This window comes from Sus scrofa, chromosome X (genome assembly GCF_000003025.6).
Source record: "Sus scrofa isolate TJ Tabasco breed Duroc chromosome X, Sscrofa11.1, whole genome shotgun sequence".
NCBI classification, from domain to species: domain Eukaryota; kingdom Metazoa; phylum Chordata; class Mammalia; order Artiodactyla; family Suidae; genus Sus; species Sus scrofa.
In genome coordinates, this window is record NC_010461.5 from 42,837,811 (window position 1) to 42,954,724 (window position 116,914).

General features: G+C 51.1%; 5 protein-coding genes and 1 long non-coding RNA gene across 10 annotated transcripts; 4 read left to right on the forward strand and 2 right to left on the reverse strand.

Moving 5' to 3' along the window:
- On the forward strand, nt 39,224–51,475 carry GLOD5 (glyoxalase domain containing 5). Its single transcript, XM_021079705.1, has 4 exons — nt 39,224–39,372; nt 44,667–44,804; nt 48,791–48,946; nt 51,069–51,475. The coding sequence occupies exons 1-4, from the start codon at nt 39,310–39,312 to the stop codon at nt 51,192–51,194; spliced, it is 483 nt and encodes a 160-aa protein (XP_020935364.1). The 5' UTR covers nt 39,224–39,309; the 3' UTR covers nt 51,195–51,475.
- On the reverse strand, nt 47,573–80,113 carry LOC110257658. 2 transcript variants are annotated; one of them, XR_002340570.1, is made up of 6 exons: nt 80,028–80,113; nt 69,977–70,026; nt 67,668–67,708; nt 52,204–52,287; nt 48,138–48,218; nt 47,573–48,024 (listed from the first exon to the last, which is right to left on the reverse strand). It is a non-coding gene; the product is annotated as an uncharacterized LOC110257658 (long non-coding RNA). The 2 variants fall into 2 exon arrangements; XR_002340569.1 differs by having other exon boundaries at nt 47,573–48,218.
- GATA1 (GATA binding protein 1) lies at nt 60,621–68,129 on the forward strand. Its single transcript, NM_001278767.1, has 6 exons — nt 60,621–60,684; nt 64,661–64,896; nt 65,410–65,787; nt 66,185–66,330; nt 66,852–66,977; nt 67,651–68,129. The coding sequence occupies exons 2-6, from the start codon at nt 64,680–64,682 to the stop codon at nt 68,020–68,022; spliced, it is 1,239 nt and encodes a 412-aa protein (NP_001265696.1). The 5' UTR covers nt 60,621–60,684; nt 64,661–64,679; the 3' UTR covers nt 68,023–68,129.
- HDAC6 (histone deacetylase 6) lies at nt 80,101–104,084 on the forward strand. 4 transcript variants are annotated; one of them, XM_003360315.5, is made up of 29 exons: nt 80,101–80,251; nt 81,322–81,444; nt 81,529–81,657; nt 81,797–81,885; nt 83,732–83,816; nt 83,915–83,955; nt 85,085–85,181; nt 85,317–85,414; nt 86,772–86,876; nt 86,985–87,053; nt 94,127–94,253; nt 94,350–94,415; nt 94,506–94,565; nt 94,636–94,725; nt 95,309–95,415; nt 95,505–95,572; nt 95,781–95,946; nt 96,063–96,191; nt 96,364–96,532; nt 96,870–97,003; nt 97,776–97,844; nt 97,956–98,148; nt 99,867–100,016; nt 102,066–102,240; nt 102,355–102,749; nt 102,838–102,942; nt 103,077–103,223; nt 103,319–103,447; nt 103,676–104,084. In XM_003360315.5, exons 2-29 carry the CDS (start codon nt 81,352–81,354, stop codon nt 103,742–103,744), a joined length of 3,354 nt encoding a protein of 1,117 aa, XP_003360363.2. In that variant the 5' UTR covers nt 80,101–80,251; nt 81,322–81,351; the 3' UTR covers nt 103,745–104,084. The 4 variants fall into 4 exon arrangements, with proteins under 4 accessions (XP_003360363.2, XP_005673657.1, XP_005673655.1 ...); XM_005673600.3 differs by lacking the exon at nt 80,101–80,251 and adding an exon at nt 80,403–80,595; XM_005673598.3 differs by lacking the exon at nt 80,101–80,251 and adding an exon at nt 80,738–80,891.
- Nucleotides 104,223–108,905, forward strand: ERAS (ES cell expressed Ras). The gene is made up of 2 exons (XM_013986122.2): nt 104,223–105,021; nt 107,936–108,905. The coding sequence occupies exon 2, from the start codon at nt 107,979–107,981 to the stop codon at nt 108,678–108,680; it is 702 nt and encodes a 233-aa protein (XP_013841576.1). The 5' UTR covers nt 104,223–105,021; nt 107,936–107,978; the 3' UTR covers nt 108,681–108,905.
- Nucleotides 109,878–114,412, reverse strand: PCSK1N (proprotein convertase subtilisin/kexin type 1 inhibitor). The gene is made up of 3 exons (XM_005673617.3): nt 114,204–114,412; nt 110,567–111,039; nt 109,878–110,236 (listed from the first exon to the last, which is right to left on the reverse strand). Exons 1-3 carry the CDS (start codon nt 114,315–114,317, stop codon nt 110,044–110,046), a joined length of 780 nt encoding a protein of 259 aa, XP_005673674.3. The 5' UTR covers nt 114,318–114,412; the 3' UTR covers nt 109,878–110,043.

The window sequence follows — 116,914 nt, forward strand, 5'->3', positions numbered from 1 at the left end:
GAGACCTCATATCTTAGTACATGTACTGCAAACAGATCAGAGAGCTCGCACATAGGCACACACGCTCACAAGGAGATCAGAGCTCTCATCCTGGGAAAAAAAACACCCAAACACCCAAGGTCAGAGAGACCTCATAATCTCAGACACACACTCAAAGAGCTCAGGGACCCCTGCCCTGGTACCTACACCCATGCACAGAGACCTTGTATTTTTTTTTCTTTTTTTGTCTTTTTGCTATTTCTTTGGGCCGCTCCTGCGGCATATGGAGGTTCCCAGGCTAGGGGTCAAATCGGAGCTGTAGCCACTGGCCTACGCCAGAGCCACAGCAACGCAGGATCCGAGCCGCGTCTGCAACCTACACCACAGCTCACGGCAATGCCGGATCGTTAACCCACTGAGCAAGGGCAGGGACCGAACCCGCAACCTCATGGTTCCTAGTCGGATTCGTTAACCACTGCGCCACGATGGGAACTCTAGACCTTGTATATTGCAACATACAGCCACAGGCATGTCAGGGACCCCACACACTTGGGACCTAAATCTATAAACACCACAGGAATCTTACAACACCCTTAAAGAGTTTAGAGAGCAGAAACCCTGAGACGTAGATTCCCCCCGCCCTTGATATCAGCATTATCAACATCTGGAATGGACTCTCCTACACCACAGAGACTTCCTATCCAGCAAAGTAGTGGCCCAAACTGCTCTGACACCCAATGCCCTGGATGCGGACTCCGTCACCTCGGTGATGTCGCTTTCTAGAACTTAAAAATCCATCTGCCTTGGGAGTTCCCGTCATGGCACAGTGGTTAACGAATCTGACTAGGAACCATGAGGTTGTGGGTTCGGTCCCTGGCCTCGCTCAGTGGGTGAAGGATCCAGTGTTGCTGTGAGTTGTGGTGTAGGTTGCAGACGCGGCTCGGATCCCGAGTTGCTATGGCTCTGGTGTAGGCCAGTGGCTACGGCTCTGATTCGACCCCTAGCCTGGGAACCTCCATATGCCACAGAAGCGGCCCTAGAAAAGGCAAAAAGACAAAAAAAAAAAAAATCCATCTGCCTCAAAGAACAAACAAAACCTGTGCACAGTCCTGCAAAGAATCCATGGCTGTGACACTTGAGATGCAGACTCCTGAGCACCTCAATGCCCTCATACCCAGAGCACAGGCTGCAGGGGTTCTCAGGGGCTTCCAATCCTGGACCCAAGTAACTAAATATTTTAGAGACATCATTCCCTGGGATGAAAGGGCATGTTAATAGCTATGGTCACATTCTAGGCATGAACAGAAAAAGAGCCCAGAATTCCCATAATTTTGGACATAGATTTTTTTTTCATCTTTTGTCTTTTTAGGGCCACACCTGCAGCATATGGAGGTTCCCAGGCTAGGGGTCTAATCGGAGTTACAGCTGCCAGCCTACACCACAGCCATAGCAACACCAGACCAATCCAAGCTGCCTCTGTGGCCTACACCACAGCTCAGGGCAATGACGGATCCTTCACCCACTGAGTGAGGCCAGGGATTGAACCTGCAACCTCATGGTTCCTAGTCAGATTCGTTTCTGCTGAGCCACTATAGGAACTCCCAGATCTCTCTCTCTCTCTTTTTTTTTTTTTTTTTTTTTTTTTTTTTTTTTTTTTGCTACCCCAGGGCACATGAAGTTCCTGGGCGGGGGATCAGATCTGAGGTGCAGTCTTGACCTAAGCCACAACTGTAGCAACATCAGATCTTTAACCCACTGTGCTGGAGTCCCAGCACTCCAGAGACACCACAATCCCACTGTGCCACAGTGGGAACTCCAGACATAGGTCTTTAAATAGTTCATTCAATCCCTGGCATTGCTCAGTGGGTTAAGGATCCAGCGTTGCTGTGAGCTGTGGTGTAGGTCACAGACACGGCTCAGAGCCCTAGCATAGGTCGGCATCTGCAGCTTCAATTTGACTCCTAGCCTGGGAATTTCTATATGCTGTGGGTGTGTCCCTAAAAAGCAAACAAACAAACAAACAAACAAAAAACCAAAAAAGTTCAGAGATCTAAAACCTAGAGAGAGAACCTAAAGAGACCAGAGTGCCCCCAAAATATGAAATACAGAATGCTCAAAACAGCCAAGTATGGACACAGGTCACAAAAAGCACAGAAACCTGGAACCCTGGAACCCTGGACAGAGACTCTCAAATGGCTCGGAAACACCACACGTTACCCCCAAATTTAGCAGCGTAAACCAATGGTAAGCATTCATTATCTCACACAGTTTTGGAAAGGCAGGAACTCAGGAGCAGCTTAGTGGCATGGTTCTGGCTTTGGGTCTCTTGGTTTGCAATCATCTGAAGGCTGGAGTGGGGCTGGAAGCTCCCACTTCCAAGTTGGATTGCTCCCACGGCTGATGAGTCAGTACTGGCTTTTGGCTGGGCTGTCTCAGTTCTGTGGTACATGTATCTTCCCAAGAGGCTGCTTGAGCATCCTCCCACAGTGGTTGGCTTCCTCTAGAGCACATGATACAAGAAAGAGCAAGGCAGAAACCAAAATAATCCCCCCCCTTCTTTTGCTTTTTAGGGTTGCACTTGTGGCATATGGAAGTTCCCAGGCTAGGGGTCGAATTGGAGCTGCAGCCGCCAGCCTACACCACAGCCACAGCAAAGTGAGATCCGAGCCACGTCTGCGACCTACACCACAACTCTTGGCAATGCTGGATTCTTAACCTGCTGATTGAGGCCAGCGATTGAACCCACACCCTCATGGATACTAGTCGGGTTCATTTCCACTGAGCCACCACAACAGGAACTCCCCAGAGGCCTTTTAAACTTCCTTCTCTGTAAGCAATGCTTTGCTGCATCCGCAAATTTGGGAAGTTTTCTTTTCACTCTTATTTAGTTCGAACTATCTGTTAAATTTCTTTGACAGCTTCTTTGATTTATGGAGCCTCTGCACCCTCCCCCAAAGCCTTTCTCTGGAGCTCAGAACCTGCCTCTTGCATGACTGCATGAACCTGTCTCTCTTATAAGCAGATTTACAGTTTTCATAAGAGGAACAATGTTGTTCTTTTTCTCACCGTGCACCCTTGCCCCATGGTATACAGCCTATTACGTCTGTTCTCAAGAGAACCCCTGAAGTAAAATTGTGGGTTTCATAGAGATGGAGATGCAATTTCTGGAGAGCGTTTGCTCTTTCTTGAACCCAGCACACATGTATGGTAAATGACATATGCACATTGCTCCTACATTACAACTGAGGCAGGCTCAGACCCACACTGGCCCCTGGCCAGAGATGGCATTTACCTGGATTGAGTCCCTCCCACGCCCCTTGCATTCTGCTTTCAGAAGTGAAGGTGTGATTAGGGGAAAGGGCTGAAATCAGGGGAGTGTAGGTATGTGGACTGTATGTTGTCCTGCTGATTCAGAAGGATCTTGTAAAACCTCAGCGAGGAGTTCCCGTTGTGGCGCAGTGGTTAATGAATCCAGCTAGGAACCATGAGGTTGCGGGTTCGATCCCTGGCCTCGCTCAGTGGGTTAAGGATCCGGCACTGCTGTGAGATGTGGTGTAGGTCGCAAACACGGCTCAGATCCCGTGTTGCTGCGGCTCTGGCGTAGGCCGGTGGCTACAGCTCCGATTGGACCCCTAGCCTGGGAACCTCCATATGCCAGGGGAGCGGCCCTAGAAAAGGCAAAAATACAAAACAAACAAACAAAAAACCTCATCGAGTTGAGGTTTAGAAAGATGATCCAAAAAGCTAGATCCCCCTACCATCCAACCAGGACTTGGGAGTTCTAGGCTCCGAAATAGGGTCCACTAGGCTCCAAAACCCATGTGTACTGGGTGTGAACTGGTAGTCCTGGGTATGAATAAGGGCTGAGAGGAGACGGACCCTAACATCCATCTGAGCAACATCCATCCTGAGAGACAGGGGTCTCCACTCTGGGGCTGGTGTCACCTCCCTAGAATCCGATCTCTACAAACAGTGGCAAAGGAGACCCCGTGACCCCCCAGAACAAAGGGCAAGACAGAGATTCTAAAGGAAGCAGACCGCCTATGCTTCGTGGTGTAGACAAGGAAGCCGGGCTCGCTATGAATCCCTGTGGGGTTTGCAACCAATCACATGACTCCCCACTCTCCACATGTCACTGCCTTTCTGAACTGGCATATTTTTTATAGCCAGGGATGGAGAGGGGTGGGGCCCAAACACTTCACATCTGGATTTTGGTACCTAAGGTCACTTAGCCTTGACATAGCCTCTCAAAGAGCTCATGGGACAGAGACCCTGAGACAGACCGGAGGCTTCGCAGCCTGAGACACTGATCCAACCACTTCTGAAAGAACACAAGCCTCAGACGAAGACCCCTAGCTGCTCAAATACTTCATACCTGAGCCCCCCAGGGGACATGTGGCAATATGGAGGGACGGCTTTGGCTGTCAAGGCTGGGAGGGTGGAGGTGCTACTGGCATCTAGCGGGAAGAGATCAAGGATGCTGCTGTCAGTGCCCTTTAGCCAAAGAACCGCCCCCCCCCCTCCCCGGAACATACCTGCAGTTCAACAAGTTGGGTTTATTACTCACTGCAGTAAGGAAGAACGTGAGGAAGCGTGGGACATTTTGGTGAAAGCGTGTTCGAAAAAATGGATCAGGAGTTCCCGCTGTGGCGCAACGGGATTGGCGGCACCTCAGGAGCACTGGGACGCAAGTTCGATGCCTGGCTTGGCACCTTGGGTTAAGGATCCAGTGTTGCCGCAGCTGCAGCGTAAGTCACAATGGCGGCTGAGATCTGGGCTTCACTTGAGTGCAGTTTGGGGGAGGGTCTAAGGAAGTGGGGGTTCACTTTGGATCTGATGCCGTCAGAAAGTGAGAGCAATTTTATGGCTGGTTTTCTCAATAAACCTTTACATCTACAGGGAGGGCAGGTGAAAGTGAGGAGAAAGCTGAAATTGGGAGTTCCTGTCCGTGGCTCAGCAGGAACCAACCAGATTAATATCCATGAGGATGCAGGTTTGATCCCTGGCCTTGCTCAGTGGGTTAAGGATCCCACAGTTGCCACAAGCTGTGTGTAGGTTGCAGATGCAGCTTGGATCCTGTGTTGCTGTGGCTGTGGTGTAGGCTGGGCAGCTGTAGCCTAGCCTGGGAACCTCCATATGCTGCAGGTGCAGCCCTAAAAAGACAAGAGAGAGAGAAGGGGGGGGGGGGAAACAGAGCGAGAAAGAAAGAAAGAAAAGGAAAGCTAAAATTGGTAGAGAAGTAGCAGTCACTCAGTTTAACCAAAAGAGGGGGACATCTGGTATCTTGTGGGTCACACAATGACCTTGTTTTTGTCCATGTTTAGACCACATTAAAAAGTGGCTTTGAGGAGTTCCCGTCATGGCTCAGTGGTTAACGAATCCGACTAGGAACCATGAGGTTGCGGGTTCAATCCCTGGCCACGCTCAGTGGGTTAAGGATCTGGCATTGCTGTGAGCTGTGGCGAAGTCTCGGAATAATCCTGTCTGAGGTTAGTGGTCTGTGAGACTGTTCATGTGGATTAGGAGAATAACATAGCCTAGCTATGGGTCCTGGGACAGCTTCTGGATGCTGGGAGATGCTCCCTCCCTCCTCTGCATTACTTCTCATGCTAAAGATGTTATGGGCGGACCTGGGTCTCCTCCAAAATCCCATGTGGAAGTCCTGAGCCCCAGAAGCTCGGAATGGGACCTTATTTGGAAATGGGGTCACTGCAGATGCAAGATGAGGTCATACTGGAGGGAGGCGAGCCCTTCATGCGATATGACTGGTGTCTTTATCAAAAGGGGAATTGGAGCACAGACACCCACAGGGAGAAGGCCATGTGAAGATGAAGGCAGAGAGAGGGGTGATGCAGCAAAAGCCAACAAATGCCAGACGGCCAGCAAACCACCAGAAGCTTGGAGAGAGGCATGGGACAGATGTTCCTCAGCCCACAGGAGGAACCAACCCTGCGGACACTTTGATCTCTGACTTCCAGCCTTCAGAACTGTGAGAAAAGTAATTTCTGTTGTTTGAGATACCTGGTTTGTGGTCCTTAGAGCAGCCCTAGCAAACGAGGACTACATCCTCCATGACAAAGAGTTTTCCAATCCAAGATGTCAATAGGTGTGGGATGGTCATTTTTTTTTTATTACTCAAATGAATTCATCACATCTGCAGTTGTATAATGATCACAACAATCCAATGTCACAGGATTTCCATCCCACAGCCCAAACACATCCCCCCACCCCCCATGGGGTGGTCATTTTGTAATGTGTACACATATCAAATCACTATGCTGTGTACGTGGAACTCAGCAATTATATTCCAATGAAAAAAATGCATTGTTCATCGACTTATTCTTGATTTGGGGAAAACTCATCAAGAATATCAGATCTGAAGAGTCACAGTCTGAGGTTTCACTTCCATAATAAATTTCAGCAAGATCCCCCCAAAATCATCAGTAGTGCTAAAGCCGTGGACCCTTGCCCTAAATACAGAACCCAAAAGTACTCACTAACCTCAGGACCTCTGATAAAGACCAATCAAAAGTAACTGAGAGGGAGTTCCCGTCATGGCACAGTGGTTAACGAATCCGACTGGGAACCATGAGGTTGCAGGTTCGATCCCTGCCCTTGCTCAGTGGGTTAAGGATCCAGTGTTGCTGTGAGCTGTGGTGTAGGTTGCAGATGCGGCTCGGATCCAGCATTGCTGTGCCTGTGGCAGCGTAGGCCGGTGGCTAGAGCTCCGATTCTAACCCTAGCCTGGGAACCTCCATATGCCGCGAGAGCGGCCCAAGAAATGGCAAAAAGACAAAAAAAAAAAAAAAAGTAACTGAGAGTACACAGATCTTTGGACATAGACTGCCAAGAACTCAAAAAGCCCTCACACACTGAACACAGAAGTCTCAACTGTTCAAAGATGACATGCCCTTGAGAGACCCCTAACAAGTCAAAGACATCATTCTATGGGACAGAGACTACCAGGAAGATGAAAAAACGTAGCATCTAGAGACATCACAGATGAGACACAGAACCCAAGAGAGCTCTGGGTCAAAGATCTCAGCTATTTCATACCTTGGACACACACCAAACAGGTGAACAACAGCTTAGGAAAAGTATCATTCATTTCCAGCTTTTAAAATCGTATCATGGTTGGAGTTCCCGTCGTGGTGCAGTGGTTAACAAATCCGACTAGGAACCATGGGGTTGCAGGTTCGATCCCTGGCCTCGCTCAGTGGGTTAAGGATCCGGCATTGCTGTGAGCTGCGGTGTAGGTCACAGATGCGGCTCGGATCCTGCATTGCTGTGGCTCTGGTGTAGGTCGGTGGCTACAGCTCCGATTCGACCCCTGGCCTGGGAACCTCCATATGCAGCGGGTGCGGCCCAAGAAATGGCAAAACAAAAAAAAAATACAAAAACAAAATTTTTTAATTAAAAATAAAATAAAATAATATCATGGTTATGTATGTTCTTTACATTAGGGGAAGCTGGGCAAAAGTTATACAAGAGCTCTGCACTATTTCGGCAATTTTTTCTAAGTCAAATGATTTCAAAATAATTTTTAAAGGGAAAAAGATCTAAGGACATAAAAAGTAACTTATAAAGCTTAAATACATCGTTCCACAAGCTCAGAAAACAACATTAAGCCCCTTTCGCAGTCCAAGAAATGCCAAAAACCAAAAGTCAGATTCAACTTTAAGAAAGAACAAAAACCAAAACCCTACACTTGCAAAGACAAGGACCCTCAAACAACTTAGAGATTTCACACCCTAGGACAGAGACCCACAAACATCTGGAAGACCTAAAACCCCTGTGATGCAGACCTCAAAATAGCTGAGAGACTTCACAATTTGTTCAGAGATGCCCTGCCCTGAACTGAGATTCCAACGCAAGTCTGAGATTTGACATTCCAGACACAAGTCCCCCAAACTGCACACAGCACAGGAACCTTATGAGTTGACTGACTTGAGAACCACTTTCCTCCTACTCACCTACACTCAGCCGAACATCTCCCCAGCCTGATACTTAAAATCCCATCATTAAAAAGTTTACTCCTTTAAGTCTCGCCCCTCCCCCCGCCTTCAAAATTCTCCTTTTAATTGCCACACGCCCCTCCAGCTTACAGCATGAGATCATGCATTGCTCTCTAGCCGGGTATGGCCCAGCCCCTCACCCTACTCCTTCATACATGCACTGCCCCACACCCCAACTCAGGCCTGGACCAGAGGGGACAGGAAACTTCCAAGTCATCCTCTCCGGAGGGAGGAAGGGATGATTTGGAGGAGGATCGTGAGATCGCCTTGAACCTTCTCTGCAGGACTCGGACCTACAGAGGCAGCCTGTTACACGGATGTCAGAAGCCCTGGAGAATTTTTTTTCAGTGCTGTTGTGACCTGGGAGTGGATCCAGAAATCAATATAATGGGATGCAATAAGCATTGTTTTAAAAAGAGAAAGAACAGATAGAAGAGAATAGAAAAGATTACCCGACACAATCTGTGTCAGCCAATAATGCCAGCTTCTTTTACAGGTGCGGAAACTGAAGTTCCTAGATGGGATTCGAACCTACAGTCTCCAGTAGCCAAAGCCCTGCCTCAGCAACCCCAAACGCCAAACCGAGAGCCATAGCGCCTGCGCCAAACCAGTAGCCAATGACAGCCTGGAGCCAGGGGGATCCGGCTCATAGCCTGTAAGAGATTTGGGAAAACCTCTGTACCCTGGAAGAGCTTGAGTAGGCAATCTCACGGCGGCCAATCATAGCTGAGGGCAGGACTTGCTCCCACCCTACTCACCCAGCAGCCAATCACCGCTCCAGCTACCGCCTTCCAACCCCACCCCCACCCCACCCCGCCGCTGTTGATTAGACTCGGTAGAACCAACCCAGGCGGGACCAAATGAAAGGTCATGGTGATGGCGGCTTCCAGATAGGTGGAGGCTCCAGGTTGAGGGTGGGGTTCCCCCCACATGCCTGGCCTCCGAGGCCAAGGTCGGTCAGGGCATCGCCATTCTCTCCATTTGGGGCAGGGGCTGATCCATGCGCAAAGTCTTAGGTGTCCTCACATGCACAGTGGTTTCTTCCAAAGTACACGGCCCCCCCCCCCGTCCCCGTGGTACCTCCCAGAGTGGACTGTCCCATCCCGCAAAGGTGTGTCCAGGATCTGCAATGTCTCATCATTAACTATTCATTCCCACCCCTCACACTGCGTGCGTGACCTAAGAAGGGCTATTTCATATCAGTTTTCCACTGATGTTGATATCATGTCAATTGGTTCACGCCAATACAACTAAGTAGATATTTCTCTTTCACATCTTCCTCCCCCTGCCCATGTTCCCTCCCCGTCTCACTCTCACATATCTCCCCAGTGGACCATCCCAAATCTGATGAGCCTGTTGAGAGCGAGGGCAAGGGATCCAACCCCTTGCTGCAGTCCTGGCCCATAAGGAGGTTTCATTTCTCCCAGTGCTACTGATGAAAGTGTGAATTTGTGTGCCAACATCTATCGGAATAAAAAAAATGACACACCTTCCCACTAGGATGGCAGTACCTCCAGGATGTATATGGATTTCTGTTTCCTCTGTGTCTCTGCAGCACTTAAAACGGTGCTTTGCACACATTAGGTAGTCAAAGTAGGGACTGCTAAATAAATGACTCCTCTGACCTGGCAGTTCACTTCTAAGTATGTGTTCTAAGGAAATACACATGCACAGGTCTGTGCTCACAAGAATGGAAGGAGCACGCAACTAGCGGGGAAAGAGTGATTCATGTTATACTGTCACGTACAGGCTGGCTGTGAGATGGAATGAGACCTCAGCACTGGAAACGTACCCCAAATGGCTCAGGAAATATCCCATCATTGGACACAGAGCACAAAAGAGCCTGGAGACCTCACCCCATGGGGCACAGAGTCCAAAACAGTTTAGGGATCTCACACTGTGGACAATGACCACAAAACAGCCTAGAGACCTCATACTCTGGCCAAAAGCTGGCAAAAAAGCTCAGAGAACACACAGTTAGTTCATAGATAGCATCCTTCAGTCTCAGACTCCTACAAACATCTCAGAGACTTCACTCCCTGGGACATTAAAACGTCTCCACACTGGGATGTGAATCCCAAATGGCTGACATACCTCACAGCGCAGACACAGACCCCCAAACAGCTCAGAGACCTCACCCCCTGGGATTTACCTTAAAAATCCCAGCCAAGAAACTATTGCCTTTGGAATGGATGAGCAAAGAGATCCTGCTGTATAGCACTGGGAACTATATCTAGTCACTTATGATGGAGCATGATGGAGGATAATGTGAGAAAAAAATGGACATATATGTATGTGTGACTGGGTCTCTTGCTGTACTATAGAAAATTGACAGACCACTAAACCAGCTATAATGGAAAACATAAAAATCATTACAATAAAATTTTTTTTTCAAAAACAAAAATTCCAGCTAAGGAATTCCTTTCATGGCTCAGTGGTTAACAAACCCAACTAGGATCCATGAGGATGCAAGTTCGATCCCTGGCCTCACTCGGTGGGTTACGGACCCAGCATTGCCGTGAGCTGTGGTGTAGGTTGCAGACACAGCTTGGATCCCGAGTTGCTGTGGCTGTGGCGTAGGCTGGCAGCTGTAGCTCCGATTCAACCCCTAGAGCCTGGGAACCTACATATGCCATAGGTGCAGCCCTAAAAAGAAAAATAAAAAAAAATCCCAGCCAAGACCTCACCCTTTTGATATGGACCACAAAACAATCCAGAGGCCTAGACACAAACAGAATGAGGGTGTCACACATGTACCCGCTGGAGGAACCGTCTACAGGACATGCTGTTGGAGTTGCCGTCGTGGCTCAGTGGTTAATGAACCCGACTAGGAACAATGAGGTTGTGGGTTCGATCCCTGGCCTTGCTCAGTGGGTGAAGGATCCAGCATTGCCGTGAGCTGTGGTATAGGTTGCAGATGCGGCTCGGATCCCGCATTGCTGTGGCTGTAGCTCCAATTAGACCCCTAGCCTGGGAACCTCCATATGCTGTGGGAATGGCCCTAGAAAAGGCAAAAAGACAAAATTAAAAAGGCCATGCTATGAATGGGAGAGTAAGTGGAAAAGCAAGTGGGGGAAAAATGCTCAAAGACAGGAGCACCAGCCCTGCAGCGCGTTCTGAGACCTCACACCCAAACAGCTCAGAGAGCTGTGACCCAAACCCTGTGAGCCAAATCATAATCACTTCAGTGATGGCACTACCAGCGCTATTGACCCCACACAGCTCAGAAAGGTGACCACCCTGCACGCATGTTCCCAAACATCGCAGGAGCCTCTCACACCCTGGGACAATCGCAGAACCAAAAATAGTACAGTGACCTTAGACTCTGGAAGCAGATCTCTAAACAGCTAATGAGACTTTTTTTTTTTTCTTTGTAAGGCCACACCCACAGCATATGGAGGTTCCCAGGCTAGGGGTCTAATCAGAGCTACAGCTGCCGGCCTACACCCCAGCCACAGCAATGCCAGATCCAAGCTGCGTCTGTAACCTACACCACAGCTCATGGCAATGCCAGATCCTTAACCCACTAAGTGAGGCCAGGGATCGAACCCACAACCTCATGGTTCCTAGTTGGATTTGTTTCCGCTGCACCACGATGGGAACTTCTAAAGAGCTAATGAGACTTTATATTCAGGAACACAGAATCAAAACATAGAGACCCCATGCCCCAGAAGAAAGTTTCCAAAACAGGGCAGAGACTAAACACCCTGTAACAAAGGCCCCCAAACATCTCAGATATCCTAAAGCCCCGAAATATAAAGTTCACAACAACAAAGAGACCTCGTACCTTGGATGCAGACCTGGAAACATTTCAGGGACTTTACAAACTGGCACACAGGTTAAATAAAGAAATAGATCAGGGAGTTCCCTGGTGTCTCAGCAGGTTAAGGACCTAAGGACCTGGCATTGTCACTGCTGTGGCTCAGGTTCAATCCCTGGCCTGGGAACTTCTGTATGTCACAGGTACAGCCAAAAAAAAAAAAAAAAAAAAAGGAAAGAAAGGAAGGAAACAGATCAAAGATTTCAGACACCAGAAATAAACCCCAAATTGCCTATGAGACTTCATATTCAAGAACTCCAGCCATTCAAAAACACAGACCAGAGTTCTCCAGTGGTGCAGCAGGTTAAGGATCAGGCATTGTCACTTCTATGGCTTGGGTCGCTGCTGTGATGTGGGTTCAATCCCTGGCCCAGGAACTTTCACATGCCTTGGTTGTGACCAGAAAAAAACACACGGACACATCATACCTTGGAAAAGAGACACTGATACAACTCAGTGACCTTACTGCCTAGACAAGATCTTAATAGATCCGACACATCACTCTCTGGAACTGGATCACCAAAAAGAGCAGAAACCTCATGCCTAGAAACAAAACCCCAAATACTCAAAAACCTGACATTATACAACTCAGGATGCACCTGAGCTGGGACAACTCACACACTAAGACCGAGAATCCCAAACCACTCACAGATCTCCAGACACAGGTACCCAACACCTGATAGATTTTTTTGTTTGTTTGTTTTAGGGCTGCACCTGCAGCATATGGAAGTTCCCGGGCCGGGGGTCAAATTGGAGCTGTAGCTGCCGGTCTATGCCATAGCCACAGCCATGCCAGATCCAAGCCATGTCTGTGACCTACACCACAGCTCAGGGCCACGCCGGATCCTTAACCTACTAAGCAAGGCCAGGGATTGAACCTGCATCCTCATGGATACTATTCAGGTTCATTACCACTAAGCCACAACAGGAACTCCAACCAACACCTGCTCAACTTTATACACTGGCACAAATATCTCGAAGACATTTCTGAGATAGAACTCTCTGGATGGAGACCCATCAAGAGAATACAGATATCCTACCTCGTGACACATCCCCATAAATAATTTAGGAAAGTGACCCCAAATAGAGCAGGGACATCACAGTCAAGAAAGCAATTCCTGGGAGTTCCCGCTGTGGTGCAGTGGGTTAAGAATCCAACTGCAGTAGCCTGGGTCACTACAGAGGTGATAGTTCAATCCCCTGCCTGGCACAGTGGGTTAAAGGATCCAGCATTGCTGCAGCTGTGGCTCAGATTCAATCCCTGGCCCAGGAACTTCCATATGCCACGGGTACAGCCATAAAAAATAAATAAAAAAATAAGTAAATGGTTTTATTTAAAAAATTAAAGAAAGTAATACCTGGAGTGCCCTGGCAGCCTCGTGTTTAAGGACTCGACATTCTCTCTGCTGTGGCCCAGGTCACTGCTCCAGTGTGGGTTGGATCCCTAGCCCAAGGACTTCCACATGCCCCAGGCATGGCACAAAAAAACTCTTTTTTGTTTGCTTATTTTGTTTTGTTTCTCTTTTTAGGGCCACACCCAAGGCATATGGAAGTTCCCAGGCTAGGGGTCTAATCGGAGCTACAGCTGCCGGCCTACACCACAGCCACAGCCACACCAGATCCCAGCTGCATCTGTGACCTACACCACAGCTCATGGCAACGCTGAATCTTTAACCCACTGAGAGAGGCTAGGGATCGAACCCACATCCTCATGGATATTAGTCAGGTTCTTAACCCACTGAGCCACAATGGGAACTCCAAAGACCTCATTCTTGTAACTGAGGCCCACACAAACATGAGATGTCACACCTGGAAATACCTGCCAAATGGCTCAAAGATTTCCCGTGATGGGATTTAGACCCATAAGAGTTGCGAGGTGTCGTATCCTTGACAGAGATGCCCACGAAGTTCAGAAACCTTTAACCCTGGACCCACATGCCCCCAAAGCCCAAAACTGCACATGCTGGGAAAAATACCACTCCAACAGCTCAGAAAACTCACATGGAGACAGAGAGAAATGCAAGCACCTCTGCATGATCCTAATCTGGTACCAAGACTCCAAGACCCACGAAGACCTCACACACTTGGACACAGAACATAAGGCAATTGCAAGACCGTTCAACCCTGGACGCAGAGTCCCAAGAAGCTCAGCGATGTCATAGACCAGGACGGTGCGACCCAGAAACACTGCAGGGACCTCACACCCTGAGATGTGGGGTCCCCAAGAGCTCAGTGGTCTCACACTCTGGGCACAGATAAAACAATTCTTTTTTTTTATTTTTTATTTTTTTTTCCCCGCTGTACAGCATGGGGACCAAGTTACACATACATGTATACACACTTTTTCCTCCCGTTGTTGTGTTGCGATGTAAGTTATCTAGACATAGTTCTCAAGGCTACACAGCGGGATCTCCTTGGAAATCCCTTCCAAGAGCAATAGTTGGCATCCGTTAACCCCAAGCTCCCGATCCCTCCCAGAGAAAACAATTCTGAGGCCTTAAGCTGTGGACTCGGACCCCTCTCTCCACCCCTGCCCAACCTCACAGACCTTGTGCGTTCAGAGAAAACCCCCAGAGATCTCCCACGCTGTCACACAGGATCCTAACCTCGAAGAGAGCTTGAGACCGGAACCGATACCCCCAAAGGGCTCTGACGACGCCTACCCTGGGATACACGACACCCCTACCCCTATCCCCCCACCCCACCCCACGCCCACCAGCAGCTCAAACAATTCATTCTGGGACATGAGTGGCAGCTACCTCAGTGATCTCATCTTGAGAGTCAGCTAGCCAGAACAGCTCGGAGGACACAAGCCTCTGGATGCAAAACCCCAAACAGCTCAGAGGTCTCACGCTCTGGAACCCAAATCCATGAACAGACAGCAATCCCGCATAGTCACAGAGATGGGTTTTTTTTTTTTTTTTTTGGTCTTTTTGCCATTTCTTGGGCCACTCCCACAGCATATGGAGGTTCCCAGGCTAGGGATCTAATTGGAGCTGTAGCCGCCGGCCTACACCACAGCCACAGCAATGCGGGATCCGAGCTGCATCTTCAACCTACACCACGGCTCACGGCAACGCCGGATCATTAACCCACTGAGCAAGGCCAGGGATCGAACCTGCAACTTCATGGTTCCTAGTCGGATTGGTTAACCACTGAGTCACGATGGTAACTCCGAATCATGGAGATGGTTAAACAGCTCGGAGACCTCATTCCTGGAAAACGGAACAGAGGTCAGAGACGTTACACCCTTGACAGTGACTGTCAATAGGAGTAGACTCTTCACACCTGGAAACATACACGCAATGGAGCAGAATTGCTCCACCCCACCCCCAAAACGCAGAGACTTCCAAGGTCCCCATGTGCAATGGGATCGGCAGCATCCCTGCGGTGCCAGGACGAAGGTTCGATCGCGGGGCCAGAATAGTGGGTTAAAGGATCTGGTGTTGCAGCAGTTGCAGCATAGGTCATGACTACAGCTTAGATCTGATCCCTGGCCCGGGAGCTCCATATGCTGCAGGGCGGTGAAAAGAAATACACACACACACACACACACACACACACACACACACACTGACTTCATACCCTGGGACCCAGACCCCAAACAGCTCAGAGAACTCCCACGCTTGGACACAGGCTGCAAAACAATTCAGAGACCTCAGGCCATGAACACGGATGCCCACAGGTTCACAGACCTCACCTGCAGGAACCAGGATCCAAAAATATCCCAGAGTTTTTGCACTATGGGGTACATACCTCTAAAAGAGTCCTTGCAGGAGTTCCTGTCGTGGCGCAGTGGTTAACAAATCTGACTAGGAACCATGAGGTTACGGGTTCGATCCCTGCCCTTGCTCAGTGGGTTAATGATCCGGCGTTGCTGGGAGCTGTGGTGTAGGTTGCAGATGCAGCTCGGATCCCGTGTTGCTGTGGCTCTGGTGTAGGCTGGCAGCTACAGCTCCGATTCGACCCCTAGCCTGGGAACCTCCATATGCCGCGGGAGCAGCCCAAGAAATGGCAAAAAGACAAAAATAAATAAATAAATAAATAAATAAATAATAAATAAATAAAAGAGTCCTTGCAGCCTAGATACTGGCAACAGTCACCCAAAGAATTCAGACATCTCACATCTTGGACACAGACTATATACACCCCCCCAAAAAAAAACTGTTCAGAAACCTTGGGGACAGATTTCAAACAGGCTCCTCAGTAGCTCACAAACTTCATAGACACCAATTGGCAAAGAAACCTCCAACTTGAGACACAAACCTGATCAAATTCTAACACACCGCTTTTTTTCCTCCATTTTTTTTCTTTTGGGGGGCTGCACCTGCAGACATGGAAGGTCCCAGGCTAGGGGTCAAATCAGAGCTGCAGCTGCCAGCCTACGCCACAGCCACAGCCATGCCAGATCCAAGCCTCGTCTGCAACCTACCCCACAGCTCTCGGCAACACCAGATCCTTAACCCACTGAGCAAGGCCAGGGATCAAACCTGCATCCTCATGGATAATAGTCGGGCTCTTAACCCACTGAGCCACAACAGGAACTCCTAACATACCGCTTATTAATCAGAGGCGCCGCACCCTTACACAGAAACTACCAAAAATAGGAGTTCCCGTTGCGGCGCAGTGGTTAACGCATCCGACTGGGAACCATGAGGTTGCAGGTTCGATCCCTGGCCTTGCTCAGTGGGTGAAGGATCCGGTGTTGCCGTGAGCTGGGGCATAGGTTGCAGACGCGGCTCGGATCCCTCGTGGCTGTGGTTCTGGCGTAGGCTGGTGGCTACAACTCTGACTTGACCCCTAGCATGGGACCCTCCATATGCCGCAGGAGGGGCCCAAGAAAAGGCAAAAAGACAAGGAGGGAAGGAGGGAAGGAAGGAAGGAAGGAAGGAAGGAAAGAAAGAAAGAACGAACGAACGAACGAACCAAAAAATATGAGAGACCTCACACCTTGGAACATACCCCAAGGGACACATGGATTTCATGGCATAGAACACAGACCCCAAAGAACTCAGACACTTCATACCCCTCAGACAGCTCTGATCCCTAAACAGACCTCACCTCTTGGACCCAGACTAAATAATTCACAATCATTGTACCATTAACAAACAACCCAGAGAAACCCAGAGACCTCATGTGTTAGGATACAGATATATGGAACCACCTCTAAGACATCACACTATGGAACACACTGGGGGTACAGTAATTCAAACAGCTCACTGACCTCATACCCGGGGACAGAGCCCCCCACCCCGACCCCAACACCTCAGACACCTCACACTATGGACCAAAGTCCTACACACGGTTCAAAGACCGCAAACTTTTTTTGGGGGGGGGGGGGTGTACCCTCGGCATATGGAGGTTCCCAGGCTAGGGGTTGAATCAGAGCTGCAGCTGCTGACCTCCCCCACAGCCACAGCAATGCCAGATCCGAGCCCATATCTGAGACCTACACCACAGTTCACAGCAAACACCAGATCCTCGACCCACTGAGGGAGGCCAGGGATCAAACCCACATGCTCATGGATACTAATCTGGTTCATTTCCACTGCACCACAACAGGAACTCCCAAGACCTCAAATTCTTCAGAAAAAAATGCAAGAAATTGTCAGATGTCTCATGCCCTGGATGCATGATTCCAAAAGAGCTCAGACACAAAAAATAAGGCACAGAGCCAGAGAGTGCTCTGTGGCCTCACAGTCAGGTACACGCCACCTTTGAAATGGGGAGTTCCTGTCGTGGCTCAGGGGAAACGAATCTGACTAGCATCCGTGAGGACGCAGGTTCAATCCTTGGTCTCACTCAGTGGATTAAGGATCCCGCGTTGCCGTGAGCTGTGGTGTAGGTTGCAGACATGGCTCGGATCTGGCATCGCTGTGGCTGAGGTGTAGGCCGGCAGCTGCAGCTCCAATTCGACTCCTAGCCTGGGAACCTCCCTAAGTCTCGGGTGCGGCCCCAAAAGACAAAAAAAAAAAAAAAATCTCTGAAATGAAAGAGACCCCAATCCTTGGAAACAGACCCCCTAAATTAGCGATCTCATTCAGTGGGACAATGACCGCAAAGCTCAGTCTCAGAGACGTCATACCCCAGAAAGATATCCTTAAGAGCTCAGACACCTGACACTGTGAGACACTCATCCCTACCCTCACTCAGTGGGTTAAGGCTCTGGCGTTGCCATGGGAGCTGTGGTGTAGGTCACAGATGCGGCTGGAATCGGACGTTGCTGTGGCTGTGGTGTAGACCAGCAGCTGTAGTAGCTACAATTCAACCCCTAGGCTGGGAACTTTCATATGCTGCAGGTGTGGCTTTGAAAAGAAAAAAAAAAAATCTCAGCAACTTCATACCCGAGTACAAAAATTGCAGACCCCTTAGAGATCTCATTCTTTGGGATTCTGGCTCATTTATGGCTTAGAGACAGTCACTGGAAACAGATTAATAAGTCAAAAACATCACACCTTGGAACTCAGCGCCCGGAAAGGAACGAAGACTTCACACCTGGAACTATGCCCCAAACAACTTAGGGACGTCATGTCATGGGACACAGAAGCCAAAGGTTCTCATAGACCTCACCCACCACACACACACACACACACACACACACACCCATAGAGTTCCAAGCTGTCAAATTCTTTGTCACAGGTGCCCAAATAATTAAAATAAATCCTAGATCACATAAAATCCCCAAAAGAGCTGAGAGACCACATATTCCGGAGAATGATCTTCAAACAGTATAAGGATGTCGATCCAAGAAGCACAATACGCAACTAGAATCTAAAGACGGGGTGGGGAGTTCCCATCGTGGCGCAGTGGTTAACGAATCCGACTAGGAAGCATGAGGTTGCGGGTTCGGTCCCTGCCCTTGCTCAGTGGGTTAACGATCTGGCGTTGCTGTGAGCTGTGGTGTAGGTTGCAGACGCGGCTCGGATCCTGCTCGGATCCTGCGTTGCTGTGGCTCTAGCTCCGATTTGACCCCTAGCCTGGGAATCTCCATATGCCGAGGGAGCGGCCCAAGAAATAGCAACAACAACAACAACAAAACAACAACAAAAAAGACAAAAGACAAAAAATAAAAAAATAAAGACGGGGCGGGGGTGGCGGGGGTGGGAGGGGGTTGGGAATCCCTAGGGACTTTTGTCCTTTTTTTTCCTCTCCTGGCTTTCCCCCAGTAGTGGTCCCAGTTCAGAGCTATAGGGCAGTAGTGTAGGCAGCTAAATCTCAAAGAAATGAGGGCTTCGTTTTTGGTTTTGTTTCTGTTTTATGGCTGCCCCTGCGGCATATGGAAGTTCCCAGGCCAGGGATTGAATCTGAGTCACAGATGCAACTGCAACCTCTGCCACCGGGCCAGGGATCAAACCCACACTTTCACAGTGAACTGAGCCACCACAGTCAGATTCCTTTTTTTTTTTTTTTTCCCCTGGGCCTCACCTGCAGCATAAGGAAGTTCCCAGCCTAGAGGTTGAGTCAGAGCTACAGCTGCTGGCCTACACCACAGCCACAGCAACGTGGGATCCAAGTTAAGTCTGTGACCTACACCACAGCTCATGGCAATCCTGGATCCCCGACCCACTGAGCGGGGCCAGGGATTGAAGCCGCATCCTCATGGCTACCAGTCAGATTCCTTTCTACTGGGCCACAGCAGGAATTCCCCATAGTCAGATTCCCTCTGCGCCATGGTGGGAACTCCATGCTAGATCTCCAAGAGGAATGACATTATTCTGGCCTGAGGACCAGGAAAACAGGCCCCTGAAGGCTGGAGAATGCAGAGAGCAAACCCACAGAGGAGAGAGCTGGTGAAAGGATTCCTGGAATTCTGTGCACAGACGGACGCAAGTCTCAGGCTTGCTCCTGAGCTGTACATGCATGAGCAGAGACCCAGAGAGGATAGCGAAGCTTTCAAAATGCAATGGACATCAGAACTCCTGTCCACGAAAGGCAAGACAAAGCTGGTGGTTTGAACCCGAATAAGTGGATTTTCTGGTAAAATGAATAAATCATTATTTTTCCAGAACTTAAGAAGGCCCGGAGTCTAAACAACACACTATTTAAAATGTCTGGGATATAACCTAAGCTGACTGTACATACGAAGAATCAAGAAAATGCAAGCGATGCTCAAGAGAATAGACAATAGATACAACACGAAATGGCTCAAATGAATTCTCAAAGACTTTGTAAAAGACTGCAAAAAAGCTATGCCAACCATATTTCGAGAAGCAAAGGGAAACACTGAAATGAACGGTAAGATAGAAGTTTTTAGTAGAGAAACACACATATATGTATGTGTGTGTGTATGTGTGTACATATGTCTTTTTAGGGCCACAACTGCGGCATATGGAATTTCCCAGGCTAGGGGGCGAATCAGAGCTGCATCTGCAACCTACACCAGAGCCACAGCAACATTGGATCCTTGACCCACTGAGCAAGGCCAGGGATCTAACCCACACTTCCATGGATGCTAGTCGGGTTCGTTACCACTAGCCACAATGGGAACTCCGAAATATATATTTAAACTACAATGTTTTTCATATCCTATAGAGTACATAAAAAATTATAAAGTATAAAAAATAATCAGTTGGAAATTTTAGAACCGAAAAATATAACATTTGAAATTTAAAATTATCAGTCCAGCTGTAGGGCACAGGGAACTATATCTAGTCACATGTGACGGAACATGATGAGGATAATGTGAGAAAAAGAATGTGTGTATATATATGCATGACTGGGTCAGTATAGACATTGACAGAATACTGTAAATCAACTATAACAGGAAAAATAAAAACCATTAAAATATTATCAGAGTTCCGACTGTGGCACAGTGGGTTAAGAACCTGATTGCAGTGCCTCAGGTCACTGTGGACACCCGGGTTCAATCCCTGGCCAGGCACAGTGGGTGAAAGGATCTGGTATTGCCGCAGATGCGGTGTGGGTCACAGCTGCAGCTCAAACTCAACGCCTGGCCCAGGAACTTCCATATGCCACGGGTGCAGCCATTAAAGAAATACAGGGGGCGTGGAGTTGCCGTGGTGGCACAGTGGTGAACAAATCCGACTAGGAACCATGAGGTTGCGGGTTCGATCCCTGGCCTTGCTCAGTGGGTTAAGGATCCCGAGTTGCTGTGGCTGTGGTGTAGGCCGGTGGCTACAGCTCCGATTAAACCCCTAGCTTGGGAACCTCCATATGCCACGGGAGTGCCCCTAGAAAAGGTAAAAAGACAAAAAGACAAAAAAAAAAAGAAAGAAAGAAAGAAAGGGGGCAGTTCCTGTCCTGGCATGGCAGAAACGAATCCGACTAGGAACCATGAGGTTGCGGGTTTGATCCCCAGCCTCACTCAGTGGGTTAAGGATCCGGCATTGCTGTGAGCTGTGGTGTGGGTCGCAGACACGGCTCAGATCTGGGGTTGCTGTGGCTGTGGTGTAGGCCAGCAGCTACAGCTCCAATTGGACCCCTAGCCTGGGAACCTCCATATGCCACAGGAGCGGCCCTAGAAAAGGCAAAAAGACAAAAAACAAAATAAAGAGAAACAGGCACACTCGGTTACATGTGGTGAGGTCGATAATCCTCTTTTAACAAAAAAGAGAATAAGTAGAGAGAACATCAGTAAGGGTATAGAAGACTTGAATTAACATCATCAAACAGTTTGACCTGCCATTTGTAGCGCACTCCCACCAACAAGGAATACAAAGAATACAAATTCTTCTCAAGCGCACATAGAAAATTCACCAAAATAGACCCTATTCTGTGCCATAAAACAAACGTTCACAAATTTAGAAGAATTAAAACCCAGAAAATATGTTCTTTGACCATAATGGAATTAAACTAGAAATCAATACAGAAATATATATATATATGGAAATTCCTCCAATATTTGGAAGTCGAGCAACACACTTCCAAATAACCCAGGAGTCAAAGAGGAAATTGGAAGAGAAGTGAGAAACTGTTGAGAACTGAATAAAAATGAAAATACAACAGATCAAAATCTGTGGGATGGAGCTAAAGTAATGACGAGAGGAAAGTTAACAGCATTAAAAATGTTTATAAAAGAAAAGAAGAGGAGTTCCTGTCGTGGCGCAGTGGTTAACGAATCCGACTAGGAACCATGAGGTTGCGGGTTCGGTCCCTGCCCTTGCTCAGTGGGTTAACGATCCGGCGTTGCAGTGAGCTGTGGTGTAGGTGGCAGACGCGGCTCGGATCCCGCGTTGCTGTGGCTCTGGCGTAGGCCTGTGGCTACAGCTCCGATTCAACCCCTATCCTGGGAACCTCCATATGCCGAGGGAGCGGCCCAAGAAATAGCAACAACAACAGACAAAAAGACAAAAGACAAAAAAAGAAAAGAAAAGAAAAGAAGACAGGTCACCAATCAATTATCTGATTTTTCAATTTACAAAACAAGAAAAATTATGCCTGAAGAAAGATAAGAAGAGAAATCAATAGAACTAAATGTCAGTTCTTGGAAAATCTCAATAAGCCTCTAGCGCCAAAAGCAGTACAGTTTTTCTCATTAACCTCTAATTCAATAAGATAGCCTCTGCAAAAATTTTCTACTGCTTCTGAATGCTCAGCTGGAAGAGATTTTACTAGAAACAGCCTAATTAGCAAAACGTTTTCATAAAAAACATATTACATAGGCAACGGGAAATGTTTTTCTTCTGCATTGTAATTACTTGCATTCATTGATATACCAAAAACGAGGAGGTATTTAGACCTTTCATAATATCTGTAATAGTAAATGGAGCTACTACATTTTGTGTAATTGCAGTGGATTTCATCTCGGCACTTGAAAATTCGCTTGTAGTTTTGGAATCAGAAAATATTTTTGGTAGCTGTACATTCAAGCAGAGATTTGAGCGGAAAATTTGATAACAATATAGGCGTAAGGCTGTTACAACTTCTGCTATGATTAGTTTATCGTCTTCATCTGAATCCCTTAATCAAAAAATTATTTTATCAGTTTCTCTGGTACCAGTTGAGGAAATTATATATCTCATACTTAGCTGTGCTATGATGGTTTATATCTGACTTTTCTACCGTTTTCTATATTGAATGAATGATTTGATACGATTTGATACGGTCCACAGTACTTCAAAAGGACTTTTTCCTCGTTCTAAAAAAAGTCTAATGTTTAGTAAATTTGCCACAAAATTTACATCTGTGTTTTAACATTTGGGAGTTTAAATATACATAGATTAAAAAATGGTTTATAGCAACCACAACAAGAATTGTAAAATTTAGATTTGATCATCTCACAGTGTGTCTTACTACACGTCGGAATGCGCAACCAACAGTAAGCCACTGGAAGGGCTGTGAATTTGCAAACTAACAATAAATCGTAATCAGTAGCTACTGCAAATAAGATGAACTTCACGTTTACCTGTGTGGGTAAGCTGTACTCGTAAGGCGCAGTTTTCCAGAATGAAATCAGAGTTTGGGGAAGGTTCCAGGGAGCCGGGCGTCTAGGGATTGGCAAATGTAGAGAAGCTGAAATATGGAGGCACAGGTGGACTTGCGACGTGCTCCTGCCCTGGCTGGAGCAAGGCTGCTGTCAACCGTGGACTTTCAGAACAGGCAGCGGGAGCAAGCGCTTGCTGATTGGCTGTATCCGGAAGCATGGGGTTGTCTCTGATTGGCTGACTTTCAGGAGGGTTTCTCCCTGGCTGACTTTTAGGACCCGGCATTTGTCACCCAGGGATAATTTGTTGATCCTTTCTCCAGGGTGCCGGGAGAAGTGGAATTCCTGGATCACAGGAGATGCATATATTTAAACTTTCTTAAATAATTCCAAATGGTTTTCCAAAGCGGTTGAATCATTTACCCTCCCATCAACAGTGCATAAAGAATTACCTCAATTTTGTTGTTGTTGTTCCTAGTTTTTTGGTTTGGTTTTGTTTTTGGCAGCAGGCGTGCAAGCAGCTTCGTGTGGGATCTCAGTTCCCAAACCAGGAATTTAACCTGGGCCACAGCGGAGAATATGCCAAATCCTAACCAAGAGGACCATCAGGAAACTCCTCCATATTGTTGTTTTAATTTGGTTTTCCCCGGTGAATAATGAGGTGGAACATCTTTCACGTTTATTGGGCATTCGGGCATCCTCTCCTGTAATTTTCCTGTTCAGATTCTTTACTCACTTCTGAAGCTTGGGGAGCTCCCTGGTGGCTCCGTTGGTTAAAGATCCTGAACTGTCACTGCTGTGGAACGGGTTCCAGCCCTGGCCAGGGAACTTCTGCACGTGGCAGGCACAGCCAAAAAAAACAAAGTTAGAAGTTTGGGCCTGTACTTGACTTGCCAATTCTCAGGAAGGTAGTCACAGGAGTGAGGCTATCCCTGATTGGCTGATTTTTCAAAGCACCATACACAGATCTAACATTCTCTCAGTGGCGATTACTTGTTCACAGCTTGGAACTTTGGCCACAAAACAGTCTTTTGCTTTCTTCAGTAAGTTTTTTTGGGTTTCTTGTTTGTTTGTTTTTTGTCTTTTTAGGGCCGCACCGCGGCATATGGAGGTTCCCAGGCTTGGGGTCAAATTGGAGCTGGAGCCGCCAGCCTACACCACAGCCACAGCAACACCAGATCCTAGCCGCTTCTGTGACCTAACACCACAGCTCACTGCATCAGATCCTTAACCCACTGATCTAGGCCAGGGATCAGAACCTGCGTCCTCATGAATACTAGTCAGGGAGTTCCCATCGTGGCTCAGAAGAAATGAATCCGACTAGTTATCCATAAGGACACAATTTCAATCCCTGGCCTAGCTCACTGGGTCAGGGATCCTGCATTGCCCCAAGCTGCGAGGTAGGTTGCAGACTTCCCTAGGATCCCTGGGTTGCTGTGGCTGTGATGTAGGCTCCCCCTGCAGCTCCAATTCAACCCCTAGCCTGGGAATTTCCATATACCATGGGTGCAGCCCTAAAATTAAAAAAAAAAAAAGTAGCCATTGAAAATAGATAAAAAGGAGTTCCCGTCGTGGCGCAGTGGTTAACGAATCTGACTAGGAACCATGAGGTTGCAGGTTCGATCCCTGGCCTTGCTCAGTGGGTTAACGATCTGGCATTGCCGTGAGCTGTGGTGTAGGTCGCAGATGCGGCTCAGATCCCGCGTTGCTGTGACTCTGGCGTAGGCTGGCAGCTATAGCTCCGATTTGACCCCTAGCCTGGGAACCTCCATATGCCGCGGGAGCAGCCCAAGAAATGGCAAAAAGACAAAAAAAAAAAAAAAAAAAAAAAAAAGAAAATAGGTAAATGAATGCCTGTGGTTGTGTTCCAATAAAACTTTATTCATGGACATTGAAATTTGAATTTTTTTTGGCCATATACTGACAGCATGTGGAAGTTCCCAGGCTAGGTATTAAACCCAAGCCACAGCAGTGACAACACAGAGTCTTTAACCCCTAGGCCACCAGCGAACTCCAGAAATTTGAATTTTTAGAAACTGAAGTCTAGTTGAGTTACCATGTTATGTTAATTTCAGGTGTGCACCAAAGTGACTCAGTTATACATCTATGTGAAACTTGAATGGCATATAATTTTCAAAAAAATTTAAAAATTCTTTTAAAATAATTTTAAAGGGTGAAAAGATTTTCTTTTTTTTTTTTTTCTTTTTTGTCATTTCTAGGGCTGCTCCCGCGGCATATGGAGGTTCCCAGGCTAGGGGTTGAAACGGAGCTGTGGCTGCCAGCCTACCCCAGAGCCACAGCAACGTGGGATCCGAGCCTCGTCTGCGACATACACCTCAGCTCATGGGGGTGGTGGAGGCTGGCAGCTGCAGCTGATTCCACCCCTAGCCTGGGAAAGTCCATGAGCTACACCTGATGCCCTAAAAAGACCAAAAAAAAAAAAAAAAAAAGCGGAAGTGGGAGGTGATTTGATGGGAGAACTCAGCTAAATTTACCTCTGAAGGAGGAGGAAGAAGGCCAGGAGCTGAGGTATGCAGGGTCCTCTGGAAAATGGAAAAGGCAAGAAAGTAGAGTTTCTCTCAGAGCATCGGGAAGGGGACTCAGGTCTGCTGACACCTTGACAGTGGCCCAGTGAGACCCAGTGGGTGCAGAGAATCAGAGAGAAGGAAAGAAAGAAGAGCAATTTTTCTTTTGTGTCTTTTTTATCTTTTCTTGAGCTGTTCCTGCGGCATATGGAGGTTCCCAGGCTAGGGATTGAATCAGAGCTGTAGCCGCCGGCCTACGCCAGAGCCACAGCAACGCAGGATCCGAGCCGCGTCTGCAACCTACACCATTGCGCCATGACGGGAACCCCTCAAAAAAATTTTAACTAGTGAAATTCCCCAGCGGGCCTAGTGGTTAAGGATGTGGTGTTGTCACTGCTATGGCCCTGGAACACCTGCATGCTGTGAGCATGTCAAAAAAAAAAAAAAAAAAGAGCTCTCTGAACAATAATAAGATGGGGGTGTTTTAGAGATCAGGGCCAAAATCAAATGTGATTTTCCAGAAGGAAATTGTGATTTGATGGACTATGGCCTAGATAGGAAGATGGAAGCCCCCTATCTCAGCGTTTCGATGCCATGTTCAGGGCTGGAGTCAGGAGATCTTCATTCTGGCTATGTGACTTTGGCCAAGTCATATGTCCCCCAGGGACCTTTTTTTTTTCCCCTTCGGTCAGATGAGGAGTCATAAGTACCATTCTGATCTATCACAGGGTCACAGGTTTGTTGGGAGGTTACAAGGCAGTGAAAATGAAATATCTTTGAGGAATTATTAATTTTTTTTTGGTCTTTTTAGGGCCCCACCCTCGGCACATGGAGGTTCCCAGGCTGGGGTCCAATCAGAGCTACAGCTGCCAACCTACACCACTGCCATAGCAACGCAGGATCCTAGCTGTGTCCATGAACCACACCGCAGCTCACAGCAATGCCAGATCCTTAACCCACTGAGTGAGGCCAGGGATCGAACCCACATCCTCATGGATACTAGTCAGATTCATTCCACTGAGCCAGGACAGAAACTCCCTTGCCCTTCTTCAAAAGATATGTCAGATTGGATTAGAGACCACTCTAGTGACCTCGTTTTAACATTAATCATCTCTTTAAAGGCTCTGTCTTCAAATACAGTCATATTCAAAGCTCCTGGGGACTAGGGCTTCAACATACAAATTTGAGGAGGACACAATTTAGTCCATAACAGGCAGAAATGTATTTTATTTTTTAATTTTTTTTTGTCTTTTGTCTTTTTTTAGGGCCACACCCACGGCATATGGAGGTTCCCAGGCTAGGGGTCTCATCAGAGCTGTTGCTGCCAGCCTACGCCACAGCTCACAGCAATGCCAGATCCTTAACCCACTGAGTGAAGCCAAGGATCGAACCCACAACCTCATGGTTCCTAGTCGGGTTCGTTAACCACTGAGCCATGACAGGAACGCCAGAACTGAATTTTATATGTTTGTCTAAGATGGGGAAAGAGGAGGAAGGAATAGGCTAGATCTGGGCTATGTTGGTTTGCTCCGGGGAGCCCTTGCCTAAGATGGACCCATGCTCACTGGTGGCCGTGGGCATCACTACAGGCTTTGTCAAGAAACATACATAATTGTGACCTTATTGTCTTCATTTGAAAAAAAAAAGCCTATTCATTACAAAACATGCAAACATGCAGAAAAAGCACAAAGATGAAACTCTTTTTAAAAAAAAAAAAATCAGGAGTTCCCGTCGTGGCGCAGTGGGTAACGAATCCGACTAGGAACCATGAGGTTGCGGGTTCGGTCCCTGCCCTTGCTCAGTGGGTTAACGATCCGGCATTGCCGTGAGCTGTGGTGTAGGTTGCAGACGTGGCTCGGATCCCGAGTGGCTGTGGCTCTGGCGTAGGCCGGTGGCTACAGCTCCGATTCAACCCCTAGCCTGGGAACCTCCATATGCCGCGGGAGCGGCCCAAGAACCAAGAGATAGCAACAATAACAACAACAAAAAGACGAAAGACAAAAAAAAAAAAAATCACTCTAGGATTTCCCTTATGATATAACTCATTAAGGATCTGGCGTCCCTTCGGGTTCTTGGGTCACTCCTGTGGCTTGGGTTCAGTCCCTGGCCCAGGAACTTCCACATGCCACAGGCACAGCCAAAATATGAAAATAAAAAAAGACGTTTCCGTTGCAGCTCAGGGGGTCAAGAACCCAACATACAGGAGTGGCAATCATGGCTCAGTGGGTTAAGAACCCGACTAGTATCCATGAAGATGCAGGTTCAATCCCTGGCCTCGCTCAGGGGGTGAAGAATGCCACAACTGCACATAGGTCGCAGGCTCAGCTCGGATCTGGAGTGGCTGTGGCTGTGGCATAGGTCAGCAGCTGCAGCTCTGATTCAACCCCTAGCCCAGAGACTTCCATATGTTTCAGGTGAAGCTGTAAAAATAAAAGGAGAGAGAGAAACGTTTTAACAATCACTCTAAATCCCACTACCAAGAAATAACCATGTTTTTCACCACGTTCTTTCTCCACATGGACACAGAGAGAAGGCAAGATTGGTGGGTGCAGAGAATCAGAGAGAAGGAAAGAAAGAAGAGGCAATTTTTTTGTCTTTTTTGTCTTTTCTTGAGCTGCTCCTGTGGCATATGGAGGTTCCCAGGCTAGGGGTCGAATCAGAGCTGTAGCCGCCGGCCTACACCAGAACCACAGTAACGCCAGATCCGAGCCACGTCTGCAACCTACACCACAGCTCACGGCAACGCCAGATCGTTAACCCACTGAGCAAGGCCAGGGATCGAACCCGCAACCTCATGGTTCCTAGTCGGGTTCGTTAACCACTGAGCCACGACGGGAACTCCAAGAAAAGCAATTTATACAAATGGGCTTGTACTACATATTTTAGTTGAAGTAATAGGTGTTGAGTTTCTCTTCAATTCACAGAAGAAAAATAAATGGATGTCATAGGAGTTTCCTATCGCGGCTGGAACAAATTACCACAAACCTAGTGGCTCGAAGCAACACAAATGAGTACCTGACAGGTGTTCCCACTGTGGCCCAGTGGTAACAAACCCGACTAGGATCAATGAGGATGCAGGTTCAATCCCTGGCCTCGATCCGTGGGTTGGGGATCCAGCATTGCCATGAGCTGTGGTGTAGGTCACAGACGAGGCTCAGATCTGGTGTTGCTGTGTCGGTGGCATAGGCCAGCAGCTGCAGCTCTGATTTGACCCCTAGCCTGGATGTGGCCCTAAAAAGCAAAAAAAAAAAAAAAAAATTATTACCTGACAATTCCCGAGGTCAGAAATCTGACTTGGGTCTCACTGGGCTGCAGTCAAGGTGTCAGCAGACCTGAGTCCCCTTCTCGATGCTCTGAGAGAAACTCTACTTTCTTGCCTTTTCCATTTTCCAGAGGACCCTGCATTCCGCAGCTCCTGGCCTTCTTCCTCCTCCTTCAGAGGTAAATTTAGCTGAGTTCTCCCATCAAATCACCTCCCACTTCCGCTTTTTTTTTTTTTTTTTTGGTCTTTGTAGGGCATCAGGTGTAGCTCATGGACTTTCCCAGGCTCTAGGGGTGGAATCAGCTGCAGCTGCCGGCCTCCACCACAGCCACAGCAACACCATATCCGAGCTGCGTCTGTGACCTATGCGACCTACACCACAGCTCACGGCAACTCCAGATCCTTAACCCACTGAGCGAGGCCAGGGATGGAACCCGAGTCCTCATGGATACTAGTCAGGTTCATTACAGCTGAGCCACAATGGGAACTCCATCCCCCCTTTCTCTTTTAAGGACCCTTGTGATTACATAAATCCATCAGATAATCCAGGATAATCTCCCTAATTTAAGGTCCCTTGATTAGCAAACAATTGCATCTGAAACTCTGATTCTCTTTTCCCTTGTAACATGACATAGTCACAAATTTTGGGAATGATGACTGGGACTTCTTTGTGGGAGGTGGGGACATCATTCTGCCTGCCACCAATGCAAGCTGTAAAAAACTCCTGAAGTTGAGCTAAAAATTTTTCATTACAACATCCTCTACATTTAAATTTTTCCTAACTCTCAGAGTTCGCGTCGTGGCGCAGCAGAAGTGAATCCGACTAGGAACCATGAAGTTGTGGGTTTGATCCCTGGCCTCGCTCAGTGGGTTAAGGATCTGGCATTGCTGTGAGCTGTAGTGTAGGTCACAGATGCGGCTCGGATCCTGCCTTGCTGTGGCTGTGGTGTAGGCCGGTAGCTGTAGCTCTGATTCGACCCCCAGCCTGGGAAACTCCACATGCCTCGGGTATGGCCCTGAAAAGACAAAAAGACCAAAAAAAAAAAAAATGCAATGCCTCATTAAGAGAAAGCCTTTGTAGAGAATGGATATGTACATGTGTATGACTGGGTCACTTTGTTGCACAACACAGATGATCACAACCTCAGAATGTAACTATACTTCAATTAAAACTTAAAAAAAAGAGAAGCCTCTGTCCTGATTCCTTTTCCCTGCATTGGATACAGATGTGAGGGCTGGAAGTGCAGCAGCCATCCTGAGGCTACGAGGCAAAAAGCATGAAGACAAATGTTAGCATGCTTAAAGATGGTCAAGATAAAAGAGGGAAGGAAAATTAGACCCTGCTTACAATATCATGAGCCTGAGATTTCCAACCTCAGCTTTTCTGGTAATGGAACGAGATAAACCCCTCTCACCTGAAGAACCTCTAATAGGGCTTTCTGTTATTTGCAGGGAGAAGATGCCTTACTGAGAAAGACCCTTTCACATAATCTCCTAACTACCCATGGCGATAGCCAGGCTAGGTTCTAGCATGTCCATTTTATGGACAAGGAAACTGAGCCTCAGAGCCTATGTGGTTTGGTTGTCTTCCCTTGCATTCTCACAAACTCTAGATCTGGTAGAAAGGCAGGCATTTTCTTTGGTGGTAGAACCAACACTCTGTAAAACAAGCACTGTCCCAGCACATTGCGTGGCCCTGTGTCATAGGAACATGAAATAGCCCCAAGGGTTGCATGCCTTGCGCAACCCTGGATGCTGCCATTTTTTCTAGTTCTTCTAGGGCTTTATCCTAGGAGAAGTGCTGGGGCCAGTGGTGGACAGGGAAGAAGCATGATGGGTCTCATTACAACAACAGAAAGTGCGTCATTCTCAGAGAAGAAGGGATCGGTGTTGGAGACAATGAAATCAAAGCTATCTTTAATCCATCTATAGAGAGTTGTGGCTGAATTCTACCAACTCTAGATGTACCCCGAAGCCCATTATTAAAGCACAGCGGAAACGGATCCGACTAGGAACCATCAGGAAGGTCTGCAGAGCCTGTGACATGGGGCTTCCCCCTTATCTTCAGGGTTGAACTTGCTCTTTTTCATCTGTGAAATGGGAATCACTTGTCTTCCACCTCCTTTGCCAAGACATTTTGTGGATGCAGTTCTCAAATTAAAACTGCCTGGTAGGAGTTCCTGTTATGGCTCAGCAGTAACAAACCTTAGTATCCAATGAGGATGCAGGTTCGATACCTGGCCTCACTCAGTGGGTTAAGGATCTGGTGTGGTTGTGAGCTGTGGTGTGGCTCTGATCTGGCATTGCTGTGGCTGTAGGGTAGGCCTGCAGCTGCAACTCTGATTCAACCCCTAGCCTGGGAAGCTCCATATGCTGCGGATGTGGCCCTGAAAAGCAAAAACACACGCACACACAAAACAAAAACAAACAACAAAACAAAGCAAAAATTGTTTGCAAAACAAAGCACCAGGCCTAAGACTTTTCTTTCTTTCTTTTTCTTTTTTTTGTGCCATTTCTTGGGCCGCTCCCGCATATGGAGGTTCCCAGGCTAGGGGTTGACTCGGAGCTGTAGCCACCAGCCTACACCACAGCCACAGCAACGCGGGATCCGAGCCACATCTGCAACCTACACCACAGCTCGTGGCAACGCCGGATCCTTAACCCACTGAGCGAGGCCAGGCATCGAACCCGCAACCTCATGGTTCCTAGTCAGATTCGTTAACCACTGAGCCACGATGGGAAATCCTGACTTTTCTTAAAATTCAAAGCAGTGAGCTGGCCAGTCCAGTGGCATGGGGCAAGGAGCGGGGAGAGTGGACACCGAGCTCATAATCATAGATCTAACTGTGCGACCTCGAACAAGTCACTTGCTTGCACCAGCCTCAGATTCCTGGGGATAACACCCAGCTGGCAGGACATCATAGTGATGGTTGGCTGTCCCCAAGAGTCATACATCATCTTCCCTAATGTTGAGCTGTTGTAAAGCGGCTTCCCAGCCTGAAGTTATATTTCCCACCCTCCCTTGCACCTGGGTAGGCCCATATGACTAATTCCACCAAATGGACTTAAGTTAAAATGATGTACATCCTTAAGAAACAGTGGTATTTTCTCCATTTGCCCTGGCGATCTGGAGCCCCAGCAGAGGGTGAAGCCACAGTATCCAAGGAGCCTGGGGTCCTCAGCCACCACATAGAAGTCCCCTTATCAACCAGGCACACCCATATTTGTCTGTGATGAGAACAACAAAAAAAAAACTTTTTTTGTGTGGTCTTTTTTTTTTTTTTAAGGCTGCACCCACAGCATATGGAAGTCCCCAGGCTAGGGGTCCAATTGGAGCTGCAGCTGCCGGCCTACACCACAGCCACAGCAATGTGCGATCTGAGCCACATCTGTGACCTATCCCCCAGCTCATAGCCACGCCAGATCCTTAACCCACTGAGCGAGGTCGGGATCGCACCCGCACCTTCATGGATATTAGTCGAGTTCGTTAACCACTGAGCCACAATGGAACTCCAAAAAAAACCATTTTTAATTGTGCGAAACCACTGACATTGTGGGGTCTATTAATTACTGCAGGAGAATTTACTTCTGGATATACATAGAGTGTTGCCTGGATCGAATCCTCTGGGGAAACAGGCTCTGCAAGCCGAGGAGCCTGTGGACAGGGGAGCCTTCTTTCAGGAGCATCACCTGGCTTCTAGGAGTTTCTTGATCTTCCTTTACAGTAGACAGAGCTGTGGCCAGGTTGAGGGGCTGGGAGGGCATGTGCACCTCCAGGCTGGACACTGGCTCCACTGCGGGGATTCGGGGATGGGAACATGAACCTTGCTCTTCTGAAACCCAGGGGTGAATAAGGCACTGGTGCTCTGTAGCTTGGCTTGGCTTTATTTATTTTTTATTTAAAAAAAAAATCAGGATTTCCCATCGTGGCTCAGTGGTTAACGAATCTGACCAGGAACCATGAGGTTGCAGGTTTGATCCCTGGCCTTGCTCAGTGGTTTGAGGATCTGGTGTTGCCGTGAGCTGTGGTGTAGGTTGCAGAAGCGGCTTGGATCCCGCGTGGCTGTGGCCATGGTGTAGGCCGGCGGCTATAGCTCCGATTAGACCCCTAGCCTGGGAACCTTCACATGCCACGGGAGTGGCCCTAGAAAAAGGCAAAAAGACAAAAAAAATCAACAAAAAGAGGCAGTCGGTGGGTATCCCGTGGCGTTTCCAAGTGAAGCTCACATTCTAGAGTCTGTTGTGTGAATGTTTTTTGTGGGTTAAAAGATAAACTGAGGCACATTAAAATTTTTGATTTAGGAGTTCCCGTTGTGGCTCAGCAGAAACAAATATGACTAGCATCCATGAAGACACAGGTTCAATCCCTGGCCTCACTCAGTAGGTTAAGGATCGGGCAGGACCGTGAGCTATGGTGTAGGTTGCAGATGTGTCTCAGATCTGACGTTGCTATGGCTGTGCTTTAGGCCAGTGGCTACAGCTCTGATTTAACCCTTGGCTTGGGAACCTCCTTATGTCTTGGGTGTGGCCCTAAAAAGACAAAAAAAAAAATTTTCGGTTGTGGCTCAGCGGGTTAAATACTCAACATAATATCCATGAAGATGTGGATTTGACTCCTGGCCTCACTCAGTGGTATAAGGATCTGGCCTTGCCATAAGCCGCGATGTAGGTCACATGCAGCTCAGATCTGGTGTGACTGTGGCTGTGGCGTAGACTGGCAGCTGCAGCTCTGACTCCACTCCTAGCCGGGGAACTTCCATATGCTTGCCAGTGTGGCCATAAAACGAAGACAAAAATTTTTCAGGAGTTCCCGTCATGGCTCAGTGGAAACGAACCCGACTAGGAACCATGAGGTTGCAGGTTCGATCTCTGGCCTCACTCAGTGGGTTAAGGATCTGGAGTTGCCGTGAGCTGTGGTGTAGGTCGCAGACGTGACTCGGATCCCACATTGCCGTGGTTGTGGCGAAGGCCAGCAGCTGTAGCTCCAATTTGACCCCTAGCCCGGGAACCTCCATATGCCTCAGGTGCAGCCCTAAAAAGACCAAAAAAAAAATTTTTTTTTTCTGTTTATTTGGGCAGACTTTGGAATAAGGCAGTGCCCGGAAGTGGTCAGAAGCAGTCTGCAAGCAGAAACTGGGGCAAAACTTTATAGGGTAAATGGGTACATGTAGAAGCAAAGTGAGCTTATTTGATTGGCTAGAGCTGAGGAGAGTGCTTCTGTGGGAAAACCCAGTTGGCTGTTTGTGATTGGTTGTTCTGAACTTCCAGTTTCTCGGTTACAAGCATATTGACTCTGGCTCGTGTAAGCTACCAAAACTGCCTCCATCTAAGGGGCTCCTTGTTTAACTCCTTGAACAGGTGTCATTTGAACTTCCCCATCATCATCAGTGGTCCCCGAATGCATACCTTCAGCATCATTCTTTCCCCAGTTTGTGTATCCTCTCCCCATGCATGAGTGCACACACTGCTGTATGTGATGCCAGAGGCGTCCCCATCCCCTACTCTAGAAGTAGCCCAACCCCAATCTGTGTGACCACAGTTCAAATACCAGCACGTGTGACCCCAGGGTGCCCAACCTCCAAGCTGTGTCCCATCAGCAGTGTCTACGCTTGCATCTGTGGGATCATGAGTGTCCAAACCCCCATGTGCGTGACCCCAGGAGTGTTGACTCCCCAATGTGTGTGACCCCCACAAATGTCCACTTCCCAATCTGTGTGACCCCATGAGTGTCCAAATGCCCATAGCTGTGACCCCAGAGCCACCCACACCATAGTTTGTGACCTCAGCAGTGTCCCTTCCCACTTCTATACCATGGAGTGGCTATCAACAACTCTGTGACTGTAGGAGTGTCCACACCTCCGTCTCTAATTCCAGGGGTGCCAGCTCATCATTTCTTTGACCATAGGAATGTCCATACCCCGTCACTGAGATTGCAGGAGTGTCTACGACGCAGCCTATGTAACCATAGGACTGGCCCCACCTCAGTCACTATGACCGCAGGAATGTCCCCTCCTCGGTGGAACATCATGGATGACCTGATATCTGTCCACACTCCAGCCTGACTCCAGGAGTGTGCAAACCCCCATCTTTGTGGCCCTGTGTCTGTCCACACCCACTCTGTGCGACCTCACTCACAGTTACCCATACCTTAGGCTGTCAGATCCCAGAAGTGCATATCAAAGTCTGAGTGACACCAAGTGGCCTCCCACTACAATATGTATAAACCCAGGGGTGTCCAGGAGTTCCCGCTGTGGCACAACGGGATTAGTGGCGTCTCTGGAAAGCTGGGGCACAGGTTCAATCCCCAGCCTGCCCAGCAACTCCATATGTTATGCAGCAGCCAAAAAAATAAACAAAAAACAAAAAACAAAAAAACAAAAAAAACCAAGGCTGTCCATATCCCGGTTATCTGACCTCTGGAGTGTCCATACCCCAGTATGTGTGACCTGCATGTCACCAGTCTGGGTGACTCAGGAGACTCCACCGCCTAGTGTGTGTGAGCCCAGAAGAGTCCATACACACATCTGTTTGACTCCATCCTAGTTTGTTTGACTCCACTAGTGATGACACACTAGTCCACCTGGGTCTATACTTCACTCTGTGTGATCCCAAGAGTGTGTAATGTCCAGTGTGTATGATTCCAGGAGTGTCCACTCCCAAGTGTATGTGACTTCCAGAAAACCCAGACCCCCATCAGAGTAACCAAGGGTGTCCACACCCCAGTGTATGCTACCTCATGTGGCGGCCACACCCCCATCTTCCCATCTGTGTGGTCCCAGGATCCCAGGAGTGTCCACACAATCACCACACAATGGTATATTCCTTTTTTTTTTTTCTTTTTAGGGCCGCACCCACAGCATATGGAGGTTCCCAGGCTAGGGGTCCAATCGGACTTGTAGCCGCTGGCCTTTGCCGCAGCCACAGCAATGCGGGATCCGAGACGCATCTGCGACCTACACCACAGCTCCCGGCAATGCCAGATCCTTCACCCACTGAGCGAGGCCAGGGATCGAACCCGAAACCTCATGGTTCCTAGTCGGATTCGTTTCCGCTGTGCCACGATGGGAGCTCCCCGCAATGGTATATTCTGACACGATACTAGATTCCTCAGTGGTGCCACTCCTGCACCCCCTCCGTAGCTGGGACCGAGAGGGGCTGCTCATGCCTAATTCAGGAGATGGTTTTTGTCCCTAGCTCCCTCTGACACCATGAAATGGTTGGTCTTTTCTATTTCTATTTCCCCCCAGTAGGCCATTTCTATTTCTCTCCAGTAGGCCATTCAGTTTCCACATTCCCCCTCCGCAACCACACACAGGCACACACCCAGCCACATCCCCAAACAGACCGTCCCAGCCCCAGCCCTGGCAGATCTCATAGAAACCAAAGGCCAAGGCAGCCAGCGTCCTGGTGCAGACCCCGCCCCACCGAGAGCAGTGAAAGAGCCAGTAAATGCACCACTGATGACAGTGAAACCTTGCAGGACCTCATGAAATATCTCAACAAAAAATTGGACATCCTCTTCCCCAACTAGAGTGTCAGGTCCACTTGGGCAGGGACGTGGGTCTGTCTGTCTTGTTCTCTGATGTCTCCCCAGCACCTAGAACGGTGCTCAGGACACAGACCCCATTCATCAGGGGTCTGTTGAATGAGTGAACCCTTTGACCCAGCCATTCCACTTCTAACTCCAACACGCATACACAGGCGCAGGGCTGTGTGCACAAGGCCCGTAGCAGCAAATGACTGGGAAAACCTTGTAAATGTCCATTTCTAGCCACTGACTGTTGCAGAGTGACATGTATGGTGGGAGCACCTACCCAATGTGATACAGAATGAGTGGCTCAGTGGTGAACGAATCCGACTGGGAACCATGAGGTTGCAGGTTCGATCCCTGGCCTTGCTCTGTGGGTGAAGGATCCGGCGTTGCTGTGAGCTATGGTGTAGGTCACAGACAGCTCAGATTTGGCGTTGCTGTGGCTCTGGTGTAGGCCAGCAACTGCAGCTCTGATTCAACACCTAGCCTGGGAACTTCCATATGCCGCAGGTGCCCCCATAAAAAGCAAAAAAAAAAAAAAAAAAAGAAAAGAAAAGAATCTGAAACTCACATGCCCCAGGGGATGATGGTGGACAGCTCAAGGTAAGGTGAAGAGCAATGGGGCTGAGGACTGTTCCCTCTCAGTAGTGAAGGGTGAGGGTGGAGTGAAAGAGGGATGGGGATAGGGAGGCCTCCAGAGCTCACACCTCAAAAGGATTCAAAAACATTACACCCTGGAGTTCCCGTCGTGGCGCAGTGGTTGACACAGTGAATCCGACTAGGAACCATGAGCTTGCGGGTTTGATCCCTGGCCTTGCTCCGTGGGTGAAGGATCTGGCGTTGCCGTGAGCTGTGGTGTAGTTTGCAGACAAGGCTTGGTTCCCGAGTTGCTGTGGCTGTGGTACAGGCCTGGGGCTACAGCTCTGAATAGACCCCTAGCCTGGGAACCTCCATATGCCGCAGGAGCGGCCCTAGAAAAGGCAAAAGGACAAAAAAAAAAAAAAAAAAAGAGAAAGAAAGAAACATTACACCATGGGACAAAGAACACTTAATAGCTCTAAGATCTTGGCTTGGAAACAGACAATTACGTTAGAGTAGTTATACTCTAACTCAGATTATCCCTAACTTTGTACCCTGGACATAGACTCGCAAACAGATCAAAGATCTCACACTCTGGAGACACTTTAAAGACATCAGAGGACTCACACCCTAGAAGAAAGGTTCCCCCCAATACTTGGGGATAGGTGGCTTTTCTATGTTGTTATTACAAAGTAATCTCTTACAGGAGTTACCTAGTGGCTCGGCAGGTTGGGAATCTGGCATTGTCACTGCTGTGATGTGGCTCCCTGGCTCAAGAACTTCTGCAGGCCATGGGCGTGGCCAAACCATCCCCCCCAAAATAATAATCCCTTACACATATCCATCTTTTTTTTTGCCTTTTCCAGGGCCGCTCCCACAGCATATGGAGGTTCCCAGGCTAGGGGTCAAATCAGTGCTGTAGCCACTGGCCCACACCAGAGCCACAGCAACTCGGGATCTGAGCCTCGTCTGCAACCTACACCACAGCTCACAGCAACGCCGGATCGTTAACCCACTGAGCAAGGCCAGGGACCGAACCTGCAACCTCATGGTTCCTAGTCGGATTCGTTAACCACTGCGCCACGATGGGAACTCCCACATATCTATCTTGTTATGGACTGTTTATGTCCCGCTTCCAAAACCATGTGTTGAAGCCCTAACCCCCCAATGTGATAGTATTAAGGGCCTTTGGGAGATAATTAGGGTTAGACCAGGTCACGAGGCTGAAGTTCTCATGGTGGTATTAGTGCCCCTATAAAAAGATACCAGACAATAGAATTCCCGTCGTGGTACAGTGGTTAACGAATCCGACTAGGAACCATGAGGTTGAGGGTTCGATCCCTGGCCTTGCTCAGTGGATTAAGGATCGGGCGTTGCCGGGAGCTGTGCTGTAGGTTGCAGACACAGCTCGGATCCCGCGTTGCTGTGGCTCTGGCGTAGGCCAGAGGGTACAGTTCTGATTCGACCCCTAGCCTGGGAACCTCCATATGCCGCGGAAGCGGCCCTAGAAATGGCAAAATGACAAAAAAAAAAAAAAAAGATACAAGACAACATGTTCTTTCTCTCTGCCAGGTGAGGACACGGAAAGAAGGTCGCCGCCTGTAAGGCAGGGAGAGAAATGTCATCAGAACTTGACCATGCTGGTACTCTGATCTTGGAGTTCTGGCCTCCAGGATGGTGAGAAGATAAATTCCTGTGGTTCTGGCAACCCCGTCCATAATGCTATATTATGGTGCCCTGAACTGGCAAGGGCTCACCTTAAGCCTTTACTTCCTTTCTTTCTTTCTTTTTTCTTTGCTTTTTAGGGCTGCACCGGTGGCATATGGAGATTCCCAGGCTGGGGGTCAAATCGGAACTGTAGCTGCCTGCCACAGCCACAGCCACAGCCACAGCAACGCCAGATTCCAGCTGCATCTTCGACCTACACCCCAGCTCACGGCAACGCCCGGTCCTTAACCCACTGGGCGAGACCAGGCATCAAATCCACAACCTCACGGTTCCTAGTTGGATTCATTTCTGCTGCGCCAGGACAGAAACTCTAAGCCTTTACTTTCGAGGCCCTGAGTTTCATGTCAGAGTCCGTGTACTTGCACCACCTACCTCTGTCACCACCAGCAGTCCTCAGTCCGTGGCCCTCCCATTCCTGCCCCTTGATCTCCAGGCACTGAGCCAGAGGGTTGTCTTGGAGCCCCAGGGGCGAGGACACTTAGCCTACATGCTGTGCCGTCTGCGCTCCAGGCTGCCAGCCAGGATGTGGAGCAGGACTTCGGAGAAGCAGGTGCATGGGGTGGCAGCAGGGGGGCTTGGGCACAGGTGTCGGCGCCAAGGCTGGGGGTCCCTGGCTGGACCTGGGAGCCTGCTTCCTTTCCATGCGGGTTATCCCCGTATGCTGTCATCCATTTTTCCATCCTCCTCTCTCTTCCTTCCTCTTTCAAAGACAAGCAGAGGGCAGCAGAGGGACACGGGGACTGTCTGCTCTAACACAGGCTCAGCCGGCAGCCCGTCTGCTGGAGGGGCCCTGGGCTGAGGTTTGGCGGCTCCGCTCTGCTCCCTCAGGGCGGCTATGGGAGCCAGTTCAGCCAGGGCCACCAGGATGGGGTGGTGCGGGGAGCGGCCAGGAAGCAGCACCGAGCTTGAGGTTTGCTAGAATTCCAGGGAACCTGGCACCCAGCACCCTGAAGGAGACCTTGAAAAGGACTTTGTAAAAAGATAGAAGCCTTCCCTGTGGAGGAGGCAGGGGGGAGCGTATCGTATTTTAGAGATGCTAGATTTTATATATTTATGCATGTAAGACACATATACGGTTGTTGTGAGGAATAAAATCGATTATATTTTGTGTAGGGTTTAGAAGAGGGTTTGGCACTCAGTAAGCTTAGGTGATTACGACGTCTGGTTGCCTACCCTCAAGCCCTCAGCCTCTGCAGCTGCCCCGCAATGGGGTGCCCTGAAGGAATTCAGGATGGAGAAAAACAGGATATGGGCCCTAGCTAGTTAAGATGCATATGTGAGGAATTATTTTAATGACCCCAGACTCTTGTATCTTTCCATACAAAGAAAAGCCCTAAAATCATTAACTTGAGATGTCTGTTTTTTGTGATTAGCTGTAACCTTTTAATGTTCGACTCCAGGGTTGGTTTTTTTTTTTTTTTTTCTTTTTTTTTTTTCCCCAGCCAAAGGCCCTTCCCTTACGTCTTTGGATCAGTTCCTCGGGGCTAAGGGGCTGTCTCCTGGGCTATTATCGTCCTGGTCCTAACTCACAACTTTTAGGTTGTGCGTTCTTTTTCAGTTGATCATCATTTTATAAAGCAGTCTCCCTAACTTCACCTCAGAGGTCCTGCATGATCTGGACCTGCCTTCCCCCTCCTCCTCCTGTCTCACTCACTCTTGGATTCTAAGCCGCTTGGAGGGTCTTCCTGTTCTTAAAGAGCCGGCTCTGGAATTCCCGTTGTGGTTCAGCAGTAACAAACCCGACTAGCATCCATGAGGACGCGGGTTCCATCCCTGGCTGGCCACGCTCAGTGGGTTAAGGATCTGGCGTTGCTGCAGCTGTGGTGTAGGCCGGCAGCTACAGCTCCGATTTGACCCCTAGCCTGGGGATTTCCCTATGCCTCGGGTCCGGCCCTAAAAAAAAAAAAGAGAGAGAGAACGCAAGGCAGCTGTGCTTATCCTTGAATTTGTCAAGATGGAGCTCCGCATCTGCAAAGCAGGAATAACGAAGCGAGTCTGAGCTAGCAGGGCACTGAATAATGAGAGGAGTAGGTTGAGTTAATTTCCAAAAACTAGTAAAAGTGGGGGATGCGGCTAAAGCAGTGCTTAGGTGAAATGTGTAGCTCTAAATGCCTATAGATCAGAAAAGTTGAAAATCAGTTACCTAAGCTTCCATATCAAGAATCTGGGAGCTCCCTTGTGGCCCAGCAGGTTAAGGATCCAGTGTTGTCACTGCTGTGACCTGGGAACTTTTGTGTGCCATGGAAGCAGCCAGAAAAAGAAAGAAAGAGAGAGAGAGAGAGAGAGAGAGAGAGAGAGAGAGAGAGAGAGAAAGAAAGAAAGAAAGAAAGAAAGAAAGAAAGAAAGAAAGAAAGAAAGAAAAAAAGAATCAGGAAAAGGAACAGCATCAATTAGGGTTCAATTACCCTAAGAAAGTGAAAGGAAGGAAATCATAAAGCTAAGAACAGAAACTGGTAAAATGGAAAGCAAATACACAACAGAGAAAATAAATGTCAAAAACTGGTTCTTTGGAGTTCCCGTCGTGATGCAGTGGAAACAAATCTGACTAGGAGCCATGAGGTTTTAGGTTTGATCCCTGGCCTCGCTCAGTGGGTTAAGGATCCGGTGTTGCCGTGAGCTGTGGTGTAGGTTGCAGACATGGCTCAGATCCAGCATTTTTGTGGCTGTGGTGTAGGCCAGCAGTTGTAGCTCTGATTGGACCCCTAGCTGGAACCTCCATATGCCATGTGGCCCTAAAAAGCAACAACAACAACAACAAAAAAAAATTGGTTCTTTAAAGAGACTAATAAACTATTAGTAATTTCTGTTTTTGAAAGAAAAAATATAAAGTATGAGGACTGAAAAGGGAGTGCTATTATGAATCCTACAGATATTAAAAGGTTAATAAGTTTTTTTAAACATACGATTTTTCTGGAGTTCCCATCATGGCTCAGTGATTAACGAATCCGACTGGGAACCATGAGGTTGCGGGTTCGATCCCTGGCCTTGCTCAGTGGTTTCAGGATCCGGCATTGCCGTGAACTGTGGTGTAGGCACAGACACGGCTCGGATCCTGCGTTGCTGTGGCTCTGGTGTAGGCTGTTGGCTATAGTTCTGATTAGACCCCAGCCTGGGAACCTCCATGTGCTGCGGGAGCGGCCCTAGAAAAGGCAAAAAGACAAAAAAAAAAAAAATACGATTTTCTTTACACTGGAGCCCAAGTGTCAGTCACTGTCTCATTCTGCTGCTTTTGGGTCCATGTGGATCCTCTGTATCTGTGAGGCAGCAGAACTCAGAAACGTTGCTAGTGCATCATGAAAAATTCATTGTTTAAAATGTAATGGTTTGGGTGGAATTGAACACAGTAGCATAGAAGAAAATAGCATAGAGGGGAATGGTATAGAATGGAATGGGGAGTTCCCACTATGGCACAGTGGACTAATGAGCCGGCTTGTCTCTTGGAAGCATGGGTTTGATCCCCAGCATGGTGCGGTGGGTTAAGGATCTGGCATTGGGTACAGCTGTGGCATAGGTTGCAGCTCTGGCTCAGATTTGATTCCTGGCCTGGAAATTTCTATCTGCCGTGGGTGGGTGTGGCCGAAAAAGAAAAAAAAAAAAAAGAATGGAAGGGAACGGAACAGAATAAAGTAGGAGTCAGACTTTGTGCCAGGCACTGGGCCTAATTATTGTAGCAGATAACTCATTAACTGAACAAATATTACGAAACATCTGATAGTTGTTTGGGACACAGTGGGGAACAAAATGGAAATCTCTTACCTTTATGAAGCTTATATTCTTATAAGGGAGACATGGGCAGAAGGCCCTGAGACCACAGGTACAAGGAACAGGCAAAAGAACAATGTGGCCTGGAGCTCAAGCGCAATGGATGAAGCCGGAGCGACTAGGGGTCAGGATAGAAAGTGTGGATTTTAACAAGATGACCAGGACATCATTATCATCCTTAACTCTTTTTTTTTCTTTGGTCTTTTTGCCTTTTCTAGGGCTGCTCCCACAGCATATGGAGGTTCCCAGGCTAGGGATCTAATTGGAGCTGTAGCTGCCAGCCTACGCTAGAGCCACAGCAACGTGAGATCCGAGTCACGTCTGCAACCTACACCACAGCTCACGGTAACGCCAGATCCTTAACCCATTGAGCAAGGCCAGGGATAGTACCCGCCACCTCATGGTTCCTAGTCGGATTCACTGCGTCAACCACTGCGCCACGACGGGAACATCCATCCTTAACTCTTACAGTACTTGCTATGTCAGGCATTGTTCTAAGCCTTTAAAAACACAACTCTAGGGAGTTCCCATTGTGGCTCAACAGTAATGAAGCTGACTAGTATCCATAAGGACTCGGGTTCGATCCCTGGCCTCATTCAGTGGGTTAAAAATCCGGTGTTGCCATGAGCTGTGGTGTAGGTTGCAGACTGGGCTCGGATCCCATGTTGCTGTGGCTGTGGCCTTGGTCAGCAGCTGTAGCTCAATTTGCCCCCTAGCCTGGGAACTTCCATATGCCACAGGTGCAGCCCCCCCAAAAAAGAAAAAAAATTGTTCACAGCAGTCCTATAAAACTCATATAAAAATAATGCCCATTTTCCAGAATGGGACACCAAGGCACAGGGTGTAATTAAGTGTTCATCTGACTCCAGAGTCTGTTCTTTTGACCACTATCTTCTGCAATTTATAGTACACAGACATCGTATAATCCTGTAGCAGATGTAATATAAATATGCAAATTATTAATGAATGCAAATCAAGAGAAAGATCTGGGGGGAGGTATGCCAGAGGCAGGAAGTGAGAGGGGGTGCCTGTCCACTGTGTGTCAAGTTTCATCTGTAAGCACACATGCCCATGGAGTTCCCGTCGTGGCTCAGTGGTTAACAAATCTGACTAGGAACCATGAGGTTGTGGGTTCGATCCCTGACCTTGCTCAATGGGCTGGGGATCCAGCATTGCTGTGAGCTGTGGTGTATATCGCAGACGTGGCTCGGATCCTGCATTGCTGTGGCTCTGGCGTAGGCCAGTGACTACAGCTCCAATTAGACCCCTAGCCTGGGAACCTCCATATGCCACGGGAGCGGCCCCAGAAAAGGCAAAAAAAAAAAAAAAAAGCACACAGGCCCAGAAACACTGACTGCATCTGAGATGCTCCCATTTTGTCCTGTGATCCTAACTGTGGTGTGAAAAGGGAGGAGATTGAGTTAAACTGGCCAAAAGAGGGCTTGTACTCATAGGGCTGGGCCTCCTGTATGTCTGGGTCCTTTCTTCCAAAAGAGATGAATTCCAGCTTGGGGAAAACAAGGGAGGCTTTGGTCTTGGTTTCTTATCTTCATCTCTATCCCTCTGGAATGAGGAAAATAACAAGAACACAGGAGTTCCTGTGGTTGTGGCACAGCGGAAACAAATCCGACTAGGAACCATGAGGTTGTAGGTTCGATCTCTGGCCTTGCTCCGTGGGTGAAGGATCTGGCGTTGCCGTGAGCTATGGCGTAGGTCGCAGATGCAGCTCAGATCCTGCATGGCTATGGCTGTGGCGTAGGCTGGCAGCTGTAGCTCTGATTCAACCCCTAGCCTGGGAACCTCCATATGCCGTGGGTGCAGCCCTAAAAAGACAGAAAAAAAAACCACACACACACACAAGGAAACAGCAGAGAGTGGTCACGGCAGACATGTGGACTCTTGTGAATCCACACATAAGTCACAAGTCCTGAAGATTCCTCCCAGGACTTTTCCCTTGAAATGGGTGTCGAAGGAAGTATAGTCTTTGGGAAGGTGCGGGGAGGTGGCGAGAATGAAACACAGGAAACTTGGGTGTGACCAGGGGTAGTGTGGTCTCTTCTAACTTTTTTCATCTTTTTTCAGCCATGGAGGGACAGCAGTCAGACCCCTTTCCCGTGTCTTATCCACAGACTTGACCACATTGTAATGACAGTAAAGAACATCAAAGACACCACTACGTTTTATTCCAAGATTCTGGGCATGGAGGTCGTGACTTTCAAGGTAATTACTTCCCCAAATGGCAAACTGTAGGGCAGATAAAACTTGATTGTAATACTTTAAAAAGTAACCTAGGAGTTCCCGTCGTGGCTCAGTGGTAATGAACCAACTACTATCCATGAGGATGCGGGTTCGATCCCTGGCCTCGCTCAGGGGGTGAAGGATCCGGCGTTGCCGTGAGCTGTGGTGTAGGTCGCAGGCGCAGCTTGGATCCGGAGTTGCTGTGGCTCTGGCGTAGGCTGGCGGCTACAGCTCCGGTTGGACCCCTAGCCTGGGAACCTCCATATGCCGTGGGTGCGGCCCTAGGAAAAAAAAAAGTAAACTAAAACTCAAACACACACACACACACACACACACACGCACATGCGCACACGCGCGCGCAAGTACACTCAAGAGCTATGAGAAGAATTTAAAGGATCAATGGAGGAGATTCTAAAATCTGAATAAAAATTGTAAAAGGACCAAAGAGGTGGAGTTCCCATTGTGGCTCAGTGGTTAACGAATCCGACTAGGAACCATGAAGTTGCGGGTTTGGTCCCTGGCCTTGCTCAGTGGGTTAAGGATCTGGTGTTGCCGTGAACTGTGGTGTAGGTTGCAGATGCGGCTCAGATCCCTCGTTGCTGTGGCTCTGTGTAGGCCGGCGGCTACAGCTCAGATTCGACCCCTAGTCTGGGAACCTCCATATGCCGCGGGAGTGGCCCCAAAAAAGGCAAAAAGACAAAAAAAAAAAAAAAACCCAAAGAGATTGTTCAGAGAAAGAAAATGGAGGGGAAAAAGGGAAGAAATTACCATAGGAAGATGCAAGAGAATGTTCCAGTCTTTATAGGAAAAGGACTAACTGAATATCCAGAACACTGACACTTAGATATGTTCTTATGAAATTATAGAACATCAAAATAAAATCAAGCTCCTAGGAGCTTTCAGAGAGGTTAAAAAGAAAAGTGGTTCAGAGTTCCCTGGTGGCTCAGAGGGTTAAGCACCCAGTGTTGTCACTGCTGTGGCTTGGGCCACTGCGTGGTGAGGGTTCACTCTCTGGTTGGGAACTTCCGCCTGCCACAGGCACAGCCAAAAAAAGAAAAGGAAAGTAAAGAAAAGAAAAAAGTAGTTCAACTACAAAGGGAAAGGCAATAAGCAGATTTCAGATTTCCCAAGAGACCAGAAGACAACAGAAGAACAACTTCAAGATTCTGACGGAAAAACATTTCAACCTAGAATTCTATGAACAAGCTATTAATCAAGGTGAGTATAAAATAAAACATTCTTTGACATGACTCAGAAACTTTGCTTACTTGCTTTGAAAATTACTTGAGAATACACTACAACAAAATGAACGATTAATCTAGGAATAAGAGGAGTTCCCGCTGTGGCACAATGGGATCAGCGGCATTTCTACAGTGCCAGGACTCAGATTCGATTCCCGGCCCAGCACAGTGGGTTAAAGATCCAGCATTGCCACAGATGTGGCGTTGTTGAAAGTGTGGCTCCGATCTCATCCTTGGCCTGGAAACTCCATATGCCACAGGGCAGCCCCAAAAAAGAAAAAAAAAATCCAGGAATAAGAAAGACATCAAAGTCAGGACACAGTGGATCCCAAGAGGAATATCCAGAAATATACGTTGAAAACAATCAGTCCAGTTCAGATCAAGAGAAGGAAAGATCCCACGAAAAAGAGATTCAAAGTAAAAAGGAGGGGAGTTCCCGTTGTGGCTCAGTGGTTAACGAATCTGACTGGGAACCATGAGGTTGCGGGTTCGATGCTCGGCCTTGCTCAGTGTGTTAAGGATCCAGCGTTGCCGTGAGCTGTGGTGTGGGTCGCAGATGCGGCTCGGATCCCGCGTTGCTGTGACTCTGGCGTAGACCGGCGGCTACAGCTCCGATTCGACCCCTAGCCTGGGAACCTCCATATGCCATGGGATCGGCCCTAGAAAAGGAAAAAAAAAAAAAAAAAAAAAGAGTGAAAAATGAAGAAGCCAAATGAGGTCTACAGCCTGGTACCATTCATAACACGCACACATAAAATAATACATGTTTTACGATAATTTAGGAAAACCCAAAGATGAACGTCGAACACATGTATAATGATTGCCTAGAGTGGGGAAAGGAATGAATGGAGATCAAAAGAATAAAGATGCAAATAAAACAAGAAAAGGACCTTGCATGGGCCAAGAATGATAGTGAGGCATATGAAGCCTCAACCGCCTGTATTTGGACACACTGGAGTGAAATTTCAGTATATCTAGGATCAAGAAAAGTCAGATGTATTATCTACAAAAGAATGAAAAACAGGAGTTCCGTCGTGGCGCAGTGGTTAACGAATCTGACTAGGAACCATGAGATTTCGGGTTCGATCCCTGGCCTTGCTCAGTGGGTTAAGGATCCGGTGTTGCCGTGGCTCTGGCGGCTGCAGCTCCGATTCGACCCCTAGCCTGGGAACCTCCATGTGCCATGGGTGTGGCTCTAGAAAAGGCAAAAAAAAAAAAAAAAAAAGGAATAAAAAAACAGATTAACATCAGACTTCTTAACAGCAATAGCAGATTCAGGAAGACAACGAAACCACGTATTTAAAAGGCTGTGGGAAGGGAGTTCCCGTCGAGGCTCAGTGGAAACGAATATGACTGGCATCCATGAGGACGCAGGTTCGACCCCTGGCCTCGCTCAGTGGGTTAAGGATCTGGTGTTGCCATGAGCTGTGGTGTAGGTTGCAGATGCGACTCGGACCTGGCGTTGCTGTGGCTGTGGCCTAGGCTGGCAGCTACAGCTCCGATTGGACCCCTAGCCTGGGAACTTCCATATGCCGCGGGTGTGGCCCTAAAGAGCAAAAAACCAAACAGAAAGATGCAGTGGTTTCCTTAAAAGCTGTAAAAGGAATAAATAACAAGGTCCTACTGTATAGCACTGGGAACTATATTCAATATCCCGTCATAAACTCTAAGGGAAAAGAAAAAAATTGTAAAAGGACCAAAAGAGGAACTAAAAATGACGACAGAATTCTATTAGGAGGGGCAGTGAAAGGGGAGGAGCTAGGTCCTCATTCATCTTAGCAGGGAGATACAGAAAATGTCTAAAACTCTCAGATCCAGAAAGAGCGGCACAGCAGTTAGGGACTGTGTTTGGAGACCCTCGGGAGAAAACTCCACGACCCATAAGTTAAATAACATAGAGCTTTCTTTTTCTTTTATTTAACAACCAATCTGGAGGTAGGCAGTCAGCGCTCGGGCAGTGGCTGGAAGGAGGAGGAAGTGAGTGGGCAAAAAGCACCAGCTCAGTGGGGTGGGGAGGTTCCCAGAAGCCCCACTCATGGCCCCAGCTGACATCTCATTGTCTGGTTCATCTTACCTGGCCTCTCAGCAAGGCATGCTGGGAAATGCAGGTGTTTAAAGCTCGTGGCACCACACGCCCCACTGAAACTTGGGTTGTCTTTAAAAGAAAAAAAAAAAGGAGACGTGAATTGAGTAGACAAACTGCCATCTCTGCCATGAGGAATATAAACATATTATTTGGGGGTATGGAAATAATTTTCCAGAAGAAAGAAACACATACACACATTGAGAGCAGCAGCCTCTGGGGAATGAGACTAGAGTGGGACCACAGGTTGCTGGTTTTCATCATAAGCCTTGTTCTATTTTTTCGGAGTTCCCGTCATGGCGCAGTGGTTAATGGATCCGACTAGGAACCATGAGGTTGCAGGTTCGATCCCTGGCCTTGCTCAGTGGGTTAAGGATCTGGCATTGCTGTGAGCTGTAGTGTAGGTAGCAGATGCGGCTCGGATCCCGCGTTGCTGTGGCTCTGGCGTAGGCCGGTGGCTACAGCTCTGATTCGACCCCTAGCCTGGGAACCTCCATATGCCATGGGAAGCAGCCCTAGAAAAGGCAAAATAAGTAAATAAGCCTTATTCTATTTTTTTTTAAACCTCCGTGGGGTAGGTAGGGGGTTTTACCTCACACTCATCTTGGAGGTTTAGTTTCAGGTTGTTTTCGCTTCCCAAATAGGGAGACCGGAAAGCATTGTGTTTTGGAGACCAGAAATTTAACCTCCACGAGATGGGAAAGGAATTTGAACCCAAAGCTGCTTGCCCAGTCCCTGGTTCCCTGGATATTTGTCTGATCACAGAGGTGCCTTTGGAGGAAGTGGTCCAGCACCTCAAGGTGAGTCAGCCTTCCCCTCTTTTGAGAAACGTGCTGCAGATTCTGTGAAAAGATAAGCATGACTCAAACCTCAGACACAACAGGTTTTGTCACGTCCAGATGAGCCCTATATGCAATTGTTTACTCATTATTTTTGTTGACATCATTTTTTTCCTATAAACAAATGCATTTTATGTTTTTGTTTTGTTTTGTTTTTGTTTTTCTCTTTTTGCCTTTTCTAGGGCCGCTCCCACAGCATATGGAGGTTCCCAGGCTAGGGGTCTAATTGAAGCTGTAGCTGCCGGCCCAGGCCACAGCCACAGCAACTCAGGATCCAAGCTGCGTCTGCGACCTACACCACAGCTCACGGCAATGCCCACTGAGCGAGGCCAGGGATCAAACCCACAATCTCATGGTTCCTCGTCAGATCCGTAAAACACTGAGCCACGATGGGAACTCCCAACAAATGCATTTTAAAAGAAAACTTTAGAGTTCCCATCATGGCGCAGCGGAAACGAATCCGACGAGGAACCTCAAGATTGTGGGTTCAATCCCTGGCCTCGCTCAGTGGGTTAAGGATCCAGTGTTGCCGTGAGCTGTAGTGTAGGTCACAGAATAGGCTCGGATCTGGTGTTGCTGTGGCTGTGGCATAGGCCAACAGTTGTAGCTCTGATTGGACCCCCTAGCCTGGGAACCTCCAGATGCCGCAGGTGCAGCCCTAAAAAGACAGAAGACAATTTAAAAAAGAAAAGAAAACTTTATATCACCCTTTTGAAAAATATTATACCTCAATCCTTTTTACGTAAATACATTTATGTAAAAAGAAAATGTTCAGGAGTTCCCTGGTGGCTCAGTGGGTTAAGGATCAGGCATTGACACTGCTATGGCTCGTGTTTGATCCCTGGTCCCAGAACTTCCACATGCATAGGCGCGGCCAAAAAAGAAAAGAAAAAATAAAATGTTTAACCAAGTAAATGAAAACCCATGATATTTGGGCATAAAACATGGGGCTGCAAAAACAAACAGCTATAAAAATATCTCAATGTTATTTGAGTCTAGCCACTTCCATGCCCCCACTTTCTGGGCCTGGCATTGCAAAGGGGGATTTGGCAAGTGGTTAAGGAGGGGCCAAGGACTTGGCATCCACCAGAGGCTTTCTTCTTGGTATAATCAGAAGGTCTGAAAGAGGATTGAAGAGGGAATAATTTCTGACTCACCATTACTTAATTTAGTGTTCCTTTAACACTTAAAATGATTTCACGTGAGGAGGTCATCGGTTCTCCTTTTGGGGAATGCAGATGGAGGTATTAAGTATATTTTGTGCAAATTGATCTGGACTCCTTTGGAAAATATCAGTGAAAAAAAGTCTGGTTTGGAGTTAAAGTGGGTAAATTATAGGGGTTAAGGGTATGGACTTTGGCCCAGACTGTCTTTATTTTGGTTTTTGTTTGTTTGTTTTTGGGGATTTTTTTTTTGTCTTTTTGCCTTTTCTGGGGCCGCACCTGCAGCATATGGAGGTTCCCAGGCGAGGGGTCTAATCGGAGCTGTAGCTGCCGGCCTATGCCAGAGTCACAGCCACGCAGGATCTGAGCCATGTCTGTGATCTACACCAAAGCTCCCAGCAACACCGGATCCTTAACCCACTGAGTGAGGCCAGGGATAGAACCCGCAACCTCATGGTTCCTGGTCGGATTCATTAACCACTGAGCCACGACGGGAACTCCTGTTTTTTGGGGTTTTTTTTTGCCGCAGCATGCAGGGGCTTGATGTGGGATCTTGGTTCCCAGAGCAGGAATCAAACCCAGACCACGGCGGCGAAAACACTGAGTCCTAACCACTAGACCACCAGGGAACTTCCCAGCCGAGACTGTCTAGGTTTGAATTCTGACTCTGCCACTTACTAGATAACACGAGGTGCATTATCATCCCCCATCGACAGATCAGGAAACTGAGGGACAGACAGAGCGGTTAGGTACTCTGCTGGAGGTCAGCCAGCTGGTGAGCAGCTGGAGCAGAGAGAGGGAGGGAGAATGGTAGGTGATACAGAAGGACACGGAGGTCTTCCAGGCCACTGTAAGGAATTGACCTTCGGTGTGACACGTGGACTGTGATGAATGACTTTTGTTCTCTCTTCCCACCTCAGGCTTGTGATGTCCCCATTGAGGAGGGTCCAGTCCTCAGAACAGGGGCAAAAGGGCCCATTATGTCCATTTACTTCCGAGACCCTGACAGAAACCTGATCGAGGTGTCCAGCTATATGTCCTCATGATGGAGGCGAGCTCTCCGCCCTGCTGTCCCCTGTGATGTCACCCTCTGTCTTCCTTCCTGCAAAACGTCATCCCGGGCCCAGAGACCTCCAAGGACGGAGGACTTGCGCACGTCACACATCCGGCTGGGAGGCGGGGGACGGGGGGGGGAGGGCGGGGGGGCGGGGCGGGTGTGGATCTGGGGTGGGTTTGGGAACGAGATGTCTGAACGTCCTCCATCCAAGCTGCCCCCATACATTCATAATCTTTCCATTAACATGAACTCTTCCTTGTTATTGTCTCAGCATTATGTGTGGGTCTCTGGGCTGTTTGGGGGTCAGGAACCAGAGTATGACATCTCTGGGGACCAAACTCAGGGTTATCCCCTTGAGATTCACGACCCCTGACAGATTTCTCCTTGTCGGTGAGCTCATCCATTTTTATCCTTTTTTTTTTTTTTTTTTTTTTCCTTTTCTGGGGCCGCATCTGTGGCATATGGAGGTTCCCAGGCGAGGGGTTCAATCGGGGCTGTAGCCGCCAGCCTACACCATAGCCACAGCCACGCGGGGATCCAAGCCGCGTCTGCGACATACACCACAGCTCACGGCAACGCCCGATCCTTAACCCACAGAACAAGGCCATGGATCAAACCTGCAACCTCATGATTCCTAGTTGGATTCCTTAACCACTGTGCCATGACGGGAACTCCCATTTTGATCCTTTTTTTGATTCACCTCACTCCTCCCAAGTGCTGCCTGCTGTTTCCTCCACCCTGAAGGCTTGACTGATCTCTGGTTCCCCAGATCTCTGATTCCCCTGAAGCCTTCAAGGGCCAACCCAGATGCTACTGACTCCTCCTGGGGTGCCTGAGCTGGTCTCACCCCTGGGGAACGTGGCGCTTCCTACCTTTGGATGTGGTAGGTTCAGACTGAGCTCAACTGCGGCTCAGCTCCTGACAGAAACAGGAACCCATTTCCCTTCCCCCACCATTCACTCATGGCGTCAACCAACGAACATACATTGAGCACCTACTGTGTGCTTGGCTCTGTTCCAGGCATTGGAGAGTGTGTGTTGAACAGAAGAGTCAAGCATATCTATGTCTGTGGAGCTGCCATTCTAGGGGGAGAGACAGAAAAGAAATAAAATTCAGGAGTTCCCGTCGTGGCTCAGAGGTTAACGAATCCGACTAGGAACCATGAGGTGGCGGGTTCGATCCCTGACTTTACTCAGTGGGTTAAGGATCCAGCGTTGCTGTGAGCTGCGGTGTGGGTTGCAGACGCAGCTCGGATCCCATGTTGCTATGGCTCTGGCATAGGCCGGCAGCTACAGCTCTGGTTAGACCCCTAGCCTGGGAACTTCCTTATGTCGTGGGTGTGGCCCTAAAAAGACATACACACACACAAAAAAAAGTGGTTGGACTCTGGAGATCCTCTGAAGACAGAGACTGGAAGAGTTCACCAAGACAGAACATGTCAACTTAGAGAAGGCCATTTAGAGTTCTGAACCAAGAGAAGGAACCAGCAAAAGAGACAGGCAAAGAGGAAAGGGAAGAGTACAGGTCCCGAGCAAATAAGAGACAGATGAAGGAACATGTATGAGAGTTTCTTGGAGGTGAGGGAGCCCCTAGTCTTGTGGACTCTGGTCTCTGCACAGTCTCCAGGTGGTAGTTCAGCCATGGCCCTATGAGTTAATTCCCAGGGAGCCCCCCCCCCAAATGCTGGAAATAGAGGATGGTTAAAGATGGGCTTCAGCACTCAAAAAGATTTGCCCATAGCTCCCCAAAAAAAAGCAAAAGCAAAAGAAAACAATTCCATTTACAATAGCACAGAAAAAGAAAAGTTACTAATAAATTTTACAAAAGATGGGCAAGACTAGTACACTGAAAACTATAAACATTGTTGAAAGAAATTAAATACCTAAATAAATTTTAAAACATCACAAGTTCATGAACTGAAGACTTTATAGTGTTAAGATGGCAAAACTCTTCAAATTGATCTATAAATTTAGTGCAATCCCAATCAGAATCCCAGTTTACTTCTTTGCAGAAATTGACAAACTTACCCTAAAATTCAATAGCTGGGGACCCAGAATAGCTATAATAATACTGAAAAAGAAACACAGAGTTGGAGGATTCACACTTCCCAATTTAAAAACTTAATACATAACTATGGTAATCAGGATTGTGGGGTGCTGGCATAAAAAACATATATACATAGAATCGAAATAGAATGGAATAGAATTGAGAGTCCAGGAGTTCCCGTGTGGCTCAGTGGGTTAAAGATCTGGCATTGTTGATGCAGTGGCATGTCATTGCTGTGGCATGGGTTCTATCCCTGGCTCAGGACCATCTGCATGCTGTGGGCACAGCCAAAAAAAAAAAATTGAGAGTCCAGAAGTAAACTTAGACATCGTGGGCAAGTGACTTTTGACAAGCGTGCCAAAATAATTCAATAGGGGAAGGAATGATCTTTACAACAAATGGTGCTGGGACAGCTGGATATACACATGCAAAAGAATTAAACTGGAGCCCTACTTCACACCATATAAAAAATCAACTCAGGAGTTCCCGTCGTGGCACAGTGGTTAACGAATCTGACTAGGAACCATGTGGTTGCGGGTTCAGTCCCTGCCCTTGCTCAGTGGGTTAACGATCCGGCATTGCTGTGAACTGTGGTGTAGGTTGCAGACGAGGCTCGGATCCCACGTTGCTGTGGCTCTGGCGTAGGCTGGTGGCTATGGCTCCGATTCGACCCCTAGCCTGGGAACCTCTATATGCCGCGGGACCAGCCCAAGAGATAGCAAAAAGACCAAAAAAAAAAAAAAAATCAACTCAAAATGAATCAAAGACCTAAATGTAAGCACTAAAACTATAAAACTTAGAAGAAAACCTAGGCATTAAGCTTCATGACCTTGGATCAGGCAATGGTTTCCTAGATACGCTACCTAAAGCATAGCAACCAAAGAAAAAATAAATTGAACTTCAGCAAAGCTAAAACCTTTTGTGCTTCAAAGGACACGTGTTCTCAAGAAAGTGAAAAGACAACCCACAAATAGGAGAAAATATTTGTAAATCACATATCTGTTAAGGGTCTAGCATTTAGAAAAAAGGATTCTTACAACTCAAAAATAGACAAATAATTAAAAATGGGCAAAGGATTTGAATAGACATTATACAAATGGCAGCAAACACATGAAATGATCGAAATCATTAGTCATTAGAGAAACACAAATCAAAAGCACAATGAGGAGTTCCTGCTGTGGCACAGTGGGATAAGAATCTAACTGCAGGAGTTCCCATCATGGCTCAGCAGAAATGAATCTGACTAGCATCCATGAGGACGCAGGTTCGATCCCTGGCCTTGCTCCGTGGGTTAAGGATCCCGCGGTGCCGTGGTCTGTGGTGTAGTTCGCAGACATGGCTCGGATCTCATGTTGCGTGGCTGTGGCATAGGCCAGAGGCTACGGCTCCTATTCGACCCCTAGCCTGGGACCTCCATATGCCATGGGTGTGGCCCTAAAAAGACAAAAAAAAAAATCTGACTGCAGTGGCTCGCACTGCTACAGGGGTGCAGGTTTGATTCCCAGCCCAGGGCAGTGTGTTAAAGGATCTGATGTTGCCACAGCTGCAGCATAGGTCACAGCTGCGGCTCATATTCAACTCCTGGCCCAGGAACTTCCAGATGCCTTGGGTGCGGCCATTAAAACAAAAAAAAAGAAGTACAAAATACTGGGATGGCTAGAATCAAAAAGAAAGACGACAAGTGTTAGAAAGAATGTAGATAAATTGGAACCTTCACACAGCTGCTATGGAGAACACTTTTGCTGTTCCTCAAAAAGCTACACAGAGAATGACCACGGGACTCTGTAATTCCATTTCTAGATAGCACCCAAGAGAATTGAAAACATATGGCCACATAAAAACTTTTACATGAATGCTCATAGCAGCACTATTTATGCTAGCCAAAAATGTTCATTAATCACATGAATGGGTAGTACAACATAGAGTTTTCATATAATGTCTTTCAACCCTGAACAGAAATGAAGTACTGATCCACGCCATAGCATGAATGAACCTTGAAAACTTTATGTAAAGTAAGAGAAACCCATCACAAAAGGCCATATGTTGTATGATTCCATTTATATGAAAGGCCTAGAACAGGCAAACCCATAGAGACATAAAGTAGATTAGTCATCGCCAGGAGCCAGGGCCGAGGAAAACGGAAAATGGAATGACTGCCAGTGGGCACAGAGCTTCTTTTGGAGTGATGAAAATGTTCTAGAATCCCAAAGTTTGTTTTGTTTTGTCTTGTCATTTTGCCATTTCTTGCGCCGCTTCCGCGGCATATGGAGGTTCCCAGGCTAGGGGTTGAATTGGAGCTGTAGCCACCGGCCTACGCCACAGCCACAGCAACTCGGGATCCGAGCCGCGTCTGCAACCTACACCACAGCTCCCGGCAACGCCGGATCCTTAACCCACTGAGCAAGGCCAGGGATCGAACCCTCAACCTCATGGTGCCTAGTCGGATTCGTTAACCACTGCGCCACGACGGGAACTCCTGGAATCCCAAAGTTGTGATACTTGTACAACCTTGTGAATGTACTAATCACTGATTTAAAGGGGTGAATTTTGTGGTATGTGAATTACATCTTTATTTTAAAAGAATGAGGAGCTCCTGCGGTGGCACAGAGAGTTAAGGAGCCACTGTTGTCACTACAGCGGCTCAGGTTGCTGCTGTGGCACGGGTTCGATCCCTGGCCCCAGGACCTTCCCTGTGCCATGCATATGCCCCCTCAAAAAAAGGAATGAGCTACTGACACACATAATAACTCAAATGAATGTCACAGACATTATGCTGAACAAAAGAAGCACATACTAGGAGTTCCCGTCATGGCTCATTGGTTAACGAATCCGACTAGGAACCATGATGTTGCAGGTTCGATCCCTGGCCTTGCTCATTGGGTGAAGGATCCGGCATTGCCGGGAGCTGTGGTGTAGGTTGCAGACGAGGCTCGGATCCCGTGTTGCTGTGGCTCTGGCGTAGGCTGGCAGCTACAGCTCCGATTCGACTCCTAGCCTGGGAACCTCCATATGCCGTGGGAGCGGCCATAGAAAAGGCAAAATGACAAAATATAAAAATAAAAAATAATAATAAAACCAAAATAGTTTGGCTCCGAGGCAAACGTTTGATTCCTTAGTGGACTTTGGCTGATGTTGTTCCAGGTGCCGTGGACACCAAGGGGAGCCGGGCTCCGTCCCAGCCCTGGTGGACTCCACAGTCTGGAAGGGGCAAGAATATCCCAAATGCCACGGGCTTGAACCAAGCTCTGGAGCCCCCAGAAGATGCCAAGAGGGAAGGAACCCGTCAGGGAAGGCTTCCGGGAAGAGAGGCCGTTGGGGCTAAGTCTCATATGGAGGCCTGATGGAGAGGAGGCTTGGCGCAGACACCCCACCCCCACCCTCGTTGGTCTCCCCCAAAGCCTAGCCTGGCCCTGCCGATTCCCTTATCTGCCCACTCCCAGCTGCCTCCCTGCTGGCTGAACTGTCGCCACAGACTTCTGGGCCTGTGCCCCCTCCTTGGGGATGGGGGAGGGAATGGGGTGAGGCCTGGCCTCAGAGCCGCAGGGTTTTGGCTCTTGATGGAGCCAGAGCCCCGAGGCCCCCCACTCCCCACCCTTTAGTTCCCTTCCTGAACTTTTGCCCCGCCTCCAGTTATGAAGAAATGGACCGTGAGTCCAGCAGCCAAACGTGTGTCTGAGATGTGCCTCTTGCCTGCCCTTCCTGAGGAGGGCAGATTTCCCTACCCCGACCCCCACCCCCCAACACGGCAACCGCTCTTTCTACTAATAATAACAAGGAGGAGAGTTACACTGCAGAGTGCACCATTTACGGCATGCCAGGTGGGCCCTGTGCTGAGTGGCCTCTCGACGACAATGACCTTTGAGGTGGGTCCTGTGATTGCCCCCATTTTCCGGGCAAAGAAACAGGCTCGGAGGGTGGCCTGACCAGGAATCACACAGCAACTCAGGAAAAGCTGAGACAGGAACCCAAGGCCTTAGACGAACATCTTCATTTCTCTGGGCCGATTCCCAGTCTAAAACACGGGGGCAATTAATCATACCCACTTAGACCACAAGGGCCTGGTGAGAAAATGATAAAATGACGCATGGAGAGCATTTAGCACAGTGCCTGTGTGGCTCGGCAAATAATGCTGCTGTTGTTATTATATTCATGCCAGGAAATGTATTAGTATCAGAGTGATTATTATTGGAGTTCCCGTCGTGGTGCAGTGGTTAACGAATCCAACTAGGAACCATGAGGTTGCGGGTTCCATCCCTGGCCTTGCTCAGTGGGTTGAGGATCCGACATTGCCGTGAGGTGCGGTGTAGGTCGCAGATGCGGCTCAGATCACGAGTTGCTGTGGCTGTGGTGTAGGCCAGTGGCTACAGCTCCGATTCGACCCCTAGCCTGGGAATCTCCATATGCCTCAAGAGCGGTCCTAGAAAAGGCAAAAGACAAAAAAAAAAAAAAAAGAATTATTATTACCACTAGTGTCATTGATAGGATTAAAATGAATAATAATTACTACTTTCAGAATTAATATGTATTCGTATTACTAAAAGTATTCATGGTAGAGTAGAAATTTTTTTTCTTTTGCTTTTTAGGGCCACACCTGCAGCATATGGAAGTTCCCAGGCTAGGGGTCAAATTGGAGCTACCGCTGCCGGTCTACACCACAGCCATAGCAATGCCAGATCTGAGCCACGTCTGCAACCTACACCACAGCTTACGGCTAGAGTTATTATTGTTACCGCTATCACTATTAAAATTACCATTAGAAAAAAAAAAAAAAAGAGGTCCCGTCATGGCTCAGCGGTTAATGAACACCACTAGTAACCATGAGGTTGCAGGTTCGATCCCTGACCTCGCTCAGTGGGTTAAAAATCCGGCATTACCTTGAGTTGTGGTGTAGGTTGCAGATGTGGTTTGGATCCCGCGTTGCTGTGGCTGTGGTATAGGCTGGCGGCTACAGCTCTGATTGGACCCCCAGCCTGGGAACCTCCATACGCCGCGGGTGCAGCCCTAAGCAGACAAAAAGACCCCCAGAAATATTAGCATTAGTGCTGGTATCAATATTAGAATGTTATATTAGTAATTAGTATTGGTATTGGTGTCAGCATATTACTAGCATTAGTACTAGAATTAGGAGTGGTGCTAATAAAAAAGGACCAAATATTATCATTCGTACTCAATAAATAGAGATTTCAGAATCAAATGCGTCAAAATCACTTCATGGATTAAATCTCATTTAGTTGCCCTCATCACCCTATGGCGTAGCTGCTATTATTACTCCATCTGTCCAGATGAGGAACTGAGGTCCAGAGGGGACAGCCACTCGTCCAAGGCCACATGCCAGTTGGTGGTGAGAGGAAGTCTACAAATGAGGATGGGCTGGCTCCGGAGTGGGTATCCTGAAACCATCACCACTTGAGTCATAGGAGTCTTTGTCCTTGTTCTCACTGGTGAAGGCGTGGCATGGAGTGAGGCACACAGCCGGAGCTCCATAAATGTACTCCATACAAATACAGTACATATATACTCTACACGAATGATCATATTGCGCCCTTTTTTTATTAGCACCGCTACTAATTCTAGTACTAACGCTGATAACATGCTGACACCAACACCAATCCTTCCTCCTCAAATCTCCCATTTTGCAAATGAGAACACGGAGGTCCAGAGAGATAAAATGAGGATGGTGAGTTCCCTCTGGGGTAAGCCAGTGGGTGAGCAGACCCCGCTGACCCAGGGCTCCATCCTTGCCCTCTCCATCCCTTGGTGGGTTTCAGTCTCCTCATCTATAGGATGGGCAGTCGGGGGAGCTCCCTGTTGCGTGGAGTCCTGGGGCTATGACTCAGTGGTCTTAGCCCTGTCCTATAGGGACCCAAGTTGGACACGTGCTGCGTACATGTGTATTCAATGCTTTTACAGGAGGGAAGTGCTCAGAACAGGCCCGGTCCAGGCCTGCATCGGCCATGAGACACTGGTCGCTGTCACTGTTGTTACTACGTGGGGGAGGTAGGACAGGGCAAGAAGGTGGGGACTGAGGTGCAGAGGCCCCGTGACTCTCTGGAGGTTCCCCTGAGCAGGGTGAGGGCAGAGCCACGGGCCACCTGGGTCCACATGAATCCACACCCCTCCTGTCCCACTCACCCCAGCACCACCTGCCCAGGACGCACCCCAGGTTGCCACCTTGGGTCTCATGGACTTCCTCTCAGATGCTGTCTCTGCATGTCTGGCTCTCTCCCCCTGTCCCCATCATCTGCATCTCCCTTCTCAGCTTCTCCACCTGCATCCTTGACCTCTGTCACTTTCAGGCTTTCTCTTTCACATCCGGCCCATTTCCACCTGTCTCCTGCGCTCTCTTTGCCTCTCTTTCTCTCTGTCCTTGACCGTCTCCAGCTCCCTCTGTGGGTCTCCCCCCTCCTCCCCCCGCCCGCCACTGTCTTGCCTTCCTTTCTGTGCCCTCTCTCTGCCTCCTTCCAGCTCTGTGTCTCTTTCTCTCTGTTTATCTGTGGCTCCCTGGTCCCATCTCTTGGTCTCTCTCCCTCCTCTATGCCTTCCATTCTCCTTCCCTTCCCCCACCCTATCCCACTCCTCAAAGGACCCGCAGAGGAACCAACCCCAAGTCCCACCTGTTTCCCGCCTCCAAAGCCGCATGGCGGGCAAGAAGTTGAGGCCGCTGTCCCTGGGTGCCCCCCCTCAAGCCCCGCCCCCATCCCAAGACAGCCTGTTACCGCGGAGCCAACAGCCACTGTGGCCTCCATCTGATAAGACTTATCTCCTGCCCCAGGGCAGGCCGGAGCTGGCGTAAGCCCCAGTGGGGCGCTGAGCGATGGTGCCCCTGCCTCCCGCCCGTCTAGGCCTGGCCTCCAGGGTGGGCCTGGGTCCTGAAGATGTCCCACGGACATCTGGATTCCAATTCCCACCCAATCTCTTTGCGCCTCGTTCTTGTCACCTGCAAAATGGGTACAGTCACATCCCTCCTCTCCCTTTGGTCAGGAAGACTCAGACAGAAGGGCCCAGCCCAAACCTGGCTAAGCGCACAGCAAGGGCTTTACAAAGACTCCCTGAAAGTCATGAAACCCTATCTGCTGTTTTTCATTTTATCTTGGCTTCGGCCCATTTCGTTTGGCTGGACATCGAAATCCGTGGAAACCCAAGGCAAACAGGGTCTCCAAGAATCCCCAGGGTGGGCAGGTGGGGTGGAGGACAGCCCCCCACTGCCAAAGAGGTGCCCCACCAGCAGGGGGCCCGCCCCCTCCCCTGGCCTGCCCCACCCACTGGGGCACTAGCCACTCCCTGGTGAGGAGGGAGGAGGGAGAGGGGAGGGAGGGAGGGAGGGAAGGAGGAAGGGAGCCTCAAAGGCTAAGGCCAGCCAGGACACCCCCTGGGATCACACTGAGCTCGCCACATCCCCAAAGCAGCTGAACCCTCCGCACCAACCAGCCCAGGTCAGTCTCAGCCCCTCAAGAGCCCCCAGCAAGGCAAACCCCGAGCCCGCTGCCCCTTACTTGAAGGCTACTCCTCCAGCCTGCTCTAGGCTCCCCAACCCACCACTGGTCCCCAAAGTGTCTACCACCCCGAATCCTTTGACAGCTCCTCCAGACCACCTCTGTCTTTCCAATCCCCATCTCTACTCAAATCTACCCCCTAAACCCCACCTCTCTCTGCCCTGACACCCATCTCCTCCTTCCGAGACATCTATGCCCCTGATCCCTTAACTCTGCTCGCCATACCCCACCTCTGCCCCCCAAAACATGCCTTCGGCCCACCAAATCCTGCCTCTGCCCCAAATCTGACTTTTGCTCACCCAAACTTGTCTCTGAATTCTCTCCCAAAGCTCATTTTTGCCCCCCCCCCCACCACACACACCTATTTCTGCTCCCCAAGCCCTCGTCTACTCCACGACCTCCTGGTCTCTGTCCCGAATTCTGTCTCTGACTCCCCAAACCTGTCTCTGGCCTGACAAGCCCTAGCTCCATGCTCTTATCCCCATCTCTGCCTCTCAAACCCCATATTCGTTCCCTTCCCTCTGATCCCCTAAAACCATTTCTTGCCCCCGGCCCCTTGCCTAGGCACCAACATGACTTTGTCACCCCAAAGACCAAGTCTATCCCCAGTATCCGTTCTGCCACACGGATGTTGAATGCTGTCTGCCTTCCCTAAACCCCATCTCAGCCCCCACATATTTCTCTGCGCCCCCCCCCGCCACCCCGCTATCCTCTCTAGCTCAGTTCTCAAACTCTTCCCGAGCTCTCATAAGCCATCTGTAGTCATCAGACACATTTCTGCCTGTAACTCCATCTCTGCTCTAACAAAACCCTTGGGCCCTTCGACTTTTTCGCGACTCCCAGCATCCACACCTGACTCCCAAACTACATCTCCAACTTCTCAACTTTCTCTCAAACTTCGCCTCTGATCCCCAACCTTGTGTCTGCTTTCCCAATCTATTTCTGACCCCCAAATGTGACCTTGCAAGGTTGTCTCTGCTCCTTGAAACTGTATCTGCTTCCCCCAAACTCCACAGCTATCTTCCCAAACGTCTGACTCCTCAACTCCATACCTGACCCTTGACCTCTCCCAAGACTCATCTGCCCCAGATCCCATCTCTGTGCCCTTCAGCCCCGAGGGACCCTGCCCTGAGGGCTGGGTCGGGGATGTTACCTGGGGTGAGGGGCTGGGCCGAGGGAGAGTTGAGGGTGCCGGCCTGCTGCCTGCTGCCCGTTGGGGCAGCACTTACTGTAGTGGGGCAGCTGATAAGGAGCTTTCATATCCCCCAGCCTCGAGATAAACTTTATCTCTGTCCGGAGAGTGATAACTGGGGGTGGGGGGGGTTGGGCCCCTGCCATGGGAGGGGTGGGCAGTCCTGGACCCGCCAAGGTGCAAGGTGCAGGCATGGGGGGCAGTGGGGCTGGAGCGAGACTGGGGGATGGTGAGGTGAGGATGAGGGGATAAAGGAACTGTGGTGGGAGAGACAAAAAGAGCAAGAGACAAAACAGTGACAGAGAGAAGGGGGAGATGGAGAGAAAGAAACAGAGAAGGAAGCCAACAACGGACACCAAGAGAAAGGAGAAATGGAGACTCAAAGAAAGAGGGAGAGACGAGTTCCTGCTGTGGCACAGTGGGTTAAGGATCTGGCATTGCCGTTGCGGTGGGCACAGCTGCGGCTTAGATGGGATCCCTGGCCCAGGAACTTCCATATGCCATGGGTGCGGCCATTAAGAAAAAGAGAGAGAGACAGAGATACAGCAGGAAAGAGGGGAAGATCGAGGAACAGAACAGGAGAGTGAGACAGGAACACAGAGTGATACTCACAGATAGAGACACTCACAGATGGGAAGAATCATGGCAAGACAGAGAGGAAAGAGATGGAGTCTGAGATGCGGAGGCAAGACACGCTCCCCAGGGAGAGACAGCAGGGCCCTGGGGCCTACAGGAGGTCTGGGTTAGGCACACTGACAGGCCCCTCTCTTTCCCAGCACAACCGCCTCCCACCCCACCCCTGGGGCCAACTCTCAGCCAGTCTACACAATGGGTCATGTAGCCCGGCCCTACAGAGAGGGAGAGGGAGGCCTTCAGGTTCACAGGGCTAGGCAGGGCCAGGGGTGCGCTTCTGGGCCCCTCATCCAGGGCTGGGTGCGGGAGGGGTATGGTCAGGGGTATGGGAAGAGTCAGACATGGAAACAAGGCTAGAGGGCCCAGAGAGAGAGAAAAAGAGACAAACAAGCAGAAAGAGACCGAGTGGGTAAGATGCACAGCCGGTCAGAGAGATGGGTGGAGAGGGAGAGAGAGACAGACAGAAAAAGATACCGAGGGAGCAAAGAGATAGAGAAATAAAGAGATAAAAAGAGAGATAAAGATGGAGTTCCCTCGGGTGGCACGGCGGGTTAAGAATCTGACTGCAGCAGCTCAGGTCGCGGCAGAGGCGCGGGTTCAATCCCCGGCTGGCACAGGGTGTTAAATGATCCGGCACTGCCGCAGCTGCTGGGATTCAATGCCTGGCTCAGGAACTTCCCTGTGCCACCAGTGCAGCCATTCAAAAGAGAGAGAGAGAAAGACGGAGAGAGACAATCAGACAGAGACAGGGGAGGACAGAGAAAGGGAGAGGGAAAACATGAGACATGTATAAAAGCAGAGAGAGAGAGAGCAAGATGTATCATGGTGGCACAGAAAAATGGGAGGGCAACACAGAGAGCAAGAATTGAGACGAAATCGTGTCAGGGAAAGAGAGTCACACAGCGACAGACATTCACACGGGGAAGGACAGAGGCAAAGGGGCAGAGAGACCAAGCTGCCATCTCATAAGGCTTAGCTCGACCCCTATCACCACCTCCTTGCTGGTAGATGGGGACACTGAGGCCCAAGGGTGGTGGGGAGTGAAGGAACTTGCGAACAGAACCATGGCAGACCTCCCCAGGGGACACCTCCCACCTGTCCCCCTTCGCAGAGGAAGCCAGTGGCCTTGGGGTGATTTCAAAAGTTGGGCGGGGATGGCAGAGATAAGCAGTGGGGGGTACTGGGCCCCCCCCCATGGATCAGGGAGGAACTGAGGGGGCCCTCTGCCTGCAGACCCAACGGAGGTGGGGGAGGGCAGAGTCAAGCCGGAAACCATGGGGTTTCTGAGAAAGTCAGAAGGCAAGATGCAACAGATAGGGATGAAGTTGGGGCGCACAGGAGGGTGACCCCCAAGCTCCGGGGGGTGACCAAGGAGCTCAAGAGACTCTGGTTCTGCACCCCAGCCCACCCCACCTAGACTCTTCTAGAGGGAGAGGGGAGGGAGGGAGGGAGGGGTGTGGGCAGAGAGAGAAGAGGAAGTGGGAGGAGGAGGAGGAGAAAATGAGGAGAGGGGCAAAGAGATGAGCAGAGAGGGAGGGAAAGGAGAAGGATGAAGACGAAAGAGGGGAAGGGAGGGCAGGGACAGGAGGGGGTGGGAAAGGGAGAGGAGGAAAGAGGGATGGATGAAATGCAGAAGGGGGAGGGGGGGAGGAAGAGATGGGGGGGCCAGAGAGCAAAGGAGGACGGGAGAGGAAGAGCAGAAGACAGAGACCCCGGGAGGAGTGGAAGGAGAAGGAAGCAGGGGGAAGAGGAGGAGCAGGAAGGGCAGCTGAGCGGAGGGAGGAAGAAGAGATGAGGGGAGGGAGGAGGCCAAGGAGAAGAAAGGGAAGAGGAGGAAGAGGCTCGGGGAGGATAGATGCGGAAGCAGCAGGATGGGGAGCGAGAGGATGGAGTGGAAGATAAGGCAGACAGGGAAGGGAGCGAGGAAGAGGAGGAGGCAAAAGGAGGGGATGATGACAAGGGAGGTGGGAAGGGGGGCTAGGAGGACGGAGAGGAAGGAGTGGTGGGAGGAGGGAGAAGAGAGGGAAAACAGAGAGGAGAGGGCAAAGAGAGGAGGGCTTCTGTGCCTGAGGACCCCTCCTGTCCTCGTAGGTCAAACCCCGGAGGCCCCATGGAGTTCCCTGGCCTCGGGGCCCTGGGGACCTCCGAGCCCCTGCCCCAGTTTATGGACCCTGCCTTGGTGTCCTCGCCACCAGAGTCGGGGGTCTTCTTCTCCTCCGGGCCCGAGGGCTTGGATACAGCCGTCTCCACGGCCCCCGGCACCGCCACGGCTGCAGCTGCCGCACTGGCTTACTACAGGGATGCTGAGGCCTACAGACATTCCCCAGGTAACTTCTTTGGGTGGCTGTCTTGGCACTGGCTCCGTTCTCTTGGGGTTACCACAGAGACCCTTAGCTGGGCAAGAAGCCCACGACAAGATCATTCTGAAAATGGCTGGAAGCCTTCACGTGGCTGTGGTGACCACTGCCCCTGGTTAGGTCCTGACCTGGGAATGCCACCCGACCTGCTGTTCTGAGTGAGGCAGCCATATCGGGAAGCAGTGCTGGAAGTCAGTGGTGGCCTGAGTTGACGACTCATCCATGGGACCCCAAGTCCCAACAAGTCATCCTCGAAACCCACTTGGAGATGGCTAGAGGTTAGGGCTCTTGCCAGAGTAACCAGTAGGGCTCAGGACCCAGGTGTTACCCAGGGGTCAGCACCTGTTCTGGTCACCTCTAGAAACGCTGGGACCATGGCCACCATGTTGGGGCTCTTGGGTATCATTAGACCCTGAAAGCAGGATGACTTCAGACTGACTGCTCCTCTTCTTGCCTCCTTCTTTCCCACACCCCTCTCAATAGTCTTTCAGGTGTACCCACTGCTCAACTGCATGGAGGGGATCCCAGGGGGCTCACCATATGCTGGCTGGGCCTATGGCAAGCCTGGGCTCTATCCTGCCTCAACGGTGTGCCCCATCCGAGAGGACTCCCCTCCCCAGGCCGCCGAAGATCTGGATGGGAAAGGCGGCAGCAGCTTCCTGGAGACCTTAAAGACAGAGCGGCTGAGTCCAGACCTCTTGACCCTGGGGCCTGCACTGACTTCATCAATCCCTGTCCCCAGCAGTGCCTATGGGGGCCCTGACTTTTCCAGTACCTTCTTTTCTCCCACTGGGAGCCCCCTCAATCCAGCAGCTTATTCCTCCCCCAAGCTTCGTGGAACTCTGCCTCTAACTCCCTGTGGTGAGATTCTCAAAAAGAGACTGGGAGGGAGTTCCCATCGTTGTGGCTCAGTGGTTAACGAACCTGACTAGTATCCACGAGGATGTGGGTTCAATCCCTGGCCTCGCTCAGTGGGTGAAGGATCCGGCGTTGCCGAGAGCTGTGGTGTAGGTCAAAGACATGGCTTGGATCTGGCGTTGCCGTGGCTGTGGTGTAGGCTGGCAGCTGCAGCTCCGATTCGACCCCTAGCCTGGGAACCTCCATATGCCGTGGGTGTGGCCCTAAAAGACAAAAGACACACACCAGAAAAAGGGATTGGGAGGTTGAGGTGTGGGAGGGGTGGTTGGGGTGGGGTGGGGGGTCCGAGACAAAGTTGGGCTGAGCCTGGCTCTTTCTCCCCCTCTGTCCACCCCATCAGAGGCCAGAGAGTGTGTGAATTGCGGAGCAACGGCCACTCCACTGTGGCGGCGAGACAGGACAGGCCACTACCTGTGCAACGCCTGTGGCCTCTATCACAAGATGAATGGGCAAAACAGGCCCCTCATCCGGCCCAAGAAGCGCCTGGTAAGACCTCGGCCTGTGCCCCCTGCCATTCTGACCCTGTGCAGGGATCCCGGTCCTCCTCTACAAGAATCTGCATCCCCCACCCCTTCCCCATCCACACAGGAAGCCAGTTTTGTACGGGACCGCCTACCCTCATAGGCCGAAAGCGGGAACCCCAGCCTCTCCCGGCACCAGTTTCATCCATGGCTTCACACTGGGATCACCCTGGGGCACTGTGAAGCCCCTAGGGCCTGAGGCCTCTCCCAGATGTGTTAGTTTCCTTGGTCTGGGATGCCGCCTGGGCCTCAGGACCACTCCTAAGTCCAAAAGTGATTCCTACGGATGGCCAAAGTTGGGGACGCCTGATGTAGTCCCCCACATAAAACCCCCAACCCCTATCCCTGCCAAGAAGCCCTGTCCTCACCCCCCACAGAACCCCCAGCCCTCACCCTGCTGGAAACTCGGCCTTCAACCCGACTCTTGCTTCTTGGGTCCCCCACTCTGCCCCCCGGGCGCGGATCCTCACTTTCTCTCACCCCCAGATTGTCAGCAAACGGGCAGGTACCCAGTGCACCAACTGCCAGACAACCACAACCACGCTGTGGCGGAGAAACGCCAGTGGGGACCCTGTGTGCAACGCCTGTGGCCTCTACTACAAGCTCCACCAGGTGCCGATGGGCCCCTCAAAGCCTCCCTGCTCTCCTCCCACTCCCCTTCCTTCTCCTCGAGCCCCCCCGGGGCCACCTTCCCTACCTCTCGGTCCTCCACTCCTTCCTCTCCTTCCTCCCTCCTGCTCTCTCCTCCCTCCCCTTCCTCCTCCCTGGGCCATCAGCTAACTTCCACACCCCCACCCGAGGACCTGAGGCAGTTCCCATCAGCCTGAGAGGCTTTGCCAAGCTCAGAGCCTCCAACCTCAGGGTTCTTGAGGACACCCCTTGTGCCAGGCCAGGGGCGTACTCCCCAGTCCTTGAGGCGATTCTCTATTCTTAAGAAGCGGGGTGGAGGGAGTTCTCATTGTGCGCAGTGGAAATGAATCTGACTAGCATCCATGAGGACACAGGTTGGATCCCTGGCCTCGCTCAGTGGGTGAAGGATCCGGTGTTGCCGTGAGCAGTGGTGTTGGTCGCAGACATGGCTCAGATCCCGCGTTGCTGTGGCTCTGGCGTAGGCCAGTGGCTACAGCTCCAATAAGACCCCTGGCCTGGGAACCTCCATATGCCGTGGGTGTGGCCCTAAACAGACAAAAAAAAAAAAAGTTGGGGGGAGAGGGCAAGCTGGAGGAGACACAGAGGGAGGCAAGATGTGGAGCTGCAGAATACCCATGGCCCTCCCTCCTGGCAGGTGAACCGACCACTGACCATGCGCAAGGATGGCATCCAGACCCGAAACCGCAAAGCATCTGGAAAAGGGAAAAAGAAAAGGGGGTCAAGCCTGGGAGGTACAGGAGCAGCTGAAGGACCAGCTGGCGGCTTCATGGTGGTGGCTGGGGGCAGCAGTAGCGGCAATTGCGGGGAGGCGGCCTCAGGCTTAACACTGGGCCCCCCTGGTACTGCCCACCTCTACCAAGGCCTGGGCCCCGTGGTGCTGTCAGGGCCAGTTAGCCACCTCATGCCTTTCCCGGGACCCCTGCTAGGCTCACCCACAGGCTCCTTCACCACAGGCCCAGTGCCTCCCACCACCACCACCACTGTGGTGGCCCCGCTCAGCTCGTGAGGGCACAGAGCATGGCCTCGGAGCAGGGGTGGCACCCCTCTCCTCTTGTAGCCGGCAAGTCTGTCCAACCCAACCCTCTGGGCCCCAGACAACCCCTGGCCTGGACCTTCAAAGCTTTTGTAAAATAAAACTACCGGAGTCCTGAAATCAGAGCTGCGAGTCTGTGTGGGACCGAATAAAGAGGGGGATGGGGGTGGGGCTGCATTATCAGCGTCTTTGGTTCTTTGATGACAGCATGTGGCCACCATGCGGGACTGTGTGAGATGGCACATGTGGCGCTGCACGAAGCGGGGCGTGACAGCGCCCAGCTTGGATGAGACAGCACGCACGTCCACCTGTCATGGGGACAGCCAGTGTGTGACAGGCAGTGGGGACGGGGCTCTAGGAGGTGGTGCACATGGACTCCAGGGGCCTGTGGGAGGCCGGGCCCAGGCGACTGTGCGGGAGGACAAGGAAGCACACAGCCAAACTGCGGGCGCTGCGGAAACGTGCGGGGGTGGGGGTCCCGTGCTTGTGCACCCCTCGGGGCAATCTTTGAGACGGCGTGACAGCACAGGCACTGGGCACAGAAGCTGACGGACACGCATTTTGGAAGGATGATCAGGAGCTGTGTATGGCCATTGGCTGAGGCAGAACAGGGTGACCATGAGGGTCTGTGTGGCAGGATGTCTTCGTGGGTCTAGTAACGGTGGTATTTCAGTGCAAGTCTCTGTGTGTGTGTATGTGTGTGTGTGTGTGTGTGTGTATGTGTGAGAGAGAGAGAGAGAGAGAGCGAGCATACCATGTGGTGTGTGCCATGTTGCAGTGCCTCTAAGTGGCTGACAACAGGGGCAGTCCTGTGTACACTTCTTTATAGAAGTATCAGCACGAGGAGTTCCTGCCGTGGCTTCGACTAGTATCCCTGAGGACAAGGGTTCGATCCCTGGCCCTGAGCAGTGGGTTAAGGATCTGGCGTTGCCGTGAGTTGTGGTGTAGATCTCAGATGCAGCTCGGATCCTGCATGGCTGTGGCTGTGGTGTAGGCCGGCAGCTGTAGCTCCGATTGGACCCCTAGCTTGGAAACATCCATATGCTGAAGGTGCGGCCCTAAAAAGACAAAAAACCAAACAAAGAACTATCAACACGTATAGTTTCAGCCAGTGTGAGCTAGGGAGCCTCTTCCAAGGGACAATAAACAGACATATGTTGAGGACAGGAAAGAGAAGAAAGGGTGGGGTGGGAATGGTAGCTGGCAAGAAGGTCAGAAGGCCAGCGCGGGACCATGAGGCTGTCCCCGGGCCTTCCTGCCACTCATCTCTTATCTCTCTCCACCCAGCTCGGCCTGCAGCCATGTGGGAAATGGCAGAGAAGGAGAGGGGGAGATTAGGAGGACAAAATAGGCTCTGGGGTTGATATTTAGACCCTGAAGTTCGGGGAGCTCCCCACAGTGCCGTCTCCTTCTCCAACACACCTACTCACCTGGGGGAATGGTTCCCCCACCCCTACAGAGCGGAATCTGCACTTCCATTTTTTTTTTCTTGGTCTTTTTTGTCTTTTCTAGGGCCGCACCCCATGGCATATGGAGATTCCCAGGCTATGGGGTCTCATCAGAGCTGTAGCCGCCGGCCTACACCACAGCCACAGCCACACAGGATCCGAGCCGTGTCTGCAATCTACACCACAGCTCACGGCAATGCGGGATCCTTAACCCACTGAGCGAGGCCAGGGATCGAACCTGCATCCTCATGGTTCCTAGTCGGATTTGTTAACCACTGAGCCATGACGGGAACTCCTGTACTTCCATTTTAACAACCCTTACACAGGAGCAGGTGACATCCTAAGCCAGATGGCTTAAGTGGCTCAACCGAGACCACACAGCTGGTGGCACAGGGCTAGCCAGGCTCTGTGGCTTAGGCTCCACCTCCGCCCTCCCACAGGTTCCCAATAGCAAGCAGCATCCTTAACTGAGTACTTACTGTGGGTCGGCAATGGCTGAGAGGCTTCAGTCACTTTAGTTCATCAATGCCTTGAAAGAAGAAAAAAAAGACTGAGGAAAGTATGCTTATGATGATCATTTTATTTTATTTTTCGTCTTTTTAGAGCCATACCCACGGCATATGGAAGTTCTCAGGCTAGGGGTTAGATGGGAAGCTGCAGCTGCCGGCCTACACCACAGTCACAGCAACGCGGGATCCACAACGAGGGATCGACAATGCAGGATCCGACCTATGTCTGCGATCTACACCACAACTCATGGCAACACCAGATCCTTAACCCACTGGGGAGGGCCAGGGATCAAACGTACATCCTCATGGATACTAGTCAGGTTTGTTACAGCTGAACCACGATGGGAACTCCATGGTCATTTTACTAATGAAAAACCGAGGCTCAGCAAATGCCCTGACCACACTGAGTTTAAGGAGTGGACTTTAGATGGGTGACACCCTCCCCATCGCCACCACCAAAGTGAGTCTTGCTCACACTTAAATGGGCTGCTTCTCTTCACAGCTTCTCCCTTGGAGCCCGAGAGATGGGGACTGTGGGCCTGCCCATCCTGAACCTAGTGTGGGTGAGCAGCCGTCCGCAACAGAACAGCACCCCTTCAGCAAATCGCCACACTAGCCCACTGGAGACTCATAGTAGTCCACGGGCCCGTAAAAGCCTCAAGCTTGGCTGCCCCACAGAACCCCAGCTCTCTCGCCCTGGAGGAGCCCCTGGCTTTGTCTTGAACAGAAACTCTTCTGAGGAGTTCACATCATGGCAGAGCGGAAACGAATCTGACTGTTAACCATGAGGACGCAGGTTCAATCCCTGGCCTCTCTCAGTGGATTAAGGACCCCATGAGCTGTGATTGCCATGAGCTGTGGTGTAGGTTGCAGACATGGCTCGGATCCTTCATTGCTGTGGCTGTGGTGTAGGCCAGCAGCTGGAGCTCCAATTCGACCCCTAGCCTGGGAACCTCCATATGCCACAGCGCGGCCCTAAAAAAGAGAAAAAAGAGAAAAGGACGAGGTTCCTATAGCAGGCTAGGGCAGTTGTTCTTATAAGGTGTGGGGACTGGCATATTTCCACACAGACTCTCAGAGGGGAATATTTTTTCTTTTTTTTTCTGTCTTCTTAGGGCTGCACCGTGGCACATGGAGGTTCCCAGGCTAGGGGTCAAATCGGAGCTACAGCTGCCCGCCTACACCACAGCCACAGCAGCGATGGATCCAAGCAGCATCTGTCACCTACACCACAGCTTGCAGCAATGATGGATCCTTAACCCACTAAGCGAGGCCAGGGATGGAACCTACATCCTCATGGGCAGTATGTCAGGTTCTTAACCAGCTGAGCCACAACAGGAACGCCAGGAACTTAGTTCTGAAACCCTGAGGAAAATCTCTAAGTATCAGCAGGAAACCCATCCGTCACCTTGCACAGAAGAAACCCCTGCCTGACTCGCCTTACTCCTGGTGGGAATCTCTGAATTCACACTGTAAAAAAGCTCCTGCAGGAGTTCCCATCGTGGCTCAGTGGTTAACGAATCTGACTAGGAACCATGAGGTGGCGGGTTCGATCCCTGGCCTTGCTCAGCGGGTTAAGAATCCAGTGTTGCCGTGAGCTATGGTGTAGGTTGCAGACGCGGCTTGGATCCCGAGTTGCTGTGGTTCTGGCGCAGGCCGGCAGCTACAGCTCCGATTAGACCCCTCATCTGGGTACCTCCATATGCTGCGGGTGTGGCCCTAGAAAAGGCAAAAAGACAAAAAAAAAAAAAAATCCCCTGAATCAGCCCACACAGAAATGCCTGTCCTGACCCTCTTCCCGAGGTTCAATCTCTTTAAAGGAATCCTGTCTTCACCTTGGACGGGACACCTCTGTCCTCACACTGTACGGGGGCCCTGCCCTCCAGGCAGCACATTCTTAAAATACTTTACTCACCATAAAAATCTAATTCTGAACCACAGACCTGGTTCTCTCCATAGAAACCGGTCCTCAACCTCTTCAGCAGTGGTTGCCTCCCTGGCTGACAATGACTCCCGACTCCCGTCACGTCACTCGGGACAACAATCCTGGTCTCACGACCCACCCTGTAGAGCCTGAGGGAACCCACAATCTGATCTAACTCTCAATAGAACCTCAGTCTTTTTTTTTTCCTTTTTAGGGCTGCACCTGCAGCATTTGGAGGTTCCCAGGCTAGGGGTTGAATCAGACATGCAGCTGCCACCCTGTACCACAGCCACAGCCACGCAGGATCCGAGCTGCGTCTGTGACCTACATCACAGCACATGGCAATGCCAGATCCCTAACCCACTGAGCAAAGCCAGGGATCGAACCCACATCCTCATGGATACTAGTAGGGTTTGTTAACCGCTGAGCCATGAAGGGAGCTCCTGACAGAACCTCAGTCTTGATCTTATACAGAAAACCCTTTCCTGACCCTGTGTCAGGGACCCCTACCCAGATCCTCAACTTTAAGCCCATATCTCATCCTATACAGGCACCTATGGCCTCACCTATCAAAGGACCCCCTTCCCAGACACTGTAGAGGGCTCTCTGACCTCACCCTATGTTAGCTTCATGGCCTTGATCCTGTACAGGAAGCTGTGACTACAGCTGTGCTGGAACTTCTGACCAGACTCTCTGCAGAAAACCTTTTCCTGACTCTCACCAGAAATACTTCACTCATTTATAGTAATCTCTGACCTGATCTTTTATAGGAACTCCTAACCCTCCCCTCCAGAAATACTTTCTTAACCCTGCATGGGAAACCCAGTGATCTCTATGACAGCCCCTGCCCTGGCCTTGTCCCAGAAGCCTCACTCTAGCCCTGTCTGGACCCACCAAAAGAAACACTGACCAGAGTTCCTGTTGTGGCTCAGCAGTAACAAACCTAACTAGGATCCATGGAGATGCGGGTTCAATCACTGGCCTCACTCAATGGGTTAAGGATCCTGCGTTGCTGTGGCTGTGGTACAGGCTGGCGGTTGCGATTTGACCCCTAGCCTGGGAACTTCCATATGCCATGGGTATGGCCCTAAAAAGCGAAGGAGGAGGGGGGGAGGGGGAGGACGAGGACGAGGAGGAGGAGGAGGAGGACGAGGAGGAGGAGGACGAGGAGGAGGAGGATGAGGAGGAGGACGAGGAGGAGGAAGAGGAGGACGAGGAGGACGAGGAGGAGGACGAGGAGGACGAGGAGGAGGAGGAGGAGGATGAGGAGGAGGAGGATGAGGAGGAGGACGAGGAGGAGGAAGAGGAGGACGAGGATGAGGAGGAGGAGGATGAGGAGGAGGACGAGGAGGAGGAAGAGGAGGACGAGGAGGAGGAGGAAGAGGACGAGGAGGAGGAAGAGGAGGACGAGGAGGAGGAGGAGGACGAGGAGGAGGACGAGAAGGAGGAGGAGGACGAGGAGGACGAGGAGGAGGACGAGGAGGAGGAGGACGAGGAGGACGAGGAGGATGAGGAGGACGAGGAGGAGGACGAGGAGGAGGAGGAGGAGGACGAGGAGGAGGACGAGGAGGAGGAGGAGGAGAGGAGGAGAGGAGGACGAGGAGGAGGACGAGGAGGAGGAGGAGGAGGACGAGGAGGAGGAGGACGAGGAGGAGGAGGAGAGGAGGACGAGGAGGCGGCGGGGGGACGACACGATGACGATGAAGAAGACGACGACGAAGAAGACGACGAAGACGAAGACGGAGACGAGGAAGAGGAAGAGGAAGAAGAAGAAGAAGGAGAAACACTGACCTGAATCTCTGAAGGTAACAGTTCCTACCTTGGTACAGGATCTTTGTCCTAACCTCACACAGGACCACCCTCTGAGTCCCAGGAGGAATCTGTGTCCTGAGCAGATAGAGAAAACCCCACTCTCACAGTTAACGGGAATCTTTGCCACTTGGGAGACATCTAAGAAATGAACCTTGGAGTTCCCGTCGGAGCTCAGTGGTTAACGAATCCGACTAGGAACCATGAGGTTGCGGGTTCGATCCCTGGCCTCGCTCAGTGGGTTAAGGATTCGGCGTTGCCATGAGCTGTGGTGTAGGTCACAGACGTAGCTCGGAACTGATGTGCCTGTGGCTGTGGCGTAGGCCGGCGGCTACAGCTCCAATTTGACCCCTAGCCTGGGAAGCTCCACGTGCCGAGGAAGCAGCCCTAGAAAAGGCAAAAAGACAAAAAGACAGAAATACCTGGTCTGAGTAGGCTGTGACCCTCTGGCCTGATCCGCTTCAGAAAACCACCCTCTTGGCCTCTAAAGGAACAGTTAATCTTTTTTTTTTTTTGGCCGCCCAGCAGCATATGGAGTTTCAGAGCTAGAGATCAAATTCAAGCCACAGTTGCGACCTACACCAAAGCTGCGGCAATGCGAGATCCTTTTAACCCACTGTGCCAGGCAGGGGGGTCGAACCTGCAACTTGGCACTGCAGAGACACTGCCGATCCTGTTGTGCACCTGGGGGAACTCCAGAAGAGCTCAGCTTAATCTGCACAAGAAAAAAAAATGCCTTCGCATTCTTCCCTCTCTCTCTACGATGTTTTGAACCCTCATATTTTTATTTAAAAAAAAATTTTCTTTCTGGGAGTTCCCATTGTGGCTCAGTGGTAACGAACCTCACTAGTATCCATGAGGATGCAGGTTCAATCCATGGCCTTGCTCGGTGGGTTAAGGATCTGGCATTGCCGTGAGCTGTGGCATAGGTCGCAGACGTGGCTCAGATCTGGCATTGCTGTGGCTCTGGCAAAGGCCCGCAGCTGCAGCTCTGATTCAACCCCTAGCCTGGGAACTTCCATATGCCGAGGGTATGACCCTAAAAAGACAAAAAAAAAAAAATCTTTTTTTTTTCTAATTATAGTTGATTCAACCCTCATATTTTTCTACAAATCTGCCTTACCAGATAACAGAATCATTCTCCTGACCTCAGACAAGAAACACTAACTTGATCCTATAAAGAAACCCCTACAGCTACACAGAACCCGTCCTGATACTTTATGAAGAGAATTCTCTATAGCAGTGCCGTCCAATAGAAAAACAATTTGAGTCACATGTGTGATTTAAAATTTTCATATAGCTGCATTAGGAAGAGAAAAAAGAAAAAGGTGAAGTTAATTTTAATGATATATTTTACTTTACTCAATATATTTATATACAGTCGATTATTGAAGCTGTTATTTCTTTGGGTTTTTTTCGGTTTTTTTTTTTTTTTTTTTTTTTTTTGCTTTTTAGGGCCACACCCATGGCATATGGAGGTTCCCAGGCTAGGGGTCAAATTTGAGCTGTTGCCGCTGGCCGACACCACTGCCACAGCAGTACCAGATCCAAGCTACCTCTGCGACCTACACCACAGCTCACGGCAGCACCAGATCCTTGACCCCCTGAGCGAGGCCAGGAGTTGAACCCACAACTTCATGGTTCCTAGTCGGGCTTGTTTCCACTGCACCACAACAGGAACTTCTCTTTGGGGATTTTTTTTGCTTTTTAGAGCCCCACCCACAGCATATGGAGGGTCCCAGGCTAGGGGTCTAATCAGAGCTACAGCTGCTGGCCTACACCACAGCTCATGGTAATGCTGGATCTTTAATCCACTGAGTGAGGCCAGGGATCGAACCCAAAACCTCATGGTTACTAGTTGGATTTGTTTCCACTGCACCATGATGGGAACTCCTGAGGGCTTTTTGTTGTTGTTGTTTTGGTTTTTTTTTTTCTGGCTGCACCTATAGCATGAGGTAGTTCCCAAGGGAGGGATTAAACCTGAGCCACAATAGTGGCAACACCAGATCCCTAACCACTAGGCCACCAGGGAACTCCCTACAGTTGACTCTTGAACAGTGAAAGGGGGTTGGGGCACCAATACTCCCATGCAGCAGAAAAACTATGTATAACTTTACACTCAGCCCTCCATATCCTTGGTTCCTCCGTATCTGTGCATTCAACCAACCTCACATCATGCGGTACTGTAGTATTTACTGAAAAAAAAAAAACTCCATATAAGCCGACTCACTCAATTCAAACCTGTGTTTGAAGAGCAAATAGTATATCTTTTTTCTTTTTGTCTTTTCAGGGCCATGCTCACGGCACATGGAGGTTCCCAGGCTAGGAATCTAATCGGAGCTGTAGCTGCTGACCTATACCACAGCCACAGCAACACCAGATCTGAGCCTCATTTGCAAACTGCACCACAGCTCACGGCAATGCTGGATCCTTAACCCACTGAGCAAGGCCAGGGATCGAACCTGCAACGTCAAGGTTCCTAGTCGGATTCGTTTCTGCTGCGCCAGGACAGGAACTCCAATTATTTTCATACTTAAAAAAAAGCCGGTGTGGGAGTTCCCGTCACGGCTCCCATCTCAAATTCGACCAATCACATTTCAAGATCTCAGTGGCTAGCGGCCACCACACCGGACAGCACAGCTCTGTGGCATCTATAGAACCTGTAGCAGACACCTGTTTCTTTTCTTCCTAAGCGCACACACTTTTCCAACCTCCATTCCAGTTATATGTGGACATGGGACAGAGCGCTCACCAATGGACTGATACACGACACTTCCAGGCCTGGCCCCTAAGTCTCTCACACAATCCTCCGCTCTCTCTCCTTCCCCATCTACCAGCTGCCAGGTGAGACCTCCAAGGGCTCAGAGGAATGCAGAGCTGCAAAATGGAAGTTGCCTGGGTCCATGAATGACCAATAATAAATATTCCCAACAGCTTTTGTATAAGTAGAAAATCAACATGTATCTGTGAAGCCTCTGAGGGGCTGGGTTTTATAGCAGCTGACATAATTTAGCCCAATTCATAAAACCACTTGGCTGAATCTCACCAAGAACACCTGATCCAGGAGTTCCCGTCGTGGCTCAGTGGTTAACGAATCCAACTAGGAACCATGAGGTGGCGGGTTTGGTCCTGGCCTTGCTCAGTGGGTTAAAGACCTGGCATTGCCGTGAGCTGTGGTGCAGGTCGCAGACACAGCTCGGATCCCATGTGGCTATGGCTGTGGCGTAAGCTGGTAGCTACAGCTCCGACTTGACCCCTAGCCTGGGAACCTGCAAATGCCACGGAAGTGGCCCAAGAAATGGCAAAAAAAAAAAAAAACAAAAAACCCTGATCCTAACGTCTACACGAACTCAACTCTGAACTGGTACAGAAAACACCTGTGCTGACTCTGAACTGGGCTCCCTGATCACTTCATAGGAACTTGTCATAATTCAGTTTAAGGAGCTCCATCCTGAATTTGTATGAGAACTCCTAGTCTGGAGCTCCCTAGACGCAACTGGTTTGTCCTGTCTAGAACCCTTGCTTGGTTCAGTAGAGGAACAATACTATAGAAACTATAGGCATCCCTATCCTCACTCGGCCCAGGAACATTTGCTTGACCCCATACAAGAACACCAGAAATGACCTGACCTTATCCATCAATCCCTGTCCTCACACCTCACACAAAAGGAATACCGTAAGTCAACTATAATGGAAAAAAAGTCATAAAAATAGGAATACCTCTCCTCAGGAAACATAGAACCTCTGCATTCATCCTAGAAAAGAATCCCAGACAGATAAAACCAAAGACTGACACTCTATAACCAGGATCAGCACACTCCAGCCCTTCAGGTCAAAGCCAGACTGCAGCCTGTTTTCACACGTGGAAGTTCCCGGGCCAGGAACTGAACCTGCACCACAGCAACAACCCAAGCCACTGCAGGGACAATGCAGGATCCTTAGCCCACTGCACCACAAGAGAAATCCTGTTTTCACATTTTTGAAGAGAAAGAAAGAAAATGGGCAACAGGAGTTCCTGTCATGGCTCAGAGGAAATGAATCTGACTAGTATCCATGAGGATGCAAGTTCAATCCCTGGCCTCACTCAGTGGGTTAAGGATCCCGTGTTGCACTGAGCTGTGGTGTAGGTTACAGATGCGGCTTGGATCTGGTGTGGCTGTGGCTGTGGTGTAGGCCAGCGGCTACAGCTCCAATTCAACCCTTAGTTAGAACTTCCATGTGCCATGGGTATGGGCTAAAAAGCAAAAAAAAAGAAAGAAAAGAAAGGGGGGAGTTCCCGTCATGGCACAGTGGAAACGAATCCGACTAGGAACCATGAGGTCGCAGGTTCGATCTCTGGCCTCACTCACTGGATTAAGGATCCCTCGTTGCCATGAGCTGTGGTGTAGGTCGCAGTCGCGGCTCGGATCTGGCGTTGCTGTGGCTGTGGCATAGGCCAGCACCTGTACCTCCAATTAGACCCATAGCCTGGGAAGTTCCATATGCCGTGGGTGTGGCCCTAAAAGACAAAAGGCAAAAAGAAAAAAACAGACAAACAAAAAAAGAAAATGGGAATGAAAGAGAGGGTAGGGAAAGGAAATAAGAAGGAAAAGAAAAAAAGAAAGCCATGGGGTGGGAGAGAGTTGGGAGGGCGCATTGTGGGGGGGGGCGCAACTCCCCCCTACCCATACACTTTCTATTCCAGCTTGCGTGCAGAGGTTACCCACTGGAGGGAGCAGACAGGAAGAGCTGTCACCCAAGAAAAACTCCCCTCCCAAGGTCCATTCTGACTCCCCGGCACTATTATCACAATTTCCCAGAGGAGGAAACTGAAAGGAAATAAGAAGGAAAAGAAAAAAAGAAAGGGAAACAAAAAAAGGAAAGGAGGAGTTTCCTGGCGGCCTAGTGGTTAAGGATTTGGCATAGTCACTGTGGCTGTGGCTCAAGATCCATCTCTGGCTTGGGAACTTCTGTGTGCCATGGAAAGGCAAAAGAAAGAAAAGGAAAGAAAAGGGAAGGTGTTCCCGTCATGGCTCAGCAGAAACGAATCTGACTAGCATCCACGAGGACGCAGGTTCAATCCCTTGCCTGGCTCAGTGGGTTAAAGGATTCGGCATTGCACTGAGCTCTGGTGTAGGTCTCAGACACGGCTCCAAACTGGTGTGGCTGTGGCTGTGGCTGTGGTGTAGGCCGGCAGCTACAGCTCCGACTGGACCCCTAGCCTGGGAACCTCCATATGCTGCGAGTGCAGCCCTAAAAAAAGAAGATGAAGAAAAGAAAAGAGAAAGTGAAAGAAAGAAAAGGAAGGAAGAAAATGCCCCAGAGGCCAGTATGTGGCCTGCAAAACCTAAAATATTTACTATCTGGCCCTTTACAGAAAAAGTTTGCCAACCTTTGTTGTACAGAAACCTCCCTTCTGACTATACAAAAAAAGTGGGTCTTGGCCCTTACAAGACTCCCTACTCTTTCACTTTGCAAGCATCACCTCAGAACGTTCCTCTGTGTTTATCACTGCATATACATGTTTTCTCTGGCGTACGTGGAGGTGTAAAGGTCTTTTAGCTGCGACCCTCTTCCACTGGGACAAAAGACACGTTCAGGTAGGAAAAGAGTGGAAGGGAAGACTAGGTTGAAACGGGTTTGCAAGAGTGTCAGAGGGCCCAGCTACTGGGCGGTGGGGCTGTCAATCTGTTGGTTAGTCAGCGATGCTGAACCCCAGACCCCTTATCTCTCCCGCCCCAGCCTACAGCCCGGTAGGAAATGGTGAAGAATGAGAGAGGGAGATTAGGAGGACAAACCGGCCTCCTGCGAGGCTGATATTCAGACATTTAGCCATGGGGTGGGAGAGAGTTGGGAGGGCGCATTGTGGGGGGGGGGCGCAACTCCCCCCTACCCATACACTTTCTATTCCAGCTTGCGTGCAGAGGTTACCCACTGGAGGGAGCAGACAGGAAGAGCTGTCACCCAAGAAAAACTCCCCTCCCAAGGTCCATTCTGACTCCCCGGCACTATTATCACAATTTCCCAGAGGAGGAAACTGAAGCACAGAGTCGTTCAGTAACTTGCCCAAAGTCACATGGCTAAGTCCCATAACCTCAGTTTCCTTATCTGCAAAGCAGCCTTAGTACTGGGAAGTACCTCATAGAACTGTGGCTTACGACAATGCCTGTCACATACAACTTGCTATCGTCACGATCATTCCCCCTTCCATTCCACCATCCATTTTCGCGGCAGACTATTAATAGCTAACATTTGGTGAGTGCTTCCTTGCGTACCACCTTAGTGAATATGAACTCAGAAAATTCTCACATTTGTCATCATCACCACTCCCTTTTTGGCCGCCACCAGCCTCGTCCAATTTCCACCGCGCTCCAGGCCCAGCCACCAGCCCGCCCGCGCTACGTCATCACGGCGCGCCGCGCGGGAAGCCAGGGGGCAGGGAGAAGACGCCCTTTCCTAACTCCCTCGCTTGCTTGCTTGCACTCTTGAGTCACCGCACGGTACAGTTGGCGCGAGTCCGGTGGGCTCCTAAGGTAACTGGACAGGGACAAAGAAACCGCGGTCACGACCGCCAGGGTGACAGCTGTGGCGATTGGGGGAGGGGAGAAGCTTGAGCCCGAGCGCCGCGTCAGGCAGCCGGCGCGCGCTTCACGCAGGCGCGGCACGGCCAGCGTCGCGCACTGACGCGCTGATCCGCCGTTTGTGCGTTCCGCTGGAGGCGCAAGGCCGGCTCTCCCCGGTGTGGGCGGGATCGGGGCGGGCTGTAGAGAGATCTGGCCCAATGGAAAAGAGAGGCTCAGGCACCCGCGGCCCTACAGGTCGCCGAGAAATTGGCGGCGCGCGCCAAGGGCGGAGTTTGAGAAAGGGGCTGCGCCAAGTGAGTGGAGGGATTCGTCAACGTCGACAGCGGGGGCGGGGAGGGGGGGGCGGGTCTGGGGGAGGGGCTCGGAAATGGCTGTAGGGGCTTGGGGAAGCGTTTGGGGTTGGGCCTGGGCAGGGGGTGGAGCCTGGCGGAAGGGAAAGGGCAGTCCCCTGAGGAGCTGGGCTCCTTGAAACGTTAGGGGCGGGATCTAGCCTAGTGGAAGGTGCCGGTCCAGCCCGATAAGGGGTGGAGTTAAGTGGATCGTTAAGGGTGGAGTCGGGGCCCGGGGCTGGGGCTGGCTGAGTGAAAGGGTGGGTGATTATCCTGGGAGATTGGCTGGCCAGGGCAGGTTTGCGAAGGGGTGGGGTCTGGGCGAGGCTTTGAGGAATGAAAGGATCTGGGAATGGGGCTTGATAGAGTGAAAGGGGCGGTGATTAGCTGGCAAGGGCTGGCTTAGATCAGGACTGGGCCAGGGGGTTAATTGCTCTGTGAAAGAGCCAGACCGAAAGGGTAAAGAATAGTGTAAAGGGGTGGAGCCTCGTGGAATGGGCGGGACCAAGTGGAATGGACACCCCCTTGGAGGGAGAGAGCCTTGAGAGAGGCGGAGTTTAGAGGTGGTGGGGAATAGATAGCCTAAGGGATGGAGGCTAGCGTAGGGGGCGGGGCCTGGGAAGGGGCTGGGATGAGGGGTCTTCAGGGCGCTCGGGGCCCCTTCTCAGTCACCTCCATCCCACCCCCCAGAACCGCGTCAGGGGTGAAGTCTCCCCAGCCATGACCTCCACCGGCCAGGATTCCACCACAACCAGGCAGCGAAGAAGTAGGCACAACCCCCACTCCCCCCCACACGACTCCAGCGTCACCTCGGTGAGGCCCCTGACCGGCCCTCTTGAGGGGGAGGGGGAGCAGTGGGCCGTGTACTGGACTCTGACCCTTCTCTCTGTTTGGCAGAAGCGAGGTGTTAAAAAGGGTGCCGGACTCCGCTCCAGCCCCAATCTAGCGGATGTAAAGAAGAAAGGCAGAATGAAGAAGCTTAGCCAAGCAGCCGAGCAAGACCTAATCGTGGGGCTCCAAGGGCTGGTGAGAGGGGGCCTGGCTGCAATGTAGCCTCCTGTGACAATCAAAACCGTGAGGTTCTCCATCCTGGAGAGTGTGGGAGGTTCCCTCTGACTCAGGCTCTCAATGCATCAGCCTTTCCCTTTTTTCTTTTTCCTCACAGGATCTGAACCTGGAGGCCAGGACACCGTCTGGCACTGGCTTGGTGTTGGATGAGCAGCTAAATGAATTCCACTGCCTCTGGGATGACAGGTGAGGCTGGCTTCTCCAGGCCATACTCAAATCACACAAACATACACCCTTAGAGCCCATTAGCAAGAATGAATCCTTTCTTACTCTAGCACATGACCTAGGGAGACGAGGCTCAGGCTCGAATGGGTTCTTTTCATTTAGTCAACACATATCTATTGAGAGCCTACTGTGTGCCCAGGGATGGTGATTACAGATGTATCAGACCAGATAGACAGGGATCCTTCTCCAGGAGCTGACAGGCGATAAGGAGAGCAGGTCATCAAACAGCCGCCAGCAGTGTGAGGTGTTTTCATGAAGAAGGACTCGAGACCAGGGGAGTCAGAAGTGTTTAATAGAGGACCCTAGACTAGCATCCAGGGTTCCCAGGAGGCTTCCTTGAAGAAGGGATGTCTGTGCTGATACAGAAGAGTCACACGTTGCAATCTATCAGCACATCCTTTTGGCTCTATGTTCAGAATCTCACCTCTCCTCTCCGCCTCCATTGCTGCCACCATCATCTCTGACCTAGACTTGCAGAGGCCTCCCACCCTCAGCCCTGCTGCCCATGCTCCCCCTCCACGCCAAAAATATGTATAAGATGATGTTCTCTCTCTTTAAGTCCTTCAAGGGCAAACTGTTGCCCTGAAGGTAAAGTTCACATTCTTCACCCCAGCCTCTTGGCCTCTAAGGTTCCACGTGATCTGGTTCCCTAGCACCTTGGTGACCTCATCAGCCAGTCCTCCCCCTCATTCGCTTTGCTTCGCTTCACCTCACACACACTGGTCCCTTTACTGTGCTTCCAACATGCCAGGCACTCCCTCCCCTCAGGCCTTTACTCTGGCCAATGCCCTTTCCAGAAATTCACTTCCACCTTCTCTCCCAGTTAACAGTCATGTCTCCAGGAGACCCTCAGAGAGGGCTTTGCTTGGCCACTCCCCTTCCCCTGAGCTTCAGATTATTCCTAGCCATGTCATTGTTTGTCTGTTGTTATACTTATGTATTCACCAGTTTAGTATCTATCACCCCTATCCCAGTGGAAGAGTCAGGATGTCAAAAGACTTTACTATTGAAGTTCCCTTCGTGGCTTAGTGGTTAACGAACTCAACTGGGATCCACGAGGATGCGGGTTCGATCCCTGGCCTCGCTCCGTGGGTTAAGGATCCAGCATTGCCGTGAACTGTGGTGTAGGCCGGCAGCTGCAGCTCCAATTCGACCCTTAACCTGGGAACTGCCCTGTGCTGTGGGTGCAGCCCTAAAAAGACCAGAATAAATAGGGTGGTCAGGGGAGGCCTCAGTACGCGAGTGGGGATCTGCAGGAGGTGAGGATGTGAGCTACAGAGAACATCTGGGAGAAGCTTGTCCTGGGCAGGGGGAAGTGCCAGCTGGGACCTACTCAGTTTGGTTGAGGAACACGGAGGAGACCAATGCAGGAGAAGCAGAGTGAGTGGCCGGGGGGCGGGGGAAGCAGGAGGAAATGAGGCTCAGGGAGGTGACGGGGTGGATGGTTAAGGGCCTTCTGGGGCGGGGGAGCACTTTGGCGCTTACCCTGAATGAGATGGGAGCCATGAGAAGGTTTGAGTAGTGGAGGGACGTGATCCGATTTGAGTTTTAACCATTGCAGAGAGAGGGACAAGGACAGGACCCCAGAGGCCGGTGAGGAGGTACCCGGGCGAGAGGTCATGGTAGCAGCGGTGGAGGTGATGAGGAGAGGGGCAGGCTCTGGATCTATTGTGAGAACCGAGCCAGCAGGCGCCAGGGCTGACTCCAGAGTTTCCGGCATCAGCAGCTGTGGACAGGTAGATGGGGAAAGGTGCGCAGGAGCAGACGTGCTCACCAGTGTCATATGTCTGTGTCTCTGTCAACCCAGCTTCCCTGAAGGCCCTGAGCGGCTCCATGCCATCAAGGAGCAGCTGATGCAGGAGGGCCTCCTGGACCGCTGCGTGTCCTTTCAGGTGAGTTCCCCAGCCGACACCCCGTATGGAGGGCAGCAGCTGGCAGGACCCAGGCACAGCCAGAGCCTTATAGTTCTTTATTCCTCATGTCTCCCCAGGCCCGATTCGCCGAAAAGGAGGAGCTTATGTTGGTTCACAGGTGAAGGCTTGGGTGCCTTGTAGGGATGGGGAGGAGGCTGCCCTGGGCCAACCAGGGCAGGCTGGATGCTTTGGCAAGAAATGTCATGGGCTCTGTGGCCTTGGGCAAGTCACTGAGCCTCTCTGAATCTCATTGTTGTCATTGCCTTTATCTTGGGGGCCAGTAAACCTGTGTGAGGTACTTAGAATGGTGCCTGATGTATCATCAGCCCGGATGAACTCTCGTTACTATAATCTGATGTGTAAACAGATGACGGGTATGTGGACAGAGTGATCAGGAGGTTCCTCCAGGGGGCTGCAGGAACCCAGGGTAAGGGGCCTGGTGAGATATGGCTCAAGGGACATTAACTTGGCAGAGAGGGTATCTCAGCTGAGCTTTAAGAAGAGAGAGAGGAGTTCCCTTGGGGCTCAGTGGATTAAGGATCCAGCCTTGTCACTGCAGCTGCTTGGGTGACTGTTGTGGCACGAGTTCAATTCCTGAATCCCTGTGGCCCAGGAACTTCCACATGCTGTGGGTGTGGCCAAAAAAAAAATAACTAAGAGGAGAAAAAGATGGAGTTCCCATCATGGCTCAGCGGTAACGAAACCAACTGGTATCCATGAGGACACAGGCTCAATCCCTGACCTTGCTCCGTGGGTGAGGGATCTCGCATTGCCATGAGCTGTGGTGTAGGTCACTGCCACGGCTTGGATCCCACATTGCTGTGACTGTGGTATAGGCTGGCAGCTGTAACTCCAATTGGACCCCTAGCCTGGGAACTTCCATATGCCACAGGTGCAGCCCTAAAAAGACCAAAAAAAAAAAAAAAAAAAAAGAGTGAGAGTGATACAAAGAAGCCTGAGGGAAGGGAGGTACAGATGGCTAGAACACTCTGGCCAAAGGCCTGGAGGTAGGATTTGGTGTGGCCAGAGCAGAGGGAAAGGGATGTTACTGGAAATGAGGCAGGCTAGGGATGAAGCAAGGACTGTGTTCTATATCCCAGTTATTCCCCCCATTGACAGCTGAAGGAGGCCTGTCTTGTCCAGGGGGTTGGTGCCTGGAGGAATCAGCTGGGAAGGGGACAGGGCCCTGGCTCAGGGACAAGGAGAGAGGCAGGCCTCTGAATCTCCTCTCCCATCCACCTACCCAGCCTAGAGTACATTGATCTGATGGAGACGACCCAGTACATGAATGAGGGGGAGCTCCGCGTCCTAGCAGACACCTATGATTCGGTTTATCTGCATCCGGTATGGCTGAGAGCTGTGAGGGCAGAGGGTGGAGGCAATGCCCATCCCCCATCCCCCCCACCCTGGGGGGAGCAGCTGAGCAGACAGGGCTGCTCACCCCCTCACGCCCTCTCTGGCTCCCCACTGTCTCTGCAGAACTCATACACCTGTGCCTGCCTGGCCTCAGGCTCCGTCCTCAGGCTGGTGGATGCCGTCCTGGGGGCTGAGATCCGGAATGGCATGGCCATCATCAGGTAGGACCTGCTGGCCTTTGGCTTTTTATGTTAAAAAAAAAATCCTTTCTCAAATATAAAAGGTAATGGTAGGGGTAGTATGTTTCCACGGTTCAAGAATCAAATGGTTAGGAGTTCCCGTTGTGGCTCAGTGGTAACGCATCTGACTAGGATCCATGAGGATGTGGGTTCGATCCCTGGCCTCGCTCAGTGGGTTAAGCATCCGGCGTTGCCATGAGCTGTGGTGTAGGTTGCAGACAGGGCTCAGATCCCACCTAGCTGTGGCTGTGGTGTAGGCCGGCAGCTGCAGCTCCAACTGGACCCCTAGCCTGGGAACTTCCATATTCCTTGGGTGCTGCCCTAAAAAGAAGACAAAAAGAATGGAACATTCTAAAAGGTTGAGGGGGAAGGTACAAGTTAAAGTCCTCTCCACGCCCCCCCCCCCACCCCCGTCCCCAATCCCCGGCTTCCTCTCCTGGAGGTAGTCACTGTATAACCAGTGACTCATGTGTCCTCCCAGAAATAGTCTGTGCCTAGTCATGGAGGAAATACCATCTTTTGCTGATTCTGAGATGTTGCTTTTCCACATTTGTAACATCTTAAAATCCAGGTGCACCTTAGAAACGAGGAGGTCTCAGAATTCCTTTGGCAGCATTTTCTGCTTTGTTGTCGGCCTGTAAAATCCCAGTCCATCTTATCGTCACTGGCACCCCAGAAGTGATGACATGCAGAAGATGTAGCCTTTTTTCCTCCCTCCCCCTTTTTTTTTAACCACAAACGGTGGTAGCACCTGACCCACTCCTTTGCGTACTGTGCATTTTTCACTCACACATGTTGGACAGCTTTTCTCTGAACAGCGTAAAACAGCACTACACAGTGGCGCAGTAAGCCAACCAGCCCCTTACCATGGAGCGTTTTGGTTCCACCATTTGCTTTTTCCAAAAAAAAAAAAAATGCTGCAGCAAATATCATCCATTGATAAACATGTTATTTCACCCTTTTTGTTATATAGGTTGTGGACTAAGTCCCCAGGAGCAGAAGGACTTGGTATGAGGGTGTATGCATTGATAATTTTACTGAGCATTATTAAATTTCCTTTGGAGGAGAAGAGCAGACTGGGGGTTGTGGAGCCAAGGGCCCCAGTTACTCAGTGGGTTAAGGATCCAGCATTGCCATGAGCTGTGGTGTAGGTTGCAGACAGGGCTTGGATCCCGCGTTGCTCTGGCCAGAAGCTGCAGCTCCGCTTGGACCCCTAGCCTGGGACCTGTGCAGGCATTGGCACTGGGGACGTTCGTGGTGTAGGATTAGGGAGCCGGAAAGAGTCCCTCTCTGCTGAGGAGGACCCCCTCATATCTATGGCCTTCCCTGTCCTACCCAGGCCTCCTGGACACCACGCCCAGCACAGTCTTATGGACGGGTATTGCATGTTCAACCACGTAGCCTTGGCCGCCCGCTACGCTCAGCAGAAGCATGACGTTCAGAGGTCAGCAGCAAGCAGCTGGGCGGGTATAATGAGGGTGGGCACGTCTGGGCACTCCCCACAGATGCGCCTTGGTCTTTTTACCCAGTGGCCCCCTCTCTCCCTTCACAGGGTCCTTATTGTGGATTGGGATGTGCACCATGGTCAGGGAACACAGTTCACCTTTGACCAAGACCCCAGGTATGTCCCAAGTGCCACACTAGCTGCTAGACTCCCAGCCACCCCCCTATACCTTCACAGACCCAGCCAGGAGGGGCCCAGGAGGGAAAGGAAGGCATTCGCATTCATGGGGCCTGCCCTGGGAACAGGCTCTGTGCTGCTCTCTGTGTGTCTGCTCTCTCTCTGATGTTCACCTTGAGGCAGGGACTGTTGGGTCCCCCATTTTACAGATGGGAAAGCTGAGGCTTACAGCTTAGGTCCCGCAGAGAAGAAGTTGACACAATTTGAACCCACAAATATTTGGAAATCTCACCAGTTTATCCTGGAGCTGGAGTGAACCTCAAATTACTACCTTGTTCCCCCGATTATGACAATACTGCAAATGATTTACTTAAAAAATTAAATAATGAAAAAGTGAATAAAAAAATGGAAGTTAAATAATGTAACATTGTCTAAAGCAGTGAGTCTCCTGTAATTCCCATCGCCTCAAAAATAACTGTTGATAGGGAGTTCCCGTTGTGGCTCAGTGGGTTAAGAATCCGACACTGTGTCCATGAGGATACGGGCTCGATCCCTGGCCTCGCTCAGTGGGTTAAGGATCCAGCATTGCTGCAAGCTGGATGCAGCTCAGCCCCATCGTTGCTGTGATGGTGGCTGTGGTGTAAGCCAGTAGCTGCAGCTCCCATTTGACCCCTAGCCCAGGAACTTCCATATGCCTCAGGCGCAGCTGTAAAAAGGGAAAAAAAAAAAAAAAACCTTTGAGGAGTTCCCATCGTGGCACAGTAGTTAACGAATCTGACTAGGAACCATGAGGTTGCAAATTTGATCCCTGGCCTTGCTCAGTGGGTTAAGGATCCGGCGTTGCCGTGAGCTGTGGTGTGGGTCGCAGACTCGGCTCAGATCCCGCGTGGCTGTGGCTCTGGCGTAGGCCAGGGGCTACGGCTCCAATTCGACCCCTAGCCTGGGAATCTCCATATGCTGCAGGTATGGCCCAAGAAATGGCAAAAAAGACAAAAAAAAATACACCCTTGATAAAGTTATATCCTTAACAGAGTTCTTCCTGTAGATGTACAAACATCATTATCATCATTATTATTAATATACTACCGCTACATTTCTTCAGCATCTCACTTTTTGCATTTAACAGCATGACAGGGACATGTTAGTGCCTTTGAAAAGCATCTCCTTCTTTGTAAGCACTTTACAGTGTTCCATTGTATGGTTGTACCTTTAGTCATTTAACCCCAGGGTGTTTACAGCGCTTCCCAGTTTTTGCCATTACAGACAATTCTACACTGCATAGTCTGGTCAATACATAATGTTATATTGCTCTGAGTATATCTGTAAGACGAATTTCCAAGTCATCAGAGAGTCAGTATGCATTAAAATCTGGAATCTACTGCCAGACTTCCCTGCAGAAAATGATTGGGCAAGTCCTTATCAGTAGGGGACATGACTAAATAGTTGTTTTATCCAACGTTTATCAAATTCAACTGCATACATTCCACTGTTTCTCCATAGCTCCTGTGCTCCTATGACCCATTATCTATTTGGGGTTGGTTGTTCCCTAGACACTGCCTTATTATTTCCCATTTCATATTGTTGAGAGGTGTCTAGGTGTCTAGATTTTCATTCCTTTCCAGGATATTTTCCTCTCTGGAAGGTTTTATGCTTTTCTTTGTCCCTAGCATTCTGAATCACCTCGCCCCTCATTCTGCTTACCAGTAGTGGTAGACATCTTACATCTGAACACTCATGCCTTTCGTAAATCCTCAGAAGTTTTCTTCTATTCGATCTTTGATGATTTCTTCTCCTGTGTCTCCTCTGCTCTCTCTCTGTTAGTCAGATGTTATACTTTCTGGGTTGACCCTCGGGGTCTTTTATTTTTTAATCTCATGTTTTCTGTCTCTTTTGCCTTTTGCTCTGTGTCCTGGGAGATTTCCCAACTTTGCCTTCCAGTCCTTCTGTTGAATTATTTATGTATGTATTCTTTTAATCTCCAAGAGCGCTTTCATCCTCTCTGTCTATGCCCTCTCATTCCTGATCTTGTTTTTATAGAATACTAATTAGAAGACTTAAATTTCTTCTGTTCTGAGAGTTCCCATGTGACTCTGCAGGTTAATTATCCAGTGTTGTCACTGCAGCAGCCTGGGTCACTGCTGTGGCTCAGGTTCGAGCCCTGGCCCAAGAACTTCTTCATGTCGAGAGTATAACCAAAAAAAATTTCTTCTGGGAGTTCCCATTGTGGCGCAGCGGAAACGAATCTGACTAGGAACCATGAGGTTACAGGTTCGATCCCTGGCCTCGCTCAGTGGGTTAAGGATCTGGTGTTTCCGTGAGCTGTGGTGTAGGTCACAGATGCAGTTCAAATCTGGAGTTGCTGTAGCTATGGTGTAGGCTGGCAGCTGTAGCTCTGATTCAACCCCTAGCCTGGGGACCTCCATATGCCACAGGGGTGGCCCTAAAAAGACGAAAAGACAAAAAAAATTTCTTCTGAATTGCCTCTTTTTTTTTTTCTTTTTTTTTTTTTTTTTGCTTGTTAGGGCCATACCCAAAGCATATGGAGGTTCCCAGGATAAGGGTCCAATCAGAGCTACAGCCGCCGGCCTACGCCATAGCCACAAAAACATCAGATCCAAGCCATGTCTGCAACCTACACCACAAGCTCGCGGCAATGATGAATCCTTAACCCACTGAGCAAGGCCAGGGATCGGACCTGAAACTTCATAGTTCCTAGTTGGATTCGTTTCCGCTGCGCCATGATGGGAACTCCTGAATTGCCACTATATTCTGGGGATGGGGATGGTTGAACTGTTCTTTCTTGGTCCTCCTCTTTTTTTTTTTTTTTTTTTTTTTTGGCTGCACCCTCAGCATATGGAAGTTCCTGGGCTAGAGATTGAATCTGAGCTGCAGCTGCATCCTGTGTCTCAGCTGTGGCAATACTAGGTCCTTAACCCACTGCACCAGGCCAGGGATCAAACTCATGCCTCAGTAGTAACCCAAGCCACTGGAGATAACAGCAGATCCTTAACCTGCTGTGCCACACCGGGAACTCCTTGGTCTTTCTCTTTCATGCTGGTGGTTTTCCTCAAATGTCTAGTAATCCTTATTTGGCCATTTAAACCTAAGAATGAAGCACTGTTGTAGGTAGCTGTCCTCAGGCTGCTCTGCTGTGGTTCATGTAGGTCTGTTTCCTAAAAGGCATTTCCCTGGGACCAGGGGCAGGAAATGTCCATTACAGGTCTCAATTTTAGGGAGTGTGGACAGGGAGATAAAATCCTGCCAAATTCTGGGGAAAGGGAGGGGTCTCTTCTTGGGGTAACATCTCTTTTTACCCTTAGCCTGGCCAAACGTTCATCTGTTTTACTCATCTCTTCAAATCTAGCCTTTGGCTTTTCTGATTATCTCTACTATTTTATTGTTTATTTTTTGTGTTTTTAATCTTTTTTTCTTAATGAATTGTATTGCATTTATAGGTGTACAACAATCATCACAACCCAATTTTATAGCATGTCCATCCCAAACCCTCAGGGCAACCCCCCACACCCCAACCTGTCTCATTTGGAAACCATAAGTTTTTCGAAGTCTGTGAGTCAGTATCTGCTCTGCAAAGAAGTTCATTGTGTCCTTTTTTTAGGTTCCACATGTGAGTGATAGCATTTGATGTTGGTGTCTCACTGTCTGACTGACTTTACTTAGCATGACCATTTCTAGGTCTATCCATGTTGCTGCAAATGCCGGTATTTCGTTCCTTTTCATGGCTGAGTAATATTCCATTGTGTATATGTACCACCTCTTCTTGATCCACTCCTCTGTCGATGGACATTGAGGTTGTTTCCATGTCTTGGCTATTGCAAAGAGTGCTGCAATGAACATTGGAGTACATGTGTCTTTGCGAGTCATGATTTTCTCTGGATAGATGCCCAGGAGTGGGATAGCTGGATCAAATGGTAATTCGTGTTTTTAACCTTTATAAATTTCTTCCTCTGGTGTTCTTTATTTTGTTCATGTCTCGCTTCTTGAATTGACTGCTTCAACATTTATCAACTTGTTGGCCAATATTGTTTCATCTATACCTGCCCTCGTTGCCACCCTCTTGTATTACATTGAAGTTAATCCCAGATACCACCATATCATTTCTCTGTAAATATTCCAGATTATATCTCTAAAATGTAGGACTTTTCTTAATAAAAAGAAACATAACCATGGTATTATGCCTAAACAAATTACCAAGAATTCCTTAATATTACTAATCATTCTTCTTGTTGTAATAAATGCACTAGAGGCTATAGCTGTGTTCTTTTATGGATATATTATTGACTATGTATAGATGTGGAAAATTAAGACTATATTTAATACATTCTTCCTTAATGAATAAGAATGTATAAATGGAAAAAAAAAACTTACCCATGTCCCTCTCCCTGGTCCCCCTCTCTTAGTTTCTTTTTTTTTTTCTGTCTTTTTAGGACCACATCCATGGCATATGGAGGTTCCCAGGCTAGGGGTCAAATCAGAGCTACAGCTGCCAGCCTGTGCCACAGCCACAGCCACACCAGATCCGAGCTGCATCTGCGACCTACACCACAGCTCAACGGCAACGCCGGATCCTTAACCCACTGAGCGAGGCCAGGGATCGAACCCGCAACCTCGTGGTTCCTAGTCTGATTCGTTTCTGCTGTGCCAAGACGGGACCTCCTCCTTCTGTCTGCTTTGTAAACTTAGTTTCCTTGGGTGTTCTTTCTTTTTTTTAAGTTTTTTGAAGTATAGTTGATTCACAAGGTTGCGATGATATCCGCTATACAACAAAGTGATTCAGTTACATATGTAAACACATCCGTTCTCTTTCAGATTCTTTTCCTACATAGAATATCAGGTACAGTTCCCTGTGCTATACAGCAGGTCCCCGTTGGCCAATAATTCCATATACCTCAGTGTGCATAAGCCAGTCCCAAACCCCCAGTCCATCTCTCCCCCACCCCCCACCTGTCCCCAGGTGTTAGTTCTTCTGTTTGTTGACTCTGGTGGCTCTTGTGGGGTGGACTTTCTTCAGTCCTTTTCTTTAGTCCTTTCTTTCCCCAATGATAATCTTTATGTTCCATTGTGTGTTTATCTATCAGAGTCAAAAGTAAAAGAGTCATCCCCCATCTATGCAAGACCCGAGTTTTCATTCCCTAATTTGGATTTCATTCCCTAATTCCAAGACAGTTCTCTTCAATTTCAAAAATCCTTTTATGCCAGTCGTATTAAATTTCACAGCTGCGTTATCAGCATTTATTAAAATGTGACTGTTAAGTTGGTCTAGAGTCATTGCTTACCACTATTTCTTGCATTTCCCTAAAAAAAAAAAAAACTACCTTAAATCCTTTCTGCATGCGGATGGGCTTTGTTGTGGTGGTTGTTGTGTTGTGGGAGAAGGTGAGCTCCACCTCTTACTCTTCTGCCATCTTGATCCCGCCCCACCCCTTAAATCCTTTCTGGAACAAGGCAGGAAGGTGGATGAACAAATGATGAAAGAATGGATGAGGGATTATTCATTCTTTTTTTTTTTTGTCTTTTTTGCCATTTCTTGGGCCGCTCCCGTGGCATATGGAGGTTCTCAGGCTAGGGGTCGAATCGGAGCTGTAGCCACCAGCCTACATCAGAGCCACAGCAACGCTGGATACAAGCTGTGTCTGCCACCTACACCCTGGTTCACATCAATGCTGGATCCTTAACCCACTGAGCAAGGCCAGGGATAGAACCCGCCACCTCATGGTTCCTAGTCGGATTCGTTAACCACTGAGCCATGACGGGAACTCTGAGGGATTATTCATTCTGATCGCCTCAGTCAGAATCAAGCCTTCCTACCACGCTATCAGAACATACACCATCGTGTCTTTCCAGTGTCTGTTTTGTGTCAGTTCCCCTCCCTGCTCTGAATGCTCAGTTTCTCACCTAGAAAATAGAAGTAGTGGAGTTGGCTTGTAAGGTATTGGGGACAAGGGGTTGCCCCCCCCTTACTGGCCCCGTGGAGCCCCAGCCAGCATTCCCACTCCAGCTCCACATACAGAACCAAATCTCGCCTCTCCTAACCCCTAACCCAAGTCTCCCCACTTCATTCAGGGGAAACACCAAGCTCCCTAGCCTGGCCTGATGCTCATTTCAGCCTTAGCTTTCCACCAAGTAAGAGCCACATGCCCCCGTGGGCTTCCAACATCACAGACTTGTCCTGCTGGTCACCACCTTGGTCACAGGGGCGGGTGGGTGGGAGGGCATGATCTAGTGTCCCCCACAGGGCAGGGGTAGGATAGAACTGAGAGACCTCAGGATCTGAGAGCTGGAACTGGACGGGCCCTGAGGGGGGCAGCAATGTTTGCTGAGGGCGGGGTTTCAGTAAGAGACCAAACACTTGAGTGAGTGAGGTCACAGATAAAGGGAAGAATTAATGATTGAGAGGATGAAGAAGGTCGAGACTCAAAGGATGAATGAATGTATGAATTAAAGAATCAGGAGTTCCCCTCATGGCGCAGTGGTTAACGAATCTGACTAGGAACCATGAGGTTGCGGGTTCCATCCCTGGCCTCGCTCTATGGGTTAAGGATCCGGCATTGCCGTGAGCTGTGGTGTAGGTTGCAGATGCGGCTCGGATCCCACGTTGCTGTGGCTGTGGTGTAAGGCCGGCGGCTACAGCTCCAATTCGACCCCTAGCCTGGGAACCTCCATATGCCGTGGGAAGCAGCCCTAGAAAAAAGGCAAAAAAAAAAAAAAAAGAATCAACGGGGGGGAAGTTCCCGCTGTGGGTTAAGGATCTGACTGCAGCAGCTCGGCTCAGGTGGCTGCGGAGGCCCAGATTCCATCCCCAGCCCAGGGCGGTGGGTTGAAGGATCTGGCATTGCTGCAGCCTCAGCATAGGTTACAGGTGCAACTCGAATTCAATCCTTGGCCCATATGCCATAGGTGCGGCCATAAAAATTAAAAAAAAAAAAGAATTAGTGGGGGAACTAAGGAGAGAATGAAAGAGTAATTGAGTAATCTGTGGTAACTATGGGTTGGGGGTTTTTGGGGAGACTGACTCTCTCCTCAACCCCTTCCTCTTCTTTTTTCTCTGCCTCCAGCGTCCTCTATTTCTCCATCCACCGCTATGAGCAGGGTCGGTTCTGGCCCCACCTTAAGGCCTCTAATTGGTCCACCACGGGTTTTGGCCAAGGCCAGGGATACACCATCAATGTGCCTTGGAACCAGGTCAATGTCCGCCCACCCTTTGCCCCCAACGTGAGGCCCACCCCGGCCTTTCAAGGTAGACAGCAGGACATCCCCATCATGCCTCCCTGTCCGCAGGTGGGGATGCGAGATGCCGACTACATTGCTGCTTTCCTGCACCTCCTGCTGCCAGTCGCCCTTGAGGTCCTGAGGGGCAGGGGTGTGTTGGGGCAGGGTATGTTGAGGGATGGGCCGTGAAGGCAGGTGGCCTCATGTGGTCCCTTCCCCCTGCAGTTCCAGCCCCAGCTGGTCCTGGTAGCCGCTGGCTTTGATGCCCTCCAAGGGGACCCCAAGGTAAGGCTGGCTCACTGGGATGGTGTGGGGAGCAGAAGGGGACCACGCTGACCCTCCACGTCCCCCGTAGGGTGAGATGGCCGCCACTCCGGCAGGGTTCGCCCAGCTAACTCATCTGCTCATGGGTCTGGCAGGAGGCAAGTTGATCCTCTCACTGGAGGTGAGTGACCCACTACGGCTCTCAGCCTGTGGAACCTGGAAGACAGAAGAACAACTTGCCAGGAGTTCCTGTCGTGGCACAGTGGTTAACGAATCTGACTGGGAACCATGAGGTGGCGGGTTCGATCCCTGAGTTAAGTGGGTTAAGGATCCCACGTTGCCATGAGCTGTGGTGCAGGTTGCAGATGCGGCTCGGATCCCACGTCGTAGCTGTGGTGTAGGCTGGCGGCTACAGCTCTGATTCGACCCCTAGCCTGGGAACCTCCATATGCCACACGTGTGGCCCTAGAAAAAGAAAAAAAAAGAAAAAAGAACAACTTGCCAGCCCAGCAGGTGTTTCTGTCCCATCATTTCCCCTCCCTAGCTGGGCAGCCTCACCTGTCACTCACCTTGCCTTGGGCCTCCATCTTCCTTAGGTAAAACAGGCATCATAATAGTGGTTACCTCATAGTGCTGTGCAGCCAGTGACACAAAGTCAGCCTTCAGAGCCTTGTTGCTTGACATGTAGTCAGCAACCCACTGTTACTACTCGCACCCACTAATGTCTGCTTCTTCGCTGACAGCCCTCACATTCCCCCTCCTAGGGCGGCTACAACCTCCGCTCCCTGGCTGAGGGCGTCAGTGCCTCACTCCACACCCTTCTGGGAGACCCTTGTCCCTTGCTGGAGTTCCCGGGCGCCCCCTGTCCCAGGTGAGCCCAGGTGGAGAAGGGGAGAAGCAGGACCCTCACTGCCCCACTCAGGGGCCCGTGGGTCACGTTGCCCTCCCCTTGCCCTCCAGTGCCCAGGCGTCACTATCCTGTGCTCTGGAAGCCCTTGAGCCCTTCTGGGAGGTCCTTGTGAGATCTGGTAGGAGGTGTGGAGGGTGCTGGGTGGGGGGGAGTTGGATGGGGGAATGAGCAGTGGGAGGTCCCTTGGTGGAGGTCCCTTCTCTCTCAGTGGGCCCTGGTTCCAGGCCTCGCCCCCTTTGGAGGTTTGGGTAAACTGAGTTCCAGAGTATTTGGAGAATCCAGGGTGGGGGGAGTAGGAGGAGGGTGACTGTGGCCTCCCCTTGCAGCTGAGACCCTGGAGGACGAGGACACCGTGGAGGGGGACCATGTGGAGGAGGAGGAGGAACCATGGCAGCCCCCTGAGCTACCGATGCTGGCGTGGCCGGTGCTGCAGGCTCGCACAGGGCTGGTCTACGACCAACAGATGATGGATCACTACAACTTATGGGACAGGTATGCAGTCAGAGAGCCAGGCGAAGTGGGGACATGGGGAGGGACCCTCCCAGGGAGGGACCCCCCCCTTCAAACACAAAGCCCCCTGCCTCAGGTTCCCCCCATCCCACCCCCAGCCACCACCCCGAGATGCCTCAGCGCATCCTGCGTATCATGCGCCGACTGGAGGAGCTGGGCCTCGCCGGGCGCTGCCTCGCTCTGCCCGCCCGTCCCGCCACGGATGCTGAGCTGCTTGCCTGCCACAGGTCGGACCCCGGCAGCTGGGGGTGGGGGTGTGGGATGGGCGTCCTGGGGGCTGGAGCCTGGGCTTGCCTCTCTGGTACACGGAGCTGCTGTGACACATGGGAGGGACACGGAGGGGACAGAGTTACCTGACCGTCCCCCCAAGTACCCCCCCACCCCCCACTGTGCCTCCAGTGCTGAATACGTGAGTCGCATCCGGGCCACGGAGAAGATGAGGACCCGGGAGCTGCACCGCGAGGGTGCCAACTATGACTCCATCTACATCTGCCCTGGCACCTTCGCCTGTGCGCAGCTGGCCGCGGGCGCCGCCTGCCGCCTGGTGGAGGCTGTGCTGGCAGGAGAGGTGCCTCCACTTTGGGGAGGGGACCTTAGGCTCCAGGAGAGGAAGTTCTGGGGGTGGGGGTGGGGGTGGGGGAAGAGGCAGCTCTGAGAATTTGGCCCGGCCTGAGAAAAGGGGGCGCTGGCAGCGGTCTGTGATGGGGAGGGGCCCCCAGCTCACCAGAGGCCTTGCTGGCGGGGGAGGCACCCCCAGGGAGGGATGGGGGCTCCAGGGCTGGGGCCCCCTAGCAGCTGGTGAAGTAATAGAGGGACCGGAGAGAGGAGAGAGGGGAGAGGAGAGAAAGGGAAGAGAAAGCGGTGAGGGTGCATGTTCTCATCTTTGCTCCCTGCCCCTTCCCCAGGTTTTGAATGGTATTGCCGTGGTGCGCCCCCCTGGACACCACGCAGAAAGGGACTCGGCTTGCGGTTTCTGCTTTTTCAATTCTGTGGCAGTAGCTGCTCGCCATGCTCAGGCCATCAGTGGGCATGCGCTGCGGTGAGGGCTCCCTGGCTCCCTCTCCCCCCACCCGGGGCTTACTCCTCAGGCCCGGCAGGGCTGCCCCCCGCCAAGTCACCCTGAAACACCCAAGGGCCCATCGCCCTGCGCTTTCAGAAAAGGACCAAGGATCTAGCCTTTCAGTGTTTTCCGGGATAGGACGCCAGACTCTGGCACCCAGATGCTTATAAAGCAGAATCCAGGGTCCCCTAAACCCAGAATTTCTGGCTGCTATGCCAACAGAACCTAGAGTGTCACGCCTTGCTGTGTCTCCCCTCCTTACTTCAAAAGACCCAGGATCCAGGAGTTCCCGTTGTGGTGCAGTGGAAATGAATCTTAACTAGTGAGATTGTGGGTTTGATCCTTGGTCTCGCTCAGTGGGTTGAGGATCCGGCGTTGCTGTGAGCTGTGGTGTAGGTCACAGATGCCTGCTCGGATCCCGCATTGCTATGGCTGTGGTGTAGGCCGGCAGCTGTAGCTCCCAATGGACCCCTAGCCTGGGAACCTCCATATGCCGTAGGTGCAGCAGCAAAAAAAAAAAAAAAAAAGAAAAGACCCAAGATCCAGCCCCCTGAGCCCCTAAGTACTTGCTCAGTGAAACCCTTAGGACCCTGATAGGACCCATAAGCCCACCATCTAGTGCTTTCCCCAGGGTGCCAGGGTCTTGCCACCCTCAATTAATGCCTCTGCATACAGACTACAGGGATCTAGCCCCTGCCCTCCCCTAGGAGGGCGAGTATCCCAGGTAACTGAGAAGCTGTCCCCTCCCCAGGATCCTGATCGTGGACTGGGACGTCCATCATGGTAACGGCACTCAGCACTTATTTGAGGAGGACCCCAGGTGAGGCACTGGGGCAGGGAGTGGGGTGCGACCAGGGAGGTGGGCAGACTGTGCCTCAAGGCAGGCCAGCCGCTACCCGCTAACCAGCCCCTTCCCACCCCACCCCTGCAGCGTGCTCTACATTTCCCTGCACCGCTACGATCATGGCACCTTCTTTCCCATGGGGGATGAGGGTGCCAGCAGCCAGATAGGTCAGGCTGCAGGCACGGGCTTCACTGTCAACGTGGCCTGGAATGGGCCCCGCGTGGGTGACCCCGAGTACCTGGCTGCATGGCATCGGCTGGTGCTTCCTATTGCCTATGAGGTACCGTCCCGGACGCATGCGACATGACTGTGTGGGTGGCAGCGAATGTGCATGTGTCTGATGTGCCGGTGACTGATCCTGTGAGAGGGCCTGTGGGTGGCCGTCCTGATGGCTTTGAGGCAGGGGACGTGCCTGTGATGGCCTCTGGGTATGTTTGACAGGGGATAGTGGCTTCCTTCTCTGTGTGTAACTGAGAGGGACCCCTGGGTGTGCGGGGGCAGGCATGCCTGGGGGTGTGCCTGGCTGTGTACGTGTCCTCTGTATTCACCATCACTAGTGCCTGTCTGTCTGTGACAGTGGCCACATGTGACTGCCATCTCAGTGGAGCCACATGTGCAAAGTGGGGAGGGGTTTGCGTGTGTGTGAGCCCTCGCCCAGGTAGCTCTCTGTCACTACCAGTTCTTTGTGTGATGGGTGTGATAGTGTATATCACTGCACATGGTTCTCTGTGACCCAGTGTCAGTGTGACAGTCATATCTCTGTCTTCTATGGCCTGTATATATGTGCCTGACGTTGCATGAGTGGCTGTAGGTAGCTGCCTTCTCTGTGTGTAACCTCTCTGTGTCTGTGACAGATCATGTGTGTGTGTGGCTGACTGTGAAGGTGGATGAGTGTGCGTGCCATCGCTCTGCCCTCTGTGCAGACATGAGTGTTCAGGTGTGTATGTGTGTCTGACGCCACACAGTGCCGGGTGACTACCTTCTCTGTGTGTGTGTGTGTGTGACCGTGTGTAAGTGACCACCTCCTGGGGGCGCAACAGTATATATGTGACTGTGGAGACTGCAGTGATGGTGTGTGTATGACTGTGTGTGTCCATGTGGGGGTAGCGGTGGCTTCCTGTTCCCTCTGAGAAACTGTGCGCGTGACTAGTACCATGTATGAGTCCGGTCTGTAGGAGATTGTCTGATTGTGTGTGGGTGTGTGGCTGGCTGTGACCACCTTCTGTGTGTGGCGCTTGTCACCTTCTGTGATGGAAGCGTGTGTGCACCTCGCTTTGGCGCTGTGTATATAAAACCCTGTGTTAGGGAGTTTCCGTCATGGTGCAGCAGAAACGAATCCAACTAGGAACCAGGAGGTTGCGGGTTCGATCCCTGGCCTCGCTCAGTGGGTGAAGGATCTGGCATTGCCGTGAGCTGTGGTGTAGGTCACAGATGCGGCTCGGATCTGGCGTTGCTGTGGCTCTGGCATAGGCAGCTCTAGTTCCAATTCAGCCCCTAGCCTGGGAACCTCCATGTGCCGCAGGTGCGGCCCTAAAAAGCAAAAAAAAACAAAAAAACCCTGTGTTGTGCACATGTGTCCCCAAGTTTGATCCAGGGAGGGGAGGGTGTGCCTCTTGATCTCACTCTCTGGTGTGTACGTGAGGACATCTCCCTCTCTGTCTCATGTCACCATCTCTTGACATAAGTCTCCCCATCTCAAGACTCTGCTTCATGTCCCCATCTATCCACTTCTGGTGTCTCCATATCTCTGCATGTCGCTTGCGTCTCCAGCTCCGTGTCTGATGTACCCACGTCCCCAAGTCTCCCATGGGTCTCTCCATGTCCTCCCCTCGATGTTTTCAGGGCTCTGGTCTTATGTCTTGCAGGTCACCATCTCTCTTGACTTGCATCGCCGTATTTTCATTTGTCCTTGGCTCTGGGTGTCTGGGTCTCCCTCAACTCCCGCATCCCCAGACCCCCGACCCTCATGCTCCTGTGTCTCTTCTCGCCCCACCGCAGTTTAACCCGGAACTGGTGCTGGTCTCAGCTGGTTTCGACGCTGCCCGGGGGGACCCGCTGGGTGGCTGCCAGGTGTCACCTGAGTGCTACGCCCACCTCACCCACCTGCTGATGGGCCTGGCCAATGGCCGTATTATTCTAATCCTAGAGGTAACTCTCTCGGTCCTCTCCCCTGGGTGGGAGGGTGTTCGGGAGACTCAGAGTCCTGTGTCTTTTCTGCTGACTGGCTGCCACACTCAGGACAATTTCCTAAACTCTCCTCTGAGTGTCTCCAGCTGAGGTTGTCATCATACACTGGGCATGAATAATAGCACCAACATGAGCAACTTGAATTGAGCACGCACTGTGTGCAAAACAACACTCTTCTCGGCACCTGACTTGCACTATTTTTTTTTCTTGCTTTTTTTAGGGCCGCAGGTGCGGCATATGGAGGTCCCCAGGCTAGAGGTCAAATTGGAGCTACAGCTGCCAGCCTACACCACAGCCACAGCAACATCAGATCCGAGCCGTGTCTGCCACCTACACCACAGCTCACGGCAACACCAGATCCTTAATCCACTGAGCGAGGCCAGGGATCAAACCCGCAACCTCATGGTTCCTGGTCAGGTTCGTTTCCACTGCGCCACAGTGGGAACTCCTTGACTTGCATATTAATGCATTTACTTGACAGAGCAGCCTTGTGAAGTGTGGTCTGCTGACCTCATCATTTTCCTCTCAAGATCAGGGAAACTAAGGAACAGGGAGGTATAATGACTAGCCCAAGGTCACACATTTACTGGCAGAGCCAGGCCTTGAACCCCAGGCAGTCTGGCTCCAGAGTCTCGGCCTTTTACCACTAATTGAACTGCCTCCAACAAGATCCCAAGACAAAGTAAATTCACTGACTTGTAAATTACCCAGTGCCCCACCCCCACCCCTATGCCTCAGTTTCCTCATCTCTAAGATGTGGCTGGCTAATCCCAGAAGGTGCCCAGCACATGGTAAGCCCTGTGCAAGAGCTTAGCTGCTGCTGCTGCTGCTTTTTGGCCATGCCTGTAGCATGCAGAAGTTCCTGGGCCGGGGCTCAAACCCGTGCCACAGCAGTGACCCAGGTCGGAGCAGGGGCAACGCCAGATCCTTAACCTGCTGAGCCACCAGGAAGCCTCTAGTAGCTTCTTATCAAGTATTGTTCATACATTAGTTTAACCTTCTCAGCAATGTACTATACTGTCACTTTTACTCCTTTACAGATGAGGACAATAAGTCACAGAGATATTAAGTGGCTGGTGAGGTGTCCCCACTGTGTGCCCAGGCCTGCTTGTGGTGGAGCAGGGTGGTGGGCTCTTTCCTCAGATAGCCCGGGTTCCTACCTCAGCTGACCAGCTGTTAGGACCTCACACAAGTCATCCAACTACTCTGAGCCTCAGTTGCTTTATCTGCAAAAAGAGCAGAGACAGGGGTTCCTATCGAGTATAAGAAAAGGGGATTCCCGTACCAGGTCAGAACAGAGATTTGTGGAGTTCCCATCGTGGCTCAGTGGTTAACGAATCCGACTAGGAACCATGAGGTTGCGGGTTCAATCCCTGGCCTTGCTCAGTGGGTGAAGGATCCGGCGTTGCCGTGAGCTGTGGTGTAGGTTAGATGCTGCTCAGATCTCGCATTGCTGTGGCTCTGGCGTAGGCTGGCGGCTATAGCTCTGATTAGACCCCTAGCCTGGGAACCTCCATATGCCACGGGAAGCGGCCCTGGAAAAGGCAAAATACAAAAACAAAAACAAAAAATCAGAGATTTGTGTGGAGACACCAGTTCCTGTACAAGGTCAGGGCGGAGGCTTCTGTGCAGGTGGGGCCAGGGGATCCCATACCAGGAAGGCGGGTTCCCACACACACTGAGCACATGCGGTTGTGAGGATTCAGTGCTTAAAATAGGGTCTGGCACACAGCAAGCTCTTAACGGAAATCAGCTCTCACTAATGTTGCCATCAGTGTGGTAGTGGCGGTGGTTATTATTATCTTACACTTTACAGCACACTTTATCCCCCTGAACAACTACCGCACGCAGTGGGTGCTGTCCACCTGACAGATGTGTGTTCTACTTACTTGTCCCCAGTACCCACCCTCCAGACTTGCAGGGCCCCCAGGGAGGCAGGACATCCAGTCTCCCCAGTTGTCTGAGGACCTCGCCCCATCATACCTTTCCCTCCTCTTTTCCTTAACAAAGGGTGGCTATAACCTGATATCCATCTCGGAGTCCATGGCTGCCTGTACCCGCTCCCTCCTTGGGGACTCACCACCCCTGCTGACCCTGCTGAGGCCCCCACTCTCACGGGCCCTGGCCTCGATCGCCGAAACCACCCAAATCCATCGCAGATACTGGCGCAGCTTGCGGGTCACAAGTGAGGGGGCCTGGGGAATCGGGGGGGCAGTGGGGGCTCAGGGGAGGGCAGGGATTAGAGGCAGGAGAAGGGATAGCACCCCCACACTCAAGGATCTCCCTCTCATGCTTCCAGAGGTCGAAGACAAAGAGAGACCCTCCAGTTCTAAGTCGTTCGCCAAGAAGCCATCCCAACCAGCCAAGCCTAAGCCATCCAAGGGGATGACCGCCCCAAAAGGGGACATTCCGGAAGCACACACAGGGAAGGCCACCTCGGTATCATCAGTGAAAGTGTCCCCCCCAGGCCAGACGAAGTCAGAGGCAGCCCTAGTGGAACTTACTCAGGACCAGTCCTCAAAGGCTGCCACAGAGGAGGCTGTGGGAGGAGCTAAGCTGATCCAAAGCCCTCCAGCCTCGGGAGGTGACAACCAGACTCCTCCAGCTTCTCCACGGCAAGGATCCACAACTCTGATCTCCCCCAGCAAGCTGGTAGGCAATCTCGGAGCCTTGGAACTGAGAAATGAGGTTCAGGTAAGGCCCCCCCCACCCTCAATAGCAGGGAGAAGGGGCAAGAATCAGGCCTCCTGGATACATCGCTTGTCTCCCTCCTTGTATCCAGGAGTCCCCAAAAGAGGAAGGGCTGCTAGGAGAGGCAGCTGGAGGTCAGAACATGGACAATTTAATGCTGATGCAGGTCTTTGGAAACCAAGCTGACACTGACCAGGTGAGCTCAGGCCGAGGCTAGAGCGGCGGCTTCCTTCTTTGGCCCGTTTGTGCCCCCACATCGGAGCGTGGGCTGTATAGGAGCATGTCAGGAGGAGATGGCATCCCTCGCTTACTCAGTGTCACCCACCTCAGGCCATGTTCTATGCTGTGTCACCACTGCTCTGGTGTCCACATGTGGTGGCAGTACGCCCCGTACCTGAAGCGGGCCTGGACGTGACCCAACCTTGTCAAGACTGTGGAGCACTCCAGGAGAACTGGGTGTGTCTGTCTTGCTATCAGGTATGGCACCGAGGAAGGGGCAGGGTGGCAGCCGGCCATGGAGCAAACCACAGTGGACCGCTGACCCCCACCCAACTCGCACTCCCCAACCTTAGGTCTGCTGCGGCCGTTATATCAACGCCCATATGCTCCAGCACCACGAAAGCTCAGGCCACCCCATGGTCCTCAGCTACGCCGACCTGTCTACCTGGTGTTACCCCTGCCAGGCCTATGTTCACCACGAGGTGGGCCCTGGGCAGACTCTATAACTCCCGTACACTCGCGCACACCCCTCTCCCCGCCCCCCCAGCTTTTGCGATTGGGTCAGGGGCGGATGGAGACCCTTCTGCATGGGGGCTAATGCAAGGGAGAAGGCAGTGGAGGGCTGGAGGGGGCGCAGCGTCCTGGCTGAGGGAGAGGGGTACTCACTCTCTCTCCCCTCCCCTCTCTTGCCTCCTCCTCCTCCTCCTCAGGCTCTCCTGGCTGTGAAGAACATCGCCCACCAGAACAAGTTTGGGGAGGGCGTGCCCCACTCCCGCTAGATCCCAGAAGCCTCTTCGCGGGCCTGCTTTACTCCATCCCAAGTTGTACCTTGGAGGAGAGGCAGCCTCGCTCCCCCCATCCTGAAGCCCCTTTACCACTCCCCAAGGGTGCCGCCCGAAGTGTAAATACTTTTAAGAGGACAGTGACGATCACTTGTACGTCTTTCCCTGCTCACTGCCAGCTCAAGGGACTCCATCTACTCTGCCCCCGAAGGAAGGGGCGGCAGCACAGTCACCCCAAGGCGGGGCTGATGTAAAGATGATACTTTGGAGGGAAGGGGGGATGACTGGCAGGTCTGGCGGGGTGGCATATGCAGTAAAGTACAAGCTGTTACAAAAACCTGGAGAAAGGCTTTGATTTCGAGTGGGTAGAGAAGCCCATGCCCCTGACCAGCAGGGCTGATGTGTAAATGAAGGCATGAGGGCGTGGGTCTTTCTCTTGTCAACCCCCAGCTCATCCAGCGCCCCCTCAAACTAACTGCGAGTAGAACAATAGTTCGACTGGCTCCACAAGGGATTAAATGGTGGAATCTGTGAGAAAGTAAGTGCCCGCCTTAGATATAGGAGCCTCCCAGCCGGTCCCAGCTACACCCTGGGCTGAGAAGGCAAGAAAACTCCCTAGGCCTCAGTCTCCCCACCTGCTTTTTGGTCTTGATTGGTGGGGGTGGGGAGGTGTGTTTAACATACTTCGATTTGGTGGCCAAGGGTAGCTTCCTGGAGGAAGGAGTGTCTGCTATTGACTGTGGGGTTGAGGATTGGAGGATAATGTGAGGGTTTTGTTTCTCCCACATAAAGAGAATTGCTCTGGCAGCTCAAAGGAGCCGGGCTGAGGTTTCCTGTATTTTTCTTCATGGCCACTCTGGGACAAGATGACCAGCAGAGACCCACCCGGTCAAGAAGAGGGGAATGGGGAATGCTGGCCCGCTCAGTCATCGCCTTGGAAGGATTGTCCTGGTTGCCCTAGGCCCACAGGCCCCTGCTTGCATTTCATTGGTCAGAACTGTGTCACATGATTGTCATAGCTGCAAGAGAGTCTAAGAGAAGGCTGGGCACACCACCACCTCAAAGCGGGTTCTTTCTGTCTTCACAGAATAAGCCCTCCTCTGCAAAGCGGGTTCTTTCTGTCTTCACAGAATAAGCCCTCCTCTGCAACTCTCTCCCTCCAGGGTCGGCTACAACCCTCTCCCAAGCTACCAAAAAGTCCACCTGAGGCAGCGCAAGCTCCCAGGGCCTCAAAGAGGCCCTCACAAAACATTTTGCAAAGTCTAGACGCTGAGGTAAAAAAATCCGACACCCCACGCCCACTAAAAACACCAAAGTATGTCCCAGGTGGGGGCAAGGTAAGGAAGAGGTGCCAGCAGGATGCAGGGGGCACACGAGTGGGGAGGGACCTGCGCGCAGAGCGCACCCCAAGAAAACCCACTTCGTGACACCCCTTGGTGACACCCGGCTCACCTCGGGGCGGGGGCTGGGGGCGGAGGGGCCAAAAGGCCGTCCTCCGCGCATGCGCACTCCGTCGCCCCCTCCCCGGCCACCGGGACCCGGGGGAGCATCTCCGCCCTTGTCAGTCCTGTCAGAGCGGCCAGCAGGTTCGGGTCCCGGAGCCACCCGCCTTCCCCGGACAGAGGTGAGCTGGGCCGCCCGAGCCCTTGGCCCCGGCCCCGGCCCCGATCTCGGAGGTCCTTCTACTTAGGACTGTGGAGATGCAGCTGAAGTCGGGTGCTAGGGGACCTTCCCCTGTGGCCTTCTCTCCTCAGGGGCCAGCACCCCGCACACTCACGCCTTTGTGAGGATGGGCCTTAGTGAGGGTGTAGGCGCCGGGCGGGGAGCGGGGCGCGGAAGTGCAGGCGGGCGGGGGTCATGACTTCGGGGTGAACCTGGGGATCCCCCCCTCCCCACCTCACGCTGGCCGGTCGCCCGGGCTTAGTCACGGGACATGTGACCGACGTGGTGCGGGGACCTAGGCCAGCCCTGAAGGGGATGGAAGAGACTGCTCTTGGGGATGGAGTGGGGACCCCAGTCCCCCCACCACCACCCCGTCCCTCCATCTGGGAGGCGACACGAAGGACGGGGTCCGGGCGTGAGGCAGGGGCCCAGGGCCTCGAGAACCCCTGACCACACCGGGGCACTTGGCCCTGCGATGGGCTGTGTGACCTCGGGCCAGTCACCGCCACTCCCTTCTCCGAGCCTCGCGGTACCTCGGTGACAAAAAGCGGCCCGTAGCCGTGGCAGCCCGTGCCCCCGACGGGTGTCAGGCTGGGCTCCGGGGACGCTGTTCCCTGCGACGCCCGCCTGGAGCCGGGGCCCTTCTCACCTGGCCCTGCCTCCGGTGTCGCCGCCCCCCTCCTCCAGCCGCCCGGACCCCGGCGCCGGAGTCCCCAGACCCCCTCCCCCCGGCCTCCCGATCCCTCAGCAAATGCTGTCAGGCCCCCCCGCGGAACATCCCCGAACCCCACCTCTGCTCCAGGTCCCCCCCTCCCCCGGGCCACCTGCTCTGCTGCCGTGCTAACCCCCTCACCTCGGCCGATCCTCACGGCCAGACCCTCTCCCTTTCGGCCCCCAACCAGGGGGACCCCCCCAGAACTCTTGTCCTCACTTCACCTCTCCCCATCATGGCCCCTTCTCCCGGGACGAGCACCTTCTTGGGTGCCCCCCACCCACCACAGCCCGGTCCCCCACCTTGGACGCTGCTTTCCCCCCCCCGACCCCCAGATCCCAGACTCCACAGAACTCCCCCCCTCCCCCGCCGTGGATCCCTCAGACCCGCCACCTGCCCCCCCGCCCCAACTGCCCCTGCCCCAGGGCTTCCAGGGAGACTTGGAGCCATGGCTATTATGATGCATTTCCTGAGGCCACACACCGAACCAAGACCAGGATGTGTATTGAATGGGTTAATGGGGACTCGCTATTAATAGCGAACGCTAATTGAGCACCTGCTGTGTGCCCATCCTCTTCTAACTACATGGTAATTTACTCGCTTATCTTGTTTATTGTCTCTTTCTCACTTCCAGAATCTAATCCTCCCAAGGGCAGGGACTTTATTTTGTTCTGGCTGCACCCCCACCCCCACCCCTCTCACCCCCACCCCCACCCCCACCAATTACAATGCCTGGCACGCTGGAAGGTCCTCGAATTAATGTGACAATTAAATTCAAATAGAAACGCCTAACACGAACCAAGCACCTTGTGCCTTCTTATCTCCGAACTTAAACCTATTTGATGGACGTACCTTTGTTACTGTCTGTGTCCTGGACTAGAATGTCAGGTTCATGAGGCCCAGGGTTTGTTATCTATTTTTTTTTTCCTCACCTCTTTGTCTTGCCACACAGTAGGTTCTCCATAGCTGTGTGTGGAAGAAAGACCACATTTCAATGATAATGGCCAACAGACCTCATAATTTGCTTACTTATTTGGGTTATTGTCTCCACCTTTTAGAACAGAAACTCCCTGGGGGCAGGAATGTTGCTCAGCTCAAAACTCCGGTGGGCACCATGCCGGTCTGGGGTCCTACAGTGACCCAAGCCCAAATCCAAACTGACCAAATCCCCGCCCTCCCTCCGGAATGGGGAGGGACTGCTGATAGGCAGGGGGGTGTCTTTTCCAGGTGACTGGGGATGTTATCAAATTAGATTATGGTGAACACAGTCCTAAAACACGTTGAATTGTGCACTTTAGCCAAGTTAACTTGAAGGTATGGAATTTTTTTTTGTGTGTGTGGTCTTTTTGCCATTTCTTGGGCCGATCCCGCAGCATATGGAAGTTCCCAGGCTGGGGGTCAAATCGGAGCTGTAGCCACCGGCCTACACCACAGCCACGCGGGATCCGAGCTGCATCTATAACCTAGACCACAGCTCACGGCAACGCCGGATCCTTAACCCACTGAGCGAGGCCAGGGATCGAACCCGCAACCTCAGGTTCCTAGTCGGATTCGTTAACCACCGAGGCATGACGGGAACTCCCTAGAAATTACATTTGAAAAGTCCCTGCCTTCACGGAACTTATGTTGTAAAAGGGAATGAGAGGAAAACAACATGTGTATTGTATTTGGTATATTAGGTGATTAACACACACCAGGCCCTCAAGTCACTGTTGCTTCAGTGACACCCAGCTGTCCCCTTGCCCCTAAATGGTCTCACCTAATCCCTCCCCACCCACCCCTCTGTGGTGTCTTTCGTCTCTTCCCACTTGCAGGGCCTGCTCTCCGCATCTCTTCTTCGAGCTGCCCGCTGGGGGCATGGCGCTGCCAACAAAGCCTGGCATGTTTGATCTGGGCCTGGGCACCTGGAGCCCTAGCTCCCAGGAGCAGAAGCACAAGGCTCGGGCACCCTCCCGGGGGGTGGGCAAGCAGCTGCCTGAGTACAAAGCGGTGGTGGTGGGTGCAAGTGGTGTAGGCAAGAGCGCGTTGACCATCCAGCTGAACCACCAGTGCTTCGTGGAAGATCACGACCCCACCATCCAGGATTCCTACTGGAAGGAGATGGCCCTGGACCACGGAGGCTGCATTCTGAACGTGCTGGATACGGCAGGACAGGCCACCCATCGGGCCCTGCGTGACCAGTGTGTGGCGATTGGAGATGGTGTGCTGGGTGTCTTCGCCCTCGACGACCTCTCATCTCTAGCCCAGCTGCAGCAGATGCGGGCCACCTGGGGCCCTCACCACACCCAGCCCCTCGTCCTTGTGGGCAACAAGTGCGACCTAGTGACCACCACCGGAGATGCGCATGCCGCTGCTGCAGCCCTTGCCAAGAGCTGGGGGGCCCCTTTCGTGGAGACCTCAGCCAAGACACGCCAAGGTGTGGAGGAGGCCTTTTCCCTGCTCATCCATGAGATCCAAAGGTTCCGGGAGGCCATGGCCAAGGAGGCCATGGCAGGGCCAGGTGGGGATAAAGCCCGGCACCAGAAAGCCATGTGCCGCTGTGGCTGCTCCGTGGCCTGAAGATCTTGACCTAGAAAAGCAGACCCTCCCCCAGACTAGGGTGGCGGTTCCTTCACCTGTGACCCCCCCCCAGCAACTAGCCATGTGGGACACTGTTGGTGTACTGGGGATAGATGGACCCCTCTCCTAGGGAGATTTTATTTTGGTGATGGGCTTTTTGGCAATGTGGGGCGTAGTGTTGGTTGTGTCAAGTTGAGAGATTTGGTGCAAAATTAAATAAATGGTGTTCTCAGTTTTCAAAGCTGCCTCCATCCCAAGTGTTATGTGGGTGGGAATGAGACTGGGGAGACTAGTACTTGAATTATGAGAATTCTTTCATTCAAGAAATGTGGGGAAGGGAGTTCCCTTTGTGGCTCAGTAAGTAGTTAACGCTCCCAACTAGGATCCATGAGGTTGCGGGTTTGATCCCTGGCCTCGCTCAGTGGGTTAAGGATCTGGCATTGCCGTGAGCTGTGGTGTAAGTGGCAGATGCGGCTGGGATCCTGCATTGCTGTGGCTGTGGCGTAGGCTGGCAGCTGTGGCTTCGATTTGACCCCTAGCCTGGGAACTCCTATATACCGTGTGTGCAGCCCTAAAAAGCAAAAAAAAAAAAAAAAAAGAAATGCGGGGGAGCCCCCTGTGTGCCAGGCCTTGCTTTGGGTGTAAAAGATGCAAGCAAAACACTAAAAATCCCTGCCCTTGTGACTATGACACAAGGCTATGTATTAAAAGCAATGGAGTGACAGGGAAGTCAAGGAAAACCTTATTAAGGGACATTTGAACAAAAACTTGTGGATAACTAGTGCAAAGGCTATGACCACAAACCGGTTAGTGCCAGCCACATCAGGTTAGTGCCACGTCAGCTGTATCCCATCCCCACCCATACCAGAAGGCAGCCGATCTGGGCCTATGGATGTGCCAACTAGCCCTGCCCAAGCTCTACTCAGAAGCCTCAAAACAGCCTCCCCTTTGTCCTCTGGAGGATGGACCCCTGGAAGGTGCTGCTGAATGTGGTCTCGGAGCCTTCTGGGCTCCCCCGTCGCGGGATCTGGGTGGTCACTGCCATTGTCTATATGGATACCTCCCAAGTGAGGAAGAGACGCAGACTGCGGGGCGGGGGCAGGACCGAGGGCAGGGGCCCCTTTTTCCTCCTCTAAGGGCAGCCATTGCCACCCAGTCCCCCGGCCCCCTGGACGCTGCCACTCAAACAAACACATAAGCTGCTTCAGATCATATTTATTGTAGGGTCCGGAGTGGGGATCATGGGGTTCGAGGGCAGCAACTGTGGCTGGCGGGATATGCCGCTCTCTGGCGGGAGGGAGCTGTCAGGGTGTCAGGGGCCGGGCGGTCCCGGGCTGGAGGGCGCGCAGGATCCAGGCGCTGCTCAGGGCAGGAGACGGCGCGCTGGCGCCTGGGGTGCGGGGTTCTCTAGACGTTTCACGCGCAGCAGGGCCCCCAGCACGCCCTCGGGGGGAACCTCAGGGGCCAGATCCTGGTCCGCGGCGCGGCGGAGGCGACGCGGGGCAGCCACCGCCTCGGAGTCCGCGCTTCCGGCGAGGATCCGCCCCAACAAATACCTGCAGGGGAGCGGAGAGGAATGCAATGAGGATGTGTCCGCGCGTCACCACCCCGGACCAAAGACCTAGACGGCGCCGCTACTCCTAACCCGCCGGGATCTGGTTGCCTCCTCCCACCCTGGCGTCCCACTGCTTTCAGGAGGCAGATGTCCCCGCCTCCCCTCCCTGAAACTACTTTCCCCGCCTTCCATTCATCCTCCCAGCCAGGCATCTCTGCCCCCACATCCTTGGTCCGGGACCAAACTCCCTCCGAGGGCCCCAGGACCTAGGTGTTCGCACCTCCACGGGTGAAGCAAGTGTCTGCCCCCCGACCACCTCTAATGGGGGTACCTCAGTAGCTCCGGGTCCAAGTCAGGCGTCTCGTCGCCGGCGTCCTCAGCATCTGGTACCGTGGGGCCATCATCATAGACTGGGGGCCGGGGTCTGAGCGCCGCGGCTGGGGCAGGGGCCGGGACAAGCTGGGCTGCGAGGGCCGCAGGGTCCAAGCGGGCGCGGAGCAAGGCGCGGGCGAGCTGTGCAGCGGGTGCATCGGGGTCGTCTTCCAAGCCCAGGGCCGGGTCGTTGGTGCGGGGTCCGCCCCAGACGCGCAGCAGCTGCGCCAGGACGCGCGCCTGCTGATCCTCGGCCTCCTGCGCCTCCGCCCGCGCCCGCTCCTGCCTTTCGGCCTCCAGCAGGTGCGCCAGCGCCCGCGCCAGCTCCTGCACAGCCCCCGCCGCCTCTCCCCGGGGCGCTGCCCGCCGGAAACGGCGGGGAGTACCGGCTTCAGCCATAGGCGGCGAGGCTGCGCCCAGGCTGCGGGGCTCCTGCGGGAAGACAAGGTGGTGGGAAGGTAGTCAGCATCCGTCAGGTCAGGGAAGCCCCCAATGTACCTTAGATATCCCCAGATGCCACCAAAGGCACCCTGGCCCCTCAGTTGTGCGCAAGTACCTCTAAGGCCAGTGGAGAACTCCAAATATCTCCGGACACACTTAGAACCACCAAAGACCCCTAGATTTTCCCTCCCCCCGGGCCCAATTTCCTAGGGACTCAGAACTTGCCCCTGGACAACTAAAGACCAGGTTTCTTTATACCGGTCACGATATGACAGCTATAGATTTTTCTATGTTAATGTCGTGGACAATAGGTAGCTATATTTGCATTTGATAGATTCTTTTTTTTTTGGCATTTTATAGATTTCTACTGTCCAGTTGGTTTACCCCAAAGGTAGTAGACTGTTCTGCACCTTATTTTTTTTTTTTATTTTTATTTTTTGCTTTTTAGGGCCGCACCTGCAGCATATGGAGATTTCCAGGCTGGGGGTTGAATCAGAGCTATAGCTGCTGGCCTACACCACAGCCACAGCAACACAGGATCCAACCCGCGTCGGCGACCTACACCACAGCTCACGGCAACGCCGGATCCTTAACCCACTGAGCAAGGCCAGGGATCGAACCCACGACCTCATGGTTCCTAGTCGGATTCATTTCTGCTGCACCACGACGGGAACTCCTGCCCCCTTGCTTTTTGAAATCTATAGATCAGTACCTTAAGATCACCCTTTCTCTCTCTTACATCCTTCCTTTCTTCTACATCGAATCCCTTTTGTATGGATGTACAATAGTTTATTTAACCAGTCGTCAACTGATGAACATTTAGGGCGTTTCCAATATTTTCCTATTCTTATAAATAATGTCGGCATGAATAACCGTGTTCATATACCATTTGACGTGTGCAAGTCTATCTGTAAAATAAATTACCCAACGACTAATTTTCAGTTCAAGCAGTTTGAAGCAATTTCAATGAATTTAAAGAAATAAGAGTAACAAAAGTATGAGAAAGGACCAAAACGACCATTAAGGAGTTCCCATTGTGGCACAGCAGAAACGAACCCGACTAGGAACCATGAGGTTGTGGGTTCGATCCCTGGCCTCGCTCAGTGGGTGAAGGATCTGGCGTTGCCGTGAGCTGTGGTGTAGGTCGCAGATGCAGCATGGATCTGGTGTCGCTGTGGCAAAGGCCAGCAGCTGTAGCTCTGATTCAACCCCTAGCCTGGAATCTCCATAGGCCGCAGGTGTAGCTTTAAAAGGGGGGGGGGGAGAGAAAAAAAAAGAAAGAAAAAAGCCTGGAAACAACCCAAGTATTGTTGCTGACGTATTGAAAATGCATCTATAAACCGCGATGTACTCATATGGTAGTGATTCACTCATAGGATAAAACATTACGTAGCAGAGGCCTTGGGTGCGGCCCTAAAAAGACAAAAAACAAATAATAAATAAATTATAGCCACAGACTTCAATGTGGATGAATCTCAACCATTGTAGAGAAAGAAAAAAAAAAGGATACAGAATTCCATTGCAGACTGACTGCAACTACCAGCCACCCTGATGATCTCTTAGTGACCCCTAGTGACTACCAGGAGCCAGACGCCCAGTAAGATTCCATTTCTGTAAGGAAAAACTAGACAAGATACTGTTTAGAGACACATACATATGTGATGAGCTACAAACAAAATTCACAGAAAACACAGGATAAGGATTATGGAGAAGAGGGGCTGCCATGGAGAGAGGCCCCCAGGGGCTTCTAATGCTGGGTGAATTTCTTAAACTCAATTTCTTAAGCTGAGTAATGGGTACACAAAGGGGTTATTTGATCATCACTCCTTACATTTTATATACATACGTTTACATGTATCATGTCATTTATAAAAATATTTCATTAAAGAAAATCCCTTGGCGTTTCCGTTGGGGCTAAGTGGTAAGAAACCCAACTAGTATTCGTGAAGATGCGGGTTTGATCCCTGGCCTCACTTAGTGGGTTAAGGATCTGGCATCACCCTGAGCTGTGGTGCAGGTTGCAGACGAGGCTTGGATCTGGCATGGCTGTGGCTGTGGCGCAGGCTGGCAGCTGTAGCTCCACTTCGACCTCTAGCCTGGGAAATTCCATCTGCTGCACCTGCGGCCCTAAAAAAAAAAAAAAAAAAAAAAAAATCCTTGACGCACACAGCCTTGAACTCTCTTCGTTAGAGGAGGAGATGGTCCGAGTGCCCTTGAGGCCCAGCACCCCTCAGACTCCCCAGGGATCATACCCATCAATCATGACCTCACACTCACTTGGACGGACGGGCCTTGTAATGTCACACACGCAACCCAACACTAACACATCCACACGCAAGGAACTGCACACATTCACGCACATGGCTGCTCGTGCTGTTACAATCACCAACGCCATCCAGGTGCACAAACACGCACCACCCTTAAAGACATAATGCAGCACTGACAGCGACATCATGGCTTCTCTCCACAATGACACAGCTCCTCCGAGAAACTCAGAGGGACAGCCTCGTGAACACACATACGAAATCCTAGTCGCTCAGTTCAACAGAACCAACATGAGATGTGCACTCGGGGAGATGAAGACCATTCCCTCCTCCCAAAAAACCCAAATCCCACGAACACACACACAGACACGCCCATAAGTCACACCATCACCGGAGGATTTGAAAACACATGGTGTCACTAAGAAAAGTCATACGTAGAAGCATCACACACACTGCACACCCAGACCCACATTGTATGGACGCTCAGAAGTGCTAACATCCAAGGACACACACAGGGGTAGCACACTCTCACGCCCGTCATCACATCATGTGCACACACCTACCGATACCTGCACCCCCTGCCTGAAAGCGCGCTAGTCCCATGGACACGGCCAGAGGCGGCAGACGGGCGAAGCCGGGCCCAGAGCCGGGTGCCAAGGTTTGAGCAGGGCGCGGCGCCGGATGAGCCCCGGACACTGCCACCCGCACAGCCCATAGACAGAGCCCGGCGCAGACTGGCGGCTGGACCCCGGGCCACCCTGGCTGATCTCTCCGCACGTCCCGGGAGCTAGAACCATCGAGGATGAGGGACCAGCGGCCGGGCACCGACCCTCCCCCGTAGCATCCTCCTCCCCACCCCCAACCCCACCCCAAGCCAGACCCGGATCGCACCTTTCCCGGCCTTGCGCAGAGCGCGAGGGGTGGCCCAAGTAAGCCCAAGAGCAGCAGCACCAAAAGGCCGACGCCCCCGGCCCGCGGCCCGCGGAGCAGTGGCGACCCCGCCATGCTGCCCCAGCGAGCCGGGCTCCGGACGGGCGGACTGGCTAGCAAGTGCGCAGCGCCTGGGATAGCTGGCACGGCTGTGGTGCTCTGCGGCTGCGCACGCGGGGGAACCTTTCCCTCCCCTCCCCATCCCCTCCCACCGCTCTACGCAGGCGCAGCCGCCGAGCTCCCGCAGCCCCTCCAACCCGCCGGTCCCCATGGAGATGCCCAAGGGGCAGGGTGGAGAGCTGGAGCCTGAGATGGCGGTTGCCATGGCAGTAGGAGGGCAGTTGCCAAGGCAACAGACCTTGCTGCCGCCTCAGCCGACAGGCAGGGAAAAAAAATGACTCAGTGCAGTGGAATAGGGGTCTGGTCCCCACCTCTCCGTCCTTGGGGACGAGATACATCATGGAATAAGCAGTTCATGGGATAAGCAGTTACAGATGGCCTATGGACCAGCGCCTTTACAGGGTGATGGGTTCAGTCCAGGTGACGTGACCATGCATAGGTCAGTTCACCATTCTAAGGCACAACCCCTTTACCTGCATAAAGGGGTAACTAATAGGAGTTCCCGTCGTGGCTCAGTGGTTAACGAACCCGACTAGGAACCATGAGGTTGCGGGTTCGATCCCTGACCTCGCTCAGTGGGTTAAGGATCCGGAGTTGCCGTGAGCTGTCGTGTAGGTCGCAGACATGGCTCGGATCCCGCGTGGCTGTGGTGTAGGCCGGTGGCTACAGCTCCGATTGGACCCCTAGCCTGGGAACCTCCATATGCCACGGGAGCGGCCCCAGAAAAGGCAAAAGCACAAAAAAAAAAGGAAAGAAAATTTCTGCTATCCCGGGGTGATAAAAAAGGGGGGGGGGTTTACTAATAACTGTCCCTGAGAGCAGCTTGGAAGTTTTAATAAGAATGACATTCAGTAGGAGCTCAATAAAAGCTCTTTTCCATCCTCTCCATGGCTCACTGTTTCTTTTTCTGACCTTATGTACCCATGCTGCTTTAAGCTGAGAAGTCCGTGGCAGTGTTGTTACACACCAATAGAAAACTAGTGTAAATGGGATAATATTTCTAAAGAGAAAATGTTAAACTTCATGAATAATTTTAAAAGACGAATAAATGAAGACATGTTTCACACTCTTGGATGAGAGTATTTCATATTATAAATATTTCAATTATCTCCAACTTAATATATAATTTCAGTTGAATCTTGATTTAAATCCCAGCTGAATATTTCAAGGAAAATCAATAACACCTTTTTTTTTTTTTGCTTTTTAGGGCTGCACTTGCAGCATATGGAACTTCCCAGGCTAGGGATCAAATAGAGCTGCAGCCGCCTGCCTAGGACACAGCCACAACAGCGCAGGATCTGAGACACGTCTGTGACCTATACCACAGTTCATGGCAACGTCCCATCCTTAACCCACTGAGCAAGGCCAGGGATTGAACACTCATCCTCATGGTTACTGGTTGGGTTCATTACCGCTGAGCCACAATGGGAACTCCTTATTTGTATTTATTTATTTATTCATTTGGCTGCACCCACAGCATGTGGAAACTCCCAGGCCAGGGATCAAACTCGAACCACAGCAGCAACCCAAGCCACTGCAGTGACACCACCAGATCCTTAAACTGCTGTACTACAAGGGAACTCCAACAACACTTATTTTTAAATATAAATAAATATGGGAGTTCCCTTCATGGCTCAGTGGTTAACGAACCTATTATCCATGAGGATACATAGGTTTGATCCCTGGCCTTGCTCAATGGGTTAAGGATCCAGCATTGCTGTGAGCTGCTGTGTAGGTCACAGATGCGGCTTGGATCTGGCATAGCTGTAGCTGTGACTATGGCCAGAAGCTGCAGCTCTAGTTCGACCCCTAGCCTGGGAACTTCCATATGCTGCAGGTGCAACCCTAAAAAGCAAAAGAAGAAGAACAAGAACAAGAATTAGTAGCAATTCACAAACTCTTCCCAAAAAATTGAAGAGGAGAGAACATTTTTCAACTCATTCTATGAGGCCAAAAGCAAAATCAGACCAAGGCAACACTAGAAAAGTAGAGTCCAGGAGTCCCTGGCGTGACTCAGCAGAAACAAATCTGACTAGTATCCATGAAGACGCAGGTTCGATCCCTGGCTTTGCCCAGTGGCTGAAGGCTCTAGCATTGCTGTGAGCTATGGTGTAGATCACAGACTGAGCTTGGATCCCACGTTGCTGCGGCTGTGGTGTAGGCCAGCGGCTACAGCTCCAATTCGACCCTTAGCCTGGGAACCTCCATATGCCATGGGTGCAGACCTTAAAAAAAAAAAGGCAAAAAAAAAAATCCTAATAAACTAGGAGTTCCCGCTGTGGCACCATGGGTTAATGATGGGGCTTGTCCCTGTGGAGGTGCCTGTTTGATCCCCAGCCTGACACAGTGGGTTAAGGATCCAGGGTTGCTGCATCTGTAGCATAGGTCACAGCTCCACCTCGGATTCGATTCCTGGCCCGGGAATTTCCATATGCTGCTGGGGCAGCTGAAAAAGAAAAAAAGATTCCTGCCAAACTAAATCCAACAACATATAAAAAGGATCATATACCATGACCAAGTGGGACTTATCCAAGGAATGTCAGGTTGCTAAA

Bases quoted from the DNA above. Each gene is read 5' to 3' on its own strand.
- PCSK1N (XM_005673617.3), bottom strand. From the start codon at position 114,317: ATGGCGGGGTCGCCACTGCTCCGCGGGCCGCGGGCCGGGGGCGTCGGC. The intron at 111,040-114,203 runs GTGCGATCCGGG...GTCTTCCCGCAG, and splicing joins TCTGCGCAAGGCCGGGAAAG to GAGCCCCGCAGCCTGGGCGC. The intron at 110,237-110,566 runs GTACCCCCATTA...GCTCCCCTGCAG, and splicing joins TTGGACCCGGAGCTACTGAG to GTATTTGTTGGGGCGGATCC.
- HDAC6 (XM_005673600.3), top strand. From the start codon at position 80,500: ATGGAAAAGAGAGGCTCAGGCACCCGCGGCCCTACAGGTCGCCGAGAA. The intron at 80,596-81,321 runs GTGAGTGGAGGG...CCCACCCCCCAG, and splicing joins TGAGAAAGGGGCTGCGCCAA to AACCGCGTCAGGGGTGAAGT. The intron at 95,573-95,780 runs GTAGGAGGTGTG...CTCCCCTTGCAG, and splicing joins GGAGGTCCTTGTGAGATCTG to CTGAGACCCTGGAGGACGAG.
- GLOD5 (XM_021079705.1), top strand. From the start codon at position 39,310: ATGCTGTGCCGTCTGCGCTCCAGGCTGCCAGCCAGGATGTGGAGCAGG. The intron at 39,373-44,666 runs GTGCATGGGGTG...ATCTTTTTTCAG, and splicing joins GCAGGACTTCGGAGAAGCAG to CCATGGAGGGACAGCAGTCA. The intron at 48,947-51,068 runs GTGAGTCAGCCT...TTCCCACCTCAG, and splicing joins AAGTGGTCCAGCACCTCAAG to GCTTGTGATGTCCCCATTGA.
- ERAS (XM_013986122.2), top strand. From the start codon at position 107,979: ATGGCGCTGCCAACAAAGCCTGGCATGTTTGATCTGGGCCTGGGCACC.
- GATA1 (NM_001278767.1), top strand. From the start codon at position 64,680: ATGGAGTTCCCTGGCCTCGGGGCCCTGGGGACCTCCGAGCCCCTGCCC. The intron at 64,897-65,409 runs GTAACTTCTTTG...CCCTCTCAATAG, and splicing joins GGCCTACAGACATTCCCCAG to TCTTTCAGGTGTACCCACTG. The intron at 65,788-66,184 runs GTGAGATTCTCA...CCACCCCATCAG, and splicing joins TCTGCCTCTAACTCCCTGTG to AGGCCAGAGAGTGTGTGAAT.